Below are 144,179 nucleotides of genomic sequence, written 5' to 3'. Positions count from 1 at the left end.
ACATACCTACACAGTGAATTCTCTGTTTTTTTTTAATGAAAAAAGCGCCAACAACAATTGAAAACTGCTTAATATCATTACGTTATGGACATCAATATTTTATAGAATGCTTTTTAAACTTAGCTTTATTTATCGTGAAATCTATGAGGAATATAATTTGTAAGAAAAAGTTGCTGCAATACAGATCAAGAGTTTAAGAAAAACAGTTTCTATTTTAATCTTATTAAACTATTGAACATTAATTTATTTTGCTTTATTTTTATATATTAGTTGATAAAGTTAATAAGTGGCAGTCTTTGAGCAGTTTTAGAGTGAAAGAAGGATGCAAGCGCATCTGGCTAATAACAGCTGATGAATTTGCCACTCGACAACAAATTTAATCGCCAACTAGAAGAACACAAATGAAAAAACAGTTTAAATCAGGGATTAAAAGATTTTGTCAAGAGATATCGTTTGGAATAGGAATGATGGCAATGCCTAATCTTTATTTCAGCATAAACTTTAAAGCAAATTAAATCAAAATGTCAGTTTCAAACTCTATCCACGGAAATCTATTAATACCAAAGAATTTCCTGTAAAACTCACGAAGTCTTTATGTCGATAAAAATACAGATACACTGCAGATAGTTATTATTATTATTATTTTTCTTTTCTAAAAGTATCTACAAAAAAAAATTTTTCTGAAAAAAAAAAATCTTTTTCACGTTTAAACGTATTGAAACTTTCAAACTTTTCAAGCAAACATGTACGTTTCGGGCAGTTTATCTCTAATTATTTAAATAGCAGCTTACAAACGTGGAATTATTAAAGTATTAAAGTTTTAAACAATACAGCTCTTTCGTCCAACAAAATTTCAAATTACAAGTTGGGCCAACAAAGACTGTTGCTCTGTCTGTTATTTTTCATTAAATATTCTCAATTTGTACTAATTAAATATGAATGATAAAGGCAAGTACAGAGTGCAAAAACGGAATTACATTTGATCTTATATGATCTAATTTTAACGTACTAGGACTCAATCTTACTTGTTCGAGGGCCTGACTAATTTGATTATGATAAGCTAATTAATTGACACAAGAATGTAATTTTTCTGAAAAACAGTGTTCCAATATTTTAGTTAGGAGAGTGATCACAATTTGGGTTCACTTAATATTAATTTCACTTCTTGCGTATTTCGCTAAATCAAAGGAGTAATAAAATTCTTTTGTCAAAAGATCTACAAAAGAATTTTTAATAAGTATTATATAAAACAACTGTGGAAAATTTTTGAACTGTGTTAAGAAGTTTCAGACAATTTTAACCAAAGTAATTTTAAATGACTAAATTTGAATTTTTAATCAAAAAATTCCACAGAAAGGAAATTTAAAAAATACTGCACTTTTCAATTTCATCAAAAAAAATGTATTTATTCAGCGAAAGTGTGTTTTTCGTCTGATTCTTTAGCTTAAAATGTCGTCTGCACTAATGAATTAGCATATCTGAAGTCCCTTTTTTGAACCCTTAATATTATAAAGTAGTTTGCATAAATGCGGTTATTAGAACAAAAGCTAATTAGCTGGTTGTTTTCTTTTTCAGCACTGTACTTCATCTCAAGAAGATATTTCAACATGCAACAATATTTCGAATTAAATTTTTGGAGCTTATTAGAAATTTCAGGTAAAAAGATTTAGATACAAAGCTCTATATTATTAAGAGAAGCTGTATATCATTAAATAAAGAGGCCGTATATCATTATAATAGTTGTATATCATTAAGAAATTATCATAATATTTCTTGAATATGCATTTTCTTAGTATGATAAGTAAAATTTTTATATTCTTGTTTTTTATACAATTTTCTGAGCATGTTATGTGTTTAAACTGGAATGGCATTTATTTTTTTAATTATGAAAATACGTTTAATAATTATTGTAGCTAATCACTCAATCGTGATCACTTTTATGTTAGCGCTTGCGTAGTTGGGCACTGGCTGACATAAGGGGAATTAAATGTTTCGATTTGTGATTAATTGGTTATCAAAATAAAAAAAAATTTAAATTAATATCAAAAGTATAAATGAGATTTTTTTATTGAAAAATCAAATCGAAAGTAAATCAATCATACAATCGAAAGACCATATGAAGCGTAAACAAATTATTACATCGCCAATCCGGGGGCTATGGCTAAACTCACATACGGAGGTCAAGCGAATAAATTAGAATAAATTTTGTCTTAATTCTATATACTTCGTATTCCCTTTTTTTCAAGCATTAATATACGTGGATGATGAAATTAACAAAGAAAAAATCAATGCATTGTAGTTAAATTTATTAAAAGTGCTGAAAGACTAAAAAGAAATATTTTAATTTAAAAAAGGTTTGACTAATATTTTTTTATATAAAGATAAGTTTGAATGAAATAAATATATAATTTTGAAAGGATTAATAATAAAAAATCTTATTCTAGCAAAATATCTAGATACCCAAAAATTTAAAACTCATTCTTAGCTAAGCAAATTTGGCCAAGTAAATTCAAAACTCTCTGTAAATTCTTTGTTTCAAAATGAGTTTCATTTTAGGGTTGGAAAACACCCAGACAAAACTGTTTTTTCAGTCGTTTATTGTTCTTTTTTAAAATAATTTTTTTTAAATATTTTTTTCTTTCAAAAATAGTGAGGATTTTATTTTATTAAAGAAACCTTATTACATCTGTTCCTCAGTGAAATTTGGGTTTTCATGGAGAAAACTCGCCAATAATTGTTTTTTTTTAAAAAATATACCCGGCAACCAAATTACTACAAATATTATTACCTTTGCCATAGTTTCATATCTATATTATAAATACTATGCATATACCAGAATTATACAGGGTGGTCCTAAAATATATGTCAAAAATGTAAAGGTAGGTAGAGGGGACTTAAATAAGCATATTTCGTATAGGACTGTGTGTGCGGTAATGCCGCCTTGAGCCGGTAGGGAGCGCTGATGACTGCGGCGTATAAAAGCGCTTGCTAGCTGGATTCCTGCACGGATCTCAAACAGCATGCATCGGTTCACCAATGTGGAGCTTGCTGACGTGCATTTCATGTATTGGGCTGCACAAGGAAACGAATTAGCTGCTCAGAGGATGTACAGGGAGCGTCAGAAATCACCTGGACGCTGTCTACGGCCAGCATTGGATAGGACGGGGTGGTCCAGTTCCCTGGCCACCACGTTCTCCTGATTTAACCTGTTTGGATTTTTTCTTTTGGGGTCATATTAAAAGCCTAGTGTGCGAGAGTCCCATCAAGAAGATCTTGTTGCCCGCTTGTCTGTTGCTGCTTCACATGTGCTCGACATGCCTAACATCTTTTCCAATGTACGCCGATCCATGCGCCGTGGTTGTGAATTTTGTATCGATGTTGGTGGCTGCTCTTTCGAGCACCTCTTGTAAACTGTTGATAAATTTTTATTTTCTTTTGTCTTTACTTGTCTCTTCAGTTTCCTCTCATTCATACTGCTTTACAAGCTAGTGCTTTAATGTGTCATTACCGCACACACATTCCTATCCGAAATATGCTTATTATGACCCTCTACCTACCTTTGCATTTTTGACATATATTTTAGGACCATCCTGTATGTATTTTTGTATAAAATTGTTATTTCTCACACTTTTAACTCTAAATTTAATTCTTTAAAAATAAAAGTTATAGTAGGATATTTACTATATCTTATAAGGATATTTTACTCTATCGTATATTACTATATCGTATATTTTCAGAGGCATAAAACTAAGCATTAAAAATGGATGAAATAATGCATTTGAAGCAATGGTAAAAAACCTTTTCATGAAGAAAAGCATTGATTCACACTGATCAGTCGAGAATGATGAGTTCTGATTTAGTTTGTAAAGAAATAAAATTTTAATATTTTAATAGGAAAAAAAATATAAAGAGAACCAAGGCTGATCGAATCTTTTCTTTCTTTCAATTTACTGGCTTAGAAACGAAATTTCTAGAAGAACACAGTTCCCATTTTAAGAATAAATTATCTTACATTATGCTGTAAAATTATCAATGGTACTAAAAAATTTGATTTTCTTCAAAACAGTATTAGAGCTGATAATCTAAACACACGAATGAACTTTGCATTTCTCTCGACGTGAAGTGTAAGATAAATAATATCGTCTTATAAAACTGGCTTTTTGAGTGTTAAGAGAATTTCTGTTCGCATGGAAAGTCAAACTTATGAACAGGAAAACTCATCGGTTTGCTTTATCACATCGAAACAGAGTTATCACAGCTATGCGACGAAATATGAAAAGAAACAAATTTAAAAAAAGAAGAAAATGACGCAAACATCAGTATTTGCTCCTGAAAGCGATAACGATTTAAACATGGGGATTGAACAAAAACGGAAACAGCGCTCAGTTGGATTCATTGATATTTTTTCACGTTATTCTTGCCCTCACAGGAAAATAAATTATCTTTGTGTTATGCCACAAAATAATAATGTAATCGTCAAAAATATTTTTAGAACGCAAACTGTGTGTATGAATTATGTTTTCAGTTACGTTTTCTCTGAATGATATTATTTAGGAAGGACTTCTTTAAGTAATAGTGTTTTGAGAAAGTGTTTGAGATTTTGAGATAGATTTAATTATTTGTGCTTGTGAACTTTTTTTTGGATAAGGTATCAAATGGTGTAAATGGAAATTGGGCAGCACTTATCTTTTCGCTGTTTCATATTAGCAATCTAGCAAATCGAGAAATAGCTGCATTTGTAGACCAGAAGATGAGAAGGAGAAGTTTCAGAGCCTTTGCTAATCAGAAAATAGAAGTACTAGTGCAGTTACAGACCGGGTGTATTCGTGATATTCAATGCCATAAAATTGCGGCATTTGTCAATTTACAGATCATGAAATAACCGAATTAATGTACTTAAAATGTCTGTAAACGTAGACCGGAGAGGATCATTAGAACTCAGTTTAAAAAAGGTCGAAGCAGAGGAAGAACAGAATGAAAAAGAGGATACCACTTGTGGAATTGGAAACTTTCATCCATCGTGGCTTCAAAAATTCAACACACCCAAAGCATTTCTGGTCAACAACGGATTTTTGGGACTTTTGAACGGTGCGACTTTTACGTATTTCATTGGCTGTATATCGACTTTGGAAAAACGTTATTTGTTTGAGAGCAAAGTGACGGGTATTATTATGATCGGTGAAGAAATAAGTCCTATATGCTTTGGATTTCTAATCGGTTACTTTGGAGGTAAGTCTCACAGGCCGAGGTTCATCGCCTTAGCGTTGATGATAGGTTTCCTCAGTACTTTGGTGATGGCTTCTCCGTATTTCTTGTACGGCGCCATACGGGAGGTGTCCAAGTTGGACCACTACAAAAATAGGACAGATTTCGAGCTGTGTGATTCGGCAGAGAAGGATTACTTTTGTGATAAGTTTCCAACGTTAACGGCTGTGACGATTTTCTTTATTGGAACTTTTATGAAAGGCTTTGCCGTCAACGCTTTCTACACAATTGGTACGCCGTATTTAGACGATAATGTCAAGAAGAAAAATACAGCTATGTATTTCGGTAAGTATTTATAATTTGTGAGCATTGATAAGGATTTAAACTATCTCTATGCAGAAAATAGTTGAAGTGCTAAAAATTGGTTCACTTCAAATAGTTAATTTGCGAATTTTGCAGGTAATTTACACATTACCTAGTTTACCTGCATGTTACCTATTTAATTTCTATGTCACCTAGAAAATACGTCTCACATTATAGATATTTAGATTTTAAATCAAGCTAGATGTTGTACTGAAAATGTGTTTTATTCAAACAGATTCAAGTAATTCGGTCTTCTACTTTTAGAAAAAAATTGCGTGTTTTATAGGCTTATGGAATAACACATTGAGAATGTTGATGGCATGCTGATGTCAGAAGTTTTATGAAACAGGAATAAATATTATAATTTTCATTTTAGCTGCTCAATGGACGTTAATGTGTACGCACAAGACACATGCGCAAAACGTTTTAATCGTTTCGCGATCTAACTGCACGAAATTTAAGCTCAATTGTATAAAATTCCTCTTCTTTGCTGTGCAACCCAGAAGATAATATGATAATTTTCGTTGTTGTCTCTTATGGTAGCTTAGCAACGAACTAGTTAGAGAAAAAATTTATTACCAGAGATATTTTTTTAAGTGAGATTATTCAAGTCTCATTGCTTAGCAGATGTTTCAAATATTTTTTTATTATTTTGAAATAAACACGAATATTAAACACGTTGGAGTAGAAGCAATACATTATGGCGAAATACATTTGTGATAGAACATTGAGATGGTTTGGATTGATTAACATTTTTTTAAAAGAAAATTAAAGTTACTTTTCAAAATGTTTCATTATTTTCAAAACTTTTTCTGATGATTCAGTTTCAAAATAACTGGTATACAGCTAAAAATATACCACCCACTAAATGTGTTAGTTTTAAATCTATGACTTTAAAGATTCTAAAAGTTTGAAAAGAAATTTACCATCTATTTGATTATTTTCAAAACTATCCCATTGTATATATATTAAACCTTTCATTTATTTACTTACAAAACTATCTATTATACGCATTAAAGCAATTATGGAACTGTAGGAAAGCGATAGTTTGATTTATCCTTGATGATTTTTTTCAAAAAGTTTTTTTGAAAAAATTGAAACTACACATATGTTCCTATGAAATTTACAATTTGGAATATTTATATTTACATGAGAATTTTTAACATTTTTCGAACTGCTGATTCCAAATATGAAATTGATGGTTTTTTTTCTCCAAGCTACAGTTTTTTTAAGTGTACATTTTTATTATATTTATTGTCAAAATGCGCAAGTTTTAAAGAGTTATACATATATAGATGTATAATAGGGGGTCGTATAAATGTTGTGACTATTTTCTATCGGAGTTAGGGCGCATCAAAAGGATTTAAACTGCATAGGAACCCATTTCCGGAAATGTCATCATACGCCGCTAAGGGCGCTTTTTTCGGGTGCTTCTGAACAGGTCATAATAGGGAAGTTTCCCTAATCGCATACGGATACATTTATGGACATAGGTTCCTATGCAAATTTTATCCTGATATTAAGCCCTAACTGCTCAAGAAGTTTATCGCAACATTTATGCGACCTCTGTTATCTGTAGCATTTTTAAACTTACACATGTCGACAAATAATAGACTAAAAATTTCCTTCTCTAGCTTTAGGAGCAAAACTAATTTAAAATCCCCACACTCGTATAAAGCAGGATCAAGTATTTGTTCAAATGCAATAAAAAATTTGCTCCCCAGTGTTATCTATATTTTTTCATTAAATCGATATTTTCGTAACCATATCTCATTCAAAAAATGTTATGGAATAAATGATGGAGAATATTGCGTTTGAAAAAGAAACAAGATTAAACTTTACCTACTTAAGTATTTTCGACCTACTTCTTGCGTTTTAGATTTTGAATTTTAAGAATTTCATTTCTTTCGATTGATTAGTTATTTAGCGAATAAACAAAATTTTAAAAGCGATTACTTTTTATTTATAAGAGAATATTAAAAATGAAAATTGATTAGTAAAAGATTCTTACCTTCTTTCCCAGCTTTACAGTCTTTCGTGAGCTTTGGCTTTCTCTAAGATAGAATTTCACGTCCCTCCCTACCCACATTTATTTTTCCAGGTTTTTTTTTTCCAAGTCTTTCTCAACTTGATTTAAATATTGGTCTTTTTCTATTATTATGTAACTTTCTTTTCATGACTTTCCTTGGCATTTCACTGTATTCTCTTAACTTTGATGATTCTCATGATTTTTTTTTCCTTTAGATAATTTTTCTATTTCATGCTTGCATCTTTTATTCAATTATGCTATTTTCGATAATGTTTCCATAGATTCTACAAATTGTTCAACGTTCAAATTTTTTTAACATATTTTAATTTTTATTGGATGAAAGCCACGTTTCAAATACCTTTCGGCCTCACTAGAGTTCAACATCTGCATTTTGCATTTTCTTGAAATTAGTTTACTTTTTAGTAATCTATTATTTGAAACGACTGATTTATTTACAGTTCATATCTGTTTATTTATGCAGTCATGAATTTCACATAAATTTTTTTTTGCTACCGATATCAGTAGACGTACCCTTAAAAATTTTATCATTAAATTTCAGATCTTTATTTTGTCTTCTCTCTTTCAATTTTGACTCAATCATGAATTTCATTTTGGCAATAAAACAGTTTAAATCCTTTTTTTATATTAGAAAACATGCAAGAAAGGAGTAAATATTGCTTACGTTTTATTGTTGCTTTTTCAATTTCATGTAAAAAAAAATAAATTCTGAAGCTATTTTTTAGTTAAACAATAGAAACGGAAAAATAAAAGTTGCTTACAACTTAATTTTCGTCTTATGAATTTCAAGAACAACTTCTAAGTTATCCTGTAATCTAAGTCCGTAAACTTGGCCCAAGGTGTTATTAATCATTTTATAGAATTGGCCTTTAGAGTGTTTAAGAAAATCGCTGTTTAAATCTGCATAGAAGGTCATACTTTTGAATAGGAAAACTCATCTGCCTATTTTGTTGCTCTAAAACAAAATTATCACGTGATGATGGAATATCAAATGGAATAAAAGGACAATTGCGCAAGCATCAGTGTTCGTTTCTAAAAATTCAAGCAAATGCAAATGCAAAAAAAAAAAAAAAAAAAAAAAACGCTCAGTTGGACCCATTGATATTTTTCTCTTTATTCATGTCTAAACGAGGAAAACAAACACTGCTTTTTGTGTTACGTTAAAAAATCATTATTTATAAACCAAATCTTTTTACAGATTGTTTGAAAAGAAGGAAAGTATCTGATCCATCTTCCTTCCAATAAAGCGTTTTAGTTAGAGTGTTGTATGAGTTTAAATTAGTAATGTTTTGTAATATATTATGTCTTCTGTGGTAATTAATTTTTGCTATTTGGAAAAAAAAGAAGAAAAAAAAGGAGATGCGGAGATAGTTGATAGAGATAGTTACATATGGAGATAGTTTTTGTGTACTCGTGAAATAGCTGTTTTCGAACAATGGCAAGGATCATGAAATAGTTGTTTTACGTGATTGATGATCGATGATAGTGCTTCTGGAGATCGTGAAATAGTTGTGTTTATGCATTTGCAGATCGAGAATTGGTGATTTTTCTTCTGCATTTTCAATCGTTGCAAAAAACCGTATTTGTGAATTTCAGAATTGTGATAGAGTTGTATTTGTGCAATTGAAGTTCAAAATGTCGATAAATATAGATCGACGAGGCTCCTTGGCTCTCAGTTTCAAATTAGAAAGAATCAAATCTGATGAACAGAATGAAAAAGAGGACACCACCTGTGGAATTGGAAACTTTCATCCATCGTGGCTTCAAAAATTCAACACACCCAAAGCATTTCTGGTCAACAACGGATTTTTGGGACTTTTGAACGGTGCGACTTTTACGTATTTCATTGGCTGTATATCGACTTTAGAAAAGCGTTATTCGTTTGAGAGCAAAGTGACGGGTATTATTATGATAGGTGAAGAAATAAGTCCAATATGCTTTGGATTTCTAATCGGTTACTTTGGCGGTAAGTCTCACAGGCCGAGGTTCATCGCCTTAGCGTTGACGATAGGTTTCCTCAGTACTTTGGTGATGGCTTCTCCGTATTTCTTGTACGGCGCCATACGGGAGGTGTCCAAGTTGGACCATTACAAAAATAGGACAGATTTCGAGCTGTGTGATTCGGCAGAGAAGGATTACTTTTGTGATAAGTTTCCAACGTTAACGGCTGTGACAATTTTCTTTATTGGAACTTTTATGAAAGGGTTTGCCGTCAACGCTTTCTATACAATTGGTACGCCGTATTTAGACGATAATATCAAGAAGAAAAATACAGCTATGTATTTCGGTAAGTATCGGTAATTTTAATTTCTTATACACAAATTAATTGATTATTTGTACAAATGAATAGTGGTACCGGTTTTCAATATGTGACAGTTTCTATAGCTCTAAATTGGTTTATGGATTAGAAGTTTATCGCAACATTTATGCGACCTCTGTTATCTGTAGCATTTTTAAACTTACACATGTCGACAAATAATAGACTAAAAATTTCCTTCTCTAGCTTTAGGAGCAAAACTAATTTAAAATCCCCACACTCGTATAAAGCAGGATCAAGTATTTGTTCAAATGCAATAAAAAATTTGCTCCCCAGTGTTATCTATATTTTTTCATTAAATCGATATTTTCGTAACCATATCTCATTCAAAAAATGTTATGGAATAAATGATGGAGAATATTGCGTTTGAAAAAGAAACAAGATTAAACTTTACCTACTTAAGTATTTTCGACCTACTTCTTGCGTTTTAGATTTTGAATTTTAAGAATTTCATTTCTTTCGATTGATTAGTTATTTAGCGAATAAACAAAATTTTAAAAGCGATTACTTTTTATTTATAAGAGAATATTAAAAATGAAAATTGATTAGTAAAAGATTCTTTCCTTCTTTCCCAGCTTTACAGTCTTTCGTGAGCTTTGGCTTTCTCTAAGATAGAGTTTCACGTCCCTCCCTACCCACATTTATTTTTCCAGGTTTTTTTTTTTCCAAGTCTTTCTCAACTTGATTTAAATATTGGTCTTTTTCTATTATTATGTAACTTTCTTTTCGTGATTTTCCTTGGCATTTTACTGTATTCTCTTAACTTTGATGATTCTCATGATTTTTTTTCCTTTAGATAATTTTTCTATTTCATGCTTGCATCTTTTATTCAATTATGCTATTTTCGATAATGGGCAATTCCATATGTGACGGAATGACATTTTGACTTGCAAAATAACAATTAATTGAAGTTTCTATGTATCTAATTTCAAATAAAAAAATTTTTTCTCATGCATATCATTATTAGTGGCATAATTCGCTTCATAAACTAAAAAAACAGGATTTTCTATCTTTTTTACTTTTAATTTTACGAACTTTTTATTTGCGTGACGGAATGACATTTTGGCAACCAAGCTTTTGGCATGCCGCTTAGAACTGGTAGTTTCTGCGAATTTTGCAGCTATTATTTTTCTGAACTATTTTATACTTTTAGTATAATGTGTAAGCAATGTAAAATGGGAATTTGGAAAGTTAACTTCAGGTTGGCTAGCAGTTATTATCATCTATTTGCTGTGACGGAATGACCGTGACGGAATGACAAGAAGTTTAGTAGAAGAAAGCCTTCATTTAAAAAATGTTTTATTAATATGTAAATGATAAACAGAATGTAACAGACAAACAGGATTAATATTTATGTAAGAATTAGTAAAAATTTCAACAATTTGAAAATTAGGTTGTCTCTGAGAGGTTTTATATCTAACTTGCCAATGTCACATTTTATCTTCGTTCTCAGGAAATTCATGCATTATTAAGACATGTGACGGAATGACGTAAAAGAAGTTACTTTTATTTCATATATTAAACTTAAAATGTTTACATTTTGTGCTATATGCATATTTTTATCAAAATATTGCAAAAGAAAGATACATTTATTTTATTTTATAAGTATTTTTCAAGAAAACAATTTGAGCACAAATGTGAACAATTCACTTGTCAGCCATGTGATTACTTTAGAATGCTGCCAGATTCAAAAAATTTAAAATTATCAAAAATGAAACGGCAATATGTAGACTTTGGCTATTTTTGAACATATTTTTAAAATTAAAATATGCAATTCATAAAAAAAAAATTTCACTTAAAAGTTGACACTTCCGTGGAATTGCCCTAATGTTTCCATAGATTCTACAAATTGTTCAACGTTCAAATTTTTTTAACATATTTTAATTTTTATTGGATGAAAGCCACGTTTCAAATACCTTTCGGCCTCACTAGAGTTCAACATCTGCATTTTGCATTTTCTTGAAATTAGTTTACTTTTTAGTAATCTATTATTTGAAACGACTGATTTATTTACAGTTCATATCTGTTTATTTATGCAGTCATGAATTTCACATAATTTTTTTTTTGCTACCGATATCAGTAGACGTACCCTTAAAAATTTTATCATTAAATTTCAGATCTTTATTTTGTCTTCTCTCTTTCAATTTTGACTCAATCATGAATTTCATTTTGGCAATAAAACAGTTTAAATCCTTTTTTTATATTAGAAAACATGCAAGAAAGGAGTAAATATTGCTTACGTTTTATTGTTGCTTTTTCAATTTCATGTAAAAAAAAAAAATTCTGAAGCTATTTTTTAGTTAAACAATAGAAACGGAAAAATAAAAGTTGCTTACAACTTAATTTTCGTCTTATGAATTTCAAGAACAACTTCTAAGTTATCATGTAATCTAAGTCCGTAAACTTAGCCCAAGGTGTTATTAATCATTTTATAGAATTGGCCTTTAGAGTGTTTAAGAAAATCGCTGTTTAAATCTGCATAGAAGGTCATACTTTTGAATAGGAAAACTCATCTGCCTATTTTGTTGCTCTAAAACAAAATTATCACGTGATGATGGAATATCAAATGGAATAAAAGGACAATTGCATCAGTGTTCGTTTCTAAAAATTCAAGCAAATGCAAATGCAAAAAAAAAAAAAAAAAAAAAAAAAAAAAAAAAACGCTCAGTTGGACCCATTGATATTTTTCTCTTTATTCATGTCTAAACGAGGAAAACAAACATTGCTTTTTGTGTTACGTTAAAAAATCATTATTTATAAACCAAATCTTTTTACAGATTGTTTGAAAAGAAAGAAAGTATCTGATCCATCCTCCTTCCAATAAAGCGTTTTAGTTAGAGTGTTGTATGAGTTTAAATTAGTAATGTTTTGTAATATATTATGTCTTCTGTGGTAATTAATTTTTGCTATTTGGAAGAAAAAGAAGAAAAAAAAGCAGATGCGGAGATAGTTGATAGAGATAGTTACATATGGAGATAGTTTTTGTGTACTCGTGAAATAGCTGTTTTCGTACAATGGCAAGGATCATGAAATAGTTGTTTTACGTGATTGATGATCGATGATTGTGCTTCTGGAGATCGTGAAATAGTTGTGTTTATGCATTTGCAGATCGAGAATTGGTGATTTTTCTTCTGCATTTTCAATCGTTGCAAAAAACCGTATTTGTGAATTTCAGAATTGTGATAGAGTTGTATTTGTGCAATTGAAGTTCAAAATGTCGATAAATATAGATCGACGAGGCTCCTTGGCTCTCAGTTTCAAATTAGAAAGAATCAAATCTGATGAACAGAATGAAAAAGAGGACACCACTTGTGGAATTGGAAACTTTCATCCATCGTGGCTTCAAAAATTCAACACACCCAAAGCATTTCTGGTCAACAACGGATTTTTGGGACTTTTGAACGGTGCGACTTTTACGTATTTCATTGGCTGTATATCGACTTTAGAAAAGCGTTATTCGTTTGAGAGCAAAGTGACGGGTATTATTATGATAGGTGAAGAAATAAGTCCAATATGCTTTGGATTTCTAATCGGTTACTTTGGCGGTAAGTCTCACAGGCCGAGGTTCATCGCCTTAGCGTTGATGATAGGTTTCCTCAGTACTTTGGTGATGGCTTCTCCGTATTTCTTGTACGGCGCCATACGGGAGGTGTCCAAGTTGGACCATTACAAAAATAGGACAGATTTCGAGCTGTGTGATTCGGCAGAGAAGGATTACTTTTGTGATAAGTTTCCAACGTTAACGGCTGTGACGATTTTCTTTATTGGAACTTTTATGAAAGGGTTTGCCGTCAACGCTTTCTATACAATTGGTACGCCGTATTTAGACGATAATATCAAGAAGAAAAATACAGCTATGTATTTCGGTAAGTATCGGTAATTTTAATTTCTTATACACAAATTAATTGATTATTTGTACAAATGAATAGTGTTGTCCGGTTTTCAATATGTGACAGTTTCTATAGCTCTAAATTGGGTCAAAACCCACGTTAAAAACATTTGTTGTGAAAGCCCTCTCTTAAAAAATCACTTATAACTTTTCTGCAGTGCTATGAAGCAATTTAACTATGCTTTGTTTGTTGTGCTTGCGTTGTGATTATTGTACCAACCATTAGTTTGTGACCTCGTTGTTTTGCTGTATCATTTTTTATGCTTATAAAAGTGATCATAAATATATACTATGAAGCATTTGGAATATTTTTAAAAGAAATTGAAGTTTCATGTTTATGTCGTTGTTGTAATGGATATCGTTTTCATTGGCTTTTATTGTAAACCCTTTTTAAATTAGTTCGGGCTAAAAAGACGGATATTTTTTATTTATTTTGACTATGTTCTTTCAGCTTTAAAAATATTAAAGACATTTTTGAAACAAAATAGCTTGATTTTTATATTTTTGGAATACAAATGAAAGTCTATTCTGTTGTGTTTTGTTCGCGTTGAAAATAACTATTATTTTGTGCTTATGAAACTTGTTCAGTATATTATTATCATTATAACTAGATGAATACTTGTTCTTCGTACGGGTCGGAAAAAAAAACTTAATATTAAATAAATCGGTCAATAAAGCGAAATCATACACAAAATTGAAAGAGATGCACTGATGGATACAATTAAGTTAAAATAATTCCAGTTTCTTCATTTATTATTACTTGCTGTTCTTCCTGATTGTTTTATGTTATTTGGTCGAGCAAAACATGTTTTTAGAAATTCATCCTATCAAAATAAAAATCAATGATATTCAGTGTCATTGAACATGATATTATTGCTCAAGGAAAACTCTTGATTGTCAAAAATTATCAAAATTTAGCAATTTTCACTGGTACTTATACTATTCGGTGGACAGTAATAAACCTATTTCCACAGTACCTATTGTAGTAACTATATTAGTATGAGTTGTAAATATCAAAACAGCTTCAAATAAAATAGAATGAGTATTATCAACAAAAAATTTCCCTTTTTTTGGATTATTATTTTTACATTAAGAATACCAAGAAGCTGTTCAGCAATCTTTAAAGTGTGGCACACTTAAAATATGAAGCGTTAAATGAAGCGTTAAATGAAGCGAAATGTTAAGAGTACATTTTTTATATTTAACAAAACAAAAGGCACCTTTTTCTTAAAAATCGATAGGGTTCATCGTTACAGTGAATATGAACGAATCACAGAGATTGATGGTGACCGAAGAGATTCCATTGCTGATGTAGATTATACTTTGGTAAGGACAGATCGGCATCGGGCTTACCATGAGAGGTTTTCGTGGCTTTTACCACCAGTTGGCGCGTATACTGTCACACTTAAGAAAAATTCTTTTAGAAAGGTGAATGTAATCTTTTAGATTCAAGGCTAAAAAGTTCGACTGAGTGTAACCACTGAGTGGATTGCTTGTTCAACGACGGAAATTTTTGAAGTCATAACCTAAATTAGAATGAAAAATGAAAGTCTCAAAACTAATCACGATCACGTAGTTGACCATGATAGAAAAAATACCCAAAGCAGTTTTATAAACATTTCTTATAAATTTAAAAAAAAAAGTTCATTTTTGCATGAAACTGCTAGTCTCTAATGGAAAATTTGCAAATAACTTATGCATTTCGGAAAATATAGATATTTTTTCTGTCACAAAATATTTCCATTCAGTTTTTGACATACCATTAGATGTAATGATATGATATTACATTTTGATCACTATCAGCGCTATTTAAAAAAATATTTTTCAAATCAATAATTACTAAATTCTAGTCTTTCCAAACGATAAATAGCGGTTTAGGCTGCTTCTGATTGTTTTTGGATGATTTTCTGACAAACAAAGCTTAATAAAACTTGATGTTAGTTTATTCCAAATTGTGGGTGCTAAAATTTTATTTCATGAATATAAGTTTAAATATATGCGTATTCAATTTTGTTTTTCAAATAAAATTAAGAGTTAAAAATCCTTCATACTAACAAACAGATGCTATGTACAAAAATCATCAAAACTTCTCTTTTATAAATTAGTAAAGGTTAAATAACTATACACTGAAAACTTTTATAAGTTATCTCTTCACAAATATACTAAAAACATAAAGATTACTCGAGAGGAGAAAAGCGTATAAACTTCAGAGCTCATTTACTCAAATTCATTCTAGTTCACTAAAATGCCACTTACCTGGTTCTTCCACTAAGCTCTTCAAGTATGTTACAGATGGTTCTAAAAATTCCAAATTCTAATAAAGGTATTTTTAATTTTTATGCTAAATACTGTGTGAAAAGATATCCTTTAAAATGTTTTGACAATTCACATCTGTAATATAACAGGCAATCCTAGCTTTCTTGTTTATAGAATTTATTTGTTTAACTTTTTTTTTATAACTAATATACTTTCAGCTACATCAATGATAATTCAATTACTTGGCCCCGCATCGGGATTTTTGCTTTCTTCTTTGTGTCTCCAATTCTATGAAGATCCTTTTTGTAAGTATTGCTTTCTCCAGACAAATTTATTATTTCTTTGAAGTTTTTATGCCGAAAGAAAAAAAAGCCACAAATTATCTGTTTTTAACTCGAAGCAAAAGAAAGAAAGGCTACAATTTGAGTTCATCGAAACTATGCTATTATTTCAAGCTTTAAAGAGCGATCTTCACAAATAGCTGACATATTTAAGGCTCTCATTGAAATAACATTTTGTTTCAAAATAATATGCTATTTTCATAATCAAAGACATCTGTGAGTTTGCAACAGTTATTCGTGAGATCAGCTTTAGCTTGCACCATCTGAGCTAATTCTGAAAATGGCAGAAAACGGCGCTATGGAAAAAGCAACAGTTCTGTGAAACTAAAAAACATTTGTCATTTGTTTTTTTCAATATTTAAAAACATATTCTGACGGTACATTATCAGGGCTCATAAAAAATGTGCAAAACTTGAGACCTATTTATTAACTTTAAAGTTTCTTATCTCGATGTCACCAAATTAAAATTTTTGAAAAGTTTAATATTTCTTAAATTATTTAAGATATTTTATCCGTTCTAAATCACAGATGATTATTTACGGCAAAATGGTGAATTACATACAATAGTTTGAAAATATACTTTTGCTTCAAGCATTTAAACATCTTGTTTTTCTTGGTGAAAGAGCTTCGGTACTTCCCCCTCCACAAAAATCGTTAAAAATTGACTAATTTTAATTTTTTAATGTTTTTAACAGCTAAAAAAATTAGTTAAGTACGTAGCAAATGTTAAAATTTTGTTCGCAAACGGTCTTTATGCTTATATAGAACACTGCCTTTTCCTCAGTTTGACAATTAGAGCCATTTTCATTGTTTGCATAAGAGCCGCTGTCTAAAGATGAACAAAAGATTCACCGGTGACTCATACAAACTCATATAAAAGTAACATTATTCTTTGAATTAAAAGAGACTTCCAGAACAGCTTTACGAACATTATGCATATATTCCTGAATCAATAAAGCAAATAAATAAATACTCATAATACTCATAGTAATAATAATTTTTTTTGAATTAGATAGCAGAGATCTTATAAATTAATAGATGATCAAAGTTTCCACAATCTAGAGAAATATTTTTTATATCTTTCTAATTAATTTTTAATTTTTATAAACTTTGAAATTTCAATTTAGAGGCCAGGGTGACGCAGGGGTTCCAATGAGATAGCCTGTGTTCGAACCCCAGCGATGGCTGGTCGATACGGATAGCGTACCCGGCTCGCACCGACCACAGCGCTGACGACGTAAAAATATCCTCAGTAGTAGGCGGATCATTTCTTAGAGTCCTCTTGCAGGCAGGCTAGCCGTGGGCAGGGCTGAAAGCCTATATATAGCAAGACGGAAAAGAGCAAAAACTGGTACGAAAGGCATTTCATTGTAGCATTTTTCTCAAGAAACATTAAATTTCTGTAACTACCGTAATTTTTTTACAATTTTAGCATATGTAAAAAACAGCTTCTTTCTTTATAAAAAAGTAGATATAGCTGAATAATTAAAAAAGAGAATAGTTTAACTTCTCCCGAAAACATGTTAAAACTGAAATGGGTTTACTACCAGCTTTTCCGTCTCGCTTTCACCCATGGCCGTGGGAGGTTTCCGTGGTCTTCCTCTCCTTTAACGCAAATGCGGGTTAGTTCCATCAATATGTCCTCCACGAAGCAAAATCTCTCCCAATACTTGATCCAAGAGTTCCCTTGTCTTCTGGATAATTTCTTGCAAACAAGTTATGCAAATCTCACTAAAATAAAAATATGTTAACTAAATATGTTTTCTTGGTTGGTTGGTTGGTGTCGTGTTATGGACAGAAAATAATTTTTAATCCGATCAAAGGTCCTGTATACAACATCTGCAATTTGAAGGCAATTTTCTTCATATATGTCCTTCCACGGATTGTCACTTATTTGCTGCAACTGCGCCAGTATAGCGGGACAGTTGAAAAGATGTATGTGGGTTAGTTCTCTGTCTGGGCAATTTTTGCAAAGGCAGTAAGTCCTTGTTCCGTCGCCATGAATCTTCATCCCCTTAAAGTGTCCTGTCCGGAGACTTGTTAGTGTGCTGGTGAGAGTTCTATTGGTACTGATTTCAGGTATTTGGTGTTTGATTTGGGATTTTACTATCTTCGAAGTTTGCCTTAGTCACTGAATTGATATCGCTGAGAGTGACATGAGTAACTTTGCTGGTGTTTAAGTGTCTTGCCTCTTTTGCCAAGGCATCAGTCATCTCGTTTTCAGTAATGCCAACATGCATGGGAATCCACTGCAAGGTGCACTGTTTCTTCAAATGCAAAATCTTACGAAGTGCTCTGTGTATATTTATAATTAGCCCTGAAGAAGCCCCATTGAATTACTTGAAGAGCAGCTCTACAGTCGCAGAAGATGATTAACCCTTTGGCTCTTTCATTTTCTTCAAGCTTTATGTACTCATCTGGGGCTTTTTGGATGGCAATGAGTTCAGAAATGTAGTTTAAAGCTATTTTGCCTCCTCCGATCTTAAATTGCTTTGTGCTTCCACTCTTTGGAAAAGTAAAGTTGTCACCAGCTCCTCCGTTGTCAAGAGTTTCATCCGAGGGACCGTCGGTGAAGACAAAGTTTTCTCTCGAATACGAGACAATGGTTTTGTCTCCCTTTATTTTAATAGCCGAAGTTACTTCTTTTTTGGAACACGGTTCGAGAAGGTGAGCTATAATTTTCGCGTTATCCGTAAGGGTCGAAGACAATATTGACTCTTGCAGAATTTCATATGTGTTATGCTCTCGTCCAGTATGCTGCCTGACCGCAAGGTCATATGGTAAAGTGGAGGATCGTTTGAGTCTTGTATTTTCGTTCCATTTCAAAAAGGTTCGTTTGCTACCATGTTTCACTTCACGACTTCTAACCTTGTTGATATGTTTTATTTATATAATTATTTATAATATTCTTCTTTATTTATAATAAATTAAATTTCCCTCTCATTTCATAGTTATGTGTGAACAGGTGTTCCAATCTTTTCTACATCGGTACACCATTTCGAGATTAACACCATTCGCACCATTTCGATCTCATGAATTTTTAGTCATGTAATATTTGTTTGCTGTGTTATACATACAGGGGTGGACAAAATAACGCAAAACTTCTATGCTAACACATTTTTTCATATTTCTCAAGAAATACTTAAAGAATAATTTTATAAATTAAGAAGTGCTTGAATCATGCGATTTCTCTCCCACATATCAATGAAATGTAAAGCTTTTAGAGGTTAGAAGGACCGACAATGAATTGCAAACGAAAAATAGTATTTTTTCGCATTCTATGTAATCATTTTGTAACTTATATAACAAGCATTTAAATTATATGCAATAAGTTGAAAAAATTCGCAAACCTTTGGGTATTTTTATAAAAAACTAATTTTTTCGTCTTAAGTTTTTTGCTATACATTTAAAAATATTCAATAAAATTAAACAAAATTTTTGAGGAATTTAAAATAAATTGCGGAACTTCTTGCATTAAAATTTGAGAAAAATCTGTTCAAAATTGAGCAAGATATGAGTAATTATAGTAGCTTTATTATACGGCTCATACATTTTTCTTAATTTTGTAGTGAATCGTATTTGACAAATAATAAGGAAATATAAATTTTAATATGTCAAAAATGTGAAGCGTTTTAAGCAATTTTCTAAGTGGTTTCCTTACTTTTTAAGTTAACCTTTACCTTTTGCACTATTAAACAAGATTGATTAAAAGTGACATCCCCCATTAAAGTATCGATTCTTCCTCATGTTTTGTATCCTTATAAAAGGGTCAAGCATTATTGTTACATAAGGTGTAAAAACGTTTTGAAAGGGTCAAATATCTCGAGAAATATGCGTTAAATAGTTTATTAAAAAAAATCTAATGCGTGTAGAAAATTTGGTCGTCCATCTCCACCCTCTGTGGTTATATCGAGGACAACTTTGAAATCTTATGAATGAAGATCTATTTTTATGACAGAATTAAGTTTTCCAGAAAGAAAAAAAAAGTAATCCTATTGTTTCGCAGATCTCACTGCAACCGAGAAAATGAAAGGGAATCAATACTGTTTAAAATGACAATCTCCAGACCCATCAGATTAAGAGCATAAAAATAGACAGGTTTTAATTTTTTTTTCCTTCTAAAGTTTTCTCGAAGAAAGAACATTGAAACATTTTTATTCTTTTTTATTTATTTTTTCAGTTTGATGCATTTCCAGATACCACCATTTTAAATAATTTGTACCCTATTTTAATTTTCTCAATTCATTTCCTTCTCAGAGTTGGGGAAGATCAATTCCTTGAAATTACTGGATAGAATTTAAAAATATGGAATGCCTCTTATTTCACTCTTTTCGATTCGATGTATAGATATCGAAACAGTTAATCATTTTCAAACTTTTTTTTCACGCCCTGCATGACGATGTAAGCAAAGAACTATGTTCGAATCTTGAGTGATTGAAAACACAGTTGCTAACCCTGAAAATCTTCATAAAAAAAGTTTTTTTTCTATAATTCCGCCTGTTGTGGCGTAAACACGTTTCAGGAAACAATTGGATTGACCTATACGCATTTCAATAAATAAGTTTTTCTCGCTGCTAATCAGCCGAAAGTCTTTTATTTTAAACTTTGTCAATGAATCGAATTGAGATTGTCATGCTGTTTATTCAAAAAAAAAAAAAAATCATCACGTACCCCCTTTTAAGTGATGAACGCCGTTAATGTTACGTAGCGAAGCAAAATTGTTCGACATACCTAAAACCTATTTCATTGAAATTTTGTAAAGAATTTTTATTTTAAGTCATGTCTACAGTGATTCATATCTGTTGCATGATGATCATACTCTTTCTGAAATTTTTTTTTAATATGATAAAATTTAGAATTCTGCTAAATTTATTGTTAACAATGACATAATCTTACTATTTATAATGATAGTAAACTTAACAATCGAATACTTACTATCGGTTTCGTATTGATGTCAAAATGTACGCAAATGGCCGTTGTACGTGAGTAAAAATGTCGGTATTTTTATGATTATAATAATGGAGATATTATATCATGAGACATAAATTTTGTAATTCTATACATACATTTAAAAATGAATAAGAATGCCTTTCTTTTTTTAAATTTTTATTTGAAAGACTCTTTTGAATAATAATTACTGAAGTAGCTGCTTTGTACGTTTCTGAAACAGCAAGTGATCGAAATATTTGTAGGATCTCAATAATCTTCTCAACTAGAACAGGAAACTCAAATCCTGCCAACATCTAAACTCTATTTAACTTTATCGTTAGGCTTTTTCTTTTTAAATAAATCAATAACAGTATGATTATTATGGAACAAATCTTAAACTTGAAGAGATGATCATCGCTTCAAGTCCCTCTGCCACGACATATATAGTTTGGATAACCTTCATCTAAGACAACACATTAGTCAATACAAATATTTATCTTCTGAAAAGAAATATTTTTTTTAAAATTTATTTTCCGTTTGCTTAAAACTCTAACGTATCGCATATTTTGCCAATGTATATTTTGTTCAATTGCGATTTATAATGAAGATTCAGAATAAATTTAAGTGAATTATATCAGGCAATAGTAATCGTAAATCCATTTATAGAAAAATTATTTATTTTATTAAACATTATAAAAGAAAAGCGTTGGAAAAAAATATTAAAAACTAAACTGTAAATTCATTTTAGTTTTCTACTTAAACTTTTAAGTAATATACTTTGTTACTTAGCCCTTTGAATACTAAAGATCCCTTTGATAGAACCCTTTGAATACTAAAATGAGTTACTTCACTGCTTTATGCTTATAATTTTTACTGCTTAATTTCTTAAAACTGCCTTTGCAAGTTTTGCCTTGTTAAGTTTTTGTAATTTTACACCTTTAGCTAGAAGGAAAGCTTTTTCAGTGTTTCAGAAATTATAATTTCTAATGCTGCGGTAAGCTATCCTCTTCAAAAATATTATTTATGAAAAAATTAGAAGTGCATGAAGAATGTATGATAGTTAATCCAATAACAGAAGTTCAATCTGAATTTCAACACTCATTCCAAGAAAATGATAGTATATTTTTCGGAATCAAAAATTAATACTGACCCAATGATCGATTTTGATAATTTTTAATAATGTAATAGTGATAAATTTTCATTACTTTTGATGTAAAACATCAATTCGAAAAATTAATAAACAGTTCTAATTCTTCTTCGATGTGACTGTTAATAACAACTTAATAATCTTACTATTTTCAATGTTTAAAAACATTGTTCTGATAATTGAAATTTTATTTCATTCTAGTGTTTATTTAAAATTAAAGAAACACTACATTATTGATTCGCGAGACTTGCTTCTCGTGAAATGGTAGTCAATCAAAATCGCTCCTTTTTGCTCTTGACAGAGAACAACAGAAGTTTCTCCTTTGAGACCTAGTTTTCACATAATGAGCACGCAGTTCCATCTTTATCCTTACTGTTAGAAAAAATCCTTCTTCATAGCAGGTTATATAGCAACCTTTTTATCAGTTACTCGCCTAGAGAAAATAACGATAACACTCCAAAAGAATATAAAGCCAAGTTCTCTTTAGGGGACGGGATACCCTCCTGAAAACAATTATCCTTATGTTAACAGCTAAAGATGTCGTTACATAATAATCTGAACGCAATCTGATTTTTTAAATACGGAATTAAAAAATAGTAAAAATTTTAAACTTAGTAATTTCAATAATAATATTGCCATTAAAAAAATTTTAGCTTTTGATAAGAGATTAAAAATTAGAATTAGCAATATACAATTTCCTTACTTAATTATCAGTCCTAAATTTCATAAAATTCCTGTAAAATTTAAAACTATCACATGTGGATCTAATACTTATTTAACTAAACCTGGCACCATTTTCCCTAACTACTTAAATAAAATTATTAACAATATTGCTAAAGAAGGTTTCTCTTGGATTATCACTAATAATCAACTGATTTTAGATTTCATTAAACATAATAAAATTAATTCTATTGCAACTTTTGATTTCCAGGATCTTTTCAATAGCATTCCCCTTTCTAAACTAAAAGATGGCCTTTTGAATTATTACCATGATTTTAAAGATATCCTTTGTTGCTATTATGATTATTGGGAAATTTTGATTAATTTTTGTCCTTTTAATAACTATCTTTACAATGGAAAGGATATTTTTCTTCAAATTGATGGAATACTGCAAGGATCTAATTATTCATCTCTCTTAGCTAACTAGTTTTTGCAATATTATGAAAAAAATTGTACTCTTAGTATGAAATTTGTTTTTACATATATTGATGATTTAATTATCTTTAATTTCCAAGATTTTACTATATTATTAAATGATATTTACCCAGAGGAATTGATCTTACTTCGTAATCATGATGATAATATTAATTTCAATTTTTTGGATTTGGGTATTATAAAAGTTGGAAATATCTGCTTTGTTAATTTATACGATAAAAGAAATGATTTTAATTTTAATAATAATAAACTAATTACTTGCAATTCTAATGTTTCTAGGAGCATCTATTTAAATACCACTTTTAATGAAATGAACAGAATTAAAAGAATATGTAGTAATATTTACTTATCCAAAAAACAAATAGATAAACTCTTTCAAAATTTGATAACAAACAATGGATACCCAACTAAAGTAATAAAATTTTATGTAAAATCATTAAATTAATCGTATATTTTTGTGGATATATTTACTAAACATTTTCTTTGTTAATTTATATAATTTTCCCATGTGCAAATCCATTTCGGGTAAATCCATTGTCAAAATTATTTACTAAATAATTTCTTTGTTAATTTGCTTAATTTTTCCATGTGCAAATCCATTTCGGGCAAATCCGTGGCTAAAACTATTTGCAAAACAAGCAATTTATGCTTCTCTTATCCATTTTATATTTTTTCTTAAATATACATCTGTTTTCTGAAATTATTTATGGTCAACTTTTTTAAATTATCCAGTATAATATTACCTAGCGCACATCCATTTCGGGCCCATCCTTTGTAACTAACAAATCAATGCACAGCATAACAAATCACTTCAGCAATGCAGTAAGAACTGTACTTTAAAACCCACTAGTTAGCGTTTTTGTTTTCATATTTTGTAATCTGGCAATCTTGTTGCAAAAACATTTTTAAATCATTCTTGAAAAAATTCCCGTTCATGTAAGTACATCTGATTTCGCTACTCGCTTTATAGTTTATATTTTATATTGTTTTTTCCTTTTATTTTATTTTATTTTCTGTTTTTACGTTTTATTTTTACTTATTGTGTTCTATTTTATTTGTTGTAATTTTTGTAAAAATTTTTTTTGAGTGCTCCTCACACTATTGTATTAATATATTTCGCTTTGGCTATATTGATACAATATTAGAAAGCATTCTTTTTTGCGGATATAATCGTGTGGGCTGATGAAAAGATTATATCTTCTTTTTTTTCCGTTTTTTTAAATAAAATTTCATACTTTTTTTTTCTTTTTTAAATCAGTTGTTTGTTATTTTTTTAATTATTATTTCCTCCCCCTTCTTTTCATATGTCTAAAAATTTTTTTTGTTTCATCTTCATTTTGAACTTATCTAATGAGTTCTGTTTACTTGCAGCTTACTTCTTGTATTTATTAATTTTGTTATATATATATATATATATATATATATATATATATATATATATATATATATATATATATATATATATATATATATATATATATATATATATATATATATATATATATATATATATATATATATATATATATATACACTATCTGGCCATTAATGACCGGACACCCCTCATTTCGGATACATGAGGTGCTAGTATCAAGTCAGTAGGGCGTAGGGCTGCCACGCGCCCGAATCACATCTTTAACCCTTCTGGGAAGGCTATCCACTAGGTGTTGGTACACGGCGGCAGGTATTGCTCGCCATTCCTCTTGTAACATGGCGAAGAGTTTAGTTGTGGTTTTGGGGTATTGTGGTCTGGCCCTCCACCGGCGCTCCAACTCATCCCAGAGATCCTCAATTGGATTGATGTCGGGACTTTGGGATGGCCAGTCAAGCTCTTGCACCTCCATTTCATCAAACCAGTCCGTGATAGCATGTGCTTTATGAATGGCAGCGTTATCGTGTTGAAACACAAACGGGCCATTACCGAACTGTTGCCACAGGGTGGGAAGCGCCAAATTGTCCAGGATGTCTCTACACTCTTCTGCGTTCAGGGTTCCACGCACTAACACCAGGGGTCAACCATGAGAAACAGGACCACGCCATAATTCCCCCACCGCCGAACTTCACAGTGTCCGGTCATTAATGGCTAGATAGTGTATATATATATATATATATATATATATATATATATATATATATATATATATATATATATATATATATATATATATATATATATATATATATATATATTATTAAGCTAAACAGTTTTTAGTCGGAACGTTGTTATTATTAAGGAGTAAATAAAAAAGTTAACTTCTTTATGAGCATCAATAGGAAAAGTTTCGTTGACGAAGTTCATTTTTCATGTTTATTTTGATTGTTTTTGCATCGCTAAAATATTTCTCGCTCATCAATTTATAAAACGTCTTTCAGATACTTGATGCTCGATACTTTGTCTCATTAAAATTAAGAAATCAAATTAAAGTGGTTTTTGTTGTTATCTTGTCTATTTAAGTTCCAAATTAAATTAAAGCATTAACTTAGTTTAAATTCTAAATACGAATAAGAATATTTCTAGTTACGAATGCGAAATTCAAATTCACTGTTGAATAATGTTGAATAATACTGTTGAATAATCATAATGTGAAAGTGTAAGTACTTAAAAACATACTGGTATTTAGGTCAATATTTAATGAATGAATTAACTCTCATTCGAAAGAATCTTAAGTAATCAACAATAAAATTCTTTAAAACTAGTTTTAGTTTTTTTCAAAGACTATTAAAAATATTACCAGGGTTGGGTTATGAAATGCGTTCAAAATGGACGAAAAAAACTGCAATTTCTGGTTTTAAATTGCCATTGCCCCCTTTATTTAATAGATTTTTTTTTCGACACAGAATACTAAGCGTTAATTATTTTTATAAATGTTTTTAAAAAAGGAAAGAAAAAAATGAAAAGAAAAAATGATTGTACAGTCGTTGTAATACCATAATTTGAATATTTTGTAAAATTAATAACGTGGTTAAAATCTTGTAAATTTTAATGTTGTGATAGTTTGATAATAGTTTTTCCGAGTAGATGATCCTGGTTATGGCACTGATGACCCGCGTTGGATCGGAGCATGGTGGCTTGGCTATATCATCATTGGACTGCTCATGTTGCTTTCCTCCCTACCCATGTGGCTTTTCCCAAGGAGATTTCCAGGAGTGAAAGCTCCAAAACCTCTCCCACAAAAGCAGGATTCAAAAGCTAAGACTGGTACTCTTAAAAGTAGGACATTTTTAGTTTTACTATAGTAATATTTAGTTTGAATATGGAAATAATTAGTTGTGTTTCTGCACATATTGTAAACCAAAACTTTGCCATGTTAAATAATAGAGGAGACATTTGACTCTTATTGATATTAATGTTCTACAACAACGGAGTTACACATATTCCTAAACTTGATATGATAGATTCTTGATTAATAGTCTTACAATATAGGAGAATAATATATGTGTGTGTTTCATATGGCTTTATTAGGAAATGAATCCGTATGAATTAGACAATTCACTGCCTCACAAGGGAACAGGAAATAAAACAAAGAAGCAATAGAAGTTCAAAAATTTAGATTAAATGAACAATAAACATTTCAATCAATAAACACTTGAAATAATAAATTGAAAATAAAATGCATTTTGAAGTCTTAATGAATGATATGTTATCTCTCCAACTTGATTAATGTAAATCTCAGATTTATAAATCTATTTGTTTCAGAAAACAAGATACAAAAAATTTAATTTTTCTAAACGACTCACTGTTTTGAAGATTCATAACAGCATGTTTCGTGCTATAGTAAGCAATAGAATTGTGAGCCTATAAAATTGATTCAGGATACTCAAAGAAATATTTTTAAGAAAAAATTTAATTTTTTTAATTAATTAATTTTCATTCATTTCGAGCAAAATTATTCACACTCATCTGAAGTACTCATCTGAATTATTTTGGAGTGATTGAAGATTCTAAATTGTAAGTTACAGAAGTTTTGAAAGATGAAAATGGAATCAGTTTGTTTTAAACTGAACCATTACTTAACAATTATGATCTAAAAATGTAATAAAACTAATCATCTTATAATTAATGGTGAGGATAGATATTTTAATCCTACAAATTAAGTCAATAAGAGAAATTATCAAGAAATTTTCGGTGAACTTTCCTTTTGGCAAACAGAACGCTTCCTGATATTTCTTTTGCAATAAGTTTATTTATTTAGATTAGTTGTTATAAAGATTATGTTTTGTTTTATGATAAACAATTGGGATTTTTAAATGGATTGGGACGATGCAGGTCTTGAAAATGGTAAAAGAGGTGAATCATTATCACAGTGTGTAATTATGTTAGGTAATTCTATAATCTTGTGAAAAACAGAAAACGAAGAATTGTAGGATTGTCAACATGTAAAGCGGAACTATTTGCTTTTGCTGAAACAACAAGAAAATTCAGAAGAATTATAAACATGTTTAGTGAAATTAACTGTAAATAAACCATAAATGCTTCCACTGAATTTCATTCTGATAGTCAAGCAGTCACTGACTGGTGAAGTAATGATAAATCATCAAATAAAACAAGGCACGTAAATTTAAAGTTCCGTTTCTCAATAGACACAGTTGATGATCAAATTTAAAAACCAGTATATAATAACACTACTTATCTTTAGGACAAAAGCTGTTGTATTTGATAAATTAAAATTTTCTTTAGAAAAAATATTTTTCTTTTAAAATTTAATTTAATAGATAGGTTATTGTTTACTCAAAAGTAAACCCCGTATCTTAAAAGGAGAGTGTAGTTTTCATGGATGTAACAAAGGCTTTTCATTTTAACCAAGTCCCTGTGTGTTTTTTTTAACTGTTTGTGTTTTGTTTATAAAAATTCATCTTGAAATACTGCAATTTTTAGATATGGGCAATACTATATTGCGACTGATACGAAATCCGATCTTGATATTCTACCAGTTGGGTGGAATATTCCGAGTGAATGGCGTGATCGGATATTTCATTTTGATGCCAAAATACATGGAGATGCAGTTCCAGCAGTCAGCATCCAAAGCAAACCTCTTCTCAGGTAACTTTCTTTTTGAAAGAGAAGATTTTTTTTCTTTAATCCCGTAAAAATATAGGTCGTATAAAATTTTCTTTTAAGAATTAAAACCTGAATAAATGCATTTGCGTTTTCTCAATTTTTAAAATTAAATCCGTTGTTGAATCTTAAAAACTAATTGCCGGTTTGATCACTTTTCAAAGTAATCTCTTGTGCAACACCTTCCCTCCAATCGTAATTTTATTAACCAACTTTTTTCACTGTCTATATCACCGTGATATATATATATATATATATATATATATATATATATATATATATATATATATATATATATATATATATATATATATATATATATATATATATATATATATATATATATATATATATATATATATATATATATATATATATATATATATATTATATATATATATATATATATATATATATATATATATATATATATATATATATATATATATATATATATATATATATATTTATATATGTATTTTTCATACTCAGCAATAAGATTTAAGGCTTTCAGAGGCCTGAGAGACCCACAATAAATCACGAAAAAAAAATATTTTTGAGCAACTTGCACCAAACAATCAAGCAATAAACTGGTAACTTATATCGATTACTTTAGTTGTTAATTGAAATAACTGCATAAAACTTCGTAAACCTTGAATAAATATTTGCGAAGATATGAACATTTTTATAAAAAAAATTTTTTGGAACAATCTAAAATTAATTACAAAATAATTAATTTCAAATTTTAAAAAATAATTGTAAACAAGATATAAGTATTTAAGTTAGCTCTTTCATACTGTACATACATTGTGCGGAAAAAATTAAAAAAAGATTTTTCTTAATTTTGTAGTGAATTATATTTAGCAATTAACGAAAAAAGTTTGATTTGAATTATATCAAAAAATTTAAAATTTCAAGCAATTTTCTAAGTAGATTTTATACTTCTTGAAAGAAAGTTCAAAATAATCAGGGGTTTAACTAAAATTTCATTTCGCACTACTAGACAAGATTTATTAAAAATGAGATTGGCATTATGGGGGATCACCCCCCCCCCCATAAAAGTATGCTTTCTTTCGCGTGTTTTCTTTCCTTATACCATCACATTTTGGTTTCCGAACGATTATTGTAAAGTATAATAATTTTGTTATTAAATATTCTATGAAGCAAAATAAAATTTGTGGAAAACTCCTGATCGTTTTCAACTTTCGTTCAAAAAGAGAGAAAACTACTTAGAAAATAGCTTGAAACTTCGTAAATTTTTAAGGTATTCAAATAAAACACTTTTCATTAGTTGCCAAATATGATTCACTATAAAATTAAGAATTTTTTTGAAAATTTGCCTGTGCATGAGCAGTATAAAAGAACTACCTTAAATATTTATAACTTTTGCAGTTTTTTTAAAAAAAAAATTAAAATTTTAACTAAATTTTGTAATTAATTTTAAATTGCTAAGGAATATTGTTTGATTCTATAGACTAATTATTAAGTTATAACAAAATAAACGTAAGGCAAAAATATTAGTTATTAAAATCGTTAGGTTAGCGCAATTTTATGCAGTTATTTCAATTACCATTTTAAGTAATCTATACAAGTTGTCATATATATATATATATATATATATATATATATATATATATATATATATATATATATATATATATATATATATATATATATATATATATATATATATATATATATACAGTGTACTCCCGATTATCCGGGTTAATCACCAGGACAGGTCGCACGGAGAATCGAAAAACACGGATAATCCGAAAACTCCTTTTATTAAAAAAAAATTCTATATCAGTACAAAAAATATAAAAATTACTGACATTTGCATGCATAACATCAAGCTAGGAATTTTCCTTTTTAAAAAATGTGTAATGCGTCTTCGCCATATATATCGATACACATATTTTACGAACCGCAGTAGTGTCACCGTAATCAAATCCTCCCATATAATCTAATAAAGTTTCCACAGAGCAGCAGAATGAGAAATAGTATTTCATTCATTTACTACATCTTCTGCATCAGTTACTATCATCACTATTTTATTTAACAACATAACGATGTCTTCATCAGTCAAATACTGGAAGCCAGGCTCACATGCATCACTTTGAAACCTATCTTCTAAATTTTCTTCATCAAGAATTTCGAAACCTTAGATTTCTTTTGCTTGTTCGAGAATACTGTTATCATATTTTTCTTGAACATCTGAAGAGGATTGTTCATCAAGCGGTATGATATTTCTCCAAGATCGTGATAACGTAGACGATTTTACATTTGACCATGCTGCTGTTATTCCATATACTGCAATCCAATAACGAATATTGCTTCCAAAAATTGGGTAGTGTTATAACTTCATGAATCAAATTTTTTTAATCTTGAAAATGTTTCTCTTTATATTTTCCGTGTGACTCCGGAATGAGCACGGATAATGAGAAATAGTATTTCTCATTATCCGTGCTCAATAGTATATATATATATATATATATATATATATATATATATATATATATATATATATATATATATATATATATATATATATATATATATATATATATATATATATATATATATAAGCAAACAGCAAAAGCTGTAAGCTATGTTGTGTTCGGCTGGACCCTACACTTTTAATAATAACATGATGAATCAAAGATTTTTTAAATATAAAGTCGAAATTTTTTTATTCCATAGTCAAAGCAAAACCAAATTCTATCCTAGTCCACGTACAACATCAACAGGTATCCCTCCAAATTATTGGATAGAAGATAGTGAGTCATCAAGGAATATAATTGAGGGTTTTGGCATTTTTGGACAGTACTAATCTCATAAAGTAAATTAAAATTTAAATTGGACCAAAATATTTAAAATAAAGGATTTAATTAGACCAGATTACTTATAACAGAATTGAAGCGAAGAAACACATAATAGCAATTTATTAATGGTTAGCCTAAATGTGAACAAAAATAAGCTTCCTTAGAAAACTTCTTGCAAATATACTTCCGCCAATATTACTTTTAGGAGTGTGAACTGAATTCTGGAGAGATAAGGATTTTACTCAATATCACCATTCTTAACACTTTCTTCGTGTATTTAATCAGAGCGCAAAATCTAAATCAATAATATTAGGAACAATAATCACTATAATGAATGATTTGCTGTCTTATAAAATTGTATTTTCCTTAATTTAGATATTTATTTTTATTCAACATTCAAATTATTTCTGAATTTAATTACTTTGGTTTCACTAAAAATCATTTTAAATGTTGGAAAATCAGAATAGTCTGTAAAGGTCGTCTGCAAACAGAAATGATAATCTGGAAGCTTTATGATTCCTTCATTAATGACACGTGTTCATAGGGTTAAGCATTCATCAATTTTGGAGCTAGTTTTTCTCAACTTAACTAAAATGTCACGTACAGAACGCAAATAATAGTTGGACCATCCTTAATAACTTTTTATCTCATTACCGAATCTTCACGTTCGAGGACTCAATCTTAATGATTCGCGAGAGTTATTTCAAATATGCTAATTAATTAGTACAATATGACAATATTCAAAGTTACGAAGCTAGTACAATAATTTAAGTTACAAAATCAGATACAAAAAACGTGCTTTCTCTGAATAAACATACATTTTTTTATTGATTCGGATTTCTGATTCCCAAAATTTAAGGGATAGCCGCAATCTGGGATATATTGTTTCAGTAGTTTTTTCCGGAGAGCAGTCCAAATTCTGTACACTTTAATGTCAATTATACTTTTTGAGTATTTCACCATGTCTCGAAAATTTATTTGCGCATCGAAAAAATTTTGTACAGAATTATGAAATTCGTTTATTGAAAGATAACTGCATGCAAAAAATAACTTTTAGTAAGTATTGATTATTATTATTCATTATTTTTAATAATGGTCGAAAAAATTCTGGGTCAGGTATACCATTTTTATACCTTTTTAAAGAGCGTAATTTTACATGGCTAATACAGAATTTGAGCGAAATCGGCAGAATAGTTCCCGAGAAATTGAATTTTAAAGAAGACGTATTTTTATAATTCGATTACTGGAGAATTATGTGACATAAAAATAGATGACAGAGATGAAAAATCACATTAATAAAATAGCACTAAAAATTGCCGTAACATTTAAAAAATTAGAATTTTTAAAGTAAAACGTTTGAGGCTCATAAAAATTTAGCGCTGCCAGCAAATCAAATTTTAACAGATTAGCTACATTCCTGTGGGCAAAAGACTGCATGTTATTTTTCACTGCAAGTTTAACTTTTAATAAATCTCGCACAATTAACCGAACTTTTAATTTTTTTTCGTCCAATGTACCCTTTGTCCATTTTCCCACTCTATTCACAGTTTCAAGTTTAGGTCATATAGTTTTTGCTCATGAAAACAAAATATGAAGTAGAATACGAGAAGCAGTAGCGTCGTTTACGATTTTAAGATATAGAAGGAGAAAATTATTTCAATTTTAGAGTATACAATACAACTTGAACTTCACAATTTATTCAAATGTATTTCCAAAAACATAATATACAATTTACGTTATTTTAAGTTCATATTTTTAAAGTGACATAAAATTTTCGAGGTGCATCAACCCCATAAGAGCAATGATACGTGATCGCGCGATTCTTTCTTTACGGCCCGCGATATCACATATAAAACGAGCCGTTCTAATTTCTAGCGGCCCAAGGTCACACGGCCGAGATCTCAATTAAGTCTTCTCGTATAAAATCTCGTATTAGTTACGCATAGCGCGTATAAACTCGGAACTTTCAGAAGAGCTTTTTCTCTCCTCCCGCCCGGTCCTGAAGGGGTTAAAAGAAAGAAAAAAAATCACTTTTTAAGCCTTTACTCTATTTGTCTTAAAAAATATTGGTTCAGATATGTAATTTCTCGTCTTTTAAAAATTGCGTAAATAATTACAATGTCTTAATCCACTGCATAGGTATAAATTGAAATAACTGCCAGACATTCTTTTAAAATCTATCTATTCACGCTGACAATCCATTTATTCGAATCCTCCGGAAATATTGTTTCTCCATTACCTTTCCCTCGCTGTCAGAATTTCATTTCCCTCTTTCAAATGTAATAGTTCTGTCTATTAAGGAAGTCATTCACTTGAAGATTAAATTTATGTCATTGAGTATTCCAATCACTTCAAATGGAGTTTAATCTTAATGAAAATAAGAAAAAATATCTTAAGAATTTCTATTCATTTCCACTTTAAAATTTTTAAAAGGAAATTCTGATCGCCGTAGAGGATGTCAAAAAGCTATCCAAAAATTTTTTTTTTGCCTTTAATGTGATGTTTTGAATTTTTGATTTTATAAGAGTAACACTTTATACTTTGTTATTTGTATCCTTTGTACTGATGAATGATTCTATTGAATGTCTAAATGAATAACTCTTGGGAGGGAGTTTAAATAAACATGGATGGCAATACCGGATTGTTGTGAGCGAAATGTCACCCCCTCCCTCTTTTTTTTCTTCTTCTTCACCATAATACCAAATTAACTTTCAGAGACATAACTAAGGGATTGGCAATGTTTGATTCGTCCTTGTCAGTTGCTGCTTTGCATGCAAATCTTATGAGGCAACACTAAAAATACATACTTTAAGGAACACTTTAGAACTTTGAAACTTTTAAGTCATTTGTAAACTTTTCACTTTTAACGGCATGTCATTTTAACTATTACAGGACCCATAAGCATCGTAGGAATGATGTTTGGTATTCTCATTGGTGGTGGCTTGGTGAGAAGATTTAAACCTCGTCCACGAATTCTTACAGGAGGATTGTTTTTTGCCGAATCCTTTGGTCTCTTGGCTCTTCTGATATCAATGCAAATAAACTGCCAACCCGTACAGACAGATCAAGAAAGCTCATTCACGAGTACGCTGTGAGTAAAAATGATAAGTTTAATATAGTCGGCAATTTAGAGCCGGCATGAAATGAACCTCAGCGTTTGGATAGCGCTTAAATTCACTCATTTCTTGGTAAAAACTTGCAATTATTTGTTGCAATCTAAAGTTTTATGAATAGAAAAAGTATTTAATAGTTTAACTGTTCGTTAGCCAAAATACTGCTGTGTCTTGATATGCTGCACGGCAAAAGCAGTAAATCGTTTAAGATACTTCCAGAGCTAACAACGATGGAGGTAGATCTACTTGTTGTTAACGTATGCCTGTTTAAGCAGAGGGGTAAGATTATTCTTGTTTTCCATTGGCCTATCCATGGCCAAGAATTCGACTTTTGCCACACCCATGCATCACACCCGTTTACAGGACTGACCCATTCATACATCCATTTCTTCATCCACAGATCGTAATTTCGACCTGAATCAGAGAACGATCGTTCTCCAATTCAATATCCCCAGAGGTATTGATTTTTTATGAAAACATGGTGAACTTTGCAATTCGACAGATTTAACGTGCATCAGTCACCATACACCACACGGTGTATGGTGACGAGACGTCTTCGGCCGTCGGGTGTTCGAACCCTTGAAGTCTCGGACATAGGCGGACCCACGCCCTACCGATAAGTCTATCCCGGCCTGGTAGGTCTACTTTCGCAGAAGAAATTATAATCGGCACTTTTTTACAAGTGTCTGTTTATTTTAACAAGCAGTAAATAATTGTTAATAAAAGCTTCAGATGAATAATCTTTTTCAATGGACTCAAAATAAGAACACCCTAAATAACTTTGGATCTAAGGACCAAATTTTCACGTACTGAGATTTAATCTTAATAGTTCGAAAGCTAAGCCTTAAGTATTCTAATTAATTAGCGTAGACGATATTTGAAGTTACGAACTCAGACACAAAAATGTACTTTCTCTGAATTCTTTTATTTCAGCGAATCAGGATTTTCGATCCTCAAAATATGGGAGTGCTCGCCATCTGAAAAATTGGGTCCCAATCGTTTGGTGAAGAAAGGCGTTGGACCCTTTAATCTTAATTTCACGTTTGTGTATTTTGCTATATCTCCAGAATTTTTAAAGCAAATCAAAAACATTCTCTCGCATTTATAAAATTCGTTTTCCAAAGATTCACTCCAAATAAATAAATAAATAATATTTTAATTTTTATTTTGTTAAAAAAAACATTCGATTTTTTTTAAATTGTAGCAAGTACAATTTATGACATTATTTTAAGGTAAACAAATTAAAATGACAAAATGCATGATCTGTACGAAATCGATTGAATAGTTTTGGAATTATTTATTTTCAAAAAGTCATATATTTAAAAATTCCTTTTCTCGAGAACCTTTCGCCACATTTTGTGTTTAGTTTTTTATTTTGTGTACTTAATTATAGCGAAAGCAAAGTTTGAACTCATGTATTTACTTATTAGGATTTTCAAGTCGTTTTTTTTTTAAATGGAACACTGAGTATCGTTCATTAGGACAATTAAAATACGACCACTAGTTCAAGCTACTATTTTTCTCGTAATTTCACTAATTTTATATCTCTAAATAAACATTTGATTTCGCAAGTTGGTTTTTACGAGCTTGATTTACTATGCTTAATACTAATTGATTTCTTTACTGTTTCAGAATGAATTTAGAAAATGACTGCAACCGTGACTGCTTATGCACTACTAAATCTTATACACCCATTTGTGGTCCAGACAAAAAGACCACTTATTTTTCACCCTGCTATGCTGGATGCAACAGTTACAATAAAACTGAAGATGATAAAGAGGTAAATATATTGCAGAAACACTCTCGCAATCATACCGACAAACAGGCTAGTATTACACAGAGCAAACTGAAACTAAAAAAAAAAAAACGTTTGTTAAATATTTTTTGTGATCAAGATTTTATTTTAGGAATAAACGATCTAAAGTGCGGACTCTCTAATTACGCTCGAAAAAGACAAGCTTCGTCACCAATAATAATCGTTATGGCAATATGCGACACTATAGCACCGTTTATGATAAAATTGCTACAGCCATTTTAAATAATAATAAAAATAAATTTTCAAAATTACTTGGTAACTAAGTGTTTATTTCTATAAAAATAAGAAATTCTAAATAAATATTTAACGAATAACTAAGTATTCAACACTGCTTACGACAATCTCTTATACTATACAACCTATCAAAGTGAAACTTCAGTGTTGCCAAGAGATAGAGAAATATCCGAATACATAGTTCCACACATGACTGATATACTATATTTATATATATATATATATATATAAATTTTTTTTATTTTATTTGTTTTTTACCTTAAGTACGCTTTGACTATGAACTCTTATGGAGCATAAAAAGTAACATCATTTTACAGATATTTTCAGACTGCAAATGTGTGCACAATAGTGAGGGAGAAGTGATTGTTGGCGAGGCATTAAAGGGTTACTGTAATTTTGAATGCCAGTGGCTTGTTGTCTATATTGCTGTCATCTGTGTGGGTAGGTTTATGTCTTCTACAACGGGTGTTGCGAGTGCTTTAGTCTTTTTAAGGTGAGTCAAACTTTTCTTAATCATGTTTTTAAGACAAATTCAGAATGCACACTTTTTTTTAGACCAGATTCAAACATTGCAAACTAATAGAAGATCATAATAAAATATGAGTATAACTGACCACAACAATGAAACCAGGAATAAATAAAAACCAGTCTAGTTCTTTGTTGTGGTAGCTGAATTCCGTCCAATTATGGTGATAGGCTTTGGGAGTGCATAAAATTCAAAATAATATTTAACAAAGTGTGCTGAAGTGTAATATCGCTTTTCTAACTTTAAAAAAAGAAAATTTTCCCTTCAATCCCTTTATTGTCTGTTCATCTAATAAAATATTAATGCTGACAATTATTTCAATAATGTACAATGCTGAAAAAAAAACCGGGCCACCCTGGATCACTTTTGATCTAATGATCTGATCGTCACGTTCTAGGACTTAATCTTAAGAGGGATTAATGATTAAGATTTACTTCATGATTATGAATACAATTTGGGCTATATTGAAACTGCCTACGCATATTTAAGTTGAAAATTTATTTTTTGACTTTTGGCCAAAGATCATGGTCTTCTGGCCCGAATGGTCGTGAATGTTTCGATTTTCCTACATTAACAACATTGAGAATGTTCTATAACAAATTTATCAGGTATACCAAAAATGTCCGACGGTTTAAAAAAAATTTGCTATCGGAAAATGAATGAATATAAAAATGTTCTGATTAGGAAATAAAATCTGCCGATCCATCACATATCGAAGTGAGTTTATTTCGCTCTGTTATAATTATCAAGCAAGCTACAGATAAAAGTGTTTCATTGTTTTTTCAGCTAGCAGTCCTATCAGTTTAATTTATTATTCATTTTGAAAATCTGAGGATAAATTTCAGTTTCCAACGCAGAACGCCGTTAACTGTGCACTAGTCTTTAGTTTTCTTTAACTGATTTTTAAACCTGTCATTTCTGATACAGCTAACAATTGTCATTTATTCGAATGAAATGTCAAATAGCCAGAAAATTTATTAAAGAGTTAGCTACTCGATTTCTTTTTCAAGATATTGCTCTTTAGGTGGGCAACTCCCCCAGTAACACAAACATCCAGTTTTACACGGGGGGGGGGAGCAAAGCACCCTACAATCTCAAGCTTCCTTCCCATGAGAGTGAATAATTCTTCGGAAAAATTTCGGCAATGCCTCTTAACTTTAAAAAACATCAATATCGGAAATATCGGTCAAAGTAAATGATGAGGATTTTTTAAAATAATATTTTTTAAAAAAAAAGGTGTTTCTCAGTAATCGCCAGTAATAATAATAATTTAATCTATCGTAAACCGACTCACACTTGCTCGGACGCCAGATTATAAAACAAATAAGCAAGCAGAAGTAGTCCTTTCAAGACTGCTACAAAGCAGCAGCAATTCCAAGAAGCCTCTCTATGGGAAACGAACAGTACAATTTTATATCTTTTCAAGTTAACAAAAAACGGGAAATGCGTAGCATTTAATCAATGATGTGTTTTTTATTAAAGTTAAGGGTTTATTGCTTGGTATACATTTGCCTAGTATTTTATACAATACTGCTTTTTAAGGTTAAAAACCATTGTCCAGCATTCCTCACTGACTATCCTAAAGGTCCTCATTGCCAAGTTCGGTCGAAAAATTAACAAAATATTTCTGTCATATTATTTCGGAGTTAAAGGAGGAGACAACGCTAAAATGAGATGCATCGAGTTTTAGACATTTGGTTTAGTGAAAGAAATGCTCAAAAAAAAATTGTTTTAAATTTTTTGAACGCTATCTTCTGTATTATTAGTTCAATAAATATTTTTTAATGATTTCAATTTGCAGATTTTTTTATTTGTGTCAAATAATAAAGCGAATTCTGTTGTAGATGTGTTGATCCAGCAGACAAAAGTGCGGCTTTGGGGGCATTATCAGGAGTATCTTCCATATTAGGTAGGAAACTAACAAATCTTGTACTAGTTTAAAAAAAATTATCAATTTCAGTTTGTTTGCTTAAGAAAACTAGGGAGAAGGTTTTTCTAGCATTTTACAGTGAGAAAAATAACAAATTGAGCACCGTGAATAATTTTTGATCTTGTGATCGAATTTTCTCGAACAAACACTCAATCCGTTCGAGGGTCTAACAAAAATTCGTAGTTGACGATAGAGTAAAGTGTAGACGATATTTTAAATTACGAAATCAGGAATGAAAACGTACTTTCTCTGCATAAACACACCTGCATTTCGACGTATAAGATAAACTCCATAAATGTTTATTAAATATTGGTAAATACACAATTCTTCCTCATTTGAAAAATACTGTGTAATACTTATTTTTTTAACACGTAGTCTTGATCGATAGAAAATATGTACATGCATATACACATGAAAAAGATACAGATTAGTTTTGTTAAAGTTTAACAGTAAGAGACGTTCACATTAGTAATAACTTTCTTTAGTTAAGAAGTGTCTTTATTCAAATGAAAAGTTAGTAAACTCCATGAGTCCCTCTTTTTTTTAATTGCTTGAATACAATTATTTGCTCTTAAACTGGTTTCCTTGTTTACGAGATTACAGAATATGTAAAACAGAGTTATAAAGAAAAATAGCTTCATTTATTATTCCAAATTTTTCAAACACATGAAATTAACTAAATTCCACTTTATATATGGATTTTGTTCTCATTGAATACTGATAAATGCAATTTAAATATTTACTTTGATTGCTTAGCTTTACAGCTACGTCAAAAATTTTAAGCGCTATAAGCATTTCCGAACTCACAATTTTTTAAACAGGACTATATTCTCAATGCGTTTATTTACAAACGAGTTCAACACTTGCACCAATCAGATTTAAAAGCTCCTTTGCGCTTTCGAACATGATTAGAACAGTCTGTCAGAGTGCAAAATTTTTTTTCCCAGAACCGAGCCGAAATTTTTATCTCACTTCTTAAAAATATAATAAGTGAATAAAAGAGAATTAAACAAATTGGATTGCAATTTTTTCAAAATTTTTTTTACGGCATCAAGCCAAATATTTTGAGGGAACGACGTTCCCTTCAACTACAGCACTTCTTTCAGTATAACGTCGTAAGGAAATTAAATTAGTAAGGTCATAACTTTTGATCATTTCTTTTCTTACAGCCTTCATTCCTTATCCAATCTTGTTTGGAGCCCTCTCTGATTCTTGCTGTCTTGTGTGGGAGCACAGTTGTGGAAAAACTGGCAATTGCTGGATCTACGACATCGAAAAATTCCGGTACATGCTGCATGGTGTCAGCGCTATCTTCATCTTCCTTGGAAGCTGTACAGACATTGTTGTCTGGTATCTCAGTCCTCGACTCAAGAACATATACAGCGATGAAGAGACACACAATGGAGATCAGCTGGACGAAGTCAATGGTGAACTCCCAGATGTCTCACCTTTAGAATTGATCAGCAATGAATTGTTCGATTCCTGTGATAAGATGGCAATGGACCAAAATGAGCTAACTAAGAATGTAGCAGTAAACAACTTTGGTGAGGAATCTATAAAACAAAATGACAGGGAAACTATTGATACACAAGAAAGTTCAAGATGCTGAGATGAATCAATTTCATTAGAATTTCTGTCATCATCTATTTCGTAGGTTCTTTAATTTTCAGAATGACCGCCATCTATGCTAGATGAGCATTAGCTAATACACTTGGTTTATCCACAATCGCTTCTAGATTTCGAAATTGATTCCACTTTTTTCTATATGTTACAGTCAACTGGGGCTACTTTGGTCCTCGTGTGATTAATTTTTAAAAATAAATTCCAATTTTTAGAACCAATTTAAGAGAAATTTTTAGGATCGATGTGCAACCTTTTACCGATGCGCAATATTTTTTTCCTTATTTTTTTCTGGCGATGCATTTTAAATTTTACGAAAACATAAATGCATAGCTTTAAAATATTGCACTGTTTTCTTCCTTATACTTTGATAATTGATTAAAATTTAATTTGCATGCTGAAGGACTGTTAATTATTATTTTATAAATGAATATATGAGTAAAATACGAAAAATTGTCTTAATTTACTCCCGGTTGACGGTAATTGTTTTGCGAACAACTAGCAACGAAAATTTCTGTTCTTGTTTCAAAATGGGTTAAATAATATCGTTGGCAAAAATAGGTTAAATTATAGATTAAATAATATATGTTAAATCACTCGTTGAATTGATTTATAACGACTATTTTTAGTTTAATATTCTAATATTTTTACAAGAAAACATAAAATCAATTATTTTAAAATTCCCCCCCCACACTCATTTGCTTCTCTAAACTCTCCATCGATGCTTTCAATGCATACTTCAGGAGCCTACGATTTTTTTATTATATTTATTCTGATCCCCTCATCTTGTTTCTTTCCTTAGTGGCTTTTATTACGGGGTAAATACGGTTCAACGAGTCCAAGATGCCTTGATGACGTTTACCTTCTTATCTTTCGTATCCTATTTTTTTACTTTTTGCATGGATCATAGCTTATAACCCCATTTAATTTTATTATTCGAAATACGTAATGTTACAAACTCTTTAACAATACTTCGGGTGCAGTATTACTGCATTTGGCTCATACATCAAAAGTTGAATGCTTGAAGAATAGATTTCGAAGGATCGGATGTTGATTTTAAAACCCATGAATGTTTTGGGTGAAACACTGGAACATAAAATCAAAATAATTCATTACCCTGGGTCATATATCATTATTGCACTTATACAGTTATTTCTATGCATGGTTTTAAAAAAAAATAATCCTTTTACTTTATAAATCTGGAATTAACTTTTAATTTAATGATCAGATTCTAATGTACTGAAACAAACTCTTATGAGTTCAAGTGGTAGATCTTAAATATTTTAAATAATTCATAGTGATGGTAATTATGATTACAATACTTAACAAAGCTCATTGGCCCATGCGTCAGCTCAAGGCCTCCTGTACCTATTGCAGTTATTTTTACCTTAGGCTCTAAGGTGCAAGAGTAAAGTTCCAGTTAGGTGATCAACCGAATATAGAACCCGTGGTTAGGAAATTATTCTATTTATTTCATCCACCAATACGTGTAGCATTGAAAACCATTTTATTACTCTGAAACAAAATGTTTATGAAATACTGGTAGTTGGTGTAGCAGCCACGTTGTTTATTGTTAAAAAGTTGAGCCATGTTGTTAAAAAAAATATTTACAAAGTATATAAGGAGCACATTTACACCGAAAAAGAATTGTACTTTTTCTGGTTAACAAATGGAAAATCGTGCAAATTTTCCCACTTATTAAATAATTAATTCTTATTGATAATTTTGTTGCTTCAATTTACTTTTTAAAACATGTTTCATTGATTTTTCAACCAAATTTTAGATTTCGAAGAGGTCAGTATTTTTCAAAGTTTTTCAAAATCTTATTAAAAAAAATTTTTTTTCAATATGAAAGTTTAAAATTTGGTAACTATGTTCAAAAGAAAGCATTTCTATGAAACAAGGAATATTTAAAAACAGTAATGAGTTACTTTATAAGGAAATTGTGTTTATATAATTCTTTTGCGGGTTAACTAAGAAGAAGTGGAATATCTTTCCCTCGTATGGAGGAGACCCTTAGAAGATATATTTGTTTGCATCATATGTATATACACTTGGAAAACACTATACACTTGTATTGTGCAATGTTTAGATAATCGTTATTAAAATATGTATGTGCATATTATATTTTTTATTTCCATGTTATAATTATTTTTTGCATATTTCGAACTAGTTTGAAGATATTGGAACAACAAATCGTAAAAATATTCGTACCATTAAGGTTAAAATTTGAACTATTTTTTATTGCATGAATCGCTTCCCGTATATGGGTGATTCTCACGAAACATGACAATTCACTGTCCCTTGCTCCAACTTCTAATACTATAATACTAAAAGAACTTTTTTTTTTCAAAAAAATTTATAAATAGCATTGCTGTTAGCATTTTAAAATGACTTTGCACTAGCATTGACTGTTTTGTATACTTAAAAAATTTAATTGAATATCAAAATGTCATTTTCCTGGCATGTCCCAAACAATATTTCCAATAATAACTAACTTCAAAACTTCCCATACATTTTTCAAAATCTAATTTTTTTTATCTTATCCTATGTAAGCATTTCTGGAATATACGCAGAGGGTATTGTGTACTAAAACTTCGTTTAAAATAATTTTTTTTGTCAATAATTTATTTGTCCCATGAAAATCTGTCATTATCCTGGCTACTTTTATTTAGTGATTTATAACTAAAACAGATAGCTCCAGGAATCAATATCTTATGTTAATAGATTGATTAGATACCCTCCTATCTGAACATGTCTTGTTGCATGAATAAGGAACCAATTTTCTGGCTCAAAATCTATTTCAAAAAATTTTTCAAGGAGAGTAGGTTTTCATGCTGTCATTTTCCTGGCTTCTTGAAATCATTAATAACAAAAACTACAGAGATTTATCTTAGTCTGTTGCTTTCTGCAAAATATAAACGTCTTCGGCCAAAATATTAAAGTAAAGTAAAGTTCTATCCTATAAAAGGGCGAATTTGTCATTATCCTGACTGTCATTTTCCTGGCTTATGAATGCCAGAACACTGAAGTGTTACCAGAAATTCCTTTTAACTCCTAATACTGTAAAGAAGGAAAGCAAATATTAGCCTAATACCAAGTTTATGTATGATTGTAATATGCTTGGATGTAATCAATGTTATTTATTTATTTAATGATTGATTATTATACTCAATTTTTTTCTGTACATATCAGCAACAAAAATTTTTTTGTTTCTTTCTACAGTGGATAAAAAGAATGAATTTAAGAAATTTATGGTCCATCTAACATAAATGCTTAATTTGAGTTACTTACTATTAACTTAAATTGACTGTTTTTTAAACTTCTAAGGTAATATGTCATTTTCCTGGCATTCAAGATTTGGTGAATTTCAATTTTATTTTTTTTCTCGAGCAAATGTCAATAAACTACACTGCTGTCTATAAGATATTAATAAGTGTAGCTGAAGAAGTATACAAAAAAAATTTAGATTATTTTGAAGACTTTAAATTTGAAGAAATTTTTTGGTCCAAATTGTCATGTTTCGTGAGAATCACCCATATATCAAGTTATATCAAAATTCACTGAGCAGAACAGGTTCTAGAAAGGTTTAAATGGGGTTCATTAAATTATAACCAATTTATACACCCATTCATTCTTCCTATGAAAACAATTGTAACTTGAAATCAAATTGCATAAAAAGTAAGTCTTTAACTGTTTATAAAAGCAAATAAAAATTCAAGATCATTTCCTGTTTTGTTTGCCAAAACAGAACTCTCCCTTACCACAATTTAAGTTTCTTGTACTGTATTGAAAAATTTTTTTAATAACAAATCTATTAAGGTGCCTATCAAGTCAAATCCAGATTTTATTCTTGGCGAAGTATTTTACAACTTCTATAAGTCAGAACCCAGTATATTTTCTTGCAGGTTTGCCTCTCTCTACATAGGCATTTTAAAATAATTTATTAGCATAAATCAATTAGATAAAATAGAGTAGGAGTTAATATGAAACTGCTTGCTGTACAAAACTTTTTCATGCTTTTGTAATACTCCGAACGGAAAGTGTCAATTACAAAGAAAGTTTTCATGAATCACCTTTTTATTATCTTAAGCACGGCAAACTCTGCTACAAAGTCTCGTTCAGATCGCATAATCAATTCTCGACCTCTCGAATCGCATAAAATATAGCCACAGATTGTCGATCATTCCCTTACGAATCTACTGAGGTGCTGTTTTTAAACCCTATCAACCATCCAGAAACACTTTTTTTTCTGTTAGAAACATTTTTAATGAAAATTCTTACATTTGGTTTACATAAATTGAAATCAATAGAACGGGACTAACCAAAAGTGTCTACAATTAACTCGCGAAGGATGATTTTGTTATCTTACATTAAGACAGTGCTTTCCAAACTTTTTGTACCTGCGCCCCCCTCTTTGGAAAAAAAATTTGTTGTGCCCCCCTTAATTTTTCTAACAATCCAATTTCATAAACACTCATCTGATATTGTAATTTATTTAATGGGCTACAAAATAATATACAATATTATGTATAAAAATACATAAAAATAATTATCTATTTTAAGAAATAATAATATAATGTAATAAAAACAAATCTTACAAAAGTACAAAAAATAGAATTCAACATTAATACAACATTATAAAAATTTAATGTGAAGGGTGAGCTTGTTTTTCAGCACAAATTTTGTCAAACCATGGTATCATTGAAGATATCGCGGTTCTCAGTTCCTTTTCAATCTTTAAGCAAGATCGATACTTTGTCTTTAAGACAGCTACTGCAGAAAACCCAGTTTCACATAAGTAAGATGTTACAAAGGGCAATAAAATTTCTAAAGCTTTATTTGTTAAAGTAGGAAACTCGTCCTTTACTCGTAACCAAAACGTGACAATATTATTTTCGTGTTGAAACATCTGCTTTAATGTGCTGTCACTAGATAAGTCAATTATCATTTCCTGCTCTGCTGTCGTAAGGCCAAAATCATCATATTTTTCAATCACAAACTGGTTTCTAATCCATTCATATTTGGACATGTCAAGATCTTTAAAGTAAAACGAGAATTGCTCCCTTAAACTGGTCAAGTGTTTATTAATAAGAACTTTACTTTCTTCTATTTCATTTGCAAGACAGGTAATTTTAAAAGTGGGAAATATGTCAAAGTTATTATTTTTCAAACTTATTATCCACAGTTCCAATTTTCTCATAAATGCAGTAACCTTGTCTTTCTGGACAAAAGCATGAATTTGAGGCCCTTGCATTGATTTATTTAAAGTACTGAGTCTTTGAAAAATATCCACTAAATACGCAAGTTTTACAAGGAATTTCGTGTCATAAAGCAAGTTTGCTTCATCTCTATTATTATCAGTAAGGAATATGGCGATCTCTTCTTTTAGCTCAAACACCCTTTGAAGTACTTTGGAACGAGAAAGCCAACGTGTCTCACAATAATATAGAAGTGATGCATATTCTAAACCCATGTCATTACACAATTTTGCGAAAAGCCTTCCTCTTAATGGGCTATTTTTGATAAAATTTACAACTCTTATAATAACTTGAAATACTGTTAGTAAATCTTCACCCATATCTCTTGAAACAAGTGATTGTCTATGAATCATGCAATGCGTCCAACTTGCCCGAGGAGCCACCTTTCGAACTAGTGCCTGTAGACCAGCGTTTTTTCCTGCCATAGATGGAGCTCCATCTGTGCATAGTCCAACACAGTTCTCCCACAGAATGTGTATTCATTGAAAAATTTATCAATCATATTAAAAACTTCACTTGCTGTAGTATTGCCTTCAATAGGTTTACAGAATAACATGTCTTCTCTAACATCAGTTTCCACAACATATCTTACATATGTAATCAAGTGTGCATCCTTAAGAACATCTGTAGCCTCATCTACTTGCAACGCGAAAGAAGATAGTTTTACTTTTTCTATTAATTGATCGCAAAGATCTTCAGATATATCGGATATTCGTCTTCCCACCGTATTATCTGCAAGTGGAATGATTTTAAGTGGATCAGCATATGATTCACCTAGCATCGTAGCTACCATGTCAATAGCTGCAGGTAGCACTAAAGTTTCTCCTATTACATGGGGTTTTTTGCATTTAGCAATTCTATAAGAAACCTTTTAAGACGCAAGCAATGCTTTTTGTGTAACAGACATGGTCTTTGAAAACATTTCTTTTTGTTTATTTAAATTCTCCAATTTTCTTTGGAAAAATTCTATTGTCTTGCCAACGCGATCTGCATGTACGTTTTCGAGATGCCGTTTTAATTTATTTGGTTTCATGCCGTTTAATTTATTGGTCTGAGGCCAAAGTATTCAGACACAGCAAACACATTGGTCGTTCTTGGCCATTAATGACTTTACATGTAAATCCAAATGATAAGTACATTGGATCATATTTTCTACATTTAGGTTTACTATTTTGCGAAGATGTTCCGCTATTTTCGTTACCTCTTCTTTTGCCGTCTTCTGCTTCATTCAATTTTCTTTTCAACCCAGTTACGTATTTATCCATCTAAAAGGGTTATTATTTTAAATCAAATAAAAATACTTTATAACAGTTTTGAAATTTACCTCAATATTAATTTAGAAGTGTACCAAAGCGAGTTTGTAGAGTTTGTAGACAATCTGCGTGGAAACGGTCGAGTTTAACCAACGTTTCTTAAAGAAATGCCGCGTGTCTGCTCTCGTCTGGGCGCACGCATCCAGGTGTAGTCGCGTCGTCCGAGTTTGAAAAACCCCGCAGTCGCGCGCAATTGTTGTCGGGGCCTGCTGCCTGCTTCTGTTTACTGAAGTTTGGCGGGAGTAACCCCGAGAATACCCGGGATGATCCGAGTGCTCGTCTTGTGTTTCCTCGCGCTCGGCTCCAAACGGGAAAGCAAGATGTTTTCGTTCCAGCAAGAGTATGGATGGATTTTTTAGCATTTATACCCGAGAAATTCGCGGCGAGGATTGTGGATTACGTATTACCGTTTTTCTGATTAATTTTTTTGACACCTATTCGACTTTTTTGGTTTGTATTCGAAAATGATATTTTGGAATCAGCTGCGTGCCCCCCCTGCAACAGTCTCGCGCCCCCTAGGGGGGCGCGCCCCACAGTTTGGAACACACTGCATTAAGATATATGAAGAATTTCACAGAAAGTGTGTTCGTTGGCCTCATAAAATTTAAGAATTCTCGAAATTAGGTTTTTAAAAACAGAAGTTTTATCTGCTGCAAATTAATTTCGTAAAATCAAACACTAAAATCAAAGGCATGGAAGAATCCTATAGTTTAAATATTTTTGTATTGAGCATTTACTTTTTGATTTCATGTTAAAACAAATTTCATACGCTAAAATTTAAATTCTACATCTTTTAACATTTCTTTTTTTAATCATTTATTTCCAAAACAGTGCATTAAAATTTTATCCTTTGCAATTCTTAACCATTTTATCTACATTTAACAAAAAATAACATCAGTGGAATGAAGGGAAAAAAAGATTTTAAAAAATAAAAGCCGTAGGAAGAAAAGAAAATAGTATCAAATGAAGCTGTCAAGATACCCTTTAAGCTATTTCTCAGTTTTTTTCCTACTTTGGCATTAATCGAAAGGCTCGCTTTTAAAATAATTTTTTTAATAATGGCTTTTTATTCCTCGAACATTTTGTACCATAAAACAATCAATATTCGGATATTTTAGAAAAAAAGAAGTGAAAAAAAAGAGGAAGGAATGCAATTTTTTTGCTACAATCGATAGTATCCTAGGTGTTTTTTTTCTTTTCTTTTTTTTTTTTTACTTTAAAGCGTTAAATATTTCTTTTTGATAAAAGGTATATAAAAAAAAAAGAAAACATATTTCACTGGAAATAATTTTAGCTAGGAAATATTAATAGGAAAGCTAATAATAAAATAATGTTTCATCTTGTTTTTTAACCTTGACACGTAAATTATTTTCTGAAATAAAAAAAAAACGCCCTGCGCTGATTTTTCTAAAAAAAATTGAGACATTGATATAACTGTTTTATTGACAATTTATAATTAAAAATGGACAAGCAATGTGTGCGAGCATCTGGGAAATTTGAATGTCAATTTGCTCATTCTGTTAAGATGCGTAATCAATTGCGGAAATGAAAAAGAAAATTTTTCTGACCAATCAAAGCTGAATGGTAGTATTCAGGAAAACAGGAAATGTCGCTAATGTCTACAAATGGCTTTTCTTAGTGAAAGTATGAAATATGAGAATTTCCACGGGCATTGTTCAGAGGGATAGGCATTATAGACAATAACACTCTTTACGCAAAGTATGATAGTTTACATGGTTTTGATTGACAGAAATCGAAAAGTAAAAGGTGGCGAGATGAGGAAACACTATTTTTATCGCTGCTGTCTTTTTTTTTTTTTAATATTATTCTGTAGATATCCTAAGAATAACGCTTTCTTCATTCAATAAACCATTCTTTTGCGATATACAAAATTTATCTTAACTGGCTCATTTGGTTAATAATAATAACCGTTTACGAAAAACGTCAGAGAAGGAAAAACCGGACAATGGCTCTATACCTGTAAAAAAATAGCGGGGAATTCCCACACATCCCTGCAAGCTTACATTACCGGTAAATCTGGTTTATTATCCATAAATACAAGGCGATTACAGAGGTTTTAAACTTTCTTTAAATTAAAAAATATATATATATGAATCCACCTATTGCTCAAATAAATTACTTTCAACTGATTCAAGTAATTCGTAATCATACTTATTAAAAGTGTAAAGTTGTGATAGTTCATACTTCGCCGGTTTGTCATTTAGCATTGCTCATAATATCGGATTTCCAACTCTATCATATCCAGATAGATATAACAATTTCGTACTAAAATTGATAATGACGATATTTATTTCGCAATACTTTATTCAACCAGTAATGAATCGCACAGTATGCCTGCTTTCGTATGCCTGTATGGGCAGATTGAGTGCGATTGAACTTGACTTCCGGTGGCGCCATCTTTGTCCAAGAATTAGACTTCTAAAACATCCGTTTAAAAGGCGGACCAATTGATACATCCATTCATTCATCCACAGATCGCAATTTTGACCCGAATCAGAGAACGATCGATCACCAATCCAGTACCCCCCGTGGTATTGATTTGTTATGGAAACATGGAGGACTTTGTGACTCAAACGATTAACGTGCATCAGTCACCAATTACTACGCGGGGAGTCTTCGGTCGACGGAGTTCGAACTCTCGGACATGGGCCCAGCTCCCTACCGACCAGGCAATCCCCACCTAATCGCACACTATCTAAGGTAACAACGCTCTCTTTTTGTTTCCCTCTCTTAGCCTAAGTTGTCAGAAAGGTTTCTATTTCATTTTTTTAATTTTTGATTACTTTTTTGTTTTAATTCTTTCTTTTTTTTTTAAACTTTAGTTCTTTGCTCGGAGTTTGCTACGAAAATTATATTTGGAGTTCGCAATTTTTTGAGTTATTGTTTTATTTTCTCACATGTCCGATTCACTTAATTGTTACACAGAAAAGAAGAAAATCGATTGTGCACAGTACCAAAAATAATGCCGCAAAGTGTGACATAATTAAACATTTCTCACATTGTCTAGACATTGTATACATTTACTAGGCACTGTGATATAGTATGATTTTTTCATACTTTTAATTAACATAATTATGATTTGTTCATATTAGGTGAAAGTAATTACCTTTAGTAATAAATGGATTCATATTTTAATTTGTTTTAATGAGAAATTCATATAAATTGAGTAATGAGTACGTATTAGTAATAATCATATTCAAAAAAATATTTCTTTTTTAAAAAAAAAGCTCTCTTTAATTTTTCACTCTGGCCGTTTTCTTTGATTTGCTCTTTCATTGGGCTAAATCTTGTTTGCCATCCAGCTCTACTAGAACTTTACCCTTTCGGGTTGTTCTTAGCTCTCTGACTCTGAGTTCTGCTTCAGCGGGGTCAATTTTCTCTTTAAGGACTCTTTCGACTTCTTCGGGAGGAGCGTTCTCTTTTGATTCAACCACCAAGATGTGTTTTTTAGACTTCTTGGATCTTCATGTCTCTCGGCCAACTTTAATAGCTTCGGCATATGTTTTTGGACTCTTTTTGTCTTTATTTTTAACCACCAAATCTAATGTTCTTTCGGCTTCAGCTTGTCGACCCTTGGTAAAGGATAGTAGGGTGTTTTGTTTCGAAATGGTTTGTGAAAACTCGACTGCAACCTGTGCGAACTCTGCAACCACCAATGCGTTCAGTGTTTTGCCCTGGTGCTTTTCAAGTAGTCTAATTATCTTTCCCAACAGGATTTGTGACTCAGCTCTTTCTCTGACTAATCTCAAATGAGTCTTCAAAACATGCAGGCTCCCAATCATCCTCTTCGCTTTTCGACATTCTCGAAATCTCAAATCTCTGCTCTATTAGCTTTGTTCGCCTTCGTCGGTCGTCCCCTCTGTCTGCGTTGGCCGTCAAACGACGTAACTCCCCCGAACCATGAAGAGGTGCAGTGCAGGAGTTAAAGCTTTTAGGTGTTATTTGACCGACGTTAAGAGTTCGCGCTGGGAATGGTCACTGACGACTTATTGTTCCACCGTCAATATTCGATTAAGAAATACTTTTTAAGCAGCTTTCGAACTCTAAGGGACACGGGAGGAAGAAATACTAAAAATCAATTTCATCTGCTTGCTATCTTCCACCATCGTCCGGACTTTTCTCAAGATGTCCGATCTCGCTCTCCCCACCTTCAGGCCTCGATCTTCCGACCTTTGTATATTTTACCCGCTGTCCACTCTTTACTTCAACGTTAGTAATGGACTACGAAATCTTTAAAATTCATACAGCAATAGCCTTTCCGCGAAGAAATTTGAATGACTTTCCATGTGAAGGTCTGTCCTAATGAAAGTAGCGGAACATAAAATAATGCCGTGGTTCCGATAAAGTATTGTAAGAAATAAATAGAAGTGTTCTCTCAAAATTCATAGGAATATTCAGTTTCGTCCTCTCAAAATATTGAGAATTAAAAAAAAAAAAAAAAGAAAAGAAACATGCGTCTTATAGGTATGCGTCTTATACACGAAGAAAATATTCTGAAAATTTCAACCGAGCTAAAAATTTCAAATGTTAAAAACTATGTTTTTTGTTTTCGTTTTTTTAATTTATACAAAAGTTTGGTTTTCATATATTAAGCTCATTTTATTCAAGAGTTAAAAAATAATGTGAGAAAAAAATCAAGAGTTAGGACACATAAAAAGAGTAATGAATGAAAAGCATTTGGTTAAGTCTTAAAAGAAACCAAAAAGACCTTTTATGTAAAAATCAAAAATGGACACTATGGTTTCCCACTAACTCCATTCATTTTCAAGTGCCCAAGAGACGTGTCGTGCCTTTCAAAAACTTCAAAAATATTAAGAAAAAAATTACCAACTGATTACATAAATGAGTGAAGGTCAGCGTAGGATTATGAAAAGAACCAAAAACTGGAAATCTACTTTCTACTGTGCATTATAAGTTCGAACATTTGATCATGTTTAATCAAGTTTATTGGGACACAGAATTCATAAATTCTGCTTTTAATAAGATCAAGTTTTTGATGACAGAAAATCAAATTTATAATCGATTCTGTTGAATAGGCAAAATTTTGAAAATCCCACCCATCTTCCTGCCAAAACAACTGTCCTAAAAATTAAATTATTTTTAGATAATAAGCTAAGTTAATTTTTATTAAATCAATTCAATTTCAAAAGACTAGAAAAAATGACTCTTTGAAGGTTATAACAGCACGAAAAGAACTAAAAAGGATAAAATCGATGAAAGTTAAACTCATTAAAAACTGCTTTTTGAACTTTTTGTTCCATAATTAACATCTTAGAATCCTCCTCTTTATACTACAGCACCAATTTGGCAGACACACTTCTTTATTGCTGCTACTCCCCCCCCCCATCTTCAGAGTATATTCAATCTCTCATTAAACCTAAGTTTCCAAAGGTACAGGATATTTCATATCCTACGTTAAACCTATTATTATCACTAAAAGGAAAAAAAAGGGGGAAAGAGAATTTCAGACTCAAAATTCTCGAAATTGTGAATAGACTTCCATAATTATTTTGTAATTATCTTAAGATGATTTTTCGAAGTATTTTGTTCCGGAGACAAAATAAAGGCGCAGCTCTAAATCCTTATTAAACTCAAAATTTTAATTTAGTATAAATTAAAACCTAAAGTACTTTCCTAATAGTGATTTTAAGCTTGTTGTTGTTTCTAATGCTACTTGCTAACACCTGCCAGCCTGCTAGATGAAACCAAGCGAATGTAAGACAGAGGGCACGCTTCCTGTTTTGCAGTGGCGCTATCTATGGTCAAGAATACGACTTTAGCCACACACGCATCACTGCTCGTTTATAGGGTGAACCCATTCATATATCCATTCATTCAAACGCAGATAGTAATTTTGACCTCAACCAAAGAGAGATCAATCTCCAATTCAGTACCCCCAAGTAAATTGGAAACCAGGTAACCAAGTGAGTAGAATATGAAAATTCAAAGTAATATCTGGTCAAAATAGTACTTGTTGAAAGTGAAGCTTTGGTCAAATGAAAGGCAAGATGAAGCGAACAACCTGAAGCGGCGAAGAAATTAAGTACCAACATCAAGAAACGATTGAAACCAAAAACGAAACAAAATATAATTATGAAATGATTGATGATGAGGTGGGCAACAAATGTACGGTTGGCTCTGAATCACGATCAAAAGATAAAGATAGAATCAAACTTAAAGTGTACGGAACTTTCTAGAAGTATAAAGGGAAATTATGGTAACTAGAATATGAGGGACTTTCGGAGTTTTAGGAAGAAAAAAATTTTTTGAATGAAGGATGGAAAACGTAGCCAAAAATTCTAGATTTGGATAAATTACAGGAAAAGTCATAGGGAAAAAAATTGATTTTGGAGGAAAAGAAGGATGATAAAGTGTTGAAGAAATGCCGTTATGTTGACGAGATTTAAAATTAAAAGTCAGATGTGGTTATAAAGTTTTGCAGTCAGAACTAGGAGGAAAAATTTGAAAATCTGGAAGGTTAATGGGAATAAAATTGATGGTATAGAAAATAGATAAAATAGATAAACAGACTAAAAACTAGAAAAGTAGGAAATTACCAGGAAAAAAAGCCTTAAGTTTAGCAGAAACAAAATATATTTTCCTATAAATTTCTCTTTAGCTTTGATCTTCAAAACTTTGAGAAAAAATATCTTTTGCAAAAACAAAAAAACACAAGTTTTGTACATATCCTGAAAATTTCATCAAAATCAAAAATGTTAACCCTACCTGACTTTAAAAAAATGGCTTTTAATTAAAGCATTAGTATTAGTTGTATTCTAATGTAGCGTCAAAGCCTGCATAGCTATTTCGAGGTTTTCATCTTCTTATTGTTGTCTTCCCCCCCCCCCTCCCTTGTAAATTTGTCGATCAAATTTTCAAATACTCTGTAGATGAGAACGAGATACAATATAAAATCGTGACTGAATAAAAAAAAAAGGCCTCTTTGTTCTTAAAATAGAAAGTTTTTTAAATCTTATAAAACGTATGCAATCCTTTAATAGAATACTTAAGCATTGCAGTTGAACCCTTTTAATATCGAAGATGTAAGGAACGCGACAATTCCATTGTAAAATCAGGATGTTGTCAAACCACAATTGAGAGCAATTATCAAAAATAGTTACTAAATTGGAAAAAAAAATTAGGAAAATGCTTAAAGAGGGCTTTTTTCAAAAGAAAGAAATATTTTTTTGCATATGATTATAACTAATACATACTCATTACTCAATTTATATGAATTTCTCCTTAAAACAAATTAAAGTATGAATCCATTTATTATTCCAGGTAATTACTTTCACCTAATATGAACAAATCATAATTATGTTAATTAAAAGTATGAAATAATCATACTATATCACAGTGCCTAGTGATTGCATACGATGTCTAGACAATGTGAGAAATGTTTAATCATTTCATATTTTGCAGCTTGATTTTTGGTACTGTGTACAATCGATTTTCCACTTTTCTGGGGTAACAATTAAGTGAATCAGGCACGTGAGAAAATAAAACAATAATTCACGAAATTGCGAACTCCAAATATAATTTTCGTGGCAAACTCTGATCAAAGAACTCAAGTTTTTTTTTTAAAAAAAGAAGAATTAAAACCAAAAAGTAATCTATAATTAAAAATGAAATAGAAAACTTTTTGACAGCATAAGCTAAGAGAGGAAAAGAAAAAGAGAGCGTTTTTTAGCTGCGATACTGTGCGATTCATCACTGGTTGAATAAAGTATCACGAAATAAATATCGTCACTATCAATTTTAATAAGGGATTGCTAAATCTAGTATCTGGATATGTTTCAGTTGAAGTTGGAAATCCGGCATTGTAAGCAATACTAAACGACAAACCGGAGAAGTATGAACTACCATTACTTTACACTTTTCTCTCTCTCTCTCACACACACACTCTCTCTCTCACACACACACTCTCTCTCTCTCTCTCTTTCTTCGCCTGTTTAGGCAGAGGGGTGCGATTGTTCTTGCTTTCCAGTGATTCCATCTATGACCACGAATTCGACTTCTGCCACACCCATTCGTCACATCCGTTTATAGGGCGGACCCATTCATACATCCATTCATTCATCCACAGATGGTAATTTTGACCTGTATCAGAGAACGATCAATCTCCAATTCAGTAACCCCAGAGGTATTGATTTGTTATGGGAACATGGAGGACTTTGTGACCCAACAGATTTATCTTGCACCAGCCACCCTTTACTACACGGGGAGTCTTCGGACGGCGGGGTTCGAACCCAGAAACTCTCGGACACGGTCCCAGCGCCCTATCGACCAGGCTATCCCGGCCATTCTTTACACTTTTAATGCGTATGATTACGAATTACTTGAATCAGTTGAAAATAATTTATTTGTGCAAAGGGTGGATTCATATTTTTTTTAATTTAAAGAAAATTTAAAACCTCTATAATCGCCTTGTATTTATGAATGATAACCAGATGTACTGATATTGTAAGCTTGCTGGCATCTGTGGGCAATTCCCCGTTATTTTTTACAGGTATAGAACCATTGTCCGGATTTTCCTTCTCTGACGTTTTTCATAATAGGTTATTATTATTAACCAAATCAGCCAGTTAAGATAAATTTTGTACTTCGCAAAAGAATGGTTTATTGAATGAAGAAAACGTTATTTTTAGGATATCTACAGAATAATATTAAAAAAAAGAAAAGAAAAAAAGACAGCAACGATAAAAATAGCGTTTCTTCATCTCGCCACCTTTTACTTTCCGATTTCTGTCAATCAAAACCATGTAAACTATCATACTTTGCGTAAAGAGTGTTATTGTCTATAATGCCTATCCCTGTAAACAATGCCCGTGGAAATTCTCATATTTCATACTTTCACTGAAAAAAGCCAGTTGTAGACATTAGCCACATTTCCTGTTTTCCTGAATACTACCATTTAGCTTTGATTGGTGAGAAAAATTTTCTTTTTATTTCCGCAATTGATTACGCATCTTAACAGGATGAGCAAATTAATATTCAAATTTCCCAGATGCTCGCACACATGGTTTGCCCATTTTTAATTATAAATTGTCAATAAAACAGTTATATCAATGTCTAAATTTTTTTTTAGGAAAATGACCACTGGGCGTTTTTTTTTAATTTGGAAAGTAATTTACGTGTCAAGGTTAAAAAACAAAAGAAAGCATTCTTTTATTATTAGCTTTCCTATCAAAATTATTTCCACTGAAATATGTTTTCTTTCTCTTTTACATCCCTAATATCAAAAGGAAATATTTAAGGTTTTAAAGCAATAAAAAAAACCCATCTAGGATACTATCGATAGTAGCAAAGAAAAAAAAAATCGTAATCTATCCTCTTTTTTTCACGTTTCTTTTTTTTCTAAAATATCCGATTATTGATTGTTTTATGGTACAAATTGTTCGAGGAATAAAAGGCCATTATTAAAAAAACTTATTTCAAAAGCGAGCTTTTCGATTAATGCCAAAGTAAAAAACAAAAGAAAAACTGAGAAATAGCTTAAAGGGCATCTTGACAGCTTCATTTGATACTATTTTCTTTTCTTCCTAAGGCTTTTATTTTTTTAAATCTTTTTTTCCTTTCATTCCACTGATGTTATTTTTTCTTAAATGTAGATAAAATGGTTAAGAATTGCAAAGGACAAAATTTTAATACATTGTTTTGGAAATAAATGATTAAGAAAAGAGATGTTGAAAGATGTAGAATTTATTTCTAACGTATGAAATTTGTTGTAAAAAGTCAAAAGATTAATGCTCAGTACAAAAAGATTTAAACTATAGGATTATGCCATGCTTTTGAGTTTAGTGTTTGATTATACAAAATTAATTTGCAGCAGATAAAACTTCTGCTTTTAAAAACCTAATTTCAAGAATTCTTAAATTTCATGAGGCCGACGAACACACTTCCTGTGAAATTCTTCACATCTTCATATTTCTTAATGTGAGGATCACAAAATCATCATTCGAGAGTTAATTGCAGATCGCCGTCACATTTTTGGTAGATCACGTTCAATTGATTTCAATTAATGTAAACCAAATATAAGATTTTTTATTAATAATGTTTTTAACTGAAAAAAAAGTGTTTCTGGATAGTTGATAGGGTTTCAAAACAGTACCTCAGTAGATTCGTAAGGGAATGATCGACAATCTGTGGCTATATTTTATGCGATTCGAGAGGTCGAGAATTGATAATGTGATCTGAGCGAGACTTTTCAGCAGAGTTTGCCGTGGTTAAGATAATAAAAAGGTGATTCATAAAATTTTTCTTTGTAATTGACAGTTTCTGTTCGGAGTATTACAGAAGCATGAAAAATTTTAGTACATCAATCAGTTTCATATTAACTCCTACTCTATTTAATCTAATTGATTTATGCTAATATTTTTTTTGAAATGCCTACGAAGAGAGCGGCTAACTGCCAAAAAAATAAGCTGACTTATAGAAGTCATAAAATACTTCACCTAGAATAAAATCAGAATTTGGCTTAATAGGTAACTTGATAGATTTGTTATTAAGACTTTTCAATGCAATACAAGAAACTTAAATTGTTTCAGCGGAGAAGTCGGTTTTGACGAACAAAATATTCCTGAAACCTTGAAACTATTATGAATTTCAATTTGTATTTATAATCGTTTAAAAACTAAATATCTATTTATAGAATTTGATTTTAAGTAGCCAGTGTTTTCTTATAAAGAATGAGTGGGTGTATAAATAGGTTATAATTGAATGAACCCCATTTAAACCTTTCTGGAACCTGTTCTACTCGTTAAATTCTGATATATCTTGATATATAAGGAAATATGTGGAAAAGATTCATAAAATAAAAAATATTTCAAACTTTAACCTCAAAGGTACGAATATTTTTACGATTTGTTGTTCCAATATCTTCAAACTAGTTCGAAATAAGCAATAAATACTTCAATGGGTCAATTTTCATTAATAGATTCCAGTCTATCTATTTTATCAGTTGGGACAAAAGCGAGTGCTATCATTTCCGGAGCGAGTAAATGTGGTTGCTATTCTATTTTGTTAATAATCCTTCTTCTGAAAGTTCGTTATTTTTATCAAGATGCAAGAATCTTATGGTTGCAATGAGCGGCAAACTGCGTTCATTTTTGCCCTTTTGAATTCCAATCAAGGGTAACGAATTCTTGGATGAAAGTTTTCGATGTAATTCGGAAGAGACCATCCGCATAAATTCTCCTTCTTAATCCATAATTGATAAGTTTTAAATACTTAATAACCATTGAAAATTCCTAAATTTATGTCACTAAAAATAATAATTTAATAAACTTATGAACAAAAAAAAATTATATTTAAGACCATTGAAACATATCCACTGCAATTAAAGAAAGGATAAAGACGAATCGAATTAGTAACGGGACTAAATCAAGAAGGAACCGAATTGGGACCGATAATATCATGAATCGGTCTCAAGCATACTTTAAAGATTCTATCTATGAATCGTTTCTGTGATATTATAGAAGGAGTTTGAAATTTAAAATATATATGGAAAGTATTTTCAGCTAAACGTTTTACGATTTTCAATTTACATGCTTGAAATTTGCAACAATCATTCCAGAACTATTGTGCCACTTTATTTCACCCCAATTTTAAATATTTCATTAAGGTCTATTACAGAAAAAGCGTAAGAAAAAAATGACGAATTAAAAAAATTCTACAACTCAACATTGTCTTAAAAACTATGCAATGATAATCAAAACCTTAGTGATTTTTTTTAAAAACTTTATTTAATCTCTCTGTTTCAAAAGTAGAAGCATGAAAAAAAGACAAGAAACAGTATGAAAAATAAATGGATGGATACGTTTCTATAATTTTCTTTGTTTACCTTTTTATGCCTTTTTCAATTTTCAAACAAATGTTATTATTTTTCAAGTTGTTCTCCGGAGTTTATTAAATTAAAAATAAAATAAAAAAACGTTTTTCTCTGTCCCCTTTTTATTATACTTAATCCTAGTTTTTATTCAAAAGTAGATTTCGTTGAATAAATGCACTTTTAAATAAAAGTAAACCCATTATTAAAAATATTAATAATAAAATTATAATCTTGAGTTAAATAGGGTAAGAATCGTGTGGGGAGCAGATGTTTAAATTCTTTTAAGACTTCAAAAGTGAAACCTCAAGTGTTTTCGCTGAACTTCAATGATTTTCATAATTTAGCAATTTATCAGGGCTACATAATTTTTATCCCAGCAACGCGATCAATATGATTAAGGGAAAGAGTATTGGAGAGATGCCAATAAATTTCTATTGGCTTATTAAAACACAGTCTTAAAAGAATGTTTTAAAGAAGCATTTGAGTATCGAAAGTATCTTTTAGTATATTATTATGCAAAATTTGATTTTATTACTTAAAGAAACTCAATTCTAATTTTTTTTCTTTGCTTTCTCACGCTTTGTATATGATTTATTGTAGTTAATGTTCTTTTTAAAGTACATTATTTTAAGATAACTCGGAAACTTGCTAGATTTTATTAAAATGTTACTCCCTTTTTCTATTTTAAAATTGAAGCATTTTACTTTTTTAAAAACAATCGTCAATGCATATTTTATTTTTATTTCGCCGGTGAGATTTTTTTTCTAGTTCTTGAAATGCGTGTTTAAGAAAATGGGCATATCATTAGATTCCACGGGTTCTAAAATTTTTAATACTTTTAATAAATGCTGAAAGAATTCGAAAGATAAAGTTTTTTTTTAAAAAAATCTGGCTTTCTAAAGATATCGCCTGAAAAGTTTCATATTTAATATAGCCATCCAACACAATCCTCTCGTTTAGTAGCTAAATTTGGATTGAACATTGAAGAGGCGCATTTTCGCTCTATTCCATATCCTTAAAAGCGAACTTTGAGCCACTTCCATTTCTTTTAACACGCATTTTTACCTGTCACGGGAAGGAAAAGCTCACCAACGATTTTTCATTAAGTTATTTATTGCAGTACTGTTCATTAAAGTCAAGTTAGCTGAACCTTACAATTTTGACTTGAGACGCTTGGTACAGTAGCCAATTCCAATTGATCTCAGGTGTATTGACAGGGATGGTTAAGCTAAAGCAGGGTAATAAATCCCTATCGTTCATTGCGTGGGAGAGAAGCTCAAAATGAATTGAATGTTGAGATTTGAACTAGCTGGGATGCAATTTTAAAAATTATATACAATTATGTTATTTTTCATAATTATTTGATCTTTGGAAGACATGAAATCAAATCCATCGGTAAAGTTTAAAGGAGATTTGTTGTTCTAAGGGAGATTTGTTATGTAACTCCGTGGTTTCAAATGGTGACTGATGCACTTTAAATCTATCGAGTCACAAGGTCCACCATGTTTCCATAACAAATCATGACCCTGGAGGTACTGATTTAGGAGTTCCCTTAAATTCTGGATTTGGTTTAAAATTACAAAGCTACGGAGTTTGACATTAGTAGTCGTAAACCTAAAGGTGGGTTGGCTATACAACGACGGTTGTAAAATATAAAAATTATAAAACGATCAGCTTGCGCTGAGGTCATAGATCACTCGTTTATGTATCAGTGATCGCATTCTTCTGGAGTTACAAGTACCCAATTGGCATTATTCGTCTTATGGATTGGTGCAGTTTTCATAGATAGTAAATATACTAGTGCAAATACAGAGATTACTCATATTTGGTACAGATTAAATATGCATCCTATTACTTCTACGAAATATGTAAAAATGAATTTATGTGGTCCCTCTAAAGAAGAAAATCGTTTGATAAATTATCATGAGTTTGCTTTGTTAAATGAATGCAATTAATTTTGATGCTAGGAACAACTAAAAACGTGTTTTGATTTATCTAATTTCATAAAGTCACATTAAGGGGCTACAAATCATAATAAATGAAAATCGAATTATTTAAGCTTTATTCATTGTGTTGGCATATGTCTTCCAGTATTGTGGATGATTTAGGTGTTATTTAGAGCTGATTTATTGATTATATCCTTTTTTTTACCCTGTTTGTTGAACGGAATTTCAGCTAGTAAAGAATAAAGACATTCAATTATGATAGGTTAAATAAAACGAGAGAAAATGAACGTCACTACGTTAGACTGATATTGCACTTATCAGAAAATATGAATGACAGGTCATATTTTCATAAATATATTTATTATAAAAATTTATTTAAATTGTGTATTTTATTGAGTAAAAAGAAACAAATATCTTGGCTTAGGTCACTCCGAATTAAAAATCGTAATAGTCACTGCCACCATTGTTTATGGTTTTCAATTTTACAGTAAACTTTGTTCTGCTGAAAAAAAAAATAAGATTTAGGAACCTTAAATTACTAAGGGATATAGAAAAAATTCATGAGGAGTACTGCGAAACAATATTATCACTTGTTAAATTTGTTATAAAAATACGATGCGGGCCGATCTACTGCCTACGGAAAGGCAATTATTCTTCTTATTTTATTCCACTATTACCTATCTTTCAATTTTAACTGAAGTTTTTTTCGAAATTGCACTTCGTTCGAAAATTTGCTGTTGCATTTCAGTGGGCTGTAGATCTAAACGCCACTGTTATTTGTTTACTTAGAGTTTAACCATTGAAAATTCTCCAACTAATAATCGCTCAGATTTCAAACTCATTATTGAGTTTTTAGACAGCTTTGGGGGGGAGGGTTGAGCCTCATTCAAGATTTCTAATTTCTGAAAAGAAATTGTAGACTAAACAAGCACTTAGTTGACTACAATTCGTGAATACCGTGAATGTAAATACTTTTTATTTTTAATGACTTATGAGATGGTTTCTAAATATAAAAATAATTATAACACGGAAATAAAAAGTGGAATATACACAAACGTATTTTAATAATGATTATCTAAACATTGCACAATACAATTGTATAGCGTTTTCCAAGTGTATATACATATGATGCAAACAAATATATCTTCTAAGGGTCTCCTCCATACGAGGGAAAGATATTCCACTTCTTCTTAGTTTACCCACAAAAGAATTATATAAACACAATTTCCTTATAAAGTAACTCATTACTGTTTTTAAATATTCCTTGTTTCATAGAAATGCTTTCTTTTGAACATAGTTACCAAATTTTAAACTTTCATATTGAAAAAAAAAATTTTTAATAAGATTTTGAAAAACTTTGAAAAATACTGACCTCTTCGAAATCTAAAATTTGGTTGAAAAATCAATGAAACATGTTTTAAAAAGTAAATTGAAGCAACAAAATTATCAATAAGAATTAATTATTTAATAAGTGGGAAAATTTGCACGATTTTCCATTTGTTAACCAGAAAAAGTACAATTCTTTTTCGGTGTAAATGTGCTCCTTATATACTTTGTAAATATGTTTTTATATTACAATGAACAAAATGGCTGCTACACCAACTACCAGTATTTCATAATCATTTTGTTTCAGAGTAAGATGCATAAAATGGTTTTCAATGCTACACGTATTGGTGGATGAAATAAATCGAATAATTTCCTAACCACGGGTTCGAGGTTCTATCCTCGGAGCAAGATTCATCCCTTCAGTGAGACGATGAAATGAATACCGAGCAATGGTGAAGGACTTAACATTGGGGATTCTATGTTCGGTTGATCACCTAACTGGAACTTTACTCTTTCACCTTAGAGCCTAAGGTGAAAGTAACTGCAATAGGTACAGGAGGCCTTGAGCTGACGCATGGGCCAATGAGCTTTGTTTAGTATTGTAATCATAATTACCATCACTATGAATTATTTGAAATATTTAAGATCTACCGCTTGAACTCATAAGAGTTTATTTTAGCACATTAGAATCTGATCATTAAATTAAAAGTTAATTCCGGGTTTATAAAGTAAAATGATTATTTTTTTTAAAACCATACATAGAAATAACATTCATGGGTTTGAAAATCAACATCCGATTCTTCGAAATCTATTCTTCAAGCATTCAACTTTTGATGTATGAGCCAAATGCAGTAATACTGCACCCGAAGTATTGTTAAAGAGCTTGTAACATTACGTATTTCGGATAATAAAATTAAACGGGGTTATAAGCTATGCTCCATGCAAAAAGTATGAAATTATGATACAAAAGATAAGAAGGTAAACGTCATCAAGGCATCTTGGACTCGTTGAACCGTATTTACCCCGTAATAAAAGCCACTAAGGAAAGAAACAAGATGAGGAGAATAGAATAAATATAATAAAATAAATCGTAAGCTCCTGAAGTATGCATTGAAAACATCAATGGAGAGTTTATAGAAGCAAATGAGGGGGGGGGGACTTTTAAAATAATTGATTTTATGTTTTCTTATATAAATATTAGAATATTAAACTAAATAAATCGTTATAAATCAATTCAACGAGTGATTTAACCTATATTATTTAATCTATTATTTTATCTATTTTTGCAAACGATATTATTTAACCTATTTTGAAACAAGAACGGAAATTTTCGTTGCTAGTTGTTCGCAAAACAATACCTTCAACCGGGACTAAATTAAGACAATTTTTCGTCCTTTACTCACATATTTGTTAATAAACTAATAAGGAACAGTCCTTCAACGTCCAAATTAAATTTTAATAAATTAACAAAGTATAAGGAAGTAAACAGTGCAATATTTTTAAGGTGCGCATTTATGTTTTCGTAAACTTTAAAATGTATCGTCAGAAAAATAAATTAAGGAAAAAAATATTGCACTTCGTTAAAAAGTTAATTAAGGTAATATTTCGACACTTACCATATTTCTTTCGCGCAACTGGATTTTTCGGCAATGGAAAGTTTTAAGGTAAGCAATTTACTCATCAAAACAGTGGTTGACAACAACTCCGGTATAGCCAAAGGCAAAATTTTTTAATTTCCCAAAACGACTAAAATACCCTCAAATAGGAAAAAAAAAAACTTTTTAAGTTCCAAAATACCCATTCATCTCGCTTCATTTGTTCGATGAAAAATCAGAAATTTTTTTCAAAATCAGTCCTAAACATCGATCCTAAAATTGTCCCTTAAATCGGATCTAAAACTCAGATTTTTTTTTAAAATTAACCCCACAAGGACAAAAGTAGCCTCAGTTGAAGGCAACCTATAAGAAAAGTGGAATCAATAAGTGGAATATATCAACATATGAAAAAATGTGGATAAACCAGGTGTATTAGCGAATACTCATCTAGCATAGATGTTGGTCATTCTGAAAGTTAAAGAACCTACAAAATAGATGATGACAAGAGTTCTAATGAAATTGATTCATCTCAGCATCTTGAAATTTCTTGTGTATCAATAGTTTCCCTGTCATTTTGTTTAATAGATTCCTCACCAAAGTCGTTTACTGCTACATTCTTAGTTAGCTCATTTTGGTCCATTGCCATCTTATCACAGGAGTCGAACAATTCATTGCTTATCCCATTCAATTCTAAAGGTGAGACATCTGGGAGTACACCATTCACTTCCTCAAGGTGATCTCCATTGTGTGTCTCTTCATCGCTGTATATGTTCTTGAGTCGAGGACTGAGATACCAGACAACAATGTCTGTACAGCTTCCAAGGAAGATGAAGATAGCGCTGACACCATGCAGCATGTACCGGAATTTTTCGATGTCGTAGATCCAGCAATTGCCAGTTTTTCCACAACTGTGCTCCCACACAAGACAGCAAGAATCAGAGAGGGCTCCAAACAAGATTGGATAAGGAATGAAGGCTGTAAGAAAAGAAGTTATGAGATCTCAAATAATTTAATCTCCTTACTGAGGGAAGTGCTGTAATTGGGGGGGAATGTCCTTCTCCCGAAATATGTGGTTTGCAGTAGTAAAAAAAATTATAAAAAATATTTGAAAAAATTTCAAATAAATTTGTCTTTTTTACAATTTTATTATATTTTTACGAAGTAAGATCAAAATTTCTGCTCGGTTATGGAAAAAAAATTTCTGCACTCTGACCGATTTTACTAATCTTGTTCGAAAGTGCAAAATCATTTATAAATCTGATTGGTGCTAGCTTTGAATCACTAGTAAACGACGCAATGAGAATAGTCTTATTTAAAAAAAAAATGAGGGTTCGGAAATGCTTCTAGTTGAATATGTTTTTTTGAGTTTTGACGTAGCTGTAAAGCTAAGCATTCAAAGTAAATATTTAAATCGCATTTACCACCATTTAATGAGAACAAAATCTATATATAAAGTTGCTTTTAGTTCATTTGATGCGGTTTGTAAAATTTTGGATAATAAATGAAACTATTTTTCTTTATAACTCTGTTTTACATATTCTGTAATCTCGTAAACAAAGAAACCAGTCTAAGAGCAAATAATTGTGTTCAAGCAATTAAAAAAAGAGGGCCTCATGGAGTTTACTCACTTTTCATTTGAATAAAGGCACTTTTTAATTAAAGTAAGTTATTACAAATGTGAACTTCTCTTACTGTTAAACTTTAACAAAACTAATCTGTATCTTTTTTTTGTGCATATGCATATACATATTTTCTAGCTATCAAGACTACGTGTTTAACAAATAAATATTATATAGTATTTTTCAAACGAAGAAGAATTGTGTATTCACCAATATTTAATAAAAGTTTATTGAGTTTGTTTTATACGTCGAAATACAGGTGTGTTTATGCAGAGAAAGTACGTTTTCATTCCTGATTTCGTAATTTAAAATATCATCTACACTTTACTCTATCGTCTACTGCGAATTTTTGTTAGACCCTCGAACGGATTGAGTGTTTGTTCGAGAAAATTCGATCACTAGATCAAAAATTATTCACGGTGCTCAATTTGTTATTTTTCTCACTGTAAAATGCTATAAAAACCTTCTCTCTAGTTTTGCTAAACAAACAAAGTGAAACTGATAATTTTATAAAACTATTTTTTTAAACTAGTAAATGATTTGTTAGTTACCTACCTAATATGGAATATACTCCTGATAATGCCCCCAAAGCTGCACTTTTGTCTGCTGGATCAACACATCTGCAATAGAATTCGCTTTATCATTTGATACAAATCAATTAATCTGCAAACGCAAATGGTCAACAAAAAAAAAATTTTAAACTAAAAATACAGAATATAGAGTTTAGAAAATTTAAAACAATTGTTTTTTGAGCATTTGTTTCCTTAAACCTAACGTCTAAACTCGATGCATTTTATTTTAACGTTGTCTCCTCCTTTAACTCCAAGATAATATGACAGAAATGTTTGTTTGTTTTTTCTCCCGAACTTGGCAATGATGACCTTTAGTATAGTCTGTAAGGAATGATGAACAATGGTTTTTAACCATTAAAAAGCACTATTGTACAAAATGCTAAGCAAAAGTAAATGTAATGTAATACAAACAATAATCTTTTAACTTAAAAAATAAAAAAACAGCGTAAGGATTATCGGGCAATGAATCTTCACCTTAAAATAAGAATAATAAAAAAAACAATTAAAAAAAACATCAGTGATGAAATGTGACGCATTTCCCGTTTTTTTCCCTCCTTCTTTTTTTTTTAAAACTTGAAAAGATATAAAATTGTACTGTTCATTTCCCATAGAGAGGCTTCTTGAAATTGCTGCTGCTTTGCAGCAGTCTTGAAAGGACTACTTCTGCTTGCTTGGTTGTTTTATAATCTTGCTTCCGAGCAAGAGAGAGCCGGTTTACGATAGATTAAATTATTATTATAACATCTGGCGATTACTGAGAAACACCTTTTTTTAAAAAATATGATTTTAAAAAAATCCTCATTATTTACTTTGACCGATATTTCCGATATTGATGGTTTTTAAAGTTAAGAGGCATTGCCGAAATTTTTCCTAAGAATTATTCACTCTCACAGGGAGGAAGCTTGAGATTGAAGCTTGCTCCGCAACCCCCCCCCTCCCTGCGTGTAAAAGTGGGAGTTTGTGTTACTGGGGGAATTGCCGCCCTAAAGAGCAATATCTAAAAAAAAATAATAATAAATAAATGTGCCGAAAAACAAAAGTTATGTTTTTTCTTCTTCTTGTTTTCGCGTTATTTTGTAATTAATTCGCGTTATTTTGTCATATTGCTTCGGAAATATAATTTGCTTTTTATTTTTAATATAAAATTACGAAGATTATTATATTTTCATTGCTATATTTAATTATTTGAACGTACTATATTATTTTTTTATTTTTGCTCGCCATATTTCAACCGCTATTTTGTTTTTTGTGTGGGTATTTTTAGTGTATTTCAAAATTTCAACTATGAATTCAATTTACCGGCACATAAAAAACCCTAATTAAAACCCCCCCAAATTTTGAAACAAATTTTATCGAAACATTAATTTTGGCCACGAAACCTTGGATGCTGGCCCACTGTGCCTTGCTAAATTTGTGTACAGTGCGACAAAAAACGGACCCCCCTGAATAACTTTGGATCTAATGATCGTATCCTCCCGTTCTAGGACTCAATCTTAATGTCTCTATGGAGGACCACAAATATGTTAATTAATAATTGCAGACGATATTTAAAGTTACTAAATCAGACACAAAAACGTACTTCTTCTGATGAAACGTACCTTTTGATCGACGGATTCGGATTTCTGACCTCTAAAATATAGGGTGTAGCTAGCCGCAATCTGGGCTATATATAGTCCAAATTGTTTGGTCAGGAGAGAGACCCCTTAATGTTAACTTTACTTTCTGTGTATTTCACTATATCTCGAAATTTTTCTAATTGAATTGAAAACTTTTTCCACGCAATTGTAAAATTCATTTATCCAAAGATATATCTCCATGCAAAAAATAACTTTTGATAAATACTTATTGTTTCATTAAATATTAGTCGAAAACATTTTGAATAGCAAGGTATGCAATGTTTTACATAATTTTAAAGAATATAATTTTAAATAGCGAAATGGAAGTTCGAATTTTTAAAATAAAGCATTTTTGAAATTTTATTTCTCAGATACTATGAGAGCGATTTCACTCAAATTTTGCATAATTCCATAGAAATTTATATTTTGTAAAATGATGTAAAAAAATTGCATACTTAGCAATTAAAAATGTTCTAGACTAATATTAAATTAAATAATAAAAAATAATAAATATTCATTACAAATTATTTGTTGTTAGGAATTATGTTTGGATAAATGAATTTTATACTTGTGTGTAAAAATGTTTCAATTCAGTTGAAAATTTTTCTGGGATACAGCGAAATGTGCAGAAAGTAAATCTTAATCATTAATCCCTCTTTAAATCATTACGATCGCGCCCTAGAACGTGAAGATCCGATCATTAGATCAAAAGTTATTCTGAGTGACCCGGTTTTTCTAACATTGTACATTATTTTAATAATTGTCAGCATTAGTTTATTATTAGATGAACATAAAATAAAAGGATTGAAGAGAAAATTTTCTTTTTTTAAAGTTAGAAAAGTGATATATTACACTTAAGCACGCATTGTTAAATATTATTTTGAATTTAATGCTCTCCCAAAGCCTATTACCTTAATTGAACGGAATACAGCTACTTCAACAAAGAACTAGATTGGTTTTTAATAATTCCTGTTTTTTTCTTTTCTTTTTTTGTGCTGTGGTGGTTATGCTCATATTTCATTAAGATCTTAATTTAGCTTACAATATTTGAATCTGGTATAAAAAACAATGTGTATTTTGAATTTGTCTTAAAAACATGATTATTAAGAGTTTGACTCACCTTAAAAAGACTAAAGCACTCGCAACTCCCGTTGTAGAAGACATAAACCTACCCACACAGATGACAGCAATGTAGAGAACAAGCCACTGGCATTCAAAATTACAGTAACCCTTTAATGCCTCTCCAGCATTCACTTCTCCCTCACTGTTGTGCACACATTTGCAATCTGAAAATATCTGTAAAACGATGTTACTTTTTATTCACCATAAGAGTTCATAGTCAAAGCGTAGGCATGGTAAAAACAAATAGATACAAAGAGTTTCGGGCGATAAAATGTTGGCTACATTCTTTCAAAAGGCGAAATTTTGAAAACAAACTGTTTCTTAGCATTGTTTCCAGGTAAGTACTTTACAACACATAGTTATACAATATTGAGAAACATTTTATTATGTAAATAATATAATATTAATTAGTATATATATATATATATATATATATATATATATATATATATATATATATATATATATATATATATATATATATATATATATATATATATATATATATATATATATATATATAATATCAATCATATGTGGCACCATGCATTCGGATATTTCTCTATCTATTGGCAACACTTAAGTTTAATTTTGATAGGTTGTATAAGAGATTGTAATAAGCAGTGTTGAATAATTAGTTGAACGCTAAATATTTATTTTGAATTTTGTATTTTTATAGAAATAAAAACTTAGTTACCAAATAATTTATAAGATCTATGCATAATATTATCTAAAATAGCTGTAGCAATTTTAACAGAAACGGTGATATAGTGCTGCACATTACTATAACGCACATTGCCAATGCATTTTTCGAGCATAATTAGAGAGTCCGTACTTAGATCGATTATTCCCCCGCAATTCCCTTATTTCAATGAGATGGTTTATAAACTTTCGCCACTTACCGGTTTCGTGTAGTTCTATTAAAAGAACTATTGGAAGAATAAAAATGCATAGTTGATACTAGGACTGGGCGATATTAGAAATTATATATCGTGATATATCGTCAGTTTTGCATCGCGATATAGCGATGTATCGCGATATAGTATTTTTGAATTTCATTTACTTTAAGGCACAGAAAGTCAGATTTCTATCAAGACTTCATACGCATATTGATTTAAATCAATTTATAAATTTGAAAATATATATGTTTTGCTAAAGAAAGATATTAAATAAATTGACTAAGATGTACAAATCTTACTTAAAATATTTATTGAAAAAAATGTGTGTAGATACAGAATGAAATATTTGCACTTCTTTATCGTTTATAAGGTATAAGCAGTCTTAATTTAAGCTAACCCTTAAAACACCCTTAATGAAAAAAAATATTGTTATTAAACAAAAGCTGATTTTAAAATTTCAAAACATATTTTAATTAAAATAAAAGTTAGATTGACTAAAAGCCGAAGTTTAAAATTAAAAATGTTCGAATTTTAAACTAAAACGTAAACATAAGATTTGTAATAATTTCTTAAAATTTTCGTTCTCTGAAAGATTTCTCAGTTTAAAAATAAAAAGGGAATTTTATAAAGATATCTAGCTGAAATTATTGAAAGAAAATTTAAAAAATTAAAAAAAAAAGTTTGTTAAGAAATTCATTATACACTTAAAACAAAGTGTTAAAAATATTTTTTTTTTTTTTAAAAAAGAAACTTTTTTTAACAAATCAATATTTGCTTGTACTATTATGCGTAAATAATTACAGAATTATTAAGTTCGATCGTAATGTTCAAATTCTGAATGAAGAAGTAAACACAAGTTTTGTTATATTTTCTAAAAATGATCACGCAAATAACAAAAGATTTCTTAGTTTAAAAATAAAAAAATAAATAAAAGTGAAATTTATCAATATATTTACCTAACAGCATAGAAACAAAATTTAAAAAATAAGTTCGTTAAAAAATTATTTGTATGCTTAAAACAAAGAGCTAAATAAATTTTAGAAAAAAATGCTTCTTAAACACTATTTTTATTATTATTTCGTGTAAATAATTAAATTAAATTAAATAATGACCGAATTATGAACGAAAAACAAAGTAAGGCAAAGTTTCTTAATTAAATTCTTAAAAATAAAAACAAAAGAATTGTGATATTCGGTAATATATTTAGCTAATTAACTAATAATATAAAACGAAAATTTAAAAAAAATAATGATTTTACTCTCTAATAAAACGAAGTAGTAATTGATAAAAAAAAAAAAAAAAGAAATGAATAAAATTCGCAAACTTTTCAAATTCTTTTGAACAAATAAAGTTTATTGACTTATGTCCAAAAAATAAGTTTTGTTTTAACTTTATTTCTAAAAATAAAAACAACTCAAGATTTATAAATTTAAAATCAGTAATAGAAGCCCATTAAATTATTAGAAGTTTTATCCGAAAGGTTTTTAATAAATTAAAAGAAAGTAAAAAAATAACCTAACAAATTTATTTACTTTGTAATTTAATTCCTTATGGGTGCCTTAAATTAGATTTCCGATAATTTTCACATTTAAAAATATAAAAAAGTTTTGTCAGAAAATAAATAAGAAACTTTCCTAATTAATGAAGAAACTTTTCTTTAAAAATTCTTTTCAATAATAGATTGCGTTCAGAACAAGGTTACGACGGCGATCACGAAGTTAATCCCATTGAAAATAATCTACAAGAAACGATTTCAAATCGCGAAGGTGCGAAAACGAACATGTGATATAACGATATAAGGTCTCAAAAGTGATTCTGATTCTACCGCTCATCAGTCAAGGCCGTCTCAACAAAACGAAACAATGATCGTCTTCCACAGCGCGAGTTGGCATCGGAACGTAAGAGAAAGTCCTTGCGTGTATCGCTATATCGCTATATCGTTATATCGTCTTCTTCACTCGACGGCTTAAATCAGATTTCTGATGCATCGCTTGGAATGAAAGTTGCTGTATCGGTTTGCCGATATAGGCGTTAAATCGATATGTCGCGATATATCGATTTATAGCCCAGTCCTAGTTGATACCCATTGATACAGATTTAAATCTTCCTTAAAAACTTTTATTTAACTTTGATTTTCGCAGCATTTTTTCCCTATGAATTGCTTATATTCCCTCAACGTTGATTTATTCGCATAAAATCTTGAACAAACATATTTTTTTTTTCAGTTTCAGTTCGCTCTGTTTATTACTAGCATGTTTGTCGGCATGATTGTAAGAGTGTTGCTGCAATATATTTACCTCTTTATCATCTTCGGTGTTATTGTAACTGTTGCATCCGGCATAGCAGGGTGAAAAATAAGTGGTCTTTTTGTCTGGACCACAAATGGGTGTATAAGATTTAGTAGTGCATAAGCAGTCACGGTTGCAGTCATTTTCTAAATTCATTCTGAAACAGTAGAGAAATCAATTAGTATTAAGCATAGTAAATTAAGCTTGTAAAAACCAACTTGCGAACCAAATGTTTATTTAAAGCTATAAAATTAGTGAAATAAGGAGAAAAATATCAGCTTGAACCATTGGGCGTATTTTAATTGTTCTAATAAACGATACTTCCATTTTAAAAAAAAAACACGACTTGAAAATCCTAATATGTGAATACATGAGTTCAAACTTTGCTTTCGCTATAATTCAGTACACAAACTAAAAAAACTAAACACAAAATGTGTCGAAAGGTTCTCGAGAAAATGAATTTTTAAATATACGACTTTTTGAAAATAAATAATTCCGAAACTATTTAATCGAATTCGTACATATCATGCATTTTGTCATTTTAATTTGTTTACCTTAAAGTAATGTCAAAAACTGTACTTGCTACAGTTAAAAAAATCGAATGTTTTTTTTTAACTAAAATATAAATAAAAATATTATTTATTTACTTATTTGGAGTGAATCTTTGGAAAACGAATTTCATAAATGCGAGAGAATGTTTTTGATTTGCTTCAAAAATTCTAGACATATAGCAAAATGCACAAACGTGAAATTAAGATTAAAGGGTCCAACGCCTTTCTTCACCAAACGATTGGGACCCAATTTTTCAGATGGCGAGCACTCCCATATTTTGAGGATCGAAAATCCTGATTCGCTGAAATAAAAGAATTCAGAGAAAGTACATTTTTGTGTCTGATTTCGTAACTTCAAATATCGTCTACGCTAATTAATTAGAATACTTAAGGTTTAGCTTTCGAACTATTAATATTAAATCTCAGTACGTGAAAATTTGGTCCTTAGATCCAAAGTTATTTAGGGTGTTCTTTTTTAGAGTCCATTGAATAAGACTATTCATCTGAAGCTTTTATTAACAATTATTTACTGCTTGTTAAAATAAACAGACACTTGTAAAAAAGTGCCGATTATAATTTCTTCTGCGAAAGTAGATCTACCAGGCCGGGATAGACTTATCGGTAGGGCGTGGGTCCACCTATGTCCGAGACTTCAAGGGTTCGAACACCCGACGGCCGAAGACAGTTACAATATGGTGTATGGTGACTGATGCACGTTAAATCTGTCGAATCGCAAAGTCCTCCATGTTTCCATAAAAAATCAATACCTCTGGGGGTATTGAATTGGAGAACGATCGTTCTCTGATTCAGGTCGAAATTACGATCTGTGGATGAAGAAATGGATGTATGAATGGGTCCGTCCTGTAAATGGGTGTGATGCATCGATGTAGCAAAAGTCGAATTCTTGGCCATAGATAGGCCAATGGAAAACAAGAATAATCTTATCCCTCTGCTTAAACAGGCATACGTCAACAACAAGTAGATTTCCTCCATCGTTGTTAGCTCTGGAAGTATCTTAAACGATTTACTGCTTTTGCCATGCAGCATATCAAGACACAGCAGTATTTTGGCTAAAGAACAGTTAAACTATTAAATACTTTTTCTATTCATAAAACTTTAGATTGCAACAAATAATTGCAAGTTTTTATCAAGAAATGAGTGAATTTAAGCTCTATCCAAACGCTGAGGTTCATTTCATGCCGGCTCTAAATTGCCGTCTACATTAAACTTATCATTTTTACTCACAGCGTACTCGTGAATGAGCTTTCTTGATCTGTCTGTACGGGTTGGCAGTTTATTTGCATTGATATCAGAAGAGCCAAGAGACCAAAGGATTCGGCAAAAAGCAATCCTCCTGTAAGAATTCGTGGACGAGGTTTAAATCTTCTCACCAAGCCACCACCAATGAGAATACCAAACATCATTCCTACGATGCTTATGGGTCCTGTAATAGTTAAAATGACATGCCGTTAACAGAGAAAAGTTTACAAATGACTTAAAAGTTTCAAAGTTCTAAAGTGTTCCATAAAGTATGTATTTTTAGTGTTGGCTCATAAGATTTGCAAGCAAAGCAGCGACTGACAAGGATGAATCAAACATCGCCAATCCCTTAGTTTTGTCTCTTAAAGTCAATTTGGTATTGGTGAATAAGAAGAAAAAAAAGTGGGAGGGGGTGACATTTCGTTCACAACAATCCGGTATTGCCATCCATGTTTATTTAAACTCCCTCCCAAGAGTTATTCATTTAGACATTCAGTAGGATCACTCATTAGTAAAAACAATACAAATAACAAAGTATAAAGTGCTACTCTTATAAAATCAAAAATTCAAAACATCACATTAAAGGCAAAAAAAAAATTTTGGATAGCTTTTTGACATCCTCTACGGCGATCAGAACTTCCTTTTAAAAATTTTAAAGTGGAAATAACTAGAAATTCTTAAGATATTTTTTCTTATTTTTATTAAGATTAAACTCCATTTGAAGTGATTGGAATACTCAATGACATAAATTTAATCTTCAAGTGAATGACTTCCTTAATAGACAGAACTATTACATTTGAAAGAGGGAAATGAAATTCTGACAGCGAGGGAAAGGTAATGGAGAAACAATATTTCCGGAGGATTCGAATAAATGGATTGTCAGCGTGAATAGATAGATTTTAAAGGAATGTCTGGCAGTTATTTCAATTTATACCTATGCAGTAGATTCAGACATTGTAATTCTTTACGCAATTTTTAAAAGACGAGAAATTACATATCTGAACCAATATTCTTTTAAGACAAATAGAGTAAAGGCTTAAAAAGTGATTTTTTTTCTTTCTTTTAACCCCTTCAGGACCGACCGGGAGGAGAGAAAAAGCTCTTCTGCATGTTCCGAGTTTATACGCGCTATGCGTAACTAATACGAGATTTTATACGAGAAGACTTAATTGAGATCTCGGCCGTGTGATCTTGGGCCGCTAGAAATTAGAACGGCTCGTTTTATATGTGATATCGTGGGCCGTAAAGAAAGAATCGCGCCATCACGTATCATTGCTCTTATGGGGTTGATGCACCTCGAAAATTTTATGTCACTTTAAAATTATGAACTTAAAATAACGTAAATTGTATATTATGCTTTTGGAAATACATTTGAATAAATTGTGAAGTTCAAGTTGTATTGTATACTCTAAAATTGAAATAATTTTCTCCTTCTATATCTTAAAATCGTAAACGACGCTACTGTTTCTCGCATTCTATTTCATATTTTGTTTTCATGAGCAAAAACTATATGACTTAAACTTGAAACTGTGAATAGAGTGGGAAAATGGACAAAGGGTACATTGGACGGAAAAAATGCAAAAATTCGGGTAATTGTGCGAGAATTATTAAAAGTTAAACTTGCAGTGAAAAATAACACGCAGTCTTTTGTCCACAGGAATGTAGCTAATCTGTTAAAATTTGATTTGCTGACAGCGCTAAATTTTTATGAGCCTCAAACATTTTTCTTTACAAGTTCTAATTTTTTAAATGTTACGGCAATTTTAGTGCTATTTTCATGATGCGATTTCTCATCTCTGTCATCTATTTCTAAGTCACATAATTCTCCAGTAATCGAATTATAAAAAAACGTCTTCTTTAAAATTCAAATTCTCGGGAACTATTCTGCTGATTTCGCTCAAATTCTGTATTTGCCATGTAAAATTGCATTCTTTAGAAAGTTATAAGAAACTGTATACCTGACAACTCGAGGGGTAATGCCTGCCGATTCCACGTGGTGACCGCTGGATACCTCTCACTGGGTAACTAAATGGCAGGCAAACAATATGATGAGCACATGTAAAGCTTTTGATACGGCATCATCCGTCGCGCCGGTCAACAAGGAATGCGTTCAGGAATTAGGCAGAGGTTCCTGTTTGAAAAGTTCTCTACCGTCTCCAGTAGCACTTGGTAAGTCCTCAGGTGAGCCCAGTGCTAATATCACTGCTTTGCCGCCTACTTCGAGAGCTGGTTAGGCGTTCAAAGTCACTGACCCTTCCTCTGTAGGAGTCTCTGATCCCCAGAGGCACTCGGGGGACAGTGTGTCTGACGCCACTGGAATGTCCCCCAAGAGCTGGAGAAAGAAGTTGAGGGAAATGAGGACCACTGAAGCGAGTGGCGGAGCTAAGAGATCAAGGTCTTCTGATGCAACGCCCTTACCCAATGTGCCAACCCATAAACGAAAGAAGCTCAGAGAGGATGCTGTTCCTGGGAGGAAAGCCCAATCCAGGGAAGTGGTTCCCCCTAGTTGGGATGCCGAGCTGGAGGAAGGGGGATCCAAATGGGGGCCTCCAATCTGGAGTTTCTTTTGCTTGTGCTGTCAAGTCGACCAAGATAGCTATTGTACGGAAGGACTTTACTTCGGACAAGCTTTCTCTGAGAGATTTAAAAAACATCCTTAAGGAGATCTTAGCGCAGACTGACGCCATTCCCGGTGGCAGAAGAATGAATGAGATCTACAGCAACAACCTTCTAAGAGGAGCGTTGGTATTACAGTGTAATGAGTACACGATAGAGTGGATTCGAGGACACTTTAATGACGGATACTTGGACGACCTCATGCTTAAAGTTTTATGCGCTGAGGAGTTACCCCAGCCAGTGAAGTTCGCCTTTAAGACCAGAGAACAATTCTCTGATCAGATCATCTTTTTGTGGAATCGTCAGAGACTAAACCCAGGGTTGAAGTTTATGAGGTGGAGGGTTATGCAGAGTGCTGAGGGACCGGGCACCTCTAGATGGATCTTTGAGGTGGAGCCTGATGACTTGGAAGATGTTGTGAGGGCCAACTTTTGTGCACTCACTGGTGTGGATCATGGTGTCTTCAAGATTATCCACGATCCTAACAAGAAAACGGCAGCAAAGGCTCCAACAACATCGGATGTCCTCTCTGTCGAACCTGATGACCAGGAGGAAATGGATCAGGAGGATGAAACTTGGAAGGCTAATTCCCATGATTCCAAGGAAAGTTCAATTGGAGCTCTTGATTTTTCAGAACTAGGGTTAAGCTCCGAGTCAGACGTAACCCTACGACCTGACTCACTAACTTCTATGCTTGGTGTCGACGTAGCAATAGAGCTGTTAAGGGAAGATCTATCTTCTAATGTTAACCAAGATAGGTAGGTGCCATTCTGGTTTCACTCATATTGCTAACCAATTGTGGCAAACAATCAAGGTTAGTCAGATTGATCTCTATCATAGCATTGCTGCCTCTAGCCTTATGGCTAAAAGCTTAAATGATGGAGAACTTGATATTGCTCTTATACAAGAGCCCTGGATCCGCAAGGGTAGAATTATGGGTCTCAACGTTAAAGGTTTCAATATTTTTTATGATACCCGTTGTGACCTTCCCAGGACCTGCATAGTGGCTAGGTCTAATCTAAATGCCCTTAATCTTGTCAACTTTCTTAACAGGGATTTAGTTGCAGTAAAGCTAAAATTTTATGACAATGAGACAATTTCTGACTTTGTCATAGTTTCAGCTTATCTCCCCTATGAGGAGAAGGACCCATTGTCTGATATTACTAGGGCTTTAATTGGCCACGGTAGTTCAAGCTGTAGAATCATCTTCGGCTGTGATGCAAATGCTCACCACACAGTGTGGGGTAGCAGTGATTGTAACCAGCGGGGAGATTTACTTATGGAATCTATCTTATTTTCTAATTTGTATGTCCTTTATAAAGGCAATGAACCTTTGTTACAAGCAACGAAGTCATTGACCTTACTTTATGCTTCTCTATTTCTATAGATTACGTTACTGATTGGAAGGTATCTGCGGCAGTTACTGCTTCAGATCACGAACTAATCACTTTTTCTATTAAAGGTCTCTCAGGACTGAAGGTCATAAGGAAGAACCCCAGAACAGTTGATTGGGGTTCCTTTAGAGAAGTTCTGGAGAGGAGCATGGGGAGCTTCTCTGGTAAGTACAATAATGTAAATGATGTGGAGTGGACTGTTGACCAAGTGCAACAGATCATACTCGATTCATATCATATTTCATGTCTACTAGCTCCCCAAGGCGAGTTCCTTGGTGGTCTTCTGAGCTTAGTAAATTACGTAAGAAATGTAGGAAGCTATTTAACAGAGCAAAGAAATCTGGAGAATGGCAGTCCCACCGAAACGCTCTAACTGCCTATCAGAGCTATCAGACGCTCTAACAAAGCTATCAGAGCATCTAAACGTCGCTCTTGGCAGACTTTCTGCGATGGTATCAACGCTACTTCTGCCACCGCAAAGATTGCAAAAATTCTTACAAAAGACTTTAATTACAATTTAAATGCAATCCGTCTTACAAACGGAAGATACAGTGAATCAGGGGAAGAGGCTCTTAGAGAACTACTTGAAGCTCGCTTTCCTGGATCCAATCCTGTAGAGAATGAACATCTTCATGTCAATCCTACAACTACTGTAGTAAGTATGACTGGGAGGTCGCCAAGATGGTGGTCTCCTATGAAAAGGTTATGTTGGCTATCAAATCGTTTAAGCCCTACAAGTCTCCAGGAATGGATGATATCATACCAATAATGCTTATTCAGGGGGTGAACATACTAGCCCCTATTCTATGTAGGATTTTCCGATCCTGTATAGCATTTGGGTATATACCTTATTCTTGGAGGAATACCAGGGTAATTTTCATACCACAACCCGATAAGGAAAATTACTTTGAGGCTAAATCATTCAGATCAATTAGCCTCCCTTCCTGTCTGTTGAAAGCTATCGAAAAGCTAATTGACAGCTACTTTAGAGACACTGTGCTGATGGATAAGCCACCGTCCTCCACACAGCATGCTTATCTACCAGGCAAGTCAACGGACACTGCTCTATATGAGCTCTCCTTCCTGCTTGAGAAAACTATCTCAGATAGGCAAGTTGCTCTTGCGGTATTTATTGACATTAAAGGTGCGTTTGATGAAGTCCCTGTTGAGACAATCATCAATGCACTTGGAAAGAGAGGCATAAATTCAATAATTACCAGGTGTATAGTCAATTTTCTATCCTCTAGGCATGTTTGTTTCTATTTATTGGGTGCAAGCATGAGAGTGCATGCAACCTCAGGATGCCCTCAGGGAGAAGTTTTGTTTCCTATCCTATGGTGTATGGTAATGGACTCATTGTTAGTTAGGTTACCTGATCTTGGCATTACCTGTATCGGGTATGCTGATGACGGTGTTATTCTTGTCAGAAGCAAGCATGGTAAAGCAGTCTCTGATATCATGAATGATGCACTTCTAGAAGTAGCTAGATGGTGCTCTGACTGTCTGTGAATCTGTCAATCCGTCCAAGATAAGTTATGTAGCCTTAACAAAAAAAAGGCATCTTGATCTAGGTAATGTATACTACCTGAACTATAAATTGGAACTCACGGAGATAGTTAAGTTTCTCGGGGTTTATTTTCACTCCAAACTTAATTGGGGTTATCATCTTGAATACGGTATCAGTAGGGCCACGAAGATTTTTTGGTCCTGCAGAAATGCTATTGGTAGAACCTGGGGATTATCCCCCAAAATAGTTTACTGGATATTCTCAATGATTATTTGTCCTATTATCACATATGACGTAATCGTCTGATGGTCAAAGACTTGATTGAACTCCACAAGGTCTAATCTTGATAGACTATAAGGAATGGTCTGTGTAGCCCGGTCAGGCTGTCTTAGGACCACTCCCACAGCTGCTCTTGAGAGCTTACTTGGGCTTCTTCCATTGAACTTGAAGCTCAGACAGGCATAAAGCGTCTTATGTACCTTGGCCTATGGAAAGAGTATTCCAAACGCTTGTCATGGGGTTATCTTGTTTCACAAGTGATGGACATACCATTATGCCTCCTTCATCATGCCTAGTGATTATATGCCACTAAGATATGCTTTTCATAACCCTTTCGAGATCCATTTTCCTACAAGAGATGAATCGTTTAATTCTCCTCCGTAGCTTAAAGGCAAATGTCTAATATGGTACACCGATGGTTCAAAGATTGGTCCTAAATCAGGAGCAGGAATTTATTGCTCCAATGATGGTACCAAACTTCACTTTCCCTTAGGAAACTATGCTACTTTTTTCAGGCTGAAGTCTATGCCATTATCTGGTGCTGCACGATATGCTTAGACATGGGATATCAAAATATGATTTTCCGCATCTGTTCTGACAGTCAGACTGCTCTCCTATCACTGTCAAAGTGTAAATTCACCTCTTTGCTAGGGTGAAAATGCTTCTCGGTCCTTTGTGACCTATCTACTCATAACTGGGTATCCCTGCATTGGGTACCTGGACATATGGGTATTGGTGGAAATGAGCTAGCTGATGAAGCAGCTCGACCTGGCTCTAATGCAATTTTCCAGGGGCCTCAACCTGCACTAGGCATTTCTCCCACCTCATTTAGGGCATCCATATTCAAGCAAGTTGTACGGCAAAATTGCCCATGAGCAATGGCGCGTTGCTGACGGTCAGGGACAAGGTAAGGAGCTGAATCATGACTGTGTACATCAAAAGGAGATTTTAAGGCTTAATAGAAACAGTTTAAGGAAGATCATTGGTCTTCTTTCCGGACATTGCATCCTCAGGAGACACCTATACATAAGGGGAATTAAATCCAATTCTCTTTGTCGAGGTTGTCATCTTGAAGAAGAAACATCACGACATATACTTTGTGATTATGAGGTCTATTCTGCTCAAAGATTTGAGCATTTAGGACAGCATTGCGTCAAAACCTGAGAACTGCAAGATGTTCCTGTAAGATGCTTGCTGAATTTTATTTCAGCTATAGGGCTTTCATGCTAATCATGATTTAGGGTTTGGGTACAATAGACCTCTGGTCGATGTTCCCTGCTCCTTGGAGCTGCCCAACCTCTACTCAAAGTCTAATACCTGACAATTCAGAATTTTTTTTTACCGTTATTAAAAAGAATACGAAATAATAATCAATAGCTACTAAGAGTTATTTTTTGCATATCTATAAACGATAATCTTTGCATAAACGAATTTTGTAATTCTGTACAAACTTTTTTCGATACTCAAATAAATTTTCGAGATATGGTGAAATACGTAAAAAGTATAATTAACATTAAAGCGTCTAAAATTTGGCCTGCTCTCCGGAACAAACTATTGGGACAGTATATCCCTGATTGCGACTACCCCTTAAATTGTAGGAACCAGAAATCCTAATAAAGAAAAAAAACGTATGTTTATTCAGAGAAAGTACGTTTTTGTATCTGATTTTGTAACTTGAAATATTGTACTAGTTTTGTAACTTAAAATATTGTCAATCATTAAGATTGAGTCCTAGAACGTGAAGACTTGGTCATCTGATCAAAAGTTATTCCGGATGGTCGAGCTATTATTTGCGCATAGAACGTGATATTTTAGTGAAGTTGAGAAAATTTAGCTCTAAAATTAATGGATACTTAATCCTGTAAACACGTGTCATTAATAACGGAAATAAAAAGCTTCCAGGTTATAAAAAGCTTCCAGGAAATAAAAAGTTACCTGGTTACAATTGCAGACGTCCTTCACAGATTATTCTGATTCATTTAAAATGATTTTTAATAAAACCAAGGTAATTATATAAATTCAGAAATAATTTGACTGTTGTCTAAATTGGGAATATTTAAAAAACACAACTACTTCCACTTAGTAGGAATAACATTTACCATGACGCAATGCTAAATTCTATGCCACTATCCACATAAATGCCACTATCCACATAAATCAATTATTAATCAAAAATCGAATATCAATTACTTTTCTTTATAATGCAATAAAATCTGGCAAGCAGCTATTTAAACGATCAAACACTTCGTTTGTTTATTTGTGGCTTGAAGTTTGGCTCGCAGAAAATTCCGTTCATGGGTTAAATTTAGTAGGAATAACACAACCTGTGACGTAAGCTATAGTATACCCAATTGAGCAAAATACATTTTTATAAAATAGCAACTCATTCATCATATTAAATTATTATTGTTTCTAATATTGGTATTTTGAGATCTGATTAAATACACAAAAAAAAATTTAGGAGTGGTGATAGTGAGTAAAATCTTTCCAGAATTCAGTTCACATCCATAAAAATAATATTTGCGGAAGGATATTAGCAAGAAGTTTTCTAAGGAAGCTTATTTTTTTTCACATTTAGGCTAACCATTAACACGTTGCTATTATGTGTTCCTCCGCTTCAATCCTGTTCTAAATAATCAGGCCCAATTAAACTCCTTATTTTAAATCTTTTGATCTATTTTAAATTTTAATCTATTTTTTGCGATTTGCACTGTCCAAAAATGCCTAAACTGTCAATTATATTCCTTGATGAAGCACTATCTTCAATCCAGTAATTTGGAGGGATGACTGCTGAAATTGTGTTACGTGGGCTAGGATAGAATTTGATTTTGCATTGGCTATGGAATTAAAAAAATCTTTGTTTTATCATGTAATCATTGTTAGTGTAGTGTCCAACCAATAACAACATAGCCTACAGCTTTTGGTGTTCGCCACCTTGATATATATATATATATATATATATATATATATATATATATATATATATATATATATATATATATATATATATATATATATATATATATATATATATATATATATATATATATATATATATATATATATATATATATATATATATATATATATATATATATATATATATATATATATATATATATATATATATATATATATATATATATATATATATATATATATATATATATATATATATATATATATATATATATATATATATATATATATATATATATATATATATATATATATATATATATATATATATATATATATATATATATATATATATATATATATATATATATATATATATATATATATATATATATATATATATATATATATATACAGGGTGTTCCAAAATTATCTTTACAACTTCAAAAATTCATAACTTCAAACATGAACAAGATATTTATATTCTGTCTTTTGCATGTATTACTGCACCTAATAAAGTTTTTTTTTCAATAGGCTAAAAAGTTATAAGTGAGGATGTGGACACCACAACAGAAAGCTCAATGCGTCTCATGGTTCATAGAGACGAAATCAGATACACAGGTTCAACGGAACTTCAGGACAAATTTCCAAAGGGACCCACCAGCCAGACCTTCCATCCGTGCATAGCACACAAGCTTCATGAGCACCGGATCAGTATTGCATAAAAGTGGAGCCGGACGACCCAGCACAAGTTCAAAAAATGTGGAGCGAATACGGCCATGAGACGCATTGAGCTTTCTGTTGTGGTGTCCGCATCCTCACTTAAAACTTTTCAGCCTATTGAAAAAAAAAACTTCATTAGTTGCAGTAATACATGCAAAAGACAGAATATAAATATCTTGTTTATGTTCGAAGTTATGAATTTTTGAAGTTGTAAAGTTAATTTTGGAACACCCTGTATATATATATATATATATATATATATATATATTACAATTTTATTACATTTTTACTAATTTTTTCTCATAGATGGCAGCACTAATATTTTACATAAAAAAAAAATTTCTTCTTCTTCGATCAAATATATATATATTTTTTAATTTTATATATATTTTTTAACCTAAACCTCGTTTTAATTCACGCCGGTAAGTTTGATTTCTTTTCGCATTTTTCATTCATTTCATGATTTTTTACAGCATAAGGTTTTTTGCGATATCGACACATAAAAAGAATAACTTTTATCTTAGGATAATCATTCTTTATTCAGAAATATCGCATTTATAGCAATATATGTGTCTTGATAACGACTATTTGCTTTTACCATTCTTGTTTCTCTACAATTTAGTTTTTTATTTTTCATGTTTTTCATGTTAATTTGTGTTTATATATATATATATATATATATATATATATATATATATATATATATATATATATATATATATATATATATATATATATATATATATATATATATATATATATATATATATATATATATATATATACACCAAAGAGCCATTACATTATGTATGACTACCCTCCATCTATAACAATGGGCTCCCCCAGGAACAATGTTTTCATGGGGCACATTAGGACCCATAATCCTCATAGAACTATCCCTGACGTCTGTAAGCTACTTACACATAGTTTGAGACCAGGTTCACCCATTCATGGCAACAGTTTACCCTGCGGGGGATGGTTTTTACCAACAGGATAATGCACCATATCATAAGAGTCAAATCGTCGAGGAACATTTCAGTGACTTTCAAGTCTTATCTTGGCCCCCAAATTCACCTGACCTTAATCCAATAGAGCATTTGTGGTCCTACTTGGAAAACCAAATTTGTGCTGACACGCTACCCCTCGCAATGTGAGGGAATTGCAGGACCAGTTGGAGAGCGCTTGGTACCAGATACCTCAGACTACCTATCAGCACCTTGTGGAATCAATGCCCCGGTAGATGCTAGCTGTTTTGAGGGCTAAAGGTGGTCCTACATGTTATTAGCAGGGTGGTCATAACGTAATGGCTCTTCGGTGTATATGTAACGGTGATATAGAGAGTGAAAAAAATTGGTTAATGAAATTAGAATTGGAGGAAGGGTTAAAGAATTAAAAAAAATATTTAAGTACAGTTGTGTTGCCATTCGTTTTGTTTAGTATTAAAGTGTGTAGATGTCGCACAAGAGATTACTTTGAAAAGTGATCAAACCGGTGTCCAAAGGCAATTAGTTTTTAAGATCCAACAACGGATTTAATTTTAAATAGTTGAGAAAAAGTAACCGAATTTATTCAGATTTTTATTCTTGAAAGAAAATTTTTTACGACCTATTTTTAATGCAGATAAACAAATAAAAAATCTTCTATTTCAAAAAGAAAGTTACCTGAGAAGAGGTTTGCTTTGGATGCTGACTGCTGGAACTGCATCTCCATGTATTTTGGCATCAAAATGAAATATCCGATCACGCCATTCACTCGGAATATTCCACCCAACTGATGGAATATCAAGATCGGATTTCGAATCAGTCGCAATATAGCATTGCCCATATCTGAAAATTGCAGTATTTCAAGATGAATTTTTATTAACAAAACACAAACAATTAAAAAAAATACGCAGAGGCTTGATTAAAATTAAAAGCCTTTGCAGCATCCATGAATTACACTCTCTTTTTACGATACGGGTTTTACTTCAGGGTAAACAATAACATATCTATAAAATAAAATATTAAAATAAACATATTTTTTTCTAAAGAAAATTTTAACTTATCAAATCTGATATCTTTTGTTTTAAAAAAATGAGCAATGTTGTTATACACTGATTTTAAAATTTTATCATCATCTGTGTCTATTGAGAAACGGAATTTTAAATTTACCAGTTTTATTTGATAATTTATCATTATTTTACCAGTCAGTGATTGCTTGACTATCAGAATGAATTTCAGTTGGAGCATTTATGAATTGTTTACAGTTAATTTCGCGTAGCATGTTTATAATTCTTCTAAATTCTCTTGTTACTTCAGCAATAGAAAATAGTTCGCATGTTGACAATCCTACAATTCCTTGTTTTCTGTTTTTTCACAAGATTAGAGAATTACCTAACATAATCGCACACTGTGCTAATGATTCACCTCTTTTGCCATCTCCTCAGCTTACATATAGCCTACCTTTTAAAAATCCTAATTGTTTATCATAAAACAAAACATAATCCTTATAACAACTCATCTAAATAAATAAACTTATCACAAAAGAAATATCAGGAAGCGTTCTGTTTGCCAAAATGAAAGTTCACCGAAACTTTCTTGATAATTTCTCTTATTGACTTAATTTGTTGGATTAAAGTATCTACCCTCACCATTAATTATAAGATGATTAGTTTTATTACATTTTTAGATCATAATTGTTAAGTAATGGTTCAGTTTAAAACAAACTGATTTCATTTTCATCTTTCAAAACTTCTGTGCCTAACAATTTAGACTTTTCAATTGTTCCATTTGATTACTTAAGTTCATATTACCCATCCTCATATAATTTAGAATTTGCTGGAAAATATTGCAAAGCCATCGAAGTAAAAACAAATAGCTAAAACACCGGTTTCATCAATTTTAGCAAACACGCAATTGTCAGATGCAAGTTGGATGAGGCCGAGCTTCTTCTGTTCACTTTTCAATTTAATATTCCAATTTCTACCAGACTGGACACTAAATCAGTCTGAAAATGGGTATTTATGAACTATGATCCATTTTGAATTAAATGATTTTATCACTTGGTGGCTATTTAATGCCCAAGCAACCATCAAGTTCTGATTAAACTTAGAATACTTATTAGGCTACTTTGGTTACATATTATTTGAAACATTTTATGGCAGAGATGCAAGCCTTGCATCGAGAAGAAGGTATGGTTAAAACTACCAGAATATGGTAAAATTTACCATGTTTCTGGCTCAAGGGGAACACCAAAAAGCTCGGTAATTTTTAAGGGTAATGAATTTGATAAAATTAGCATTAAAATATGGTTTTATAAAATGTGATAAAATTTGGTAAGTGTGGTAAAATTCCATATTTTTATCATAATACCTTAGAATATGGCATAAAAAACATTCATTCTGTTAAGTTTACATTTCTTTTTACTGAATTTGGGGAAATAAGAACGATAATTTTGAAAACCAAAATTTCTGGTAACCCGTTACTAAATGAACGGAAAAATTACCAGATGAATGATTAAGTACCGTATATTTCTGGCTTTATTACCCAGGATTATGTTTTCTTTTTAATTGAACAATTATGGAGTCTTTTTACTAGCAAAGAAAATGCTATTAAGTTTATTTTTTCATTATTATTTAGAATTAGTTATTATTAAGAAAATTCTATTAAGTTTTTTTTGTGTATAGTAATTTGAAAAAAAAAACAAGTTTTAATGCATACGAAAAATAATGATAGTGAGAAGCTCTTATATATGATTTGGTTTTAAAATGTCAAAGCAAGTAATCTTTAATACGAATGAAAGCGTGAATAATTTTGTTCGAAATAAATAAAAAAAAATTATTTTAAAAATTTTTTGACTTTTTCAAAAATGTTTCGTTGAGTATCCTGAATCATTTTTATAGGCTCACAATTCTATTGCTTACTATAGCACGAAACATGCAGTTATGAAATTTTCAAACAGTGTGTCGCTAGAAAAATTTTTTTGAATCCGTAATTTTCTGAAACAAATAGATTTATAAATCTGACATTTACATCAATCAAATTGGAGAGATAACATATGATTCATTAAGACTTCGAAATGTATTTTATTTTCAATTTATTGTTTCAAGTGCTTATTGATTGAAATGTTAATTGTTCATTTAATCTAAATTTTTGAAGTTCTATTGCTTCTTTGTTCTATTTCCAGTTCCCTTGTGATGCAGTGAATTGTCTAATTCATATGGATTCATTTCATAATAAAGCCATATGAAACACGCACAGGTATTATTCTCCTATATTGTAAGACTATTAATCAAGAATCTATCATATCAAGTTTAGGAATATGTGTAACTCCATTGTTGTAGAACGTTAATATCAATAAGAATCAAATGTCTCCTCCCTTATTTAACATGACAAAGTTTTGGTTTACAATATGTGCAGAAACACAACTAATTATTAGCATATTCAAACTAAATATTACTATAGTAAAACTAAAAATGTCCTACTTTTTAGAATACCAGTCTTAGCTTTTGAATCTTGCTTTTGTGGGAGAGGTTTTGGAACTTTCACTCCTGGAAATCTTCTCGGGAAAAGCCACATGGGTAGGGAGAAAAGCAACATGAGCAATCCAATGATGATATAGCCAAGCCACCATGCTCCGATCCAACGCGGGTCATCAGTGCCATAACCGGGATCATCTACTCAGAAAAACTAATATCAAACTATCACAACATAAAAATTTACACGATTTCAACGACGTTTTTATCTTACAAAATACTAAAATTATGGTATTGCAAAGCCTGTACAGTCATTTTTTTCTTTCCTTTTTTAAAAATATTTATATAAATAATTAACACTGTGTGTCAAAATAAAATAAGAATAGCTATTAAATAAAAGGGGCAATGGATATTTAAAACCAAAAACTGCAGTTTTTATTCGTCCATTTTGAACACTTTTCACAACACATCCCTGGCAATATTTTTAGTAGTTTTAAAAAAAAACTAAAATTAGTTTTAAGGTTATATCAAAAATAAAATTTTTTAATTGTTGATTATTTAAGACTCCTGCGAATGAGAGTTAATTCATTTATTAGATTTTTACCTAAATACTATGTTTTTAAGTATTTACAACTTCACATTATGATTCACAGTATTATTCAACTGTGTATTTGAGTTTGACATTCGTAACTATACTAATTTACAATGTAAACATGGAGAGAATTAACTATAAAAATATTTTTGAAAAGGAATAGCACTTCAACTATATTTGTTCTAAGAATTAAAAATTAAATTAAGATAATACTTTAATTTAATTTGAAACTTAAATAGACTGGATAGCTACAAAAACAATTTTAATTTGATTTCTTAATTTTAGTAAGCCAAATAAATACTCTTAAAATAAAACAAAGCACATAGTATCAAGTATCTGAAAGACGTTTTATAAATTGATGTGCAAGAAATATTTTGGTGAAGCAAAAACTATCAAAATCAACATGAAAAATAAAATTCGTCAACGAGACTTTCCCTATTGATGCTCATAAAGAAGTTAACTTTTTTATTTACTCGTTGTTTTACCCTTTCTATTTACACTAGTTTATTGGGTTCATTAAATATTGCTGGTAAAAACAAACTATTTATCGCTTATCTAGTTCCTACTATTAAAATTCACTAAAGCCTTAACACTCACTGATGCTAAGAGAGATTTGTGAGTTCTAGATAGGATTTCCTTTGATTTGGATTTGAATCAAATTAAAATATTTTTTATATTCAGAGCTTTCTCACAACTGATTTCAGATCTTATTTTGAGTTCTAATGCAGTAAATCCTCCCTCATAATTATTTTGCAATATTACGTTCAGATGATATATATGATAGATATGACAACATCTTTGGCTGTTGACATAAGGATAATTGTTTTCAGGTTTGTATCCCGTCCCCTAAAGAGAACTTGGCTTTACATTCTTTTGGAGTGTTATGGTTATTTTCTCTAGGCGAGTAACTGATAAAAAGGTTGCTATATAACCTGCTATGAAGAAGGAATTTTTCTAACAGTAAGGATAAAGATGGAACTGCGTGCTCATTATGTGAAAATTATGTCTCAAAAGGAGAAACTTCTGTTGTTCTCTGTCAAGAGCAAAAAGGAGCGATTTTGATTGACTACCATTTCACGAGTAACAAGTCTCGCGAATCAATAGGGATTAATGAAGTGTTTCTTTTACTTCAAATAAACACTAGAATGAAATAAAATTTCAACTATCAGAACAATGTTTTTAAACATTGAAAATATTAGGATTTTGAAGCAGGACTCAAATAAAAGTTTTTTTTAAAAAAAGACATTCTAATTCCTTTTCAAATGTATATATAGAATTATATAATTTATGTTTCATAACATAATATTTCTTTTAATATAATCATAAAAATACCGACAATTTTACTTGCGTATAACGACCATTTGCGGACATTTTGATCTCAATACGAAACCGATAGTAAATATTTGATTTTTAGGTTTACTATCATTATAAATAGTAAGTTTGGTTACAATAAATTTAGTAGGTTTTTAAGGTCCTGTATTTTAATATATTAAAAACAAGAATAATGAATCATGAAACTAAGAGATTAATATCATCATGAAACAGTTATGAATCCCTGTAGAAGATTTGAAATAAACGTTCTTCGCAAAATTTCTACGAAATAGGTTTTAGGAACGACGAAAAATTTTGCTTCGTTTCGTAACATTAACGGCGTTCACTGCTTAAAAAGCGATGCTGATTTTTTTGAATAAACAATATGACAATCTCAATTCGACACGTTGACAAAGTTTAAAATAAATAACTTTCGGCAGATTAGCAATGACTTCCAATCTTCCTTTTTAAAAACTTATTTATTAAAATGCTTATGGGCCAATCCATTTGTTTCATGAAACGTGTCTGCGCCTCAACTGACGGAATTAAAGAAAAAACTTTTTTTTCGGGAAGATTTTCAGGGTTAGCAACTGTGTTTTCAACTACTTAATGGTACTACTCAAGATCTGAACATTGCTATTGGTTTACATCACTAAGTAGGATGTGAAAAATGGTTAACTATTTCGATATATATACATCGATTAAAAAAAGTGGAAATAGAGGCATTCCATATTTTTAAAATCTATCCAGTAATTTCAAAGAATTGATCTTCCCCAACTCTGAGAAGGAAATGAATTGGAAAAATTAAAATAGGGTACAAATTATTTAAAATGGAAGTATCTGGAGATACATCAAACTGAAAAAATAAATAAAAAAGGAATAAAAATGTTTCAATGTTCTTTCTTCGAGAAAACTTTAGAAGGAAAAAAAATTGAAACCTGTCTGTTTCTATGCTCTTAATCTGATGGATCTGGAGATTGTCATTTTAAACAGTATTGATTCCTTTTCATTTTCTCGGTTACAGTGAGCTCTGCGAAACAATAGGATTACTTTTTTTTCCATCTGGAAAACTTAATTCTGTCATAAAAATAGATCTTCATTCATAAGATTTCAAAATTGCCCTCGATCCAACCACAGAGGGTGGAGATGGACGACCAAATTTTCTACACCCATTAGATTTTTTTAATAAACTATTTAACGCATATTTCTCGAGATATTTGACCCTTTCCAAACGTTTTTACACCTTATGTAACAATAATGTTTGACCCTTTATTAGAATTTTTAAGGAAAAGTGTGTGATTTTTGTAGCTTCGTCAAATAGTGCAGCAACGAGACAAATTCCTATATCCCGTAAAGAAATGTCAATAAATGTGAGTTGTGATATTTCTTTTCTACAAAGAGACGGATTCATTCGTTTCACAATGACAGGTTAACCAAGATGCGCACTTCTATCTTCCTAAGATTCATCAAACCATTCAAATGATCTGAAGTTCAACAACCTGACCGAATTTCAATTCAAATTTATCAGGCTTATTTTTTCATGTCTGTAATAAATTTTGAACATCGAATTTTGAAGTTTAAGTTTCTTCTACAATCGCAAATAAGATCTTTAAATCAACTCTAGTGTGAAATGCTCGAATACAATTAAAACATACATTATACAGCGGGCAAACAAAATAATGGGAAGACCTCTACTAATACATTTTTTCATATTTCTTAAGAAATACTTAAGGAAACATTTTATAACTTTCTCATATATATCAATGAAGTTTAAAACTTTTAATAGTTTAAGGAACTGACAATAAATTACAAACGAAAAATAATGTTTTTGAACACCCTATGCTAAAAAGGTAGCAATATGTTTCTAACTTGTAACAATTATTTTAGCAATTATGTGCAATAAGACAAAACTTATTAATTCTTGCTTAAATATCACTTTCATAAAAAAGAAATTTTTTCTGTTACGTTTCTTGCCATAACTTTAAAAATGTTCCGGGGAAAATTTTGAAACTTTTAAGAGTAATTTGAAATAAATTTAAAAAATTTTTGCTTAAAATTTGAGAAAAATTTGTTCAGAATTGCATAAGATATGAGTATTTAAATTAGTTGTTTTATACAGCACACGCATGGTAAGAAAAAACAAACATTTTTCTTCATAATTTTGTTCGTAATTTATTTTAAATTCCTTGAAAATTTTGTTTAATTTTATTGAATATTTTTAAATGTATAGCAAAAAAAAGTGAGAAAAAAATTAGTTTTTTATAAAAATGCCTAAAGGTTCACGAAATTTTGTCAACTTATTGCATATAATTTAAATGCTCGTTACATAAGTTACAAATTGATTACATAGGATGTTCAGAAATACTATTTTCCGTTTGTAATTCATTGTCGGTCCCTCTAACCTCAAAAAGCTTTACACTTCATTGATATGTGGGAGAAATCGTATTATTTAAACACTTCTTAATTTATAAAATTATTCTTTAAGTATTTCGTGAGAAATATGAGAAGATGCGTTAGCATAGAAGTTTTACCATTATTTTGTCCACCACTGTATGTATAACACAGCAGAAAAATATTACATGACTGAAAATCCATGAGATCGAAATGAAAAATTTGTAAAGCCTGTTCACACATAAATGTGAAATAAGAGGGAAATTTAATCTACTATAAATAAAAAAGAAACCATATTTAATTTAAGTAATTTTATTTTAGTGAGATTTGCATAGACTTGCTTAGAAAAAAATTATCCAGAAGATAAGGAAACTCCTGGATCAAGTATTGGGAGAGCTTTCGCTTCATGGAAGACTTCTTGATGTAAATAACCCGCATTTGCGTTACATGGAGAGGAAGACCACGGAAATCTTCCACTGCTAGCCTGGCTGCAAGGGGACTCTAACCCATAATCCGTTTACCACTAAGGATATTTTTATGTCAGCACTGTGGTCAGTGCGAGCTGGGTACGCTACTCGTATCTACCATCGATCGCTGGGGTTCGAACCCAGGTCATCTCATTGAGAGACAAGTGTTCTACCCCCTGCGTCCCCCTGGTTCAAAATTGAACTTTCAAGGTTTATAAAAATTCAAAATTAAAGATATAAACAACTTTCTCTAGATTGTGGAAACTTTGATCATCTATTATTTCATACGAGCTCTACTTATCTAATCCAAATAAAATTATTATTATTATGAGTTATTTATTTATTTATTTGCTTTATTGTTTCAGGAATCTATGCATAATGTTCCTAAGACTGTTCTGGAAGTCTCTTTTGATGCAAATAGTATGTTACTTTTATAAATGAAGTGAGTTTGTATGAGCCATAGGTGAGTTATATGTTTTTGCCCACTTTTATCCGTTGGCATCTAAGCTAGCAATGAAAATGACTCTAATTGTCGTAATGAAGAAAAGCCAGCATTCTATATAAGCATAAAGAGTGTTTGTGAGCAAAACTTTTAACAACTTTCTTAACTAACTTTTTGGGGCTGATAAAAATGTTAGAAAACTGAAAATTATTCAATTTTTAATGATTTTCATAGAAGATGGGGTACCGAGGCTCTTTCACCAAGAAAAACAAGAAGTTTAAGTGCTTGAAGCAAAGGTATACTTTTAAACTATTACACGTACTACACCATTTTGCCGCAAATAATTATCTGTGATTTATAACGGATGAAATATCTTAAATAATTTTATAATTATTAAACTTTTTAAAAAAATGTCAATTTGGTGTTACTAAGATGAAAATTTTCAAAGTTAATAAATAAGTCTAAATTTTTTCCAAATTTTTATGAGCTCTGATAATGCACCGTTAGAATATATTTTCAAATATTGAAAAATCAAGTGAGAAACGTTTCGTAGTTTTACAAAACTGTGGCTTTTTCCATAGTGACGTTTTGTGCTATTTTCAGAATTAGCTCAGATGGTGCAGGCTAAAGCTGATCTCATGAATAACTGTTGCAAACTCACAACATTTATGAAAATAGCATATTATTTTGAAACAAAATGTTATTTCAATGAGAGCCTTAAATATGTATGATCTATTTGTGAAGATTGTTCTTATAAGTCTGAAATTATAGCTTTCATTTCGATAAACTCAAATTATAGCCTTTTTATCTTTTTCTTCGAGTTAAAAACGAGTAATGCGTGGCTTTTTTTTTGTCCTTTCGGCATAAAAACTTCAAAGAAATAATAAATTTGTCTGGAGAAAGCAATACTTACAAAAAGGATCTTCATAGAATTGCAGACACAAAGAGGAAAGCAAAAATCCTGATGCAGGGCCAAGTAATTGAATTGTCATTGAAGTGGCTGAAAATATATTAGTAACTAGTCAAAAAATTTTAAAGGATATCTCTTCACACATTATTTAGGATGAAAATGAAAAATACCTTTATTAGAATTTGGAATTTTTAGAAACATCTGTGACATACTTGAGGAGCTTTGTGGAAGAACCAGGTAAGTGGCATTTTATTGAACTAGAATAAATTTGAGTAAATGAGCTCTAAAGTTTATACGTTTTTCTTACTTCGCTCAATATTTATGTTTTTAAGTATATTTGTGAAGAGAGAGATAACTCATAAAAGTTCTCAGTGTATATTTATTTAACCTTCACTAATTTATAAAAGAGAAGTTTTGATGATTTTCGTGTGTAGAATCTGCTTGTTAAGATGAAGGATTTTTAACTCTTAATTTTATTTGAAAAGCTAAAATACACATATATTTAGACTTATATTCATGAAATAAAATTTCAGCATCCGCAATTTGGAACAAACTGATATAAAATTTTATTTAGCTTTGTTTGTCAGGAAATCGCCCAAAAACAAATCAGAAACAGTCTGAGCCGGTATGTATCGTTTGGAAAGACTAGAGTTTAGTAATTATTGATTTGAAAAATATTTTTTTAAATAACGCAGATAGTGATCAAAGTGTTATATCATATCATTACATCTAATGGTATGTCAAAAACTAAATAAAAATATTTTGTAACACACGAAATATTTATAGTTGCCGAAATGCATAAATTATTCGCAAATTTTCCATTAAAAATTAGCAGTTTTATGCAAAAATGAACTTTTTCTAAAAATTTATTATTGGTTTATAGTGAACTCCCGGATATAGTGAACGAAATGTTTGGTCCCGTGCCTTGCTATACACGCATAATGTTGATATAGTGAACCAAAAAAGTGAGGAAGTTGGATATAATGAACTTTTTTCTGTCTTCGACTGATTTTTTTTGCTAATAATTTTGAAATTTCTACTTCAAAATAAATACATATGCCGATTTTTAAAACCATCTATAGAGGGGAATGTAGTGATAAGCATTTTTTCTTGTTTGCTTCTTTTATCTCACGTTCCCATCCCTAAACAAACCAAGCAGATGTTTCCAACCCAGGCAGATGATGCACGTGTAAGGTGTCAGTGGGATCAATATGCATTTTCTGTCAGAGGGAATGAGCAATTATTCATTATTGGTCAAAGGGTTGGACACTAATATATGTTGATAAGGCACTCATTTCAACTCCTTTTTGCTCTCAGTTCAGTTAGAAAAACTTCTGCAAACAAGTGTCTCAAATTTAACTATGGCGAGCAGTAAACGTAAGACGTTCTCCTTCGATGATAAAATGGGCATAATCAGAAAAATTGAAAATGAATGCAACCAAGCTGATATTTTCAGGGAATATAAACTATCCAAATCTGCAGTTTGTAACATATGGAAAAATAGGCGATTAATAATTTCTGCTCATGAAAAAAATTTGGATGGCAGAAAAAAGTTAAGAAAAGCAGATCACAAGGATGTTCAAGAAGCATTACTGAAGTGGTTCACCATTCGAAGAGGGCGCAATCTTTCAGTATCCGGACTGATGTCGATGAATTTGCTAAGTGATTTTATGAGACTATTTTTATGTGCTCGTATGGCAAGTTAGACATGTTTAAAAAACGGAATAACAGAAATTCAGGAAAAATTTTCTGAGAGTCGGGAAGTGTTTCCATGTCTGATGTTGAGGATTGCTCATCAGCTAGAGATTACTAAATTTTTTTTTGTACGCTAGACAAAAACTAATGAAAAATAACATATTTTTGGCTACTACATAATATTTTTCAGTCAATTATTTAAATAATGTGCAATAAAAGGGAGGAGTTTGGGAACAATTTGTTAAATTGCCTGCGGAACGGATATAAAGAACACCCGGTAATAGTGAACCGAAATTTCAGTCCCTGGATGGTTCACTATAGCGGGGTTCGACTGTATTTATAAAACCGTTTTGAATATTTTTTCTATCTCGATCGCGATTAGTTTTGAGACTTTCATTTTTCTTTCTAATTTAGGCTATCATTTCACAAATTTCCGTCGTTGAACAGCCAATTCTTCTTAGACATGAATCTAATATAAAAGAGAACACCTTGCTTAAAGAAGCAGATCAAATTCACCTTTCTGAAAGAATTTTTCTTAAGTGTAACAAATCAGTATTTACGCCAACCGGAGGTAAAAGCCACGAAAACCTCTCATGGTTAGCCCGATGCCGATCTGTCTTTACCAAAGTATAATCTACATAAGCAATGGAATCTCTTCGGTCATCATCAATCTCTGTGATTCGTTCATATTCACTAAAACGATGCACCATATCGATTTTTATGAAAAAGTTGCCTTTTGTTTTGTTAAATTTAAAAGATGTAGTCTTAACATTTCGAATTTAAATCTTAATATTTTAAGTGTGCCACACTTTAGAAATTATTGAACAGCTTCTTGGCATTTTTAATGTAAAAATACTAATCCAAAAAAAAAAAAACTTTTTTTGTTGATAATACTGATTCTATGTTATTTCGTGCTGTTTTGTTACTTACAATTCATATTAGTATAGTTACTACAAATAGGTACTGTGGAAATAGGTTTATTACTGTCCACCGAATAGAATAAGTACCGGGAAAAACTGCTAAATTATGGAAATTTTTGACAATCAAGAGTTGGCCACGAGCAATAACATCATGTCTAATGACACTGATTATAGTTGATTTTTATTTTGATACGATACATTTCTAAAAACATGTTTTGCTTAACCAAATAACGTAAAACAATCAGGAAGAACAGCAAGTAATAATAAATGAAGAAACTGGAATTATTTTAACTTAATTGTATCCATCAGTGCATCTCTTTCAATTTTGTGTATGATTTCGCTTTATTGACCGATTTATTTAATATTTAGTTTTTTTTTCCGACCCGTACGAAGAACAAGTATTCATCTAGTTATAATAATAATATACTGAACAAGTTTCATAAGCACAAAATAATAGTTATTTGAACGCGACTTTAATCAGAAAAAAAATTACAGGCAATGTGTTTGAAACACAAAATATTACGAAGGAGGAGAAAATAAAATTATATGAAGCCCTTTAAGAGCAATTTTTTCCTTCTATTTTCTAATTATTGATTCGTAAAAAAATCCGCATTATCAATCATGTATGAAAATGTATGAACTCCCTAACGTATGGAAGCTGCTTTTCAAGTTTTCCATTTTCTACAGAGAAAGCTCGAACTCCACGCGCTTTACCATTCAGTGCCAAGCAAGTAATGTTCTAGGGTTGTTTGTTGACTATTTGTTGCAAAGTCATTTACATGGTTCTTCCCCCCAAAGAATATTAAAATAGCAATGATGGCACAAACTTTGTTCTTCCACTGAGTATCTTTGGAATTAATAGATTTAACAATATCAGTGAATGTTTTTTATTTAAATAAGACTAAAATAAGAGCTTATTCCGAGAAACTTCAATTTTTTTTAAAAAAATGTCACTTACCTTCACAAAGCTTTTTTATCTAAGACACGTATGTTTTTGAAATATTTATATTCTATAGAGTTTTCTGCTTTATATCCTCTTTATGTTTAAAATCCTTGGGGATTGTTTAAATATTACATAAGTATATTTTTGGTAATTTTGAAATCTTAACCCCTTGTCAGCAAAAATGAGCTAATCGCGCATCCCAGCCATGCTTACGTAAGGAAGTTGAGTGAATTTTACCTTAACTTTTACTGTAGTAGTCAATTTCTTTAGGATTAAATTCATAAAGACATAATTTTGCAAAAAACAAAATTTACGCTTCTTTCCATTTTATAAAATTTTGAGCAGAATATTCCATGAGAGTCTTTGGACTTTAAAACTCTCGAAGTTTGCAACTTTTCGAAAGAGGAAAAATTATATTTCTTGAAATTAAACTTTTATTCCAAATTTGAAATCTATTTGTAAAACTTATGAAATCTCTAAGCCTGCTTCATATGAAACTTTTGAAAATAAGAACATTTCAATGCTTTACGTTAGCATTGCTCATCCTTCTTCTCCCTTAAGTAAAATTGCAAAGCAAAATAAGTCAGCAAAATTAAGCAAATTATCATCAAAAATTAGCAAATCCAGAACTCCTTTTTATTTGTTAACAGATTATTTTAATATTCTTTTTAACGAAATATCTGATTTAATTACTTCCTTGATAATGCTGTGCCCCACAATACAACAAAATAGACTTTCATTTGTCTTCTAAAAGTTTAAAAATCAAGATATTATACATTAAAAATGTCTTTAATAATTTTAAAGCAAAAAGAAAATAGCCAAAAAAAAATTAAAATATCCGTCTTATTAGCCAGAACAGATTGAAAAGAGATTACAACGGAAACCAACCCAATGAAAACAATATTCATTACAATGATGACGATATAAACATGAAACTTCAAATAATTATATATATATATATTTTCAATTTTTTGAATTTAGGTATTATAAAAGTGGAAAATATCTGCTTTGTTAATTTATACGATAAAAGAAATGATTTTAATCTTAATATTAATAAACTAATTACTTGGAATTCTATTGCTTCTAGGAGCATCTATTTAAATACCACTTTTAATGAAATGATCAGAATTAGAAGAATATGTATTAATATTTATTTATCAAAAAAGCAAATCGATAAACTATTTCAAAATTTGATAAAAAAAAACAATGGATACCCAACTAAAGTAATAAAATTTTATATAAAATCATTGAATTAATCGTATATTTTTGTGGATATATTTACTAAACATTTTCTTTGTTAATTTATATAATTTTCCCATGTGCAAATCCATATCTGGAAAATCCATTGCCAAAATTATTTACTAAATAAATTCTTTGTTAATTTGTATAATTTTTCCATGTGCAAATTCATTTCGGGAAAATCCGTGGTTAAAATTATTTACTAAAAAATTCCTTTACTAAATAATTTCCTTTGTTAATCTACATAATTTTTCCAAGTGCAAATCCATTTCGGGCAAATCCGTGGCTAAAATTATCTACTAAAATGTTTTCATTGTCAATTTTTCCATGTGCAAATTCATTTCGGGCAAATCCGTGGCTAAAATTATCTACTAAAATTTTTTCATTGTCAATTTTTCTATGTGCAAATCCGTGCTAAAATTATCTATTAAAATTTTTTTCTTTGATAATTTACATAATTTTTTAATGTGCAAATCTATTTCGGGCCAATCCGTGGCTAAATTATTTGCAAAACAGGCAATTTATGTTTCTCTTTTCTATTTTATATTTTTTCTTAAATAGACATCTATTTTCTAAAACTATTTATCGTCAATTTTTTTAAATTATCCAGTATAATATTACCTTGCGCACAACCATTTCGGGCCCCTTCATGTTAACTAACAAATCAATGCACAGAATAACAAATCACTTCAGCAGTGCAGTAAGAACGGCACTTTAAAACCCTCTAGTTACACTCAATTTGCGCTTTTGTTTTCATATTTTGTAATCTGGCAATCTTGTTTCGAAAACATTTTTAAATCATTCTTAAAAAATTTCCCGTCCATGTAAGTACGTCTGATTTCGCTACTTGCTTTATAGTCTATGTCTTATACTGTTTTTTCTTTTTCTTTTATTTTATTTTCTGTTTTTACATGTTATTTTTTACTTATTGTGTTCTATTTTATTTGTTGTAATTTTTGTAAAAAAATTTTTTGAGTGCTCCTCATTGTATTGTATTAATATATTTTGCTTTGGCTATATTGATACAATATCATAAAGCACTCTTTTTTGCGGATATAATCGTGTGGGCGGATGAAAAGATTATATCTTTTTTTCCGGTTTTTTTAACTAAAATTTCCTCCTTTTTTCATGTGTCTATACTTTTTCTTTCATATATATATATATATATATATATATATATATATATATATATATATATATATATATATATATATATATATATATATATATATATATATATATATATATATATATATATATATATATATATATATATATATATATATATATATATATATATATATACAGAGAGAGAGGGGGGTTAAGTGTCCTAAAATAATGGTCGGTACTATAATCACAACACATCCCTACAAACAAAGTAAGTTTCAATTGTTTTATAGCACTGCAAAAATTACTACACTGATTTTTTACAGGCGGGTTTTCACAACAAATGCTTTTAACGTGGATTTTAACCCAATTTAAAACCATCCAAAGCTACCACACAGTAATATCCGGACACTATTCATCTGCACAATAATCAAATATTATGTGTATAGGAAATTAAAATTACCAATACTTACCGAAATACATAGCTGTATTTTTCTTCTTGATATTATCGTCTAAATACGGTGTACCAATTGTATAGAAAGCGTTGACGGCAAACCCTTTCATAAAAGTTCCAATAAAGAAAATCGTCACAGCCGTTAACGTTGGAAACTTATCACAAAAGTAATCCTTCTCTGCCGAATCACACAGCTCGAAATCTGTCCTATTTTTGTAATGGTCCAACTTGGACACCTCCCGTATGGCGCCGTACAAGAAATACGGAGAAGCCATCACCAAAGTACTGAGGAAACCTATCATCAACGCTAAGGCGATGAACCTCGGCCTGTGAGACTTACCGCCAAAGTAACCGATTAGAAATCCAAAGCATATGGGACTTATTTCTTCACCTATCATAATAATACCCGTCACTTTGCTCTCAAACGAATATCTTTTTTCCAAAGTCGATATACAGCCAATGAAATACGTAAAAGTCGCACCGTTCAAAAGTCCTAAAAGTCCGTTGTTAACCAGAAATGCTTTGGGTGTGTTGAATTTTTGAAGCCACGATGGATGAAAGTTCCCGATTCCACAAGTGGTGTCCTCTTTTTCATTCTGTTCGTCCGATTTGATTCTTTCTAATTTGAAACTGAGAGCCAAGGAGCCTCGTCGATCTATATTTATAGACATTTTGAATTTCAATTGTACAAATACAACTCTATCACGATTCTACAATTCACAAATACGGTTTTTTTAACGATAGAAAATTCAGAAAAATAATCACCAATTCTCAATCTCCAAATGCATAAACACAACTATTGCACGATGTCCAGAAGCACAATCATCGATCATCAGTCGCATTAAAAAGCTATTTTATGATCCTTGCCATTGTACGAAAACAGCTATTTCACGATTACATAAAAAACTATCTCCTTATGTAACTATCTCTATCAACTATCTCTGCACTCCGGTTTTTTTCCAAATCGCAAAGATCATTACCACAGCAGAGAAAATGTATTACAAAACATTATTAATTTAAACTCATACAACCCTCTAACTAAAAGCTTTTTATTGGAAGGAAGATGGAACAGACACTTTCTTTCTTTTCAAGCTGTCTATAGAAAGATTTACTTTATAAATAATGATTTTTTAACATAACACAAAAACCAGTATTTGTTTTCCTCGTTAAGACATGAATGGAGAGTAAAATATCAATGCCTCCAACTGAGCGTTATTTTCGCTTTTGTTTAAACTTTCAGGAACAAACGCTGATGCTTGCGTAATTGTCCTTTTATTCCTTTTGATATTCCATCATCGCGTGATAATTTTGTTTTAGAGCGACAAAACAGGCAGATGAGTTTTCCTATTCAAAAGTATGACCTTCTATGCGGATTTAAACAGCAATTTTCTTAAGCACTCGAAAGGCCAATTCTATAAAATGATTAATAACACCTTGTGTCAAGACTGTGGACTTCTATTACGTGATAACTTAGAAGCTGTTCTCGAAATTCATCAGCAGAAAATTAGGCTGTAAGCAATTTTTATTTTTCCGTTTTTATTGTTTCACTAAAAAATAACTTTTTTACACGAGATTGCAGGAGCAACAATAAAATTTAAGCAATATTTACACCTTTTTTGCATGTTTAGAAATAAAAAAGTGTTTTAAACTGTTTTATTACCAAAATGAAATTCATGATTGAGTCAAAATTGAAAGAGAGAAGACAAAATAAAGATCTAAAATTTAATGATAACATTTTTAAGGGTACTACGTCTACTGATATCGGTAACAAAAAAGAGCAATTAATGAGGAATTCATGACTGCATAAATAAACAGATATGAACTGTAAATAAATCAGTAGTTTCAAATAATAGATTACTGAAAAGTAAACTTATTTCAAGAAAATGTAAAATGCAGATGTTGAACTCTAGTGAGGCCAATAGGTATCTGAAACGTGGCTTTTATCCCACAAAATGGAAAATATACTAAAAAATTTTGAATTTTGAACAATTAGAAAAATCTATAGAAACGTTACTGAAAATAGCATAATGGGAAAAAAATGCAACCATGAAATAGAAAAATTAAAGGAAAAAAAACCCATAAGAATAATCAAAATTAAAAGAAAACAGTGAAATGCCAAAGAAAATCATGAAAGGAAGGTTATATAATAGTAGAAAAAAACCAATACTTGAATCAAGTTAAGGAAAACTTGAAAAAAAACTGGAAAAATAAATGTGGGGAGGGAGGAACGTGAAACTCCATCGTAGAGAAAGCCAAAGCTCACGAAGGGCTGTAAAGCTGGGAAAGAAGGTAAAAATCATTTACCAATAAGAAAATTTATTTAATATTCTCTTAAAAATAAAAACTAATCGTTTCTAAAATTTTGTTTATTCATTAAATAATGAATCAATTGAAAAAATGAAATTCTTAAAACTCGAAATCTAAAACACGAGAAGTAGGTCGTAACATTTTTTTAATGAGATATGGTTAAGAAAATTTCGATTTAATGAAAAAATATTGATAACACTGGGGAACAAATTTTTTATTTCATTTCAATAAATGCTTGATCCTGCTCTATACGAGTGTGGAGATTTTAAATTAGATTTGCTCCTAAGGCCACAGACTTTTTTAATAAAATTTTTTTGTCTATTAATTGTCGACATATACAAATTTAAAAATGCTGTACATAACAGGGGTGGAGTGACATAAATGTTGCGACAAACATCTAGGAGTTAGGGATGAATATCAGGATAAAATCTGCGTAGAACTCTTTACCGGAAATGTATCTGTATCTCTCCAAATGTTTACTTTGTTATTTTGGTTGAAAATTTAGAAAAAGAGGAAAAGCAACAATCAAAGGTAAAGATCTAGTGATCCAGGAGCAAATTTTGTTTTAAAACATATTTTAAAAAAATAAATTTGATTTTTATCTTACCGATTTTGAAGCAGGATTATCATACGAAGGCACTTCTTAAAAAAATAATCAAAGATCAATCAAATTATTGCTTTCTTACAGTTCCATAGAGGGTTTAACTTGTATAATAGATAGTTTTGTAAGTAAATAAATAGAGGGTTTAATATATGTATAATGAGATAGTTTTGAAAATTAACAAATAGATGGTAAATTTCTTTTCAAACTATTTAGAATCTTTAAAGTCATAGATTTAAAACTGACATGTGGTTTCCATTTAGGGGGTGTTACATGTTTAGCTGTATTCCAGCTATTTCGAAACTTAATCACCAGAAAAGTTCTTGAAAATGATGAAACATTTGGAAAAGTGACTTTGATTTTCTTCTAAAAAAATGTTTTTCAAACCAAACTATCTCAATGTTCTACCACAAATGTATTTTGCCATAATTTTACTTTTACATCAACGTGTTTCAAATTCATGTTTATTTCAAAATAAAAAAATATATTAGAAACATCTGCTAAGCAATGAGTACTTAAATAATTTCACTTAAAACATTTATCTGGTAATAAATTGGAAATTCTTGGTTGCTCAGCAAGGAAGACAAATTTTATACAATTGAGCTGAAATTTCGTAGAGTTAGTTCACGAAACGATCAAAACGCTTTGCGCATGTGTCATGTGCGTCCACATTCACGTCCATTGCGCAGTTAAAATGAAAATTATTATATTTCCTCCTGTTTCATAAAACTTATGACTTCAACATGTTATCAGTATTCTCAATGTGTTATTCCATAAGCCTATAAAACACACAATAGTTTTTAAAGGGGGCGACAGAATTACTTACATCAATTTAAATAAAACATATTTTCGGCACATGTAGCTTGATTTAAAATCTAAATATCTATAATGGGAGAGGTGTTTTTTTTTGGTAACATACAAATTAAATGGGTAACATAGAGGTAGACTAGGTAATGTGTAAATTGCCTGTAAAATTCGCAAATTAACTATTTGAAGTGCTAAATAAACCGATTTTTAGCACTTCAATTATTTTCTGAACAGAGATAATTTAAACCCTTACTAATGCTTAAAAAAGTATAAATACTTACCAAAATACATAGCTGTATTTTTCTTTTTAACATTATCGTCTAAATACGGCGTACCAATTGTGTAGAAAGCGTTGACGGCAAACCCTTTCATAAAAGTTCCAATAAAGAAAATCGTCACAGCCGTTAACGTTGGAAACTTATCACAAAAGTAATCCTTCTCTGCCGAATCGCACAGCTCGAAATCTGTCCGATTTTTGTAATGGTCCAGCTTGGACACCTCCCGTATGGCGCCGTACAAGAAATACGGAGAAGCCATCACCAAAGTACTGAGGAAACCTATCATCAACGCTAAGGCGATGAACCTCGGCCTGTGAGACTTACCGCCAAAGTAACCGATTAGAAATCCAAAGCATATAGGACTTATTTCTTCACCTATCATAATAATACCCGTCACTTTGCTCTCAAACGAATATCTTTTTTCCAAAGTCGATATACAGCCAATGAAATACGTAAAAGTCGCACCGTTCAAAAGTCCCAAAAATCCGTTGTTAACCAGAAATGCTTTGGGTGTGTTGAATTTTTGAAGCCACGATGGATGAAAGTTCCCGATTCCACAAGTGGTGTCCTCATTTTCATTCTGTTCTTCCTCTGCTTCGACCTTTTTTAAACTGAGTTCTAATGATCCTCTCCGATCTTCGTTTACAGACATTTTAAGTACACTAATTCGGTTATTTCATAATCTGTAAATTCACAAATGCCGCAATTTTATGGCATTGAATATCACAAATACGTCCGGTCTGTAACTGCACTAGTATTTCTATTTTCTGATTAGCAAAAGCTTTGAAACATTTCCTCATCTTCTGGTCTACAAATGCAGCTATTTCACGATTTGTTAGATTGCTAATATGAAACAGCGAAAAGATAGATGCTGCCCAATTTCCATTTACACCATTTCATATCTTATCCAAAAAAAGTTCACAAACACAAATAATTAAATCTATCTCAAAATCTCAAACACTATCTCAAAATACCATTATTTAAAGAAGTCCTTCCTAAATAATATCATTCAGAGAAAACGTAATTGAAAAATATAATTCATACGCACAGTTTGCGTTCTAAAAATATTTTTGACGATTACCTTATCATTTTGTGGCGTAATACAAAAATAATTTCTTTTTCTCGTTAAGGCAAGAATAACGAGAAAAAATATCAATGAATCCAACTGAGCGTTGTTTCCGTTTTTGTTCAATGTCCCATGTTTAAACCATCATCGCTTTCAGGAACAAACACTGATATTTGCGCCATTTTCTTCTTCTTCTTTTTTAAATTTGTTTCTTTTCATATTTCGTCGCATAGCTATGATAACTTTGTTTCGATGTGATAAAGCAAACCGATGAGTTTTCTTATTCATATGCTTGACCTTCCATGCTGACAGAAACTTTCTTAGCACTCAAAAAGCCAGTTTTATAAGAAAATATTATTTATCTTACACTTCATGTCGAGAGAAATGCAAAATTCATTCGTATGTTCTGATTATCAGCTCTAATACTTTTTAAAAGAAAATCAAATTTTTTAGTACCATTGATAATTTTACAGTATAACGTGAAATAATTTATTCTTAAAACAGGAACTGTGTTCTTCCAGAAATTTCGTTTTTAAACCAGTCAATTGAAAAAAAAAAAGATTCGATCAGGGTTCTCTTTATATTCTTGGACACCCAATTAAAATATTAAAACTTTATTTCCTTTCAAACTAAATGAGACCTCATCATTCTCGACTGCTCAGTGTGAATCAATGCTTTTCTTCACGAAAAGTTGTTTCTAGTCAATGCTTCAAACGTAATACTTCATCAATTTTTAAATGCTCAATTTCATGCCTCTGAGAATATACGACATAGTAAAACACTCTCTTAAAATATACGATATAACGATAGAGTAAAATACTCTTATTCGATACAATATAAATAGTAAAATTCCTACTATAATTTTTATTTTTGAAGAATTAAATTTAGAGTTAAAAGTGGGAAAAATAGCAATTTTATACAAAAATACATCTAATTCTGCTATATGCATGAAATTTATGATATAGATATGAAACTATAACAAATGTAATATTATAAGTAGTAATTTGGTTATCAGGCATATTTTAAAAAAAAACAGTTATCGGGGAGTTTTCTCTGAGAAAACCCAAATTTCACTGAGAAATAGATGTAACAAGGTTTCCTTAATAAAATAAAATCCCCATTATTTTTAGAAAAAAATTATTTAGAAAAAAACAATAACTGACTGAAAAAATAGTTTTGTCTGGATGTTTTCCAACCCTAAAATGAAACCCAATTGAAATTTCAGAGAAGTTTTGAATTTACTTGGCCAAATTTGCTTAGCTAAGAATGAGTTGTAAATTTTTGGGCATCTAGATATTTTGTTAGAATAAAATTTTTTATTATTAATCTTTATGAAATTATTTTTTTTTCATTCAAACTTATCCTTATATAAAAAGTATTAGTTAAACCCTTTTTAAATTAAATTATTTCTTTTTAGTCTTTTAGCGCTTCTAATCAATTAAACTACGATGCGCTGATTTTTCCTTTGTTAATTTCATCATGTACGCATATTAATGTTTGATAAAAAGGGGACTACGAAGTATATAGAATTAAGACAAAATTTATTCTAATTTAAACGCTGGTTAGCGATGTTTTAATTTGTTCACGCTTCATATGGGCTTTCGATTGTATGATTGATTTACTTTCGATTTGATTTTTCAATAAAAAAATCTCATTCTTACTTTTGATATTAATTTAAATTTTTTTGATTTTTATAACCAATTAATCACAAATCGAAACATTCAATTCCCCTTATGTCAGCCGGTGCCCAACTGCGCAATCGCTAACATAAAAGTGATCGCGATTGAGTGATTAACTACAATAATTATTAAGCATACTCTTATAATTAAAAAAATAAATGCCATTCCTGTTTAAACACATAACATATTTGAAGTTTGTATAACAAGCAAGACTGTAAAAAACAAGAATATGTACTTATCATACTAAGAAAATGTACAGGGTGTTTATAAAGTCCCGGACCCATTTTGATGTTTAATAACTCATAAAATAATAAAGATAGATTAATATTAATAACATAAATGGTTAGATAGACTCAAAAAGTTCCATGACCCTTGTCAATGAACTTCCACGTGTGCCCCCTTCGTCGCACGGAGAATAACAAGTCGATAGTCAATTTCACGCCAGGTAGCGGCAAGCATGTCGGCATCCACAGAGGCTATTGCGGTTGTAATTCTGGCTTTCAGGTCATCAATGTTTGACACGATCCTCCTGTAAACATTGTCCTTTATAAATCCCCAAAGAAAAAAGTCCAGCGGCGTTATATCAGGTGATCTGGGTGGCAAAGGAATTGGACCTTCTCGCCCAATCCGGGAAAATGGTCATTCAAAGAACTACGAACGATGATACCCCAATGAGGTGGTGCACCATCTTGTTGCAAAAAGACATGCGGCCGAAGCTCTTCTAGTTGTGAAATGCGAAGTTTTCCAATATGTCTAAGTATACGACTGATGAGACCGTCTTTTCTGCAAAAAAGAAAGGCCCTATGACTCGATCGTGCATTAGTCCACACCACACATTAACCTTTGGGGAATCCCTTTGTATCTCACGGTATTCATGGGGGTTTTCAGATCCCCATATGCGCACATTATGGTGATTAACAATGCTAGAAACATGAAAGGATGCTTCGTCGGAGAACATTATGCGCTTCAGAAAATCAGCAGCATCTTCTATCCTTCCTGCCATATCTGTTGCAAACGCCATCCTCCTAGGCCTATCGTCCGGTTCCAAACCTTGAACAATTTGAACTTTGTATGCATGCAGTCTTAATTGCTTCTCAATAACCTTGTACACCGTCGAAATTGGCACATCCAATTCTCTTGCCGCTGATCTCACAGATCTTCTAGGATTGTCTAAAAATGTTTGTCTGACACGCTCAACGTCAAAATCACTTGTGCAGGGACGACCGGAACGCTTCTTATCTGCAATACTTCCTGTTTCTAGAAAATTCTTTTTCCACCGCAAGATGCTGCTTTTGGATGGAGGTTCTTTTTGGTAAATTCTTCTGCAATTTCTCTGTGCTTGCACTATCGATTTTGTTTCTATGAACCACCATAAAATCTGTGCTTTCTCTTGTGGTGTATGCATTCTCCTTAATATCCGCTCGAATAAAACATCACATAGAAAAGTTCTACATAGAACAAACACATCAAAAGTAAACATATCATTGCAATAGTTGCCAAAAACAAAAGAGAGAAAAATGCAATTAATAAGCAGACGATATTTAGAAAAGCACAGATATTTAGACAGGAAAATGAAATTATCTGAAATTAACCACACGCGCAGACAATATTTACAAAAGTAAAGATATTCAAATCTGAAAAGGAAAATATATGAGTTATTCCATCAATAAATGCCATAAGTTTGCTTATATCTTCATTATTTTATGAGTTATTAAACATCAAAATGGGTCCGGGAATTTATAAACACCCTGTATATTCAAGAAATATTATGACAATTACTTAATGACATACAACTATTATAATGATATGCAGCTTCTCTTAATAATATAAAGAGCTTTGTATCTAAATCAGTTTATCTAAAATTTCTAATAAGCTCCACAAATTGAATTCGAAGTATTGTTACATGTTGAAATATCTTCTTGAGATAAAGTATAGTGCTAAGAAAGAAAAAAAACAGCAAAATAATTTTTGTTCCAATAACCGCATTTGCATAAACTACTTTATTAAGGGTTCAAAAAAGACCAATTCAATAGTGCAGATGACATTTTAAGCTACAGAATCAAACGAAAAACGTACTTTCGCAGAATAAACACATTTTTTTGTGCGGAATTGGATTTTTGATGAAATACAAAAGAGCAGTGTTTTTAAAATTTCCTTTCTGTAGAATTTTTTGGTTAAAAATTCGAATTTAGTCATTCAAAATTACCTTGTTAAAAATGCACCTTGTAAAACTTTTTTACTCAATTCAAAAATTTTCCACAGTTGTTATATATAATACTTATTCAAAATTATTTCGTACATCTTTCGAAAAACGAATTTTATAATTGTGGGAATTTTATGATTCCTTTGATATAGCGAAATACGCAAGGAGTGAAATTAATATTAAGTGACCCCAAATTGTGATCACTCTCCTGACTAAAATATTGGAACACTATTTTTCAGAAAAATTACATTCTTGTGTCAATTAGTTAGTCATAATCAAATTAGTCAGGTCCTCGAACCATTAAGATTGAGTACGTTGAAATTAAATCATGAGATCAAATGTTATCCAGTTTCTTGCACTCAGTATACTTGCCTTTATCATTAATATTTAATTGGTACAAATTAAGCACGAATGAAAAATAACAGATAGAGTAACAGTTGGCCTAACTTGTAGTTTAAAATTTTATTGGACTAAAGAGCTGTAATGTTTATGACGTTAATACTTCAATAATTCCACGTTTGTAAGCTGCATTTTGAATAATTAGATTTAAACTGCCCGAAACTTACAAGTTTGTTTGAAAAGGTTGAATGTTTCAAAAAGTTTAAATGTGAAAAGGATGATTTATTTCAGAAAAAAAAACTTTTCATAAATACTTTTAGAAAAAAAAAAAAAAAAAAAAATTGCAGTGTATCTGTATTTTTATAAGACATAAAGACTTCGTGAGTTTTACTGGAAATTCTTTGGTATAGGTAGATTTCCGTGGATAGAATTTGAAACTGACATTTTGATTTAATTTGCTTTGAAGTTTATGTTGAAATAAAGACTAGGCATTGGCATAATTTCTATCCAAACGATATAGTTTGACAAAATCTATTAATCCCTGATTTAAACTGTTTTTTCATTAATCTTCTTCTAGTTGGCGATTAAATTTGCTATCGAATGGCAGGTGTTTCAAATTTTTCATCAGCTGTTATTAGCTAGATGCGCTTGTATCCTTCTTTCACTCGAAAACCACTCAAAGACTGCCTATTATTACCTATATCAACTGATACATACATATACAAAATAAATTAATGTTCAACAGTCTAATAAGATTAAAATAGAAACTATCTTACAGATTTCGCGATAACTAAAGCTAAGTTTTAAAAGCATTACTAAAAATATTAATGTCCATAGAGTAATGGAAAGGAAATGATATACGGATAAGGAAATGATAGGGCGGATAAGTCGAACTGAAAAAAATAATAAATAAATAAAAACATAATGATATAAACTGCTTTCGCATTGTGGTTGGCGCTTTTTTATTTTTATTATTTATTTTTATGAGAAAGGCAGAGAATTCACTGTGTTTTAGTGAATTCACATGAAGATACAGATTTCTTTTGGAGTCTCATAAGATTTTGAGAAGAGATTATTATGCACCTGCAAAATATTCCTAATTCTATCATTCTTCCTTTTTTTGTATTTTCTGCCCCATTGTTATTCCTTTTGATTTTCATTCGGAATTAAAGTTTAAATACTAAAGTGGTCTTTTTTTTTGTTATAAAGTTAACTTATTATCCTACCACTTTCCGAAACATTTTACAATGAACATAATTAATTCAGAATCTAACCTATTAACTTTTATAGAGTTAAATTAGCACAAGGGAGGAACAAAATAATGGAAACACTTCTACACCAATACATTTTTTTTTTCATATTTCTCAAGAAATAATTAAAAAATCATTTTATAACTTCAGAAGTGTTCAGATCATGCGATTTCTTATACTTCTCAATGAAATGCAAAGCTTTTAGAGATTTGAGGGCCAACATTAAATTACAAACGGAAAATAGTGTTTTTAAACACCCCATGCCAAAAAAATGTAGAATTAAATTTGCTACTTTTAACCGTTGCTTCAGTTATTACATGCAATAGTTGCATAAAATTTCTTAAACTCAGCTTAGATATTCATGAAAATTTGGACATTTTTATAAAAACTAATTTCTGTCTAACGCTATTTTGCTATAGCTTCAAAAACATTCAATAAAATCGAATTACATTCTTGCAGCAATTTAAAATTAATTACAAAAATATTGCTTAAAAATTTTAGAAAAACTTGTTTAAAACTGCTCAAAACATTAAAGTAGTTCTTTTATAACGCGCATACGCGGAAAAAAAAACCTGACATTTTTTTTCCTTCATAATTTTGTAGTGAATCGTATTTAGCTAATAATGAAATTAATTAATTTGAATAACTTAAGAATATAAAAAGTTTCAAGCAATTTCTTTAGCTTTCTCACCTTTTAAAACAAAGCTCAAAATGATAATAGGCTTTCTACAATTATTATTTTTTATATCAAGAGGCAAAATTAAATAACAAAAGATAATTCGTTACAATAAACCTTTATACGCCGAAATATGGTTGTATAAAACAATCGAAAGAAAAGATGCTTTTATGGAGGATGATTGCCGGTGTCATTTTTAAAAACTCTTGTTTAATAATACGAATTTATATTTGTGGAAAACCCTTGATCATTTTTCTTATAAAAAGTACGAAACTACAATGGCTTAAAACTTCTTAAATTTTTAAGATATTCAATTCCTTTATTAGTTGCGAAATACGATTTTCTACAAAATTATGAGCGAAATTGTTTCCAATTTTTTCTGCACATGTGCAGTATAAAAGAGCTACTTTAATTACTCATATCTTCCGCAGGTTTTAAAAAAATGTTTCTGAAATTTCAAAGCAACAATTTTGTAATTACTTTTCAATAGCTCTAAAAACTTTATTTAATTTTATTGAATGTTTTTAAAGTTATAGCAAAAAAACTTAAGACAAAGTTTTTTTTTTTTTTTAAATGTCCATATCTTTATATATATCAAAGCAAGACTTACGAAATTTTGTGCAATTATTGCATAAAATAACTCAAATAATTGTTAAAAAGTTGCAAATTTATTCCTTCATTTTTCGTCATAGGGTGTTCAAAAACAAGATTTTCCGTTCTAAAGTTATAAAATGATTCTCAAATCATTTCTTGAGAAATATAAAAAAATGTATGAGTACGGAAGTGTCTCCATTATTTTGCCCTACCCCAGTATATTCACTTTTATTAAAAGCTTTGCATACAATTTTCTACAATGAACAATTTAAAAAATAATATAAAATTTATGGAATATTATCAGGACTTTTTCACTATTTCTAAGCAACCTGTTTAACATAAAACATTTAACCAGTTTTTTTTTTTTTTTTTTTTTTTTTTTTTTTTTTTTTTTTTTTTTTTAAATTAAGGAGGAATTTAAAAAAAATTGGGAAGGAGTTGAACCCTTATCAAACGAAATGATTAAGTTTAAATTTTATCATAACTAGAATCGGGATCGAATTTTGTGCTAATTCAAGTCTTTTTCGAGATCTGACATTTCGTGATCTTTTGAATAAATATTTATTCATATAAATGTAATATCAAAAAGCAAAGGAAAGGTGGTTGGTGAGCAATAGCGAACCAGAACCTCTTTGTGGTTCATTGGAAACTGGTTCGTCGACATATTTTAGAGTAATCGGCAAATGTTTTCTGCAAATACAATACAAAAATCTGTATCTTTCTTTGCAATACTTTCGAGGGTTTCTAAACAACCATGAATGATTTTAAGAATCCCTCTTCAAAGAGTCTTCTTTTGAAACATATTCCAAATCCGATTCTGTTTCACTTCGCGTATCATGAACAGTATCAAAATGGAGGGTGGACAAAGGGTTCATTTCTTTTTGTTCTTTGGAGACAGGCTCCTCGTACAAATTTTTGAGATTCTTACTAAAAATCCATACGCAGATATCAAAGAAACAAGCAAAGCAAAAGAATACAATCGTAGTGCCGTGAAGTTTGTACCGGAAGTCATCGAGGTCGTAGATCCAACAGTTTCCAGTCTTTCCACAACTTTTTTGCCATACGAGACAGCTGGAATCCGTGAGGGCGCCGTAAATAAGTGGATAAGGGAAGAATGCTAGAAGAGAAATAATAATCATTAAATTATGTATCAGAAAATGTTAACAAAAGGGTAAACCAAATTTGTAACAAAAAAAATGTTTTAGCTACATATTAAGTTCACATTATTATTATTACATATCATTACCGAGCCGTGATGGGGATAGAACATTCGCTTTCCAATGAGGTTTAGCGGGTTCGAATCCCAGTGATGGCTGGTCGATACGAATTCCGCATCCGGCTTGCACCGACCACGGTGTTGACGTAAAATATCCTCAGTTGTAGACGTATCATGAGCTAGAGTCTCCTCGCCGTCAGGCTAACCGTGGTGCTCCTCTCCATGGGAGGGTTAGTTCCATCGAAAGCTTGTAAACCCAAAAATTGGGTAGACTGTTCAACGGCGGTTATAAAATAAAATAAAATAAAATATACCGATCCGAAGTGATTAAATTTGGCAGCATACAGACAGCACGCAAAAGGTCGAATTTCGAATATTCTACAAAATTCATTCGAGCGGGATGAAGTTTTTCAAATATCTTACACTATTATCTTACGTATTATAATGATAAAAAAATTAAAGTATTAGATTGACAAAACTTAATTATTATTGTTAATCCGATATATAACTTAAAAAAAAGTATTTAAATAGTAACTTTAGTAATAGTTATAGTAACATCTCACTTTTTATATGTTTACATTTGCACTATGAAATTTGCATTTCAAATTTTCGATTAAATTCAATCACGAATGTACGACATAAGAAAAGAGAATAATGATTTGTACACTCGGTAAGTTAAATCATTTGCATAAACTTATAATTACCTAACAAAGAATATAAAGGACCTACAGCACCAAACACCATTGCCTTGTCATCAGGATCAACGGACCTAAATGCATACATTACAAGAGTTAATTGATATTTGATATCACTATGAATAACTTATGCTCAAATGATAGATTTTTCACAATCAACGTGCCAATCATTCAATCCATTGATCTCACGCATGCCAATTAATGGGTGCTAACTATTAAGTTATTGAATCAGACATAAATTGTACTTTCTCTGAATTAACATACCTTTTTATTTTTCAATGGATTTCTGGTCCCAATAATTCAGTCCAAAGTTTATGTTTCCGATTGTTAATTTTACTTTTTACTTATTTTGCCATATGCCAGGAAGTTTTTAAGCGAATCGAAAATTCCTTTGTAAACAATTATAAAATGTCTTCATTCAAAGAAAAATAATTACATGCTATAAATAATAAATAATTATTAAAAAATATTTGATACATATTTTTTTATTGTTAAAAAAATATTTGAATTGTAAGCAGTACTAATTTTTGCATCTAATTAAAGAATGCAAAGATAAATGACAAAATTCTTGATTTGATTGAAAACCGCTCTGGAGAAACGAAAGTTTAGAAACACAGATATATATAACTCATTAGCTACTTTACGTATTCTATTCAAATTTAGTATTATTGTAGAAATGTATTATTGTTTTAATTTCAAAATATGTATTGCTAACAACTCAGAAGTTTTCCGATCATTATTAAATAAAATTATAAATTAAGAACATAAATTCATAATTATTTTTTATATCGAATTATGAAAAGAAAATTGATTTTTGCAATTGTGTTCAAGCATTTTTCAATTCCTTAAAAAAATTCCCAAAATATAGCAAAATGCACGAAAAGATAACAAAACTTTCGACGAATAGCCTATTGGCACCCTATTTTTCAGATGTCGTCTCAACCCCCCCCCCCCTGACGCATTTTGTTTGTTAAAATTCAAATTCCTCGAAGAAAAAGTATTGTTTTTTTTCCAGAGATTTCGTGTCCAATTTAGTAGCTAAATTAATAATTCAGTAGCTAAATTTGTGATCGCCCTTTCCACCATTAATATTGGCTCTTAGTTTGTGAAAATCCGATCCTCATGTCAAAAGTGATTCAGGGTAATTTTTTTTTTTTTTGTTCATTGTAACGAATCTATATCTATCAAGATGTGTCTGTCTTGTTTGGATCAGAAACTATAAAGGAGATAGTAAATAAACAAACGCTGGAAAGTAGCAAATGTGTAAAGGGGAACTTTTTTTCACGTCTGCCAAAGTTCTGAGAAATAATAAAAAAAGTACTGCAAATGCTCTGAACATTACTATGGAAAACACGAATTTTTTAATGACTACTCTGGATTTTTATTCCTCTGGCTTGCAAAAATTTTGTAAAGATACCGAAAAAAAAATATTACCAACACTTTAAACATTACTGTATAAAACAAACAATTTTAATAGTTGATCAGTTTTATAACTCTCGTTTTCGAAAGTTTCGAAAATAAACCCAAAAAAAACAATCTCTATAAATGCTTTAAACATTACGAAACATTTTAGAGTCATCGTATGATTTACCTGAGTGTGATGAGTGGATTGGCGACCCCCAGTGATGAGAACATGAATTTTCCGGCAGAAAGTATTATGACGTATGCAAGAAGTCCCTGACAATGGAATCCGCAGAAACCATTTTCAGCATTTCCATGACGGAATTTTCCAGCTTCATCCTGTACACAACTACAGTTCGTGTACACCTGATAACAGAAAAATAAAACAGTTTTACCTTCCAATAGCAAATGTTCATACCGAATGTGCTGTTTTAAGTACTTTTTTAAATGCTTCTTCGCGCTAATTTTAATGAAAACTGATTTCTTGCTACATTTTGCTTAAAGAATACAAACGTTATCAGACAATCTATAAATAGTTTTAATTCCAGCTAGAGTTCCTATATCTAGCGTAATTAGCGAGTTGAGACATACGAGTCTGTGATTGGCTTCCCTTAAACTTACAAGCAGTGATCGACAAGACATTTGCGGAATCTCAAAATTATAGGTATACTGTAGAAAATATTTTCAACTATTCAAAGTATCGATTATATGGAAAAATAATGTAAAATAACCATGTGAAATAAAAAATTGCTTTCATTGGCATTTTTTATCAAAACTTATTCGGTCCCATCAAAATAGTTCATATTTTGATAAAACGTTTTGTTTTGCTAATCATTTATTTCTTACTACAAACTTAAAAGTTGCAATTTTGGCATTTAAAGATAGTTCATCAACAATTTAAGCATTTTTAGTGTAGTTTAGCATATACTTTGTCTGTTTAAAACAAAAGTGAATGAAATGTAGCTAGAAATAATTAAAATCATTTCAACTCAGTTTGAGAAAAACTTCACCAAGTAAGCGAATCCGAAGTATTTTGCTTTTGGAACTCCAATCTGAATAATTTTAAAGATCGTCACTCAAACTACCTTAGAACACCAGAACTTTGATTTCAGATCATGAGAATCACTAACCTAATCAAGAAACGTGTCTTCGGTAAGCTTTTTTCCGGTCAAAAGGCGCAGTTAATAAAATGCACAGTACTATTTAATAAATGGACGATTTGATTCCGTTTTTCAAACTTCTTTATTGTTCTTTTTTGAAAGAAATAACTCATTAATGCAAATAAATTCGTAATGTGATATCGCCCATTTCCTAAATAACATTTAAATCAATCAGTCATTATTTATTTTTTAAAAAAAAGCAAAGACTTTAGAAGTGAACAGCTGTTTTTAGACGATTTCTACTGATCCTATAAATTTATAATAGTGGTAGTAAATTTCATTGTTGGAATTTAGATTTTTAAAACTCATTAAATCGTATAGAGTTATGAATGCAAAGAAATCGCTTCAAAAGCTACAGCTAAAATAGACTGAGGTAGCGGTTTTCAATTTTTTTCGACACTGAAACCATAAATGATCGAGCTTCTTTTAGAGAAACACCGAGATTTAATGAATAAATTTCATCAGCAATTGTTAATACATTAATTAACGAAAGATAATTAATTATTTTAAAAATATGTAATGATCTAAATTTTATGAATCATTTAGAAAATATTCAGTGAATGCGGGACATTTTTCATTAAATCGTTTTTTTTTTTTTTAATATTAGTCTTGAAAGTGGTTTCTTTGTCAGACAGTTGAATTCACAGGTCTGAAGTGGCCATCGAGTCGAGTTCTTAATTTGATTCTGAATAAACTGAAAATGAATGAAAAGCGATTTACATTAACATAAAAACGAAAGAGGAAGAAAAATTTATTGAAAATGGTTACATAGAAACATTCTGCTTCTTTGTCGTATTTGGGTATTTTATTGGACATAAAATTATAAAGAAATTTTTCATAATTGAATATCATTTTAATAATTCATTTATTATATTATTATTAGAAAAAACATTCATTTAAATTTTCTTCCCTCACAAGCATTTTACTCGAATAATTTTATAAAAATAAAGGAAATATTAAATAAATAACGGATTATTAATGTGATATAAATTAAATTACAGGTTTCGAAAAGCAATGCTAGTTGAAAAAAATTCTAATTCTCGAAACCCCTATAACCTTAACAGACAATACCAATAAAAGTTCTTATTCAAGATATTTTAAGACAGTATTTTTTTTTTCTAATTTTTTGTATACTTGAACAGTATCTGGTTTTTAGTACCTTTCACCAACTCCTGAAACATAAGAATTAGTGTCAAAATAGAAGTGCTTTTCGAAAGACTTCATTTTAATGATTCATTTTGATCTTTGAAATCTAGAAATAGACCCGCTGAACTTTTATTTCGATTAATGCTTTTTTTCTTTTTAATATGTTTAAATTTACATGCGCTACTATATTTATGTGTTTTGAGTCATACTGCGAAATTATGAGCTTCCGTCTCCTGAACTACAGTCACATAAGTTTCATACAGAGCGTCCAAGGATTATTGGGACAAACTTACGACTTTACTATCTACAAAAAGTACTGTCACTGCTCCACACAAATCATCCTGCGCGTGTGCGTTTTGCACTTAGGCATCTCGACCCATGTCGCCAAGACGCACATTTTCCATCCTTAAGTTTATATCCGGATGAGGTGTACTTCACGCGAGATGGTGTGTTCAATCACCGCAATGTGCATTGATAAGGTGGCAAGAATCCCCATGACGTAAGACCCCGTGATGCCCATTATCACTTTCTAGTGAATTTTTTTTTTTTTTTTGCAAAAGCTGCTGCCAAACTTGCTTGACCCTGTCCACAAATATGTCAAACCATGTCAAACGCTGTTTCAACATAATGGGGCACTTACCCATTATGGCAGATGTATTCGTGAACATTTGAATCAGGTGTTTGGTCACCGATGAATTGGGAGTCATTGACTGCTTCCCTGGCTACCACGCTCTCCTGATTTAAGCAACATCGGTTTATTTATTTCAGGCGCACTGAAAAGCGGTGTGTACGCAACACCTACAGATTCCAAAATAAATCGGGTTGCAAGAATTGTCTGTGTTGCTGCGTATATCCAACTAAATCCAGGTGTATTTCAGCGCCAATCCATGGCTCGGCGGTGTAAGGCATGCATTGCTAAGCAATAGTGAATATCTTTTGTGACACTTTCACATATCATCTACCACAGCACATGTAATATCTTTGACAAATAAATATTTCAAATGATCTCAGTCTTGTGTCTCTTTGTTTCTTGTACCTGTCATACTACTTTTCCATGACATTTAAGACCATGGGTTGCGAATCATTGAGATGTCCTCCCCTTACAGTTTACCCCTTTAAAGCAATCCTGAGACACCCTGTATATGCTTTATGTTGCTGACTGTTTTTACTATTTAAGGAACCGAACAAAAACATCGTTAGGTATACCTGTTTGCCGTCTTCATTTTTGAACTCGGTGCATCCAGCATAGCAGGGAGAAAAGTACTCCGATTTAGAATCAGGTGCACAAATCGGAGTATATGTCTTGGTGGTGCAATAACACTCATGATTACAATCATTTTCTAAACTAAACCTGAAAAAAAAATTTATGTGCTCTGTTTGTCCGATTGTGAAAGTATAAAAAAGCATGTGACTTTAAAAAAAAACTGTTAAAACAAACATCATTGTAGTGAATACAGTGCAGTGGCTTTTCACTTTAAAAATAAAGTCAGTTTAGTGTATTCCAAGAAATGGCTCGCAATTTTAAGAACCTTCAGCACTGGTTATCCTAATATCGCACGAGATTCATAGCCTCTACACTTGGAAGAAGGTATTTAGCTCTTACGAAAATAATATACTGTATTATCAAGATAAACAAACTAACTTCGAACTTTAATCAGCTAGGATTGGTAATCCCCAATTTAAATCTAGGTTAATCCGCTGCTTGGAATATAGCATAAAACTGTAATGGTGAGTTTTTAAAAGGTGGGAGAATATAATACTGGTCAAAACTCCAAGCTCTGACAGCAATTGCGCTTAAAGTTAATTTAGAATGTAAGAATGTAATTTTAAAGTAAATTTATAATTCGGTCTTGTGACAGAAATTAACATAATTTATTGCAAAAGGCTTTTTTTTAAAAATACGTTAAAATATTTTTTAACCAAAGGGCTAATTTTGATGTTGAGGTGGAGCCGCTGAATTCGAGCCTGTAATCTACTTTTCCGAATCCGAATGACCTGACATGAACTGAACGGATCTCTCGCTTTTTTTTCTTCCTCTTTCTTTATTTCTCTATATCGAATGAAGTCTGTAATTGTGAACGTAAAACAACTGTTACAACTATATTTATTTAGATTTTATTAAAAGTTAAGTTTAAAATATTACAATTTCAGTTTTCATCTTCGGTAAACTGCAGTTCAAAATACCAATTTTAAAGCACGCAACATTTAGTCAAAACGATAACTGAGTCAATGTCACGCTTTAAGAAAAATAGTAGATGTCTAAAAATAAAAAAAAAGAGTTAAAAAAATTAAAGATTCGATAATACCCTTGACAAATAGCAAAAACAAAAAATAAGTTAAGTTTTACTGCGAGAAAGATATTTTTAGAAGAACAATTTAATATTTTGATGCATGTCTGGGCGAAAACGCTCTATCACTTTTACAGAAAAGTAAAGAACTTTAAATTTATGTAAAAATCATTAAAATAACTTCGAAAGTATTTATTTACTTTCTTGTACTTTTATAAAATATTTATGCTGCAAAATTGCATTTTCTGACACTTGAAATACAGGATTATCCAAATCAGGTAATGTGCGCAACATTGATAGTTTTTACCATAAATTTATTGTTCAAGATAATCTGATGTCCTAATATTCAATGTGTAAAATTATTATGAATTAAATGACACTTGCCAAGATATTTGCATAAGTAGTGAATATTTAGCATAAATAGAGTTGCCCTCTTATATCTCAAAAACCTTCTTACACTTCTCCCGACATCTCTGTTGATGGGCACATAATAAGCATGCAAGTGATAAAGCTCGCGATCGTCAGTATTTGAGTGACCACAATTCCTCCAGTCAGTTTTCGGGCTCTTGGTCTGAACTTGCTTATTCCATATCCTCCACTCATGATACCCACCATCATTAGAACAATTACAACTGGACCTAAAATATTCGAAATTTAATATAAAATGCTTGTTTAGTACTAACCTGCACACAAATGAAATATTCATACTAATGAGTAGGTTCAACCGCATTTCTTAAATTATATTGTAATTAGCTTTAAAAAAATCTTTAGAAAGATACTCTAGCAAATCATATTCGAAAATCTAAAGAGTATACAAATATGCTTATTAGATTAATTACGAAAGATTTATTACAAAAGAGAGAAAATCATAATCGCATTATCACTGGTTACTTATGGGTCCAATGATCTTTTTTATATAAACTTTTATAAACGCCATTACATTTCAAGTCATGGGTTGAAAAATGGGCCTCCTGCCATCCAATAGGCTGGATGGGTTTTCAATCTCAGCCAATAAACGTTTCTTAAGATATTCTATTCCTTCCTTCAGTAATTGTATTGATGGTATTAAAATCGCCGCCACGACAGTCATTATGAATAACTTACACATAAAAGGAGCATTAAAATACTTTGAATTAATATTATGTTAGAGCATTAAAAATGCGAGTCGGTGAAAATAAAAGGAAGAACCTAGTCCGCTAAGCAACTCCAAGTAGAGCGCTTTCTGTTATGAATACTTAGGTTGGTCTGATTTTTATGACTATTTCAATTCTTTATGTGTGATTATGGTGAAGTTGATTCTGGTCGAGACAGTTAATCTAGTCGAAAAGCTTACGGATAACCTAGAACAACACCCGTTATCCCAAATGTGTTATAATGACTACAATTCATTTAAACATTTTTTACTTAAAAAAGCTTAAGTCAACGAATCACAACAACAATGTGTATTCACTAAAGATTCTCAGACAGAAATATTTAAAAGTAAAATAAATAAAATTGTCGATATTTGGACTGACATTTGCAGTATGAGAGTGAATAATACAATATGAATAAAACAATATGAAAGTAAATGAAAAAAAAGTATGACTAAAAAAATTGGATAGACAAGATTTAATGAGTCTTTTAGTTATCTCATTGGTAGCAAATGTGATCGAAAGTGACTGAAATTTGAGCAACATTCAACTGGCTGAGGCATTAGAATTTCTGTGAATTTCTGGGAGGACTGAAAATAGATCGAAAGGACCAGAGTAAATGCGTATCTTGGAATTAAAAAACTATATTATTATTTCATATAATTTTTTTCTCAATTAATAAAAGTCATTATTATTATCAATATTCCACAACCTTGAAATGAGTGTAAAATATTTTCTTAGAGATTCTTTCAACATCAGCCCTAACACATTGACATAAAATATTTGTTAAATGTTTTTTTACTATAAACACGCTATTATTTATTCTCAGATTTTCTTTTCCTTCAACACATTTGAATGCGTGTGCAATCAGTTTATATACTATACATGGATTCATTTACTTTTCTTGGTGACAACAATTCTAATATTACTCCTCAGAACAGGAGGTCTCACCCTTCACGCCATTTTTCAAAATTAATTCATATAGTGTTTAAAACATATTGTTTCATTACCGTGAAGCTTTGGATTAGCGAAAATAAATAAAATATATAATTTTATTATTAATCCAAATTTACTACCACTTGATTACATTTGTTTACCTTCATCGAGAAACAAACACTCGAATAAATAATTATTTACTTCCATAAATTTCTGCTTTAATTCCACACCAAACCTCAATAATATTTTTCCACGTAATGATGAATGAGTTGGCAAAATGATCCCTACAAAACATTTAAAAATAATCAACCTTAATTATAAAATTAAACTTCTTTGAAATGCTTTTTCAAAAATATTTAACCCAACTATCCCGTTATATAAAGCAAAATTGTGTGTAAGTGCTGCATTAGAACTTCTGTGAATGTTTCAGCACTTTCAGCTGCTTTATAATGCTATCAGTTTTTAAAATACACTCACCAAATTTCTGGTCATACTTCAAACAGCGCACTACAAGTAGCGAAACTACTGTAGTCGCTCCTTTTTTTTTCGCAGCTTGTAGTGTAGAGTGCTACTTTTTTAAAAAGCAGTGTAGTGAGTAGTGCGATACGAAAGAAAAAAAAAACGTTAGTAAGGAATAGAAACGCTGCTCAAATGCAACTAATTGTCGAATTTGATGGGTCCGTCAATGGATGCAATGAAAATGATCCTATCACTAAAGCTGAGAGTTAATAGAAATGATTCAGTTAAAATCACGTATAACTAATATATAAACGTGCCATTACAAGCAATTGATAATTAATCACTTCGATCACACTTTCACATGCACACCCATGAAACATTGATGTTATTTCAAAGGTATTTTCAATCTACTTAATTTCTTAGAGGAAATAAAAGAGCATCAAACAATTAAGAAATTAAACAATTCGAGTATGTGATAATTTCGACTTTCGTTAAATAAATATTCGCTGCCTGAAAAGGAATGAAAAGTGAGTTGAAAGTTAAAGAAACAAATTCGAAAAAAAAAACATTTTTTGAAATAACAAACTGGATCGTGTAAATATAAATAAATAATTCTTAACTATACCCTTATATTTAATGTAAATCAATTTCTTATTCAAAACCATTTTAAAAACGGGTGTAAGTTTTCCAGCAAAGTTCTTCCCATTCAAGTTGTGAATGAGTTACTACAATTCCAAAGTAGTTCGCAGTTGCTACATTTAAAAAAATGTAGTTGTTATAGCTAGCTACATTTGTAATAAACTTGTAGTAGTTGAATTAAACTATAAAAATAATGTAGCTCTTCCAACCACTGATTTCAAATGTTCGAGGTGTCAATCCAGTCTCTACGTTTCAAAACACTCTTCCATCAATATCTAACATCTGTATTGACATTTTGTCATTCACAGGTTTACCAACCTTCAATCCCCAAATAAAGTCAATAAAAATTTTCAAGTCAAAGAATAAGATTTCGATACGGACTGACAGAAAATCTTAACAGTTTTGAAACGTTACATTTTCCAGGCGTCTAACAAAGGATGTTTTATCGCAATAAAATAAGCAAACAAACTAAGTTTCAAAATGGATTGTGCATAACGCAACTCATTAGGTACTTGCACTTCAAGAAAAAGACCTCCCATACCCACACATATCACGACAGCGCCAGCTAATCTTTGTCAGCAAAATGGCAAATTAAAGTTGAGCTAAGTTTTTTTACATAAGTTAGAATGTTAATGAACCATAAGTTAATTAAATGCAGAACCGTATCGCACATAGAATTAGTTGAAATATAATTCATTCTGGTCTACATCTTTTACTTAGCTTAGATTTATTATTTGTTTATGTATTTTATTGTAACCGTGATATATTTTTGTTTTGTGTACCTGGCAACTTCGATGCATAATTAGTTTGTTTATGTTCCACAAGGCTTCGTGCCTGTCTTTGTGTTAAATTCCTGTGTCAATAAATAGTGAAAGAATCTTTGTGTAAGAATACAGATTGTGTAAGAATGTATCATTTTAGAGAATTGATGCTTGACGAGCTTGGCTTGCATGAAATTGAATGGAAAGAACAGTTGCTAACGTAAAAAAATTCCTATGTTCAACAACCAATCAGGATGGAGATACCCACACTACGTCACTTTCGGGCATCTCATTGATGAATCAGTGCATTTTTTTACCTGATAGAAGATTGGCCATAGAAGCTGTCTGTTTGAACTGCATTTCCAGATATTTGGGCATCAGTATGTAGTAGCCTTCGATTCCATTAATTCTCATGATGGCTCCAAGTTGGTTGCACATTAACAATGGGTTCTTGTAGAAGCGGAACAAAATGTTTTTCATGTCTAAAATTATCGTTAAATCCATTTTAGATTCTTTTTTTTATAAACAACTTTCATTACAAAAAAATTATTTCTTACCTTTTAAGTAGTCGGTCATGGATTTGAATGATTTTTTCCTGTGAGATTCTGGTTCTTTTCCACCGGGAAATCGTCTCGGGTAGAGCCACACTGGCAACATGACAAAAAACATACAAATGCCTATGATGACAAATCCAAGCCACCAGGCTCCGATCCATCGTGGATCTTCTGGTCCATATCCAGGATCATCTACAAACGTAAAAAAATTAAAATGCGTTCTCGAATAAAATAAAAAACGGAAAAAATATTTTCATTTTTTTTTCGTACTAAGTCAAAAGCACCACTTTCGTAATCCACTTCTGTCACCATAGAAAATTCCCTCCCAAGTCTTTCTTAAAGCTATGCTCTATATTTTTTAGCACCAATATACTAGATAAGCTTTTCTGTTTTAGCATTTCTTTTTTAGTCAACAGGATACGTATTTTTAGCATCTTTTTTTAGTCTAATGGATATTTCTTTTTTATTTATTCTTCTTGAATCGACTCGATAAAAATATTAAAAAACGTAACTTTTAAGCATTTTTACTTCCTTCTTTTTGTTTTGTGTCAATTTGTTTTTTTCGGAAATTAAGTGAAATTTCAATTGAATATAAAATGGCAACACATTTTGTTAGTATCATTTAGAAGAAACACATGCACCCATATTTTATCAATCAGCACACAGCTCCAGTTAAATTTTGAGCATTTGATGTAGTTGAAAAATACTTAAGTGCTCGATTGATGATAAAATGTCTTCGTTGATAAAATTATGTTTATGGTGGTCAAAAAACGATTGAAATCTGTTTTGTTTTCTCTCTTTCTTTTCTTTTTTTTTTGACAGAGAGAGTAGTTGTGGAGATTTGGGGTATACTAACTGTTTGCAAAATGACCGAAACTTCAATTGAGATTTAATTTTATGCATCCATACTATAACGATAAGATCCGCAACAAGGTAAAGAATCTGCCTTTCGACAAAAATAGGGCGACAAATTCTGCTCGCAGATTGAACTTGCATTGGCCATCAGGCGCAGAAGATTTGCATGATTTAAGCAGTCAGAAAGTCGTCTAATTATCGATTACTAAATTCCACTCTTACTTACGCCGCGCAATAGTAATGAAAATTTGAAATAATAGAAAGAATAAAAATATTTTGTTTAAAAAGGATATAGCTTCCACATAGAAACAGATCCAGCATATTAGCTCTTTACAAGGAAGGCTCTGATGGATCGAATAAATGACATCGCGTGGAGAATTGATGTTTCAGACTATTTCTTTCATTCGAAGTTGCTTCCTTGTGTTAATAGTTTTTCAATTTTTTCTCTCAGATAAGGAAACAGTGCAGAAAATACCGGGTGTAAGGAATATAGAGGAAGTGTTACCAGGTAATGTGCATTTAACAAACCGTTTACCAAAAGGCGTGCTTATGGTTAATAATAGCAAGATAAACTGGGATAACAAACTGGCAGGAATGTGTAGGACATTGTTCGGTATTCCCTACACTGAAATTTTTCACATTCTGTCACGAAAGAAAAATTTTTATAGTCGAGTAAAAAAATTCAAGAAAAAAGAAGTTTCGAAATTCTGAAATCTAATATAAATTTTATCTACTGGGCCTCTCACGGTAAAAATGCGAGAATGCGTTCCCAGATCTGTGAGGATAAAGGAAGGAAGTTGAAAGGTAGCTAAAATTGAAGGATCAGTCAAACTTCAATTCTAAGATGTCCCCCCTCTGTGTGGTTTCTTCGATCCATCAAGAGTCTGCCTTGTTCTTGCAGGAAACTCATTGCCGGCGGGATTTATTTATGCGCAACAATTTAAAAGAAAAAAAAGTTTTTTTTAAAAACAATAAACTTTGTTCCAGACGCAAGTGCGTGAACGCAGATGCAGTGATTACTAGACGCAAATGCGTGAACGCAGATGCGGTGATTATTTATTATATTATTTCTTACATTATTCTTTTGTTGGCAACATGTATATATTCTTTGTGTACTTTTGTGATAGTAAAAGAGTTTGTTCTATGAGATACTTGTTTTAGTGTTGATTGTAATTAGAAACATTTACGTTTACAACCAACACATTTTGGTGCCGAAACAACTCGGTTTAAAATTAAATACGAATCAGATGAATAATTTACGCAGTCACTCTTTTAAAAACTAGCGAAACGTCAAACATCAGTATTGCTCAATGATGGAGAAACCAAACGATAAAGAACTTGGCGATAGTCTGGCACTTTTGCAAAGAAAAAGAAGAACAGTGCGAGGTAATGTTACTCGATTTATTACGCAATTAAATTCTGATCTTTCTGCAACCTCTGACACTTTAAATGAAAATGTCGAATATATTAGTCATCGGCTTTCCGATTGCTTGTTAGAAATGAAGAAATTGGATAATGACATACATAGTTTATTAACAGATAGTGATTATGACAATGATATTATTCAATGTGAAGAATACGTGGATAATGCCGAGCTCGCTATCTTTAAAGCAAAAAAATTTGGTAGTAGAACTAATTTTGAATATAATACTTTACAATCGCCAGAAGTAACCGTTTCTCAAATACCTGTTACACAAGTACCCGTTATGCAATTACCCGTTTCTCAATCTCACACAGTGAAACTTCCTACTATTAAACTGGATACTTTTCGAGGTGATATTGAACAATGGCAGTGTTTCTGGGAACAATTTAAATCTTCTATTGACGATAATAATAGTCTATCATTAATTGATAAACATGTGTTTTTGCGAGGATATTTAGAAGATGAACCAAGACGGTTAGTTGACGGAATCAGTGTTAGTGCCAGCACATATGAAACTACAAAAGCTCTTCTTCAAAACCGATATGGCGACAAAAACAGAATAATTCAAGCCCATTTAGACTTTTTGGAAAATATTTCGCCAATACGTAATACCACTCCTATTGCATTGAATGAAGTATTTATAGAATGCAACAAAAGACTAAACGCTTTAACGGCTTTAGGAGAGGATATCAACGCTTACGGGCGCGTTTTGGCTCCAAAAATTTTACGTGCCTTTCCGGATGATATTTGTCGCCGATGGATCATTTACGCAAAAAGAGAGAAAATATCTGAAGGTGATATGAATAAACTAGTGCAATACTTATCTGAAGAAGTAGAAGGTGCTCTCACAACACTAAAAATTCGAGGTGAGCAAAACTTTGATTACACATTTAAGACATCTACAGCAGCCTTGCATGTGAATTCTAAAAAGATTAACCAGACTAAAAAACCATCTCCATTTTGCGCCTTCTGTGACATTAGCGGTCACTGGCCGCAAGATTGTACGAATATAATTGATATTGATACTCGAATCCAAAAATTAAAAACCTCTGGTAGATGCTTCCTGTGTACTAATCGTGGCCATAGCATAAAAAATTGCCTTCGCAAAGATAAAGCGTTCTGCATAAGATGCAAAAAGAAGCACCATGTCTCTATTTGTAGAAACAACAGTTTAAATCAACCTAGCCAATCTATTTCTACAAATAACATAGATACTCGTACAACTAATTTTACTCACTTACAGACTGCTCGAGTATATATAACTGGCCCAACTGGCATTACTAAGCTTACAAGATGCATTTTAGATTGTGGAAGTCAAACCAGTTTCATTCATTCACATCTTGTAGACTACCTAAAATTAGATGTTATTAGCTCTGATTCACTTGAAATTCATGCATTCGAATCATCATCAAATCAGGCTCAATCGAGACGCAAAGTAAGATTTAAACTATCAAGTATTTGGAATCAGTCAGAAATTTATCTACATGCATTTGAAAGTCCTAATAGATATGCAGTTCATCCATCAGTTCCATTAGAGATTGCTTCTACGGCTCATAAGAAAAAATTTAAACTTGCTGATCCGAATGACACCATTCAAGAGATGCCTATAGAAGTTTTGATTGGTGCAGATTTTTACTGGACGGTGGTGAATTCTGAGATTCCTTTCAGACTTTCGGAAACAATTGTGCTCATTCCATCAATCTTTGGCTGGATTTTGTCTGGATCCAGATCTCATCCATCTGTCGCTTCTTTATCGTCAGTTCATAATATCAGCATCACATCACCATATATTTTGGATGATCAAGTTAGGAAATTCTGGGACTTAGATACTTTAGGTATTAAAGCCATGCAAGACAAAGAAATGTCCATTCGCAATTCTGAAATATTGGAAGACTTTCGAAGCTCTTATGAAGTCCTAGAAAATCGTCGTGTTGTTGGATTACCTTGGAAAAAAGACGTTACTCTTTCTTCAAATAACTATCACGTAGCATCAAAACGCTTCAATACATTGTGCAAGAAGCTCCAAACAGATCCTAGCTTAAAGGAAATGTATGTTACACTCATGGAAGATTACATAGACGAAAGGCAAGTTGAAATAGCACCGGAAAATCATGATAAGGAAGAAAAAAGCTATTACATACCCCATCATCTAGTCATTAAAGAGAAAAACGCAGAAATTAAGGGACGAATAGTGTTTGACGCTTCTTCTCACACACCAGGCCATCCATCATTAAACGATGCTCTAGAACAAGGTCCCAACTTACTTCCAGAAATTTTATCCACCTTATTACGATTTCGTCTTCACAAACAAGCAATTATTAGTGATGGAAGTCAGGCCTTTTTACAATTAACCTTGTGGGAAAAAGACAGATGTGCTACTAAGTTTCTATGGTTCAAAACTAGGAAAAATGATGATGAACATTTGCAGCTAGAGAATGAAATTGTGGTCTATCAATTTACACGTTTGCCCTTTGGATTAACCAGCAGCCCATTCCTTCTATCAGCTACACTTGACGAATTATCCTGCATGTACTCCAACATTTATCCCACAGCAGCTAAACATCTAAAAGGCAATATTTTCATGGATGATTTCGTTGTGGGAGTTGATTCAGAAATCGAAGCGAAGACCCTATTTCACGAAATGCGAGAACTCACGAGTCTTATAAGCCTTCCCTTAGCGAAATGGAGTACCAACTCACAAGTTTTGAAAAACGAATGGAAGAAAGAAAAAATAAAGTTTAAAAGTAAGACTCAAGTCTTAGGTGTTCATTGGGATACAGAAGAAGATTCGTTTCATCAAAATATTAAGGAGAATGACCACGATTTATTTAAGGAACCGGTCACTAAACGCTTACTTCTGAAAACAATCTCAAAGATTTTTGATCCCTGGGAATTTTCTCACCATCTACTGTAATAGGAAAAATTCTCTTTCAAGATACATGGCTATGCGGTATTGAATGGGACGAACTTTTACCCCCATCTATCGCATCAAGGTGGTCAAAATGGATTATAGACTTACCACATTTAAACAACATTCGAATCCCCAGATGGATTGGAATATCTTCTGCTGATGTTACCATTCACGTATTCTGCGATGCTTCGGAACGTGCTTACGGAACAGTGTTATATGTACGATTCAAAGAAGATACTAAATTTCATGTTCGAATGGCTTGCAGTCGTAATAGACTTTCTCCTCTGAAAAGAATAACACTTCCCCGCTTAGAGCTGTTAGCCGCATTATTGGGTGCTCGATTACTCCATTATTTTTGTACAGAAACTAAACTGGATAGGAACACAGCGACACTTTGGAGTGACTAAACAGTTGCCTTAAATTGGATACAAGGTGATCCAAATCGGTGGAAAACTTTTGTCTGTAACCGAACGAACGAAATTCTCATCTACACAAATCCAACACAATGGCGGCATTGCCCTGGCAATGAAAATCCTGCCGACCACTTGTCTCGTGGTGTTGCACCCACAGAGCTTGTATCCTTGGATCTTTGGTGGCTAGGACCAATCTGGCTAACACAATCATCAGAGTTTTGGCCTTCAAAACAACTGAGTTACGCTAATCCAGATATTCATGCTGAACTACGTAAACCAGCTTCTCAATCTTTATTGATAACTTCTTACCAACCTCTTATTGATATATCGCGCTTCAGTTCATATATGAAACTTCTTAGAGTTACAGCATGGATATTTCATTTCTTGTATAACTGTCGATCCAAGCAACACATTTCTATTGACCTCACATGTGATGAGCTTAACACCGCAAAAAACTATTGGATTCTTACAGTGCAAAAGCAATGCTTTTCGGCAGAGCTTAACGCTTTACAAAATAATTCCCCTTTGCCAAAATCTTCAAAAATTAGCTATTTCAACCCATTTCTTCAAGAAAATCTCATACGATTAGGAGGTAGATTACAGTTTGCATCGCTCAAAAATGAGCAAAAACACCCTTTGCTTCTTGATGGATCTCATCCTTTTGTACATCTTTTCATATACTACACACATGTAAAGCTTCATCATTTAGGTGTTCAAATAGTACTTTCAGAAATTCGTTCCAACTTCTGGATAATACGAGGACGTGAAGCCATTAAACGAGTGCTCTATAAATGTCTACCTTGTAAACTCTCACAGGCATCTAGAAGTCAACAAATCGAAGCTCCTTTACCAAGGGACAGAATTACACCTTGCCTTCCATTTACTACTATTGGCATAGATTTCGCTGGCCCGCTATATGTTCGTAACTTGAAACCTTTAAATACAGCCTATATCGCACTTTTCACTTGCTCAACTACTCGTGCCGTACATATCGAACTAGTCTCTGACCTCACTACTGACAAATTTCTCATGGCCTTAAAAAGATTTGTAGGCAGAAGAGGAATTCCTCATACAATATACACTGACAACGCCACTACCTTCCATGCCGCTAATAAAGAGCTATCCATTTTATGGGACAACTTGACATCGTCAAAAGTTCAGCAATATTATGCCCAGACGGGAATTAAGTGGAAATTTATTGTTGCACGAGCAGCTTGGTGGGGAGGATGGTGGGAACGTTTGATCGGACTAACAAAAAGATGTTTGCGAAAATCCCTAGGTCGAACCTTGTTAGATGAAGAAGGTCTTTCTACAGCATTAGTTGGTGTTGAAGCCGCATTAAATAGTCGACCGTTAGTTTATGAACAAGGAAATGATGATCCTGAAGAATCATTAACACCATCCCATTTTCTTTCCGGTAAAAGACTTACAACCATACCTTCACAACCTGCAGCATCAAGGAAATATCCCGACCTGTTCAACTGATCATTCCTCTTGAGGTTGATGAGGGTGGGGAGGATGTTCCAGACGCAAGTGCGTGAACGCAGATGCAGTGATTACTAGACGCAAATGCGTGAACGCAGATGCGGTGATTATTTATTATATTATTTATTTTATTATTTCTTACATTATTCTTTTGTTGGCAACATGTATATATTCGTTGTGTACTTTTGTGATAGTAAAAGAGTTTGTTCTATGAGATACTTGTTTTAGTGTTGATTGTAATTAGAAACATTTACGTTTACAACCAACACAAACTTTAACAATTTGAAGATTACATGCATTTTTAAAACTTTTTTTAATTTTGTTTTTAAGGATAATTACTTATTACTGAAATTATTTTACAAAAGAAAAGCATTTTTTTACTTACAGAAAGGATCCTCGTAAAATTGTAGGCAAAAAGAGGAAAGCAAAAATCCTAGTGCTGGCCCCAGTAACTGAATGGTCATTGAAATTGCTGGAAAAAAAATCAACTTAAAAAAATGCGTGGATTCAATGAAGGCGTCTTTAATAGGCTAATTTTTAGAGGGGAATATTCTATTTCGATTTTGTAATTAACGAGAAATCACGAAATTATTCGGTTTGCGAGGTAGTAAAAAATGCATTTTAGCAACAAATAAAATTTTTTTGAACTTATTTACCGAAGGTTTCTTTCATTATTTTACTTATTAATTAAATTATTAAACATGAAACTGTTAAATAAGTAATATATTGGTATGCATTAACAATATATCAACACAGAACAAATTTTTTTTTCATTAAGGCAAATGCAATACATCCTTATTCTATGCACTTTATTCTACAAGAATTACTGCTTTCCTGCCTTTGCGAAATTCAACAAATAAATGTATTTTAAGAGATTTAAAAAAGAGTATATTCAATATGAGGTCATGTTTGTAGAAATAAATATTAAATTGCTCGTTTTTCGAAAAACGAATAAAAGAAATGGTTAAATCTATTGATTTTTATTCAAAGATGTTAATTCCCTTTGGTTATAGCAAATCTATTTCTTCAGTTGTTTGTGTACTTGAATTTATAGATTAGACATCCAAAAATATGCTTGTTTGTTGATATTATATGAGACAGATCATACTTATATCTGAACTGCCAACACTTTACCTTTTTTAAGAATTTTGTTTCTCAGTGATAGCGAAATGAAAATTGAAAAAATAATTGTATAAATGTAGGCAAAAGTATCTTAAATTTCATCAACATCATAAAATGCTCCGAGAACATGGAAAACGATGACTAGGCAGTTACTTTTCAGATAGAAAAATTGATTGATGAACTATTTCGAAAATGATGCGGGCAGGCCACCTTGGTAGAGTTTTTTTAGTAAACTCTACTAATATAAGTTTATTGTCAATAAATTCTTTTCTATTGAATGCATACTTATTTCAGTGTTACTTTTAAAAATAAAATTATCATTGTTGCATTTAGACTTATTGTCACCCATTATACAAATATCTTTATTAGCACTTATTCTGATGTTCCATGACTCTACGTTTTAGAATATTATTTAAGAATTTATTGAACTCGTTATCTCGAAAACTCGCTATCTTGAAATTTTTCTTTGCGTCCATTCAATATATATATATATATATATATATATATATATATATATATATATATATATATATATATATATATATATATATATATATATATATATATATATATATATATATATATATATATATATATATATATATATATATATATATATATATATATATATCAGGGGTCTGTCCAGACAGTTTGTGAAAGGTCCGTTTTTCGTGAAATTGTGAAAAAATTACTCACATTCTTTCAACCAGGGTCCGCTTTTATGAATTTGTGAAAATAGGGTCCGTTATTGCAAAAAAAAACTTTTTCAAGGAGTTTTTAAATTGTAAAGATATACAAGATTATGCTCTGCACTGTAAAATTATAATAAAAAAATTTAAATTTTTAAAAATAAACAACAATTGCTGCTTCTAAATTAGAGATGCAACATACAAATATTTGATATTTAGCCTATACTGCTGAACGCAGAATATTCATTTCGGACGAATAATGGAAGAATCGTCTGCTGAAGACAAAACTTAATTCGTTTACATCCATCTTTCTTGTTATCTGCCCTGGAAAAGGTTTATTCGATTAACAAAATAATAATGAAGATAAACAAATTTGTGAAGGGTCCGTTAACGGACCCAAATTTCTTCTAAACAGACCCCTGTATATATATATATATATATATATATATATATATATATATATATATATATATATATATATATATATATATATATATATATATATATATATATATATATATATATATATATATATATATATATATATATATATATATATATCAAAGTAAAAATTTTACTATATAGAAATAAAATTTTCCTGATGAAATAGGGAAAGTTGGCAGTTTTCTACTTCTTTAAAGTTACGCTTGATGTTTCTTTATTATAATTAAAAATAATTACCATTGCTTATTTATGATTTGGTCAAATTAAGAATTTTATTCCGTTAAATAAGAATTTACACCACCCTAATATAAGTTCCCTGCCTATTTTCCACATTTTTCATTTAACCACCATGCTTTTAACGTCATTCCCCTATTGCAGCTAAATCTATTCTTTAAAATTTAATTATATATGTATGAGACTTTTAGGTTTACAAATAGTCAAAATACCTTCAATGTTAATTTGGAGTCCCAATATATGATCATTATTTCAAGCGTATTCGTTTATGTTATGTTTCTTTTTTTCTTTCTTTTACACACATTTGATTGGAGTCAATAAAGAGAGGGTGATTTCAACAAAAAAGTAAACCTAAACAAACGACCAAAGCACATCAAGAATTATTCCAATTAGGAAGTCACTACTGCTTATACCACTTTCCGATATTTTCAAATTTTTATTTTGTTTTTATCGAAACATAAAATTAAATAAGAATCTGAACTTAGTTTTTTTACGAGTCATGAGATAGCTTTTCTACCATTGGATTCTAATAACTATTAAAGACTAAATTAGATTTTATTTGTTAAAGAAGAGACAAAATTGCCTAATTTTGAATGAAATCTCTTCAATTGGCAGCCTTGATTTGATTCAATTTTTATTTCTTGTTTGTTGTGTTTCATTTTGTAATTTAGTTGTGTTTATATAGCCTCAGATCAGCAGTTCTCTCATTTCTTGCTTCATCTAGCGAATTTTTAAAATTGAAGTAAACTGGTTGCAAGTTGATATTTGTTTCATAGCTTATGTCTAGCATGATCTTTATTTTTCACTTGTAATTAATATTTTTTAAAACACTCATATAAACATGAGTATTTTAACTCAACTGTAAATAAAAAATGTTAACTCAAACTATAAACATTACAACACATCGACAAAAAGTGAATACAGGATAGTTAAATGGCGAAAAAGTAGACCGGGTACAGTTAATTACAGGAAAGATAACAGCGCCCTCTGCTGTCAAAATCGCATAGAGATCTATCACATTTGTAAATCCTAAACGACAACGTATCTACATAATCTAGAAGATTTGTCAAAATCTGTAACCCAACTTATGAGTCGACAATTTCATAAAAAAAAGGAATGAAACAGGAACATAATATTTTCTTGCATTCAACTAAAAATTATAATTTGATAAATAACTCTTCAATGATTAAATGAACATCTAATGCGCGCTCTACACTGATAGTATTAATTCTCTTCACGCAATCCCGTTATAGAGTGATTTCTGGAGCATATTCAGTTCTATCATTACACTATACTTTTCTTTCGTTAAGCTTCTTTTACTTTACAAAGGGAGTTCGTATGGCATCAGTGAAACGAAATAAAGTTTTTGAGAAGGAAGTTATTGCGGACAATTTTCTATGTTTCAAATTTTAATAGAACACAATTATTATTCGAGTTTCAATTATTATAGAACACAATATATCGGTAATTATTGGAATATTTAAACTAAACTGAGTGGCGCGACAGCCCATAGAGGTCCAAGGCCTACTTTGTGCCCAACTCAGTTTTCTTCGCTTTGGGCTCCGGGGTGCAGGAGCAGATGTTCCGGTCAGGTGGTCAGCCGAACGCGAAACCACCAGTGTTTAGCTTTCAAGCATGCTTGGTACTCATTTATCGACCCATTGAATTGATGAAAGGCTGAGTCAACCTTGCCCGATCTGAGGATCGAACCCAGGACCTTTTGCACGAGTGCTCGAAGCGCTGCCACTCAGTCACCGGGCATCTTTGGCATATTTAGGAAAACTAAATAAAAATGATGAAAATATATGCTTTTTAAAAATACAACAGTTTTGCACACAAAAAATAAGAGAATACGATATTGCGAGCAACTTATAAGAATCGAGTTGGTATAGTATCAGTTAAATTTCCACACATTATTTTGATTTTATTTAAAATTTATCTTAAAATAAGTTCCTTTTTAAAAGGAAAGCAGACGATTCCTTATTTGATGTTGCTATTGGGATTCGCGAACCACCTTTTCATCGTTATTGTTGTCGTAGGCCATTAAGGCAAGGGTTGCGATTGATCTTGTCGTCCAGTGGCGCCATCTGTGGCCAAGAATTCAACTTTTGCTACACCCATACGTCACACAAGTTTATAGGGCGGACCCATTCATTCATCCACAGATTGTAATTTTGATCTGAACCAGAGAACGATCCATCTCCAATTCAGTACCCTCAGAGGTAAAATTTGTTATGGAAACATGGTGGACTCTGTGACCCTACAGATTTAGAGTGCACCCGCCACCATTTACTAAGCGGGGAGTCTTCGGGCGCTGAATTCGAACTCCCGTTCTAAGGAACGTGATCCAGTACCTGCCAACCAGGCTACCCGGCTTTCATCTTTATTTATGTAGGCTTTAAAATATATTTTCTCTCTCGCTTTCTTGTTTTAACTCCTTTCTTAAGCAAGGTTAAGTGTGCAAGTCAAATCCTTTCTTTCAGTTGCGTAATTAGACACTCTTATGAAAACTACGTGAAGACTTTCAGTTATTGGAGGATTTGGAGGATAATTGCACTGCAACAGAACCTACATATTTGAACGTGAGTGATGCTATGCACCAAATGAATCAATATGCGTGAAAGGGGTGGATCAAAAATTGAATATTCTTATAGGTGGTTCACTAAGTTTAAACAAAAACAAAATTCTTAAACCGGTTTTAGAATCTCGAATGTTTCCGGTGCATTCTTCCACTTATGTTACGTTTACGGGACGATAAGAGAACAGTCTTAATATTCTAGGAAGTTGTGTTATTAAAATTGTACTTCAATTTTCACTTCGTAAGTCTAGTGTCATAAATCTACGTTATGTCTAGTCATAAATCTATTTAAAGAAAATAATACCATGACATATATTAAATGCAAGGATTACCTTGTTTTGAAAGTTTATTTACGTTTTTTTTTCTTTCTATTTCCAGCAAAAATGAAAGGGATTTACAGATTGAACGGTAAATAGCGCAAGTCACATAGTTCAATATATATAACGAGTTTTTTTTTTTTTAAAAAAAAAGTTTAGAACAACCCATAAATTGGAACTAGAAACCCGGAAGTCTTTTACAAAGAATTTCAACTGCTATATGAGCTTAGTTTCCTACGGTTCATTAACCATTCAATAAAAACAATTAAAAAAACTTTGATTGAGAAAAAAGGAACTTACCTAAGTAGAGTGCGGAATTTTTCTTGTTAATATTATCATCCAAATAAGGAGTTCCAACCGAATAAAATGCTATATTTCCCAATCCTTTCAACATAATTCCAAAGAATATGAGCGAGATAGCAAAGATTCTGGGATTTTTGTTGCATGTTTCGTACGTTTCAATTTTTCCGCACAGCTGAAAATCGGTCTGATTGGCATATTCCTTCAAAACGGATGAGTCCCTTATGGCTCCGTACAAAAAGTAAGGACTCGCGAAAACAAAACTGCTGAGAGTGGATACGCACATGGCTGCGGCTATGAATCTCGGTCTGTGGGTCCGACTTCCAAAGTACCCCAATAAGAAAGCTATGAAAAATGGAATCCACTCTTCGGACATCAAAATAAGACCTGATATCTTTGTTTCGAAGGCGTAACGTTTCTCTAAAGTGGATATGCAACCGATGAAGTGAGCGAAGGTAGCTCCATTCAAGAGACCCAAAAGACCATTGCTGATGAGAAACGATTTCGGAGAACTAAACCTTTGGAGCCATGCCGGGTGAAAATGACCGATTCCGCAGGCAGTATCCTCATCGCCTTTTGCCTCCTGCCAATCAAGTCCTGTCGAGGATTTCCGATCTGAGGACATATTTGTAGAGATCAGACTTCACACGTCACGTCCAGCAAATAATCTTTCGTTAGCAAATTCTATTTTAATAAAAAAAAACTAGTTTCAATCAGATAATCTATTTCAACTCATCGGCAGATTTAAATTGACTTCAAGAGCATGCGGCAAATTATGAATAGAACGTTGCTCAGTGTCTACTCAGAAATATAAATTGGCTTTGCAGATATGTTTAACATGGATACATTCCACCATCATGAACAAATCAGTCTTTTGCCTCTAAATTCTTTTTTCAAACAATCAAAAGTTTTAATTTTAATTCATCAGATTATCTGTTTCAACTCCTCGGCAGATTGAAGTTAGCTTCAAGGAACATGCAGCAAATTAATAATGAAATGCTGCTCATGGAATCACTTCCTCACAACAAATCTTCTTCTCTTTCATCAGATAATACCATTAATAAATCATCAGATATTAATTAGTTTCAGTAACATGCAGCATATCAGAAATGTTGCTTAGCTTCTACTAACAAAATCGGTTCTACATGTTTCAGTTATATTAGCAGACATCAGAATGCTCTAAAGAGCATTAAGTAGGGTATAATAAAGAGTTAAATGATGTGCAGATTATGAATCGAGTTAAATGGAGTGCATTTTATTTTATTATTTTTCTTTGTTCTGTTTGGAGAGAAACAATCAGAATTTCTTCTTTGCAACTCTGTAAGCAAATGAACTACTTAGCTAATATTAATTTTCGTTCGATAAAAATGATTTTTCTTTCATCTTTTAAGTCAACACTTCACTTTTATTATTCCTTGTATCGTTTTGATTAGAACAACGAGATGAGCAGACGATTTTCTACAACCCTTCTAACTGAAGTCCACTGTTATTTGAAAAAATAAAATCCCAAACTTGTTTGCCTTGTGTGAATGAAAATAAAAATGAAAATGAAGACAAATATTACAATGTTCATTCTTTTTATTTGCCAAACTACTTATTTCAATGAGTCCGCTTCCTTTTTACGAACAATTTCATTTTGCTTGAGAAAAAAAAAGAAGAAAAAAATAATATTTAAAAAAAAAAAAAAAACAATTTTGTGTGACCTTGAGGAAGAATGACATTTTTGTCGCTTAATCATTATACAACATTCCTACTTTCTATTTATTTATTTTTTTATAAGTTTGCCGAGTAGAGAGAACTGATTAAATGTGAAAAAAAAATGATATTTTCAAATCTTTAAGAACATCAGTTTTCACCGATAAAAAAAAAAATCTTCATCAAAAAAGAAAAAGGAATTTTGAAGTTTGCGATTGATATGTGATAGTTGAGATTAATATGATAAGAAATGAAGTATTTCAATTTAATAAGAAATTCAGAGATTGAAATAGTAAAAACTTATAACACAAATCTGCAAATGTTTTCTTTTTTAATATATTTTTCAATTACGATTTGTGTATATCTAATTACAAATATGCAAAGAATTGTCTCTTTTTCAGATGTACTTTTGGAGATTCACCAGCTGTGTTATTGGGACCCTATTTCTCATGTATGGGGGGGGGGGGGGTCCGATATCATAATCAGGAGAAAAGAAAGTATGTTTATTCGGAGAAAATACGTTTTTGTTCCTGATTTTGTAACTTAAAATATCATCTGATCTAATTAATTAGCACATTTGAGATCACCCTCAAAAAAATTCTCAGTACGCGATTAATTCTCAGCGATTAACGTGATTAACCTCAATTAAGTCTCAGTATGCGAAAATCCGATCAGTGGATAAATAGTTATTCAAGGTGTTCGTTTATTATTGTTATTATTCTTTGCGCATTTTGCATTGCATCAAACTCATCACGTGCAATTATTTAAACATTGATTAACACGCTCTTATTCTAGAAATAGTTTATCGTCTATTTAACATTTTTAAACTTTTATCATCATGCTTACTTTTACAATTTTTTTCTGTATTTCTTTTACATTTTTTAGGTGTGACATCTATATTTCGTCAACAGCGAAATAAACGAAGAAAGAAAAGAAATTCTGAGAAATGTTTTTAATTCACATTTTTCGTTGGAGGAAATAGAAAGAATTCAATTTCGAAGTCCTTTCTTTGAGCCGTCAATTCACACTTAAATTCAATTAAATAAATAACCATTAGAAACTCGAAATTCTGCAGACTAGCAAAAAAATGAATATTATGCTTGATTCAAGTTCAACTGTTTATAACAGTTATCAACCCGATCAAGAAGCAGTAAAAAAAAAAATTCTAAAAGTATACAAATACAAGCTGATGAAATCCGATTTTAAAAAAGGGGAAATATGAGAAATAGTTACGTTCTATAAATTTTTTGCCAATTAAAAATACATAAATATTTAAATTGAATTTAGTTTAGATTTTTTAAAAAATAATTAATAAATATTTCAAATTTTTTTTTAACTTATTCAAATTTAATTTAAACTTATTAACAATTAAATTAAAATATTATTTATAAAATTTGAATAGAAAAATTATTTATAAAATTTAAAATAGATTCATAGAATCAAATTGAAAAAAAAATCGAATTATATAAATGAATCCATTATACAACCCATTCATTCAATAAGTAAATAAACTAATGAATGAAATAAATTAAAAAATTTCTGCAGTATTCTTTTATATATATATATATATAGAAAAAAATTTCCCAACTTTATTTTTTAACCTAAAATCTCCACTTTCGATTGAATATCTTCACTTTTTGGTTAAATGAATTGCAGTTTAAAGGCAGTCAATAGAGGTTTTCAAAGAGTGGCCATTCATGATATTTTTGGATTCAGTTTTTGATAAGATTGTCGGATGAAAATTATACCAGGGCTGAATCTTTATAAAAAAAAGATCGATGATTTGTACTCGTTAGTATTTCACCCACAATAGAAATGATGAAACACTGATTCAGTCGATTATAAAAACGGCAAATTTAAATCGAAACAATTTAAGAAATCAGCGTTTCATTTGAAGAATGCCTCTAGAATTGTATTGGCGAACATTCCTCCATGTGGTACTGAGACATGAGTAAAGCCAAAAAATATATCTACCAATCTTTACAAGTTATAGAATTGTATTCACTGTAGGCAGGGGTTGGAAGTAGCGCGACTACTGTAACTACGACTGCGACTACAAGAAGCGAAACTACTGTAGTCGCTACTTTTTTTCGTAGTGTGTAGTGTAGAGTACAACTTTTTAAGAAAAGTAGTGTAGTGAGTAGTGTGATACAGAAAAAATGTAGTTTGTAGCGATTCCCGACAACTAACGTTTGTTTAGTAAAGAAACAATGCTCCGATTCAGTTAATTTTTCGATTGGAATCATTAAAAATCAGTGTGCCCCCTTACAGCTGAATGTTCATAAGAATGATGCATTTAAAATGACGCATTACTCATATTAAACAAACCATTACGAATAGTAGCAAATGTGTCCCCTTCATCCCACCTTCAAATGCGAATCGACTCTCTCATGAAACATTAATGTTATTTCAATAAGAGAAAACCTATTCGCTTCGTACATTATTTCTTAAAAAAAATAAATAAAAAGAGCGTTAAATACGCAACAAAATTTGAAATATTTGATAATTTCCTTGCATTTAAACTGAATATTCGCTGTCAAGAAGAGCATAAGAAGAAGATCAAATGAACTAATTCGAAAAAAAAAATGGTTTAACAAACTGGCTTATGAATATATATTTCTTACCAGCGTTTGAATAAACCAATTTTTTATTCCCAACTATTTTAAACATGGGTGTCAATTAAATTCTCAAGCCAAGTTCATCTTCTAAAAATTGTGACTACATCTCCAAAGTATATTGTAGTCGGTACATTTAAGAAAAAAAAGCTGTAGTTGAGCCACTGATATGTTTAGCATTTCAATCTGGTCACATTCTGTCTGTTTCAGATAATAACAAATATGAATATCATTCTACATCTCATTGAAAGCTCTAGCTAATATAAAAGTAAATAATTAAGAAATAGAAACAAAAATATATACTTAATAATAGGAAAACTTATTCGCTTCTAATATTACAAAAAGGGGACATGTTTTGAGAATTCCTCTTTCATATGTAGTGCAGACAAAAAAAAGAACCTTACTCAACGAATAACAATGCAATAAATCAAAAAAATTCTACTGCATTGAAAATCTTTGAATATAGGTAGTTGTAAATATAATGATGTGATGGAACGCGGGAAGTTCTCGGTGGTTCTGATCTAATATAATGAGCGAAGAGATGCAAAGTGAAAATTGCGAAAAGTTGCTAAGCTTCTCTTTTTTTTCTTTCTAAAACATAGTGCGAACCTTAAAAATTAAATTATGGTTCAGAATTTCATTTATTTAAAATATTCAAACCATCACAAACTCCTAAAGAAATAAAGTGCGTTTATTTTATAAATCTTAGCTCACCTAATTAATTTTTTTAAAAAATAGCCTGATTTTTTTCAAGTTTTTATTCATTTTAAGCACCATGCGTGAAAGAAAGATATTAACTGATTTTAAAATTCTTTTAGACCGTTTTCATTATTTGTTATCACAAGCAAATTTTTCGTTTTAAAGAGTTCCGAAATTAAAAAATTCACTTTTTTGACCCTTTTTTACATCCGATGAAGTACGTAAAAGCGACACCATTCAAAGTTCCAAAAAGATGACCTGCAGCAATGATTTTGAAAATCTCTGGAACCATGTCGGTTAAAAAAAAGTGCCGATTCCTCTGTTATCTGCGATTTCCTTTCTTATTAATCACTAAAAATCAAAGAAATAAATGTTTTCAAAAAAAAATATTTAAAGGATACAGCTGGATAAAGTTCGAATTAATCCAACATATATCTTGAAAGCCACAACATCAGATAAAAGTTGATAGGAAAAAATTATTCTTTCTCTTTTTTCTTTTCGTTAAAAGGATTCATAAATTAGAGTGAAGGAGAAATTGAAGCTTATTTTTCTTTAAGTTCTGAGTAGGAGGGAGTTTCGAACATTTAAGTAGACCATCGTAAACCATTCCTGGGTGAGAAAACACTTCATCGACGATTAATCCAGAGCAGCACTAGCATAACTCAACTTTCCGTAGGTAACTTATTAAGTAAAGGGATGGGATTTCTTCAGAACGGGATTAGGCGATTTTTTCCCGGTCTCTCGATGGGAACCTTCGGCGATTCTCTTTTTCACCCCCGTTGGGTGATGGGATGAAAAATTGTCATAGCCGGCCTCTAAAGAACTGCGTAGCATTGCCAGGCCTAAGATTCAAATTTATAAACACTGATTTTCTTTTACAGGTTTCCTCCGCAAAGTAAAAGTCCTGCGAGGCTTATAATAATTTTTTAGTAAATTAGCAGTCAGAGCAACATGATTAACGAGTCCAGTTTCGGCATAATCCTTTTTATTTAGCTAAACGATGGTGAAATAGCAGTTTCACCCCTCTCCAGACGGAGAGGGAGAGACAGAGTTACAGTCAGATCTGACGAAGTTTAGTTGGTAAACATTATACACCAAAAAGTCACGCTAAAACATTGCTCCTGCATTTTATAGGATGATTAAAGGTTGTGAAGAGGTTAGTCATATTGCCTTTTTCTGTGTATTCTTACGCCTTATCAATTTATTTATTACTCATAGCAAATCGTTTAATCTTTCCATATATGGAAGTGAAAGATCTTAAAATAACTTCTCTTTTGAAATATAAATCTAATTATTATTCATTGGCATGTTTTAAGCCTTGAAGTCCCAAAATAGAATTTCTACCCTTATCTTTTACCAAAGATATTACATGAAAACGAAAGAGTTTTAATGCTTTTATTAATACAAAAGTATTTATAATTTTTGTATTACTATATATATATATATATATATATATATATATATATATAAATATGAAGCTCTTGAATTCCCGTGCTAACCCAACATCAATCAGAACGCGACTATTCTTACAGCCCGATGATTTGACGACTCTATGTAATTCTTTTCAAAAGAACTTGTTTGAAACTTGTTTTGCATTGTTAACGAAAAAAAAAGGATGACATTACTACAATGTAAAAACCCAACATTTGCTTGTTTTTTTTTTTTAATTTATTTATTTTTTAACGCAATTTTGCTAATTTCAATGCATTTACTTCCTCTTCCCGAACAATATTGCTCATCTCGCTCACTGAGTAAGGTCAAATATTTGTTTAACCTTGATGAATGAAGCCTTTCGTTGCTTCACATTATTACATAAAACGAGCTCAATTTGTGAGAGAAACTTTCGCAGTAGAAAAAAAAAGAA

General features: G+C 31.1%; 5 protein-coding genes across 9 annotated transcripts; 1 reads left to right on the top strand and 4 right to left on the bottom strand.

The window, feature by feature from the left end:
- Positions 1 to 4,168: 4,168 nt before the first annotated feature.
- Positions 4,169 to 41,168, top strand: LOC107441395 (uncharacterized). The gene is made up of 13 exons (XM_087152955.1): positions 4,169 to 5,550; positions 7,592 to 7,605; positions 9,125 to 9,902; positions 10,508 to 10,521; positions 13,021 to 13,798; positions 16,296 to 16,382; positions 26,669 to 26,860; positions 28,526 to 28,690; positions 34,423 to 34,621; positions 36,276 to 36,423; positions 37,011 to 37,186; positions 39,064 to 39,128; positions 40,319 to 41,168. Exons 1-13 carry the CDS (start codon positions 4,902 to 4,904, stop codon positions 40,756 to 40,758), a joined length of 3,705 nt encoding a protein of 1,234 aa, XP_087009081.1. The 5' UTR covers positions 4,169 to 4,901; the 3' UTR covers positions 40,759 to 41,168.
- Positions 41,169 to 45,417: 4,249 nt separating this feature from the next.
- Positions 45,418 to 46,245, bottom strand: LOC147803190 (zinc finger BED domain-containing protein 5-like). The gene has a single exon (XM_087152954.1). It carries the CDS (start codon positions 46,243 to 46,245, stop codon positions 45,418 to 45,420), a length of 828 nt encoding a protein of 275 aa, XP_087009080.1.
- Positions 46,246 to 46,421: 176 nt separating this feature from the next.
- LOC147803189 (zinc finger BED domain-containing protein 5-like) lies at positions 46,422 to 46,823 on the bottom strand. Its single transcript, XM_087152953.1, has one exon. The coding sequence runs from the start codon at positions 46,821 to 46,823 to the stop codon at positions 46,422 to 46,424; it is 402 nt and encodes a 133-aa protein (XP_087009079.1).
- A 15,364-nt stretch (positions 46,824 to 62,187) lies between these two features.
- On the bottom strand, positions 62,188 to 105,608 carry LOC107441394 (solute carrier organic anion transporter family member 74D). 3 transcript variants are annotated; one of them, XM_071184365.2, is made up of 9 exons: positions 104,347 to 105,608; positions 93,996 to 94,082; positions 87,889 to 88,080; positions 85,088 to 85,252; positions 73,974 to 74,172; positions 72,187 to 72,334; positions 68,989 to 69,164; positions 66,236 to 66,300; positions 62,188 to 65,036 (listed from the first exon to the last, which is right to left on the bottom strand). In XM_071184365.2, exons 1-9 carry the CDS (start codon positions 104,993 to 104,995, stop codon positions 64,591 to 64,593), a joined length of 2,127 nt encoding a protein of 708 aa, XP_071040466.2. In that variant the 5' UTR covers positions 104,996 to 105,608; the 3' UTR covers positions 62,188 to 64,590. The 3 variants fall into 3 exon arrangements, with proteins under 3 accessions (XP_071040466.2, XP_087009683.1, XP_087009684.1); XM_087153557.1 differs by lacking the exon at positions 104,347 to 105,608 and adding an exon at positions 100,370 to 101,667; XM_087153558.1 differs by lacking the exon at positions 104,347 to 105,608 and adding an exon at positions 94,163 to 94,253.
- Positions 105,609 to 112,692: 7,084 nt separating this feature from the next.
- LOC107442139 (solute carrier organic anion transporter family member 74D) lies at positions 112,693 to 138,897 on the bottom strand. Of its 3 annotated transcripts, XM_087153560.1 has the most exons (9): positions 137,307 to 138,897; positions 132,008 to 132,094; positions 124,539 to 124,727; positions 124,299 to 124,463; positions 120,514 to 120,694; positions 118,975 to 119,119; positions 115,653 to 115,828; positions 114,071 to 114,135; positions 112,693 to 113,267 (listed from the first exon to the last, which is right to left on the bottom strand). In XM_087153560.1, the coding sequence occupies exons 1-9, from the start codon at positions 137,929 to 137,931 to the stop codon at positions 112,915 to 112,917; spliced, it is 1,986 nt and encodes a 661-aa protein (XP_087009686.1). In that variant the 5' UTR covers positions 137,932 to 138,897; the 3' UTR covers positions 112,693 to 112,914. The 3 variants fall into 3 exon arrangements, with proteins under 3 accessions (XP_087009686.1, XP_087009687.1, XP_087009688.1); XM_087153561.1 differs by lacking the exon at positions 124,299 to 124,463 and having other exon boundaries at positions 137,307 to 138,075; XM_087153562.1 differs by lacking the exon at positions 114,071 to 114,135 and having other exon boundaries at positions 113,003 to 113,267; positions 137,307 to 138,798.
- Positions 138,898 to 144,179: the final 5,282 nt, after the last annotated feature.

This window comes from Parasteatoda tepidariorum, chromosome 10 (assembly GCF_982258835.1).
Source record: "Parasteatoda tepidariorum strain Cologne lab strain chromosome 10, Ptep-v5.0, whole genome shotgun sequence".
Taxonomy (NCBI): Eukaryota; Metazoa; Arthropoda; class Arachnida; order Araneae; family Theridiidae; genus Parasteatoda; species Parasteatoda tepidariorum.
The sequence above is the reverse complement of the archived record's forward strand: the minus strand, read 5'-3'. Positions and strand labels throughout refer to the sequence as shown.

Excerpts from the sequence above, each read along its gene's own strand:
- LOC107441394 (XM_087153557.1), bottom strand. The coding sequence starts at position 101,021 with ATGTCTATAAATATAGATCGACGAGGCTCCTTGGCTCTCAGTTTCAAA. Across the intron at positions 85,253-87,888 it reads TAAGACTGGTATTCTAAAAA|ATATGGGCAATGCTATATTG; the intron begins GTAGGACATTTT and ends TGCAATTTTCAG. Across the intron at positions 69,165-72,186 it reads ACACCGAAGATGATAAAGAG|ATATTTTCAGATTGCAAATG; the intron begins GTAAATATATTG and ends ATCGTTTTACAG.
- LOC107442139 (XM_087153560.1), bottom strand. The coding sequence starts at position 137,931 with ATGTCCTCAGATCGGAAATCCTCGACAGGACTTGATTGGCAGGAGGCA. Across the intron at positions 115,829-118,974 it reads AAAATGAAGACGGCAAACAG|GTGTACACGAACTGTAGTTG; the intron begins GTATACCTAACG and ends TTCTGTTATCAG. Across the intron at positions 113,268-114,070 it reads TCCTTTATATTCTTTGTTAG|CATTCTTCCCTTATCCACTT; the intron begins GTAATTATAAGT and ends TTTCTCTTCTAG.
- LOC147803190 (XM_087152954.1), bottom strand. The coding sequence starts at position 46,245 with ATGGGTTTAGAATATGCATCACTTCTATATTATTGTGAGACACGTTGG.
- LOC147803189 (XM_087152953.1), bottom strand. The coding sequence starts at position 46,823 with ATGGTAGCTACGATGCTAGGTGAATCATATGCTGATCCACTTAAAATC.
- LOC107441395 (XM_087152955.1), top strand. The coding sequence starts at position 4,902 with ATGTCTGTAAACGTAGACCGGAGAGGATCATTAGAACTCAGTTTAAAA. Across the intron at positions 34,622-36,275 it reads AGCTCATTCACGAGTACGCT|AATGAATTTAGAAAATGACT; the intron begins GTGAGTAAAAAT and ends TTACTGTTTCAG. Across the intron at positions 36,424-37,010 it reads AAACTGAAGATGATAAAGAG|ATATTTTCAGACTGCAAATG; the intron begins GTAAATATATTG and ends ATCATTTTACAG.